This window comes from Trichosurus vulpecula, chromosome 1 (genome assembly GCF_011100635.1).
Source record: "Trichosurus vulpecula isolate mTriVul1 chromosome 1, mTriVul1.pri, whole genome shotgun sequence".
Lineage (NCBI taxonomy): Eukaryota > Metazoa > Chordata > Mammalia > Diprotodontia > Phalangeridae > Trichosurus > Trichosurus vulpecula.
Window position 1 is genome coordinate 388,967,335 of NC_050573.1, and position 144,179 is coordinate 389,111,513.

General features: G+C 39.0%; 2 protein-coding genes and 1 pseudogene across 2 annotated transcripts; 2 read left to right on the forward strand and 1 right to left on the reverse strand.

Annotated features, from left to right (window-relative positions):
* Nucleotides 1–5,264: 5,264 nt before the first annotated feature.
* RAB27B (RAB27B, member RAS oncogene family) lies at nucleotides 5,265–27,252 on the forward strand. The gene is made up of 5 exons (XM_036737869.1): nucleotides 5,265–5,430; nucleotides 10,695–10,780; nucleotides 17,927–18,030; nucleotides 21,864–21,987; nucleotides 23,141–27,252. The coding sequence occupies exons 1-5, from the start codon at nucleotides 5,278–5,280 to the stop codon at nucleotides 23,328–23,330; spliced, it is 657 nt and encodes a 218-aa protein (XP_036593764.1). The 5' UTR covers nucleotides 5,265–5,277; the 3' UTR covers nucleotides 23,331–27,252.
* A 10,683-nt stretch (nucleotides 27,253–37,935) lies between these two features.
* CCDC68 (coiled-coil domain containing 68) lies at nucleotides 37,936–114,555 on the reverse strand. The gene is made up of 11 exons (XM_036740877.1): nucleotides 114,484–114,555; nucleotides 83,088–83,230; nucleotides 80,604–80,690; nucleotides 77,247–77,390; nucleotides 74,261–74,386; nucleotides 71,585–71,713; nucleotides 58,812–58,894; nucleotides 52,956–53,061; nucleotides 51,415–51,498; nucleotides 43,329–43,405; nucleotides 37,936–38,304 (listed from the first exon to the last, which is right to left on the reverse strand). The coding sequence occupies exons 2-11, from the start codon at nucleotides 83,208–83,210 to the stop codon at nucleotides 38,247–38,249; spliced, it is 1,017 nt and encodes a 338-aa protein (XP_036596772.1). The 5' UTR covers nucleotides 83,211–83,230; nucleotides 114,484–114,555; the 3' UTR covers nucleotides 37,936–38,246.
* A 14,167-nt stretch (nucleotides 114,556–128,722) lies between these two features.
* Nucleotides 128,723–129,366, forward strand: LOC118833919 (annotated as a pseudogene).
* Nucleotides 129,367–144,179: the final 14,813 nt, after the last annotated feature.

The window sequence follows — 144,179 nt, forward strand, 5'->3', positions numbered from 1 at the left end:
AATAGACCCTTCTCAGAAACCATCCAGGCTGTCCTGGGCTGGCGCCCTGCTTCCCTCTGCTATTTTGTGGGTTCCACAGCTCCAGAATTTGTTTAGAGCCACTTTTTACAGGTGTTTGGAGGGTTCTGGGGGAATGATTAAGCAAGTCCCTGCTTTCCAACTGCCATCTTGGCCCCGCCCCCAGTATAAACACATATTGGGCCCATCAAACAAATGTGGATTTATTATAAAAGGACAATCCTCATGGAATGTGTTATGAGGAAAAATGAATTTGGAATAGAATGCTAAAGGGAAATTCAAATCTGGGCTAAATACCACCATCTTATACTTATACATGTCCTATATAAATAAACACAAATATATGTTTCCAGTATATGAACATACTGTATGAATAAAGGGATAGGATCTGTACTTATGATTTCACTGATATAAGGAATTCCTAGATGAGGAGACTTCATCTCCCAATGCATGTGGGTACCTTCTCCAAAGCCTAGTCTTCGGGAGTTGCATAGAACACTGAGCGGTCAAATCATATGCTCAGAGTCACCTAGCCAACAGGTAGTGAAGGTAGAATTTGAACTCAGGTCTTTATGGTTCCAAGGTCAAGTCTGCAGCCTCTACACTCAGGCTACCTCTTGTGATTAATTGAAATTAATGAATGAATTAAATGAGTAAATAAATGTATATGCATGTGTATGTACATTCACACAATATACATACATACATATATTTATATATAGTGTATTTATATATTTTTATATATTTATTATGTATAATATTTATGTGTACATGGATATACCTATGCACATATATTAATAGCTATAAAATTATGCTGTATATTGTGTTACAATTATATAACTGAATTATATTACATATACATATGTAGTTTACATATAATATATAATTATATTACATTACATATAATAGATACATATAATGTTATATATACATACATTATGTTATAATATATGCCTGTGTGTATGTACATATATAAATAAATGTGTGTGTGTGTGCGTATGTTGTTGTTCAGTTGTTTTAGTTATGTCTGAGTCTTCATGACCCCATTTGGGATTTTCTTAGCAAAGATACTGCAGCAGTTTGCTATTTCCTTCTCCAGCTCATTTTACATATGAGGAAACTGAGGCAAACAGGATTAAGTGCCTTGTCTAGGATCACACAGCTAAAAAGTGTCTGAGGCCAGATTTGAACTTAGGTCTTCCTAACTCCAGGCCTGGCACTTTATCCACTAAGCCACCTTTTCGTGTTATTTTATATTATGTATTATATATGTGTACTGGGAAATGCTAAATGAATGAAAAGTTAAATGAAAAGCTTTCCCAATACCAAAAGTGATTGAGTTTAAACACAAATAGTATAGAGTGCCCTTAATCAGAGAGAACAAAATCTGTCCAGGCATATCTCAAGATCCTTGGTCTCCCTGGGTTGGGCACTGTGATGAACACCCTAATTTGGCTTTCCTCATTCACTTATCCAGTGTTTGTATTTTATATGTGGGCTGACTCCTAAATCAGCAGTATGGTGACCAAGGCAATTAGCCGTATAGACAGACATTAGCTATATTTCTAGAACTAAACTAAAACAGTCATCCAGTAGCACAGGTGAAGTAGTTGGGCCCTAGGTGGCTCTGAATCATCTGCCTGTGCCCTTTAGGAGGAGAAATGAACAATGGTTACAAGTACTTGAAGTAGCTGGAATCAATTGGCAGAGAAGACAGGAGTAGAAGGGAAAGACTTGCCAACATCAGCGTGGTCTGGGAAGGGTAGCTACAGTTAGAAACCAAAGGATGTTTTTTGCCTGAGCCAGGGTGAGAGCCAACCTCTTTCACCTGGCATTCAAGACCCTCTACGATTCTGTCCCTAACCTTCCTTTCCAGCTTTCTATCTCATTTCTCCATTTGAACCCTATGTTCTAAGAGCCAGAACAATCTGTCTGCTTATCATCTGTCCCCCCAAAATACCTTGTATTTCCCTAGTCCTGTGTGTTTGTCCTTGCTGTCCTCTCTGTTTGACAAGACCTCCTTCTCCCCTCTCTGTCTGCCTAAATTCTGCATATACTTTGTGACCCAGTTGAAATCCCTTGGCTTTTTCTCATACAATTGCAAGGGTCAGTTACCTGTAGCACCTACCTTACAGGGTTGTTGCGAGGATCAGATGAGATAAAACTTAGCATGTGCCTGGCACATAGTAGGTACTATATAAATGTTTATTCCTCCCCCCCCCCACCCCACCTCCCACATTTGGCAATTTATCAGGTATCATCTCATCTTATCTCTGAAATTGTCTTCCACTGATATTTATTTTTTCACCTTTATTCATTGTTTTCCTCTAATTGGATTGTAATGTAAGCCCTTTGAGTGCATGGCCTCAGGCCTGTATTTGGGGCTTGCTTGCAGTGTATTGATTGGGCAAGAAATAACCTTTCCAGTTACTAGAGTAGTAATGAACAGGAACAGCCAGAAGCAAAATTATAAATAGCAGAAGTTCGTGTGCAGGGTCCCCAGCCTTCCCTTTAATCACTCTTTGCCATTTCTTCTGCAGGCATCTCCCCATTTCTTCCCTCTCACCCTCTCCACACATTCATGTTTCCAGTTGCTTTCATGTTCTTTCTTTCTTCATAAGAGTTGGAAGGGACTCTAGAGGCCTAATTTCTCACTTACATGCGAGGCAACTGAGGCCCATAAAGATAAGTGAATTGCCCAAGGTCACAAATGTAGTAATTTTAAAAGTTGGATTTTGATCTCAGAACCTCTGTCTGACTCCAGGTCCAAAACTCCTTCAGCTACGCCAGCTTTCCTGATGATTAAAACCAGAAACGTATCTGATCTCAGTCATTTATACTTTAGTGTAAATAACTTAAATCCATCTGTTTCCTTTCATATGGGAGGTTTACATTTTAATACCTTTTAACTTCTTGTGAAAAGTTTGCTGTTTTTTTTTTTGGTAAATGGAATTTCAGACACACCTGGAAACACTGAGTCCCTTCTTAAACACCTTTAAAATTATGCTATGTTGACATTCCTTTTGTATGAGACTGACCCTGCCCATGACCATCAACAACAGCATCTTTCAATATAAAATTCTAGTAAAACATAGAGAACATCTCCAGCAAAGAGTTAACAGTGGGTTGTATTTTTATTTTAACTAGTAACTGCTCCTCAACCTATCTTGTGGGCTCAGGCTCAACTCAGAATCGATAGATGATAGATAGATAGATAGACAGACAGATAGAAAGAAAGAAAGAAAGAAAAGGATAGATACATATAGAGAGAGGGGGAAGAAATGACATATGTATATATATATATATGCATATGTATATATAATGTACATACATGGGGGAAGGGAAAGATAGAAGAAAGCTACATATAGATAGAGGGGGAGGGAATGATGCATATATACATGGGGAGAGGTAAGGATAGATAGATGGATAGATAGATAGATAGAGACAGATAGGAGAGCTTGAAAGGGGTTAATGAAGGATACTAGAATGAAATGATGCTGTGGAGGAGAAAAAGGAAAAACATATTTTTACTGTGCCTAAGAAGGACCCCAGTGTTTTCAAGCTCACATCTGAAATTTCATTGGAAAAAAAACAACTTCCCAAGAAGTTAAAAGGCACTAAAATATAATATCCCAAATAACAGGAAGTAGACCGACATAAGCTTATTTACACTAAAGTATAAATGATTGAGATCAGGTACTTTCCTAGTTTTAATCATTGGGAAAACTTCTATAACTAAAGGAATTTTGGATCTGGAGTCAGAGGTGGGCTTGTAGAGAAAAGAAAGTTAAAGGTCACTAATTAAGAGTTCTCCTGCTACCTTAGTTCCATTTTTTAATAAAGAAAAGGAAACAAAGATCATAGGGTCATAAATTTAGAGCTGCAAGGGATATTGGGAGGGAAAGAATCCCCTCATTTTGCCGAAGAGGAAACTGAAACCTAAAGATATTAAATGACTTACCCAAGGTCACACAGCTAAGTAAGTTGGCATACGGACTTGAGATTCTGCAACTATAAATGAAGCTCTCTTTCCATAGCAGCATGATGCTGTAGTAGGAAGAGATCTAATTAGTTTAAATATATACACATATACATACATGCATATATAGGCATATGTTTATATGTATTTCAAGAATGTTCAGAATCACATTCTGGGTCATTTTTATATGATCGTGGCTTATTCTAAAGCTTTCTCTGATTCCTCTAGCTGCAAGTGTTCTTTTATAAATCTCCCCAGATATCTTTGTCTCAATCATTGCTTTAACCTTGTATTAGACCTTTTTGTGTACATGTCCTATTCACCATTGGATAATGATGATACAAATAAAAATGACTGACATTTTAAGGTTTACAGAGAACATGAACTCATTTGCTTGTAAACTCTTAGAGGGCAAGGACTGTCCTTATTTTTTCATCTTTGTATCACTAGCACCCAGTACAATGAACATAGTAGGAAAGGACTTGGAAATATTTGCTGTGTTGAATGTAATTATTGAAGTTAGAGGACCTTTTAGAAACCATTCCTGAACACGTGTGTGTGCGTTTAAACTTAAAGACTTACAGATTTTTCCTAGGGAATTTCTACCAGCATAATGTCATACAAAGAATGTGATGATGAACAATCAAGAGACCCAGGTTGTAGTCTTGGCCCTGTGACCAGTGGATATTCACTTCACTTTTTCTGGGCTTCATTTTCCTCATCTGTCAGATGTCAGTCAACAAGCATTTATTAAGTACTTACTACTTGTCAGGCACTGTGATAAGCATGAGATTGGACTAGATAATCTCAAGGATACCTTTTTAGCTCTTAACCTCTGTGTTTTACTGTGTTTTATAGTTATAAGAGCAACTAGGTAGCTCAGTGCATAGAGTACCGATCTTGGAGTAAGGGCGACTCATCTTCCTAAGTTCAAATCTGGTCTTGGATACTTACTGACTGGGTGACCTTGAACAAGTCACTTCACCCTGTCTGCCTCAGTTTCCTCATCTGTACAATGAGCTGGAGAAGGAAATGGCAAACCACCCTAGTATCTTTGCCAAGGAAACTCCAAATGGAGCCACGCTGTCAGACGGTCAGACATGCTGAAAAACAACTGGACAGCAACAAATTATAGTTATCCTTTTACTTGTGCTCTCAATAGGATCATATGAGAAAATGCTAGTATTGATATTGCATGTTAGCATTAGTGAAAAGAAAAGAAAATTTAAAGTTAACCCAACATTTTTTTTCTCTTCCCTAGGTCCACCAAGATCAGCATTATGACTGATGGTGACTATGATTATCTAATCAAACTCCTGGCCCTTGGAGATTCAGGAGTGGGGAAGACTACATTCCTATATAGATATACCGACAATAAATTCAATCCCAAATTCATCACTACAGTAGGAATAGATTTTCGGGAAAAACGTGTGGTGAGTTTTTAATTTAACTTACTCTTCAGCTGCTTCTCTCACATAAGGATGGAGATGCTCTCATTAAATAACATCTATTAACTTCCTCTAGTGAAACTCATAATCTCTCGCAGTTCATTTTGATCTATAATCCTACATATTCCCTTCTAGTGAGAAAAGAATCCTTGGATGGGAAGGATGCATTTCTCACTAACAATGACACCCTGTAGTTTGTTTAAATATAAAGAGTAATATACACAACTATGGAAAGTCCATGTGAATAGAACGTTCTAGAGATCCTAGAAGGTTGTTCTGAAACTTTAAAACTGAATTCCTTTAGAATCCATTGACATTTTAAATTTGGGTCAAATTGGATTCTATCAGTAAGATCCAAAGTTAATCTCTTTTGTTGTAAGCAAAAAGGTCAGAAGCTTCCAAAATGGCTAAGTCCTGAAAGGCACAAACAAGGCAAGCATAGAGTCATGAGTATCCTATTGATTAAGAGACAGAATAGTAGAAGAGAACCAATATTAGTTCTGGAGTCTCAAAAACCTGGATTCAAATCCTATCTCTGAGATTCATTACCTTGTATGACTTTAGGCAAGATTCTTAGCCACAGTCCAATCCATTCTTCACACTGCTAACAAATCTGCCTTCCTAATGTGCACTTTTGACCATCTCACTCTCTTCCTCAGTTTTTTTAAATTGTTCCACATTCCTATAGAATTAAGTACAAACTTAAAAAAATAAATTGTACCTGTGACTTCCTCTGGATAGGAACCTCCCAGGGAGGAAACTCCCTCTACCAAAGCAGATGGATACCTGCCATGTAATTTATACTCTTAAAGTCCTGTTTGTTGGCACTGGAAAATTAGGCAAATTGCTTAGGCTTACACAGCCAATACATGTCAGAGGCAGGACCTGAACTTAGGTCTTCTTGACTCTGAGGCTGACTCTCAATCTACTCTGCAATATTGCCCCTCATCAACTTGACATTTAAGGCCTTCTGCAATATGTACTATTATTTAATTCTGATATATTTTGCACCCTTCAGTTTCAGAAAAGTTGGACTATTAGTTGTTACTCAGCTTTGTCCCACCTACCCCTGCTTCTATATATTTGCAGACCCTATCCCCTGTGCCTGGAATTCCCTCTTTCTATATCTTTTCTTTTTGAAATTGTCCTCTTTCTTCGAGTTCTAGTTCAGGGCCATTTCTACCATCAATTTTCCCTGAATCTCCTCTCTAACTCCCAACACCCAATTAAAAGTGGTCTTTTCCTCTTTAAATTTCTTATAGCACTTTGGCTAGATTTCTAGAGAGTGCAGACTGTGTTATTGTTCATCTTTGTATCTCCAACACCAGGTGTGGTGTAGATGCTTAATATTTGTTCAATCACAGATATGAGGACAACCCAGTCACTCCCCAGGGAACATGCTAACAAGAATGCCTTTATTTGAGTATATTCAGATACTTTCCTTCCCAATAGTAGAGACTTTTATAGGAATAGAGATATTGTGATGTATTTAATATGTGGCCTAATGGAAAGAGTGCCAGACTTGGGGCCTAGGTGAGGAAGATCTTGGGCAATATACCTAACCTCTGAGAGCTTCGGTTTTCTATTTGTAAAATGGAGTAGTAGTGTTCACACTCATAGGATCATAGATTTGGATTTGAAAGGGACCTTAAAGACCAGCGAGTCCAATTTTCTCATTTAAGAGATGAGCAAACAGGCCCAGAAAGGGTGGTGACTGTTTCAACAATCCAGCTAGCAACTGTTGTGGGGGTGTAAGACCAACCCAAGCCCAACAACAGGAACGCTACCAGCACGCTGCAAAAGCACAAGTTCTTTTGATCTGCTTAACTAAGGAAAGCTACGTTAAGGGGTTGACAAGCTTGCTTTAATTCAGCATACAAATATCATTCACTTAGTTCAGGGGGAAAGACTAGCACACTGAACTTCAGAGCAAATTACAAAGAAATTACAAACATCAACAGACAGACCAAATACAGATTCATAGTTACCAACATCTAGGTTCAGCCCAGGAGCTCATGAAAGGGGCTGGCCCAGAGTCACTCGCACCACCACTGCTGTGGGTAAGAGCTGCAAAGAATAGAAAGCCAACCCCTGGTTTTATATCTTTTTCAGCGTCAGGGGTGAGTCACACATGCGACTCACCCACGTGACCTAAAGTTGTCACAAAGAGGCGACTTAAACATACATGGTCTAAGAGCCTCTGATGTCCCAAACCTATCACTCAAACTCGTGTATAAACTAGGCCCTCCCCTGAGTTAGCCCCACCTTGGGCCCCACCTTAGTTACCAATCCACACCCACGTATGTTTTGCACCTAATAGGGGTTTGGGCCTGGGGCTTAGCACCTAGTAAGGCTCAGTGAAATACACTGAATTACTCAAAGGAAACAAAAGCCAAAGGAAACAAAGTGCTAAGAGCCCATTTTGCTTACCAACACAGTGACTTACTCAGGGTCATATATATATGTATGTGTGTGTGTGTGTGTGTGTGTGTGTGTGTGTGTGTATATGTGTGTGTGTGTATACATATGTACACATATATATACATATATATATATATATAAAAATGTGTTATTGTTTGTTGTTGTTAAATTGTTTCAGTTGTATCCAATTATTCACGACCCCATTTGGGGTTTTCTTGACGAAGATACTGGAGTGGTTTGCCATTTCCTTCTCCAGCTCATTTTATAGATAAGGAAACTGAGGGAAACAGAATTAAATGATGTACCCAAGATTGCACAGCTAGGAAGTGTCTGAGGCCAGATTTGAACTCACAAAAATGAGTCTTCTTGACTCTAGGCCCAGCAATCTATCCACTGAGCCACCCAACTGCCCTTTGTTACTGTTAGACACATGCAAGTTGGACTACTTGGATTCATTTCCATTAAAGGCACTGTTGATGGTCAAGGGAGCCATAGGTAGCAGCACAAATGTTGCTGCATGATTGTCGCTCAAGGCTTCCGTGTGGAAAATTGGATGGCTCTCAGTCCATACTCTCTCCTCAGGTCCATTTTCTAAGAGAGAACTTAGCAAAAGTACCAGACTCCTTGCACTGTAGCCCAGAGGGTCACTGGCTTACTCTAACCTCTCCACTATCTGCAAAGTCAACATATGTTGTTTTTGTTTCACTTTGTTTTTAAAAGAGAATCTCTTCGCAGTGAGTAGAACACCAGCCCTGGAGTCAGGAGGACCTGAGTTCAAATCCAGCCTCAGAACCTTGACATACTTACTAGCTGTGTGACCTTGGGCAAGTCACTTAACCCCAATAGCCCTGCTTTCCCCCCTTTCCCTTTATAAACATTAGGTATAGTATAAATTAAAGTTAATGATAACTAAAAATGGTCAGGAGAGATCCTGGTCAAATGCATAGATCTGGTGAAATGCTAATTGCTATTTCCTAGTCTTAATTGTCAGTCACTTGACATTTATTTAGAGCCTAATGAGCTCAAAATCAAGTGTGGGAGCTAGCATTATGACGAGAAACAAAGCAATGAACAGAGGGAAGCCCTCTACACAAGGAATGAAGCTAAGGTACCCAGGTAACATTCTCTCATCATACCCTTTGGTCCAGAGGCCCAACTGCTTGGGTATTATCCCAAGTATTAGTATATAGAGATAAGGACGTACCAGTAGAAAAATATTAATTACCACTTTATATTGAGTAAGCTATATGTCTAATGATTGCAAATGGTGAAATAATTTATGGTATGTTAATGGAATGAAATATTTGTTATCCTCTCATAATAATGAGAAACATGAAAAATACATAAACATGGAAAGATTTATATAAAGTGATGTAAAACAAGGTCAACAGAATGGAAAATATGAGCACCACACTGATTATAACAACATCAAAAACAAAAAGGCAACAAAAGTTTATAAATACCCAGATGAATTTGGCAGAGAAACATGAGCATAAATTGTTAAAATTTGTAGCATATAATTACTTTCCTAATTTATAAGGAAATAGTTTGGAATTTAAGATTTTAATTAGAGATTTACTTTATAGTCTTGTGTGTTTATGTTTGTTGAATTCAAGTTTATAATAATAAAATAATTCTTCAAAGATAATGTACACTATTACTCTCTTACCAGATGCAGTCTGGAATACTGGATAGGACAGTGGTGTCAGGAACAGAAAGATTGTGGTTCAAATGCCCCCTCAGACCATATTAGCTCTGTTACCCTAGGAAGTTTCCTCTTCCTCTCTGTGCCTCAGTTTCTTCAACTGTCAAGTGATATGGTTAAACTTAATTACCTTTAATGGTCCCTCTCCCATCTAAAATCTATAATCATCAGGCTAATTCAGAAAGTTTTTTTGCTTGATTATTCATATTGGTTATAAAGGTTTTGTTTTTCTTCCTTCTTCCCCCATGTGAGGGAAAGAAAATTTATTTTGTTCATTGAAAAAAATAAAATTTAATTTTAGTAAATGAGATCTATGATTCTTAGTACCATTCTAATGTTCAGTTTTTCCTCAAAAATTCCATCCTGGTCAAGACCTTAGCGGTTTGAAGATTCATAGGTCTAACCATGAGTTTGTTCCTGTCTCGGATTTTCCCAGTTGTTGAGAGGTATTTAATACATCATTTGTTTAGGCATGTAGGATACACTTTATAACTGTATTATTTTTTGTAATTTTTGGAAACTTGAAGACGGGTTCTTCCTCTCTATTTTCCCATGTGAAGTATTTTCCAGCAACTCTTGATCCTGGGTTCTGTTTAAACAGAAGGGGTTCTGTTTTGCTTGATTTTATTAAAAAGCAATAGACAACAATTTAAAATGAAATATTTTCTTTTAAGACCATGGTAACCATGGTCAATAAAGGAATCCATTAAAGGCCTGGTGGAAATTCATCTCAAAAATATGATACCTACTGCATTGCTTTGCCATTTCAGCAGAAGCCACCACAAGCAAACACATTCAAATGAAGATATTCAGTACTTACTTATGAGATAATGACAGATTCTGCTCAGGCCATAAGCCTAAAGACTTTTGAAAACCTAGCATTTATAGTCCATTTTTTTCATACAAATTCTTAAGTACTTGTTAAGTACTTGCTAGATATTTGTGTTTATAGTAATATCTTTGGGAAACAAAAGAGATATTTATTTAGAGTTTCTGTGATCACAAGAGTGATTTAAAGAAGATGTGGGAGTGAGAGAAAGTAGATAACATGTTGATGAAGCAGTCTCCTATTGCTGCTTCACCTGAATAATGAATTGATGATTTTTATATTTGTATATTTCAGGTATATAATGGTCGAGGACCAAATGGATCTCCAGGAAAAGCTTTTAAGGTACATCTTCAGCTTTGGGATACAGCTGGACAGGAAAGGTAACTGTAATAATAATATAATATATTATAATATAATACAATAACAATAAAAATAATAGTAATGACAGCTCACATTTACACAGTACTACATAACATAAAAAAGTACTTTACTCACAGCAAACTCACAGTATTATTCCTGTTTACAGATGAGGAAATTAGGGTTCAGAAAAGTTAAGTGATTTGCCCATGATCACACAGCTGGTAGATATTACAGCCTGGGTTCCAGCACCAGTCACCTGGTTTTATTGTAGGCAATGTGGCACTTTTTAGCTTCTAGCTATAAGTTTCTAGGGACCCAAGACCTTTTTTGAAAATTGCTGATATCGATGACTAAAACTACTGGCAATAAGTATAGTTAAAATGTATATAGTGGTTTTAGGTTTGCAAAGCACTTTACACTTATGATCTCGCTTGATGCTCATAGCAGCTCTCTTTATGTAATAAATCCCCATTTTACAGATCGGGAAACCGAGACTGAGTTGTTAAATGACTTGCTAGCTAGTGACTTAGCTAGATATAACTAGGAAATATATAAGGCAGGATGCAAATTCAAGTCCTCTTGACTTCCAGATCAGTGCTCTTTGTCTCACAAATTACAAAATAAGTATCTATCAAAAGAGAAGCCAGCTATAGTGGAGTCAGAAATATCTCAGATCATCTCACCTCTGACTCAGACATGTAATTATCCCTGAAATTGAGGCAACTCTCTGAGTTATAGGTGGATTGTGACCTGCCTTGTGGGAGGGAGTTCCCATAGGTACAAAATCTGAAGTCACTGCCATATTGGTGCATGAAGCTGTAAAAATAAACTATTTCTAGGTGATTAAGATAGGGGTTTTTAACATATAGCATTACTGGTATAGAGAACTCATTGGTGAGGAAACTCCTACCGATGCAGGCTGAGACGTTATCTGCTACTTATAGATTCACCTGGAGCACTGAGAGGTTAAATAACCTGCCTAGGCCTATGGGGCTGGTGAAGCCAGGTCTTCCTGGCTCCAAGGCTCATTCTCTAACCACCACAATAGACAGGCTGCCTCTCTCTAGATAATTAAAGATGACTAATAAGTGAGCCTATTTTAGTCACGTTTGGCAAGCAGAATTCTGAAGTGTCATCATTGCATGCTTCTCTATGAAGATAATTTCTTGCAAGTTGTCTCTGGTTTTTGGTAGTAGGTAGTGGGTGAGTTCAATAAAGGAGAAGTGAAAAATAGAAGTTACATATGTAAAGATATGTAAAGATATGCCTACAGACTGTTTAAGAAAAAGACCGTTAAGTCCATAGCAGGCTTATCTCTCATCTTCCCCACATCCCTTGGAGGAAACTTTTCTTCCATCTATAATAACTCCATCTATGCTGTCCCCAAATACATGCACACTTCCCTCTCCATAGTTTCACCCATTTTATCCTTCTCTTCCTAGAATGCTTTCTTCTCTTCTCTCTTTCCATCTTTCAAATTCTACCTATTCATTGTAATTCCTTGTGAAAGCTAATTGGCTTTCAGCTTCAACTAAATGACAGAGGGGAAGCAAAGACACCCTCTCATTGCTGTAAGTCTTCAAGCTTTCCAAGACAACAGCACCCTTTTTCTTTTCAGAAGCAAAATTACATTCCAACTTTAAATGGGAGGAGGCCCTTGCCTAGGGCCTACAAATGCCTTGACCAAGAATTTACCATTTTGGCAATTTGAATGATTTGGGAAGGACCCTTCCGTTACCTCTATCTTGAAGGCATCTCATCTGTTGTCCTTTTACCGAATTACTTAAATATATTATTGTTGTTTAATTTAATTTTACCTGTTCCTTTCTCTGGCCTCCCTAGCTAGACCCTTGAGGGCAATGTTGTTATCATTTAATTTAATTCAATTTAACCAGCATTTATTAAACCCCTACTATCTGTCAGGTATTGGTCTAAGTGCTGCCAAATAGTTCCTTATCTGTAAAGAGCTTGCTTTCTATTGGGCAGGAAGAAAATACATACAAAATAAGTATTTTTAAAAATTTTTTGTGGAGAAGCAAATTTGCAGTTGAGTAGATTAGGAGAGGCCTTGTGCACAAGGTTGAATTTGAGTTGGACCTTAAAGAAAGCAAAAGAATCCAAGAAGCAAAGGGGATGAGGAAGATCATTTTAAACATGGAAGATAGAATGTGAAAAAGCAGAAGGAACAGAGGATGGATTGTCATGGATGGGGAACAGCAAGCATGCCAGCTTTGGTGCAATGTAGAGCCTGTGGATGGAATACTAGGAACTCATCTAGGTGAATGGATGCTCTGGGTACACTCCGGTCCTCTCTCTCAGAGCCTCAGTGTTCTAGGTACCCCAAAGGACTAAAGTATCTCTTCTCTGCTGCCATTACTCAGGCCCCCAGTGACTGTGCTTCCTCCATTGTTAGGCACTTGTGACTAGCACACCTATTCCATTTAACCATTTAACTTTGATGAGTTATTACAAAGACATATTTATTTCCACAATATGGCCGAGACCAAAGTACATCCCACCTTTACCTCAGGTGGCATCCTCTTCACTATATTCCCTCAGTCTCTAGAGGTTAGGCTCTAAACTTAGTTGAGTTCCTATATATCATTGATCCCATCAAGTTCATATCCAAAGCTGGCATTTCTGCCAGGTGCATCCTTGTCTCGGTCATCACTGGGCTGGGGTCCTGAAAGATGGCGCCTTGCTCTGTGGGGCACTAGTGCTTCTTTCGAAGAGGACCATGACATGAGGGAAATGATGACATGACTTGCATAAGGTAAATTTTGATGGCCAGAAGCTGCCCACTTAACTTGGGGTTTACTGACTAGATTTATCTCCCTCCCTCCCTCTCCCCCTATCTCTCTTCTCTCTCTCTCTCTTCTCTCTCCCTCTCTCTCTTCTCTCTCTCTCTCCCCTCCCCATGTCAATGGTAACTGTTTCTCTTTGGAACAGCAACCCTGAGGGTCTGCTCTTCCCAGCTCGATATTTTTTCTTTTTTCTAATTAAAGGGGCCATCCCTTGACTCACTTCTTAAAGGGGCCTATTCACTGAATGGGCGTTACCTCACTCTAAGTGAGTACATGAGAAGGGCTAGGGTCTCCCATTGTATCCTAGGTCATCTCCAGTTATCCTGATGAATATCTGGTCCCTGGATCCAGATGGCTCTGGAGGAGAAGGTGAGGCTGGTGACCTCCCTCACCCAAATCAAAGTCATGTCATCATTTCCCTGATGTCATGGTCCTCTTCGAACACTAAGGACACACACAACAATTAATGTGGCATTTGTTCTAGAACCCAGATTGTGGAATACCAAGACACCGGAGTATCCTCCCAATGACCTTTATAGCTCAGTAGGACATGAGACTCTATTCACCTAGAACAGAAAAAAAAATGAAAGAAGGCCCTAAGACCTATCCCTTTACTGCATGGTTTCTCACCAGACAGCAGAAGTGAAGGAGTTCCACTGAGATCCCTCAGGCATAACTGAAGCAAAAAAAAAGGAAGTAGCTGATGCTGACAAGCCTTTTTTTAATTCCCCTGAAGCCAATCAATGAGACTCTTCTTCACCATGTGTCTAGAGTGTGCCACAAGCTATGCGATATCCATGTATACTCCACCACCTCTACTTTCTTTAACTATTATCACAGTTCTCCCAGAAGCAAGCTCCCTAGTGTCCTTCACAGGGAGAGGTTACATCAGCTGAGCAAGTTGATGAGTTCTGCACATATACCAGTTTTTGCTCTTGTTAAGTTGTTTTTCAGTCATATCCAATTCTCCATGACCCCATTTGGGGTTTTCTTGGCAGAGATACTAGAGTGGTTTGTCATTTCCTTTTCCAGATCATTTTATAGATGAGGAAACTGTTAAGTTAAGTGACTTGCTCAGGGCCACACAGCTAGTGTCTGAGGCCAGATTTGAACTCACAAAAAAAGTCTACCTGACTCTGGGCCCAGTACTCTATCCACTGTGCCATCTAGCTGCCCCACATATACCAGACCCCCGTGATAATAGATTAAAACCAGATTATAATGGGCTTTAAATATCCAACAGAGGAGTCTATGTTTTATCCTAAAAACAATAGAAAGCCACTGAAACTCTTATAGTGAGAAGTGACATGGCCTGCCTTGTGCGTTAGAAACACCGATACCCCTTTAGCTGTGTGAAGGATAAATTGGAGGAGGAAAGGCTAGAAGCAGGAAAATCAATTAGGAGGCTATTACAATAGTTCAGGCAGAAAGTGATGGAGGTATGAACTGGGTGGGGGTAGTGGGGTAAGGGTATGAATAGGGAAGAGGGGTTGGAGACAAGAGAAGTGGAGGCAGGATCAATAGGACTTGACAAGTGATTGGATAGGGGAAGTGAGAGAGACAGGAGAGTCAACAAATAACTTTGATGTTGTGATCCTGTGTACCTGCAAGGATGGGGTGGTAGTGCCTTTGGCAGAAATGGGAAAGTTAGCCAAAAAAAAGAGGTTTCTTGTGGAGAAGATATTGAATGCCTCCTTGGACATGTTCATTTGAATCCGTCCATCTTTACATCCCCCATCACAAACTGCCCTGAACAAAACAGGCACTCAGATACTTGTTTATTCATAGATTTTGATCAGGGGAAGAGGAGGTTGGCTGTTATCTGATACACTATATAAATGTACATCTTGCATTGCTAATACTTGTGTGGAATATGGCCAGTCTGAGTCTTAAAAAGTATAGATTCTAGTGCTGGCTCACTCAATTTTCAGCCTTGGGCAAATCATATAGACCTCTCTTGGGTCTTATTTTCCTCATCTGTAAAAATAAAGGAATTGGACTAGACCAACTCTAAGGCCTATTTCAGTTCTGAATCTATATTCTAATATGATGTAAAAACTTAGTCAGCAAGGTAGTAGCATATTCTTAGATATTGCCATAAAACCATTCAGTAAAGTGTAAGGATGAAGATTGATCCTTTTTATTTTTTAATGTTCCTTATTTTCTCAGATCTTATATACACACATCTACCTCCTTCTCAGATTTTTGAGGTTATAAATGATTCATTTTTTAAAAAGGATCCAAAATACTCATATATAGGTCTGTAAATGTCAGGAAAGGTGCTGCGATTTTTTTTCTATCTGCTTTTTTCTTAAACTGTGAATTCTTTACAGCTTTCATCATAGTTATGTTCCCTCTGAAATCATTACTCAGAGAATCAATCAGTTTTGTTATCACAGACCACATATTTTTTGGATATTATGAAAATAGAAAAATGCTGCCCCCACACATAATGGTGTTGTCTGCTTTGGTCTGGACAAGTGGAAGAGATGTTTCATCTTGTATCCTCATAACTGCTGCTTTAGGAGGCAAGGAAGGATGAAAACAGGGGCAATCTTTGTTACCATAAGTCATTCGTCTGTTGACAATTCTTTTGCTCATTTTGTCTGTGGTATATTCGTAGGATAGTTAAGCAAGGCCTATAGTGTCACATAATCCAACTGCTGTGCCTATGGTGTGTGCCACCATAATTTCTACGTGGTTATATCATTGAAAAACATGTTGCCCTGAAAGGAAACGTCATACCCTTCAAGTAAATCTAAGGAAAAACAAGGCGTAATCTTACTTGGCGATGTAAGTAGAATGATAGTAAATTTCTGGGATATGCTTTCTTTATGATTATGGAGGGTAATCAAACCAGATTCACCATCCCCACCCCCCAGCATTCCAACCAATCCAAGCCACTAAGGTAAGTAAATCAGTTATTTGGCCTGTCAATAAACATTTAAGTACCTACTATGTGCCAGGCACTGTGCCTTAACTACCGAAGCAGTGGTCAGTGAAAAACACTTAGTATAAATTTGCTGGACAGTTCTGAGATTCAAGATATTCTACTCTTTAAGTCAAATTTGGATGATTTTACACCAGGTTGGCAGCAGAATAAAACCATTCCCTCTGTTATTTCTGCCAGAGGGTTTTTCTTTTTTAATCTAGGACAATGGAAATCTTCATTTGCAAATAAAAATCTTTCAAATATTTCTCTATTTTCATGCCCTCATGTTAAAAATGTAATTTTTAACTTGCTGTAATAATTTGTTATTTAAGACTTTGTATCCTCCACCTTTGTCTTTATGCCCTTTGCTTCTCTTTTTTCTGTTTTGACAAGTAATCTCCCTTCTTTGTTCCAATAGTCTTTGCCTCACTCAGAGCTCATGGCCAATGTGTCATTCATTCATTCTTTCATTCTATCAATCATTCAACAAAGATTTTTATCATATGCCTCCTTTGTATTACTCTGCTACCACTGTGGAATATATAAATACACACACATGTGTGTATGTGTGTATATACATATGAATTTACATACACATATATACATAATACGTATATGTAAAATATTTCTACCTTCTTGTTCTTTACAATCTAGTTAGAAACATAACAAGGATCATTGTAACTAGTAACTGCTCTCATTTCTATAACACTTTAAGATTTATGACAAGCATTCTTCACAACTCTATGAAGCAACCAAGTAATGTAAGGCGTTATTATCCCCATTTTACAGGTGAGGAAATTGAGGCCAAGAGTTTTAGTTACTTGTTCATAGTTGCACAGCCATAAGTATTAGGTTAGAATTCAAACCCAGGTCTCCTGATTTGAAGCTGTCCCCACTAGACTTTGCCACCTCTCACAAGACAAAGGTGCAAGAAACACCCAGTGAGTGGTAAGATTTCAGAGCTACATATGGCCAAGCACACAATAGATGGCTATAATTAGTATGGAGGTAACCCAGAGCAAGGGATGTAATCAAAATCAAATTTAAACTCCTTCTTATAAAGAACTTCAAGGTTCTTCATCTTGGTGACAATTTCCTCTACACTTGGAACAACTGCAAACGTTTGAGCAGTCTTTCCTTATGTCCCATCTGTGGTCCTGTGGAAATCTCTGCAATGGTAAATAAAGGATTCTAATTTCAAAAGTGTGAGAAGGCATAGGAGCAACCCTGTGCCATAGTAGAAGAAGCAGCAGCGAAGAGTTCGTGCCAATCTGAACTCATTGGTAAAATGAACACCTACCTGGCCTCTCTTGAGCAGTAAAGTACTTTATATAAATTGTTAATGACTACTTAAGTGTGAGCTATTGTTATTGTTGGTTGATTGACTAAATTACTGTTATTAATGTTCTTTCACTGTGCTTTCTTGGCAGATTTCGAAGTCTCACCACGGCATTTTTCAGAGATGCTATGGGCTTCTTATTAATGTTTGACCTCACCAGTCAACAGAGCTTCTTAAATGTCAGAAACTGGATGAGTAAGTTAGACTGCTCTAGAACCTAACTTATGTGTTTCCATATTTTACTGGTTTGCCTAGATTTTGCTTCTAGAATGCAGATGCATTTTCAAGACAGTCTTGGTTGCCAAACCCAGTGGATTTTCTCAGCCCTCATCTTTTTTTTTTTTTTTGACTATTCTCTCTTCTTGGAGCTTCCTCTCTGGGAATTTTTGACACCACTCTCTCAATGTTAATCCTACCTGCCTGGTCACTCCTTCTCTGTCCATTTTGTTGGATCATTATCCATGGCCTACCTCATAACCATGAGGCTTTACCCTGGGTTCTTTTGTCTCTACACTCTCTTGTCAACTCCAGTAGACTTCATAATTATCACCATACAGATGATCCACAAATTGGACATTTTCAACTGAATATAGTCCTCTCATGTCAACATATCCAAAACACAACTCACTAGCTTTCCCTCAAAATTTACCCCTCTTTTGAAAATCTCTCTTTATGTCAAGGTTCTCACCATCCTTCCAGGTTCCCCACACTTTGGTGTCATCTTTGATTTCTTACTCTCTTTACCGCACATATCCAATCCGTTGCCAGGTCTTGCTAATTCTACCTTTACAACCTCTCTCATCTCTATACCCATCTCTCCACTCAGACCACAACCACTCCAGTTCTGGTCCTTATCACCTCTCAGCTGGGCTATTGAAATAGCTTCCTTATTAGCCTCTTGTATCCAGCTTCTTCTCTCTCCCAATCCAACCTCTAGATAGTAACCAAGGTGATACTCCTAAAGCACAGGGCTGACCATGTCATCCTTCTGCTTAGAAAATTCAAGTAGTTTCCTGTGCCCTCTATAACCATATTCATACTCTGTTGTATTATTTTAAGCTCTTTGCAATCTGGTGCTGGCCTTCCTTTCCAGACTTATTACATAAGAAATCTCCCTATGCGCTCTTCTCTTCTGTTCTTCACATATAACATTCTACCTTCTCTGCCTGTTCCTATCCCCACGTAAGAATGTTCTCTCTCCTCACCTGTGCCTCCTAGAATCATTGGCTTCCTGCAAAATTCAGCTCAAGCACCACCTTTATTCTCTACATGAGGCCTTTCCTCATCACTCCAGCTTCTTGTCCTTCCCCCGTCCCCTATTAATTTGTATACTTTTGTCTTTGTATTGGTGCTGTATTGTCTGGCAGTGAGATGGTCTTTGTCCTTTTGACCTCTTGGAAAGAAACATTTCTGGCATGGCCATCAAATGTACTTATGAGACTAGTTATCTCATTTGAAAAGCCATTAATTCCATTTCTTTAGTGTGCCCTCGAGTGCCTCTTTAAACTAATTGAGTTGGCATCTACAACCTGAAGTATGGAGAGAGCATGGGAGAAAGAAGCTGGATATATACTGAGTGGGAACACTTATACCTGAAATTCACATGTACTCCTTGGTTAAATGGGCTTGGGGTAGAGCTCAAGAGATACCTCCCACTTTATGAGAAGAATCTTTACTGGGGCATTGTGTGAGTGCGTGCGTGCGTGCGTGCGTGTGTGTGTGTGTGTGTGTGTGTGTGTGCGTGCATGCATGCATGTGTGTGTGTGTGTGTGTGTGTGTAAATAGAGATCTAAGCCTGTTCTATTGAACAAGTGACTAAATGTGAAAGAGCTATGTGTGAAAAATGACTCCCAAGGCTTCATGATTGCTTGAACTTACTAAGAATTAAGGATAATGGCAAAGGAATGACTTGAGGAATGGGTTACCCAGAATATTTCACAAGAACCACATTTGGTTGGTACCATGGATAATTTTTTTTTTCTGAAGACTGGGAGAAAACTATTTCAAATGCATCTGACATTATCAGGAGAGAAGTTTTTAGTCCACAAGGCCAGAGCCCTCATGAAAAAGCTTGTCATCATTTCACCATTTTCCTATAAAAACATTTTCTTTTTAAATAAATTTTATTAATATATTTTGTTTTTACATTACCTAAATTTCCATGTGTCTTCTTCTAGAGAGCCATTCTTTATAACAAAGGATTTTTTTAAAAGAGAGGAAGAGAAAAAAATTCATCCAAATTGATCACACATAGAAAAATCTGACGTTATATACAATTTCCTATATCCATGGATACTGACATCTGCAAATGAAGTGGAGAAGGCGTCTTCTCAAACCTCTATTTTGGGGCCAACCTTGGTTTTTATAATTTTGCAACATTCAGTTTTGATTGTTTTATAATTATTGTTCTTTCTCTTTACATTATTGTAGTTATTGTATATATTGTTTGCCTGGCTCGGCTCGCTTTATTTTGCATCCCTCTCTGTAAGCCTTTCTATAAAAAAGCAGATTTCCTACATGATGGAAGAGAGTTAGAATCTACTAAGGATTCTATATTCTGTATGTGCTCATTAATGTGATTGCAACCAAAGGCAAAAAGCAGGAAAGTTGGACTTTCTTTTTCAGATATGTGATTTGTACCAACTTTCTTTTATTATTCTATTTCTCATCTCATTTGAAGGCAATTAATTGTTTTGACTTCTAGGATTAGAAAAAAAAAATGTTAAGATGGTATTCAGTCCATCCTTCTTTAGCACAGATGAATGTCTCCCATATTCATAGATCTCTGGGGAGAATGTGCATTTTTCTAAGATCATTAGCTATAACATTTTGGTAATCCTATTATACCATCTCTAAACTGAAAGTAACGTTGAATAGAGACATGACACAGTGGAAAAGCAAGAAAACAGACACAAAAGGCATTGAGGACAAAAGATCTGAGTTCAAATTCTTATCATTTAATATTGTGTGACCTTGGGCAAGTCACTTAAATTTTCAGGGCCTCAGATTTGTTGCTGTGGTTCATTCGTGTCCGACTCTTTGTGACTCCATGGAACATATCATACGAATATTATTCATAAGGTTTTCTTGACAAAGATACTGGCATGGTCAGCCATTTCCTTTTAAAGTGGATGAAGGCAAATAGAAGGTAAGTGACTTGAGCAGGGTCACACAGCTAGTAATTGTCTGACTGTGGATTTGAACTCAAGTCCTCCTGACTCCAGGAGTCCTCCGAGTCCACTATCCACTGAGCCACCTAGTAGCTTTTTACAGGTTCTTCATCTGTAAAATGATGAGGTTAGATGTAATGACCTTCAAGGTCCTTCTCAGCTCTAAATCTATGAACTTTTAATCTAAAGGCCATCCAGTTCAAACTACATCTGAACAGGATGTCCTGTTCCACATCATTTTCGTCAAGTAGTCACCCAGCTTCCTCCTGAAGACTTCTAGTGGTGGGCAACTTAATACCTTTAAAAAGCAGCTCATTCCGCCTTCGAAAAGCTCAAATTGTTAGGACAGTTTTCCTAATTCTTAATAAAAATTCCTAATAAAAATTTAAAAATTCCTAATAAATTTCCTAATATTCTAATATTGAGCCGTAATATACCACTGAAACTTTTAGCCATTGCTTTCAGTTTTGTGCCTTTGGGCCAAGCAAAACTATTCTAAAGTTAAGGTTAATGTATTATAAGTTATCTACTCATTTTTCCCCTGGCTTTAGAATAGAATCATAGTTTTAGAGCTGGAAGTAACCTCAGAGGTCCAAACTGCTCATGTACACACACACACACACACACAGTCCATTCTATTTCTGTTTGGAGCTGGGCACAGTACTGTTTTCACACTTCCCATAAGCATAGAGGAAAATAAACATAGAGATCAGATTGTGTGTGTATGTTCATATACATGTTCATGTGTGTATGTGTGTGCTTCCTCATGCGTTTATGTATGTTGGAGGTTATTATTTTGATTAAGCATCTGGAGAATGAGCAGTCACATGAGACTGATTTGCTCTGCTTTTTTTTAAGGCCAACTGCAAGCTAATGCATATTGTGAAAATCCCGATATAGTGTTAATTGGCAACAAGGCGGATCTTTCAGACCAGAGGGAGGTCAATGAACGGCAAGCCCGAGATCTTGCGGACAAATACGGGTAAGTTAAGAGTTATTGCAAAAATTCATCCCACTTTACTGGCTACAGCGTAAGAATCTAGACTAGGGTTCTCCCATGGGATCCCTGACACATAAATCGCTACTCAGCAGTGGGGCGTATGAAGAGGGACCCTGCATGATTGTAAGATTGTAGGAGCTCCAGGGAACAGACACAAGAGTCAGGCCCAGCCCTGCCCTGACTCAGCTTATTCTCCAATATCAAAGATACCTTTTTGTGGCATTGGGGTTTTGTTTGATGAATGGATTTGGCGTGGTTGACAAAGACTATAGGAGGGAAATTGGTGGAATATTGGTAGCCTCATACCTACCTGGTCTGAAAGCTTCTTAGAACAGATAAGATTCAATAAGCTCTTGGATTGGGGATTATTAGACTTCAGTTTGAATCTTGTCTCTACCGCTTGGACAAGTTAATACCCTTCCTGCTCTGTTTCCTTATCTGTAAAATGAAAGGGCTGGACTAAGTGACCTAGGATAAAGTGCTGGACTTGGAGTCGGGAAGACCCAAGTTCAAATCTTGCCACAAACAGTAGCAACACGGCCTATGGCAAGCCACTTAACATATTTGCCTCAGTTCCCTCAATTATAAAATGGGGGTGATAACAGCACTACCTCATAGGGCTAATTCTGAGGACCAAATGAGATAAAATAGGTAAAAGTACTTTGCAAACTTTTACATGAAGTTAGTTATTAGCTTTTGCCTATTTTTTTTTGGAGGGAGGAAGGTAGGGCAATTGGGGTTAAATGACTTTCCCAAGGTCACACAGCTAGTAAGTGTGTCAAGTGTCTGAGGCCACATTTGAACTCAGATCCTCCTGACGCCAGGGCCAGTGCTCTACTCACTGCACCACCTAGCTGCCTCTCTTGCCTACAGTTCTAACATCATTTAGCTTGTTTAAAAAAAAAAAAAAGAAAGAAAGAAAGGTTGTAGCAACTGTACAATTGTTGTGGTCCTTTTCTCTTCTTGTGGGAAACCAAGGTGGTATTTCCCAACCCACCAGGCAAGGAGATCTATCAATATTCTTTAACTTTTTCTGAGTCTTTTAAAAATTACATGGCTTTGTAGAACCTGTTGGCCACTTATGATGACTTTTCCCATCTCATGAGTATTTGTTATCTGTTATTGTCGCTGCCAGCATACCCTATTTTGAAACAAGTGCAGCAACAGGACAGAACGTCGAGAAACCTGTGGACACGCTTCTGGACTTAATAATGAAGCGTATGGAGCAGTGCGTGGAGAAGTCACAAGTCCCCGATGCGGCCAATGGAGGAAATTCAGGGAAGCTTGATGGAGAGAAACCAGCTGAGAAAAAATGTGCTTGCTAGACTTCACCTTTTTAAACTGAGAATCAAGAACCTCACCCAATTAGTTGATCAGAAAATGTTTGACAAGCCACACACATAATTGATGAGTGAGCCTTGCACAGATACATTTTCTTTTCTTTTCTTCCAGAGAATGAATTTTTAAACACCACAATGATCATCAGTATTCAGTGGGTCTGAACTATGAGCTATAAGGCCTGACCATTCTGAGTCTGAGCTTTCCCGACACACTCTCTCCATCGGGGACATTCAGTTGATCTTTTGGTTGTCGTTTTGTTGTGTTTTTTTTTTAATTTTACAGAAGCATTGAAATCCTCCAATAAGTAAATCAAAAGTGTTAGGGAGCCTAAAATCAGAAAGAAAGGAGATCACTTGTTGTATATGGGTGAGGGGAGAGGGGAATAATAAATTGATTACTGAGGAAGAACATAAAGAAGGGTATTTCTTAGATTGTTTTCACTTATGTGGAGACTAATGATTCATGCTTTTTGTTTTTGCATTGGTAACATATTAGCTGAAGAAAATCTGCAAGAATTCTCTGGGGTTCATTAAAAATGACCTTATTATAGGCACACAGTGTGTAGCTTGCCCTACTAAATTACCGATAAGGTGACTGGGAGGATGAATATCTAAGTGATTAAATGCAGAGAATTGTGTGATAATGTCATATCTGTGCTCCTAGTGAATGGCAGGGTAGACGATATCCGGACTAGATAGGATGGCATATAGGCAAAACAAGTAACCAGAAAAAGGGCATGGGAGTTTGACATTAGCAAGTACTGAAAGAAGATGTATAAGGTGCAGCTTTCTAAGAGAGCAATTTAGTCAGGCTTCATGCATGTCCAAGTTAAAGTTGATGTTGCCATTGGGGGTGACAATGAGAATTTCAGGGGCTTCCATTTCCAGTGAAAGATCATGAGGTAGCGTAGTGTTCACTCAGCAACACATTTTACTTTTTCCACCAAATGTCACCCGGATACATGGAGTTTTTCCTTCTTGGAATGTTATAATTTAATAATATAATATAATTAAATCTCATTTTCAAAGAAGCCATCCATAAGACCATCCATAAGGGGTTTTCATCTCTTCTTTGCACAATGAACCTCAGTGAAATATTTTATTTTGTTTTCTTCCAAAGTAAAAAGTGATCATTAATTATAGAGAATTAGAACTCCTGAACTACACTTTTCTCCTACTTGGTTCTTTTTGTCAAAAATATCATTCCAACTCAGTTGATCCAGAACTACTAAAAAATAAATGGTCTTTGCTTGGGTTCCCTCTGAATCTGCAGATCTTCAGGGAGGATATGAAGATCATATCATGATACGGTTCAAGACTTATTTTTAACACATGCTTTTATTTTTACCTATTTCAAGGAAAATGCAAAGTATGGAGACACATTTGGAGAAGGGAGAATGAAACTTATTTAAGTAAGTTCATCCCAACAGTGTGTTTCACAGGGACTGGTTTATCCTAACGGCTAAGCTATTATCAGATTTACTCCACAGTAATGATATTATAAGGTCTTGATAAATAAACATAAAAATTTTCCCATGGAACCTCATTCTTTATACAACATTCTAGTTACTCTTAACTATGATTAGGTGCCTCATGAATATATCCCTTTATTTAATAGAGATAAAGATCCTTAACTTTTTTTTCTCTTTCCTTCAGAGTAGATACTTTTTGAAAAAGATTTCTCATTCCTGCTGTTCATATGACACCTGAGCAAATGAAGACTCCTTAAGAGCTATCTATGTAATCTTGCCACCTTACCCTATCTTTCCTAAGGCCTTCACTCATTTCCTTCAGGATTTCACTTGAGCCCACCCTAACCTCAGTCCACCGCCACCTCTATCACTGCTATTGTTGAGAACATTTGTCTTCCAGTCCCTAGGGTGGAACAAGATCAGGAGAAAGGCAATGGTATCTGCTGGGAAACGTTTAAGGATTGATTTGCTGGCAAAATTCTGCTTTCCACTCCCACCTTCTACCAGTTTCTCCCACTCCTTGCCAGTCTTTCACGGCATCACCTAACTTTTCGAACTCATTGTCATGTTCCTTCTTTGGGTGAGCCTTCCCCATAACATTTTGTATTCTTCGGAAGACCGTGCCAAGATGGAGAAAAAACTATTAGCTGATATCTAAGACCATAGAGGTGGGAGAAAAGTTAATGATTGTCTTCTTCATTTGCTCAGACAAAAACATAGTCTTCCCTATCCCACTAACAGTGTCTTCTCTGGCTGTTCCCATTTCTTTCTATCTTTTATGCCTGAAATCTCCAGTTTTTATACTTTTTGCCCATGCATTATTCTGATGGAGAACTGTCACCTTTTATAAGGTCCAAAAAGGCTGTGCATGCAATTAGACTTGATTTTATATCTATTTTTATTCATAGTCCCCATATGGCCACTTAAGTTTTGGGGGTCTTCGTGCCAAAGAACTATTCTCTGATAACTGGGGCATGAAGTAAAGGAAACATAACAACAAAGCTATTGGACCCAAAATTGAGGTGGGAGGTCAGAGGAGGGAAGGAGGGACATGGGCAGATGGCTGTGGTGTGGGCAATCTTTGGGAAGGGTCAAACTATAATGAATAATTTAAACCCTAGTCTCACCTTCTGTTTTGTAACATCCTCTTTGGCACACACACACACACACACACAGAGTCTGGGTGCTCTTCCGTTTGCCAATTCTGTCCCTCCAAGATAAAGTCCAGAGCTCCTTCTTCACATTATTTTTGGCACCAGTAAATGAGACTTTTTTTTCCTATAGAGATACTACTTTGAAGAATTTAGATGGCTCTACTTTAAGGGAGCATAAACCCTGTGTTTGGGGGAAAAAAATAAACCAACATGGAATTCCTACCCCTTTAAAATCCTAGCCAGCCAGTATTTCTTAGTCACCAAGGCAATGTTGGCTTTTTTTTTTTGCCTGGTTTTTTTCCCCCCTCAATGCCTCTGAGTAGATTATACTGTACTGTTGGAATTGTCCAAAATGTATGTGAAACTCTTTTTCCAGTGTAGAAATCATCTTGGTGGGGAATCTGCACTGGTTTGATGTTTACGTTGCTCTTACCCGGTGCCTCAGATACCTTTGTGACCAAAATCGGCTTCAGCCACATGGTATATTGGTGGTAATATTGTATTACCTGGCAGCCTCTCTTGGAGTTTCTTACAGGGCTACAGAACTCTTGATAACAACTCCAACTAAAGTCCACCCATCACAAATCCAGGTTGCTGAAACTGCCTATCTTTATTTCTTTGCTAATAGAGTCCCCATCAGTCAAATGTGTTTACTATAATTTAAAGTTCAGGATTATCCTTCAAATGGCAAGCCCTTTTGTAAAACTGGGTTGAGCAGAGTTGGATTACAAATTCTCTTTTTTCCTCATGGGGATTATAAACTGTTGTGGATTACCAGTCAGAACTCCAGAATGCTTTCCTTACCATGCAGAGCTCTGGGTAGTCAGTCTCCAAGCAAAGCTATTCAGAGGACTTTGCAGACAGTCAGCAACCTAAATTAAATTAGCTTGCTTTCATGCCATGCTAGGGTGTTGGCTATCCTACTGCCAAAATAAATAACCAAACAAACAAATAAAAATAAAGATCAGTGTTTTCAAAAATGTTTGGGCAAGGATGTTAACTGAATGAATTCATCACAACCTGACCAGAAGGGCCGTATTAGTTGAATTTCTGTGTTTTACTGACTATGCTTTTGTCATCCAACTAAGTACATTGTCTTGTATCACCAGGGTATCCATTTGGAATGCTTTGGGTGAGGTTTGGTATAACCACTCCATAGGGGGAATTCAAATTTTTTATCTTTGCAAGGGGGAAGAAAAGCCAGTTGTGGAGAAAGAACTGATATTTTTCTGTGAATCAAGAGTATTTTTAAATTCTGAATAAAGTTGATTTGAAAACTTAGGCAAAAGTCTCTCTGCACTTGAAATCTCCTTGAATTAGAAAGGACCCAGTTTACCTGGTAAGGCCTGAAATATGTGGTCATTAAAAAAAAAGTTCCACAAAGAAACCCCAGGAAATTCATGGGACAAAATCGTGTAATGAGTGCTTCATTTAACCAGTGGTCAAGAGGCATGGGTTCTACTCCCCAGCATGCTGTGTGATCATGAAAGACAGCTAACTTCTCTTGGTCTCTGGTTACTTAAGTAGTCAGGACTACCTCTTGTTCCTGTTGTGTCTCACATGGAACTATGAGATCTAAGACATATCATATCCATAAAGAATTTTGGAGAGAGATATATGGTATAAAACTCAAGATACAAATGTAGTAAGCATTTCATATTCCTGGTCTAGGGAGAAATTTTGTTCCCTTAAACCAAGAAGATCTGATTGCTGAATTTATCCATCAAGAAAATGATTTTTCATTTCTAACTACCAGTACCCTTTACACTATTAATGGAGTCAAATATTTTTTAAAATCTAGACTATATCTTTTAGTAAAACTTTTCCATTTCCAAGGAAACCTATAATACCTAAAGAGATAGTTTAGGCATACATCAATAATTTTATTTCCCTCTTGGATTTTTTAAAAGATGATTTGAGCATATTTGAAGCAGGGAGAAGGGGAGAATGCTGAGGTATGATCTGAACAGCAGGCACTAGATGGAAGGCATTGTTTGCTGAGCTGAAAGGTGCCCAGATATTTGATGAAGCCATGAAAACAATGAGCCTGAAGAGAGATGTTAGCTGAGCAGCTTTTTATTAATCTCACTGCCTTAGGATTCTTTTTTTTTTTTGGATACCAAAAGCAACAAAATTTGGGATCATATTTGTGTGGCTAGAGATGAGTAAAGAAACATTTTATTTAAGTACATGTGTTTAGGGAGTGAAAAGAGCTATGTTTAAAGAATTGATTTTATGTAGAATAAAAGCAGGGAGCTATTTTATAACAGATATATGGAAAATATTTATCGATTACTTTTCTCCCCTAGATAATTATTTAATGCAGGGGGTGGGGAGGGGCAGATGTACAAACAAAAGAGGTATTTCAATACTGGCTTTACAATTTGCTGTATTTGGAGAATATTTCCTTTATTCTATGTGAATGAGGTTTTTCTTTTCAATAACGTTCTTGAGGGACTTGAGGAATAACATCCCAAAGACCTTTTTCGATGAAGTTCATGTTCAAAGCTGGAGGTATTTTTCCACTTTCCCATTTGAAGAAAAGGTCATAAAACTCAATTTTGTAGCTGTGAGATGGAACAACAGGATGAATCTAACAATGACATTTTTAGAAGAAATTTCCAAAGAAGTTACATTTTGGTAGAATCGCTTAAATTTTGCTTCTCAGGCAGAATAGTTCAGTAGAGAGGGGATTGGACAAGTCAGAGACCTAATTTGCTGGTCATTTGGCAAGTCCCATCTCTGTAGGCCTGTTTCTTTAATTACAAAATGATTAGATGACCTCTAAGGGCTAGTCTGGCACTAGCTATCTCTGCTTTCCTTTACTCAGCTAAAGGATACTGGCAATGACCCACCACACCCATGTGTTCTAATGTCCCGGGAACAGACTGAACATGAACTGAGGTTTCTGTTCTTAATGACTGCTTTACTTTATTTTACAGAGTGGCTGTTGTCCTTATTAATTGCTGTTATCTGGGTGGCCAAACAATGTGTTTAAGCTTCCTCTTCAGTTATACTATAGTTTATTTTTAAAAGGCTCTTTTGCATGCTAAGGACAATCCAGGCCACCTCTGCTATCATGGACATGTACCTGTGACTTCAGAGGTATAGGGAACTCCCAGGGTGAAAATTCCCTCCACCAATGTAGATCAATTGTTTTAGAGTTGCCTAGGGCATTTGGACTCTAAGATATCCAGCGTTAACTGGGTCACACAGCCAGTAGGTGTCAGAAGTGGGACTTGGACCCAAGTCTTCCAGACTCTGAGGTGGCAAAGGACAATAGCCATGAGTTCAACCATTAACGTGTGAGAAATGGACCAGATAAGGAAAATAAAATCACTTGAATAGAAACCTTAGTACTTGTAGAGAGGCTACCAACCTTGGGCCTCTTCATTCGATCTGTGTATACTTCTTTTCAAATACAGCAAAATAAGAGATGAGTTCTCCTTCGTCTTTCATTTCCTCATGTACTTCCTTTGAGGCTGCCAATTTCACTACCTTAAAAGCGTATGCCAATGTGGTGAAATTCCTCATTGTATAATAGGGCTTTTTTGTGAACATATCTGTGTAAGAGATGCTGGCTACATCTGAAATTATTTATGGAAACTAATTCGTCCTACTCTAGTCATGTTTTCGAGATAACCATTGTTTTGACTTGTAACAGTCAAGTGTTTTGCTGTTTCCCAAATTTACCCTTAGATAACGTTTTCCCTAATGTTATCTTGTGCAGTTTTCTTGTTTTACATCAAGTCTTCACAGGTCCATAGATGTCTTGTATTAGTACTATGAATGTAATTGAAACCTTTTAACATGGTATTTTCTCTCTATATGCCCCTCGGTATACTGTGGTACCTGACACTGTTATGTTATCATTTTGTTGTACCAGAGTTCCTATGGCTTAAAAAAATGTCCAATGAATCACTGGTGTCTGGGTCTGAATAATATGGTCAAGGAATGTATCCTGTGATTGTTTCTGCACTTTTCAAATAAAAATGCATTTTTACCAGTTGTGTTGGGTCCCTTGAAAAATGTATCCTGGCATTTAAGTTTGGAACAGATGAGAGGGATGAGGGGGTTAATGAGAAAAGATAAAAATGCAACTTCTTCCCAATAGTGATGGGACCTTCTTGGGACCTGCCAAACTCTTGGGTTTTCATCCACTGGATCGTCCACATGATCTTATTATTCAAGAAAAAAAATGAATCAACAAGCATATATTAAATACTATGTGCAAGGTATTGTGTTAAGCACCAGTAATCCCTCCCCTCCCCCCCAAAACCTCAAAAAAAAACATAAAAAGGAAACAAGTCCCTTTGAGGTGTTTACATTCTAAATAGACAACATGCACACACACACCCCTGATATATACAGAACAGGTACAAAGTAAATTTAGAGGGAAGGAAAAACCTCTTGCATAAGGTAGTCATTGACCTGAATCTTGAAAGAAGCCTGGGATTTGTTGAGGTGGGAGAGAAGTCCAGGCATGAGGGATGGCCATGCAAAAGCATGGAGATGGGAATGCAGTATAAGGAGTGAGAAAGAGAAAACTGACTGGAGTGACATGATTGGATTATAGAGTATAAAGGAGTAATGTTTAAGAACACTTGAAAAATAAGAAAGGGACCTGAGTACAAAGAGCTTTAAAAGCCAAATGGAGGAGTTTATTATTTGATCCTAGGGGTGGTTAGGAACCTCTGGAGCTTATTGAGTTGGGGAGGGGTTCATGACATTGTCATGACTTGCACTTTATGGAAATCACTTTAGCAACTCTATGAAAGATGAGCTAGAATAAAGAAAGACTTGGCAGGGAGAACAACGAAGAAGTTAAAGGGAGTAGTCTAGGGGAGCGGTTAAAGTACACACTTTGCTAGAAACTTTGTTCCACATTTTAAAAATTGCTTATGATTGTAGTGCTCACTCGTAAGTGCTTCAGTGTCCCAGAAACTAATAACGTACAATTAGCCAAAAGAATAATGAATTTTCATTTTCAAAAACTACCATTATCCAAAGGGGGTAAGAGTGGAGGCAGCAGTATGGTTGGTTTGATATAGATGGATAAGTAGATACAGATATGCACACACACATACACATTTATACACACATTCATAAAAAATGTACTTATACACCCATGCATATATAAATATATGCATATATACACACACATGATGTGTATATACATATATATACATGTATACATATATATGTGTACATATAGACATACCAACATATATGGTATAATTGGAATATGTTGGTGTATGTCTAATGTAGAAGTCTGCATGTAATTAGGTGGCATAGTGGATAAATTGCCAGGCCTGGAGTCTGGAAGACCTTAGTTCAAATCTGGCCTCAGATCCTTCCTAGCTGTGTGACCCTGGGCAAGTCACTTAACCCTGTTTGCCTCAGTTTCCTCATCTGTAAAATGAGCCGGAGCAGGAAATGGTAAACTACTCCAGTATCCTTCCTAAGAAAACCCCAAATGGAGTCACAGAGTCAGACACGATTGAAACAAGTGAACAACAAATACAACATATGGTATATCTTGGTGTTTATATGTGTGTATATGCCTATATAATGTATACACACACACACACACACACATGCCAGCAGCAATCAGGTGGTTCCTCATTGCCAGGGACATGTATTCTCTCCCCTGGTTCCATCTTAAATAATGCAAGATAAGTCACTGCAGTGCTGGCTGCCTGAAATAGTCACAAATGTGCCCCATGTTGAGAAAGGAAATAGGGCATCCTGACATTAAAACTCTGCCCATAAACAACTACTGTAGGCATGGGTTATTAAATTCACAGGTCCTTTGATTGAGGGTGTTGTGACTTCTGGCATTCTCATGGAGAAAATTTCCTCAGCTATAAAATGTGAGGGTTGAGTTAAATGATCTCTAAAATCCTTTCCTTCTAAATCTATGATCCTGTAAATTGAAAGTGTGAGGATAGATGTCAAAAGGTTAAAAAAAATTGAATATATTCTTCAATAAATAAAGAAGGAAAAATGGTAGAGTTCATAGAGAGATATACTTACTCTATAAGGCTGTCTGTGGCTAAATCCGGTTTCTGGTGGCTTTGGATAATAGCTTAGTTGTATACAATCCAAGAAACCAAAAGAAGGGACTATAACACACCTGAAAGTTGGTCTGACTGTAGTTAGGAATGCTTTGTGGTACAGATCTTGGTAAAGATGGGCTTAACCCTCTTAGATGTGGCACATCTTTGGATTACTCCACAGGTCCAGAAACAGAGGGTGCATGGGGCAAACCAGAATTGTAACCATTTTTCAGTATATCTGCAGAGAATTTTACCTTTTAATCTATAGATTTAGGTGAAGTGAAACAGAGCTTTTAAGTAGACTGGTATTATTGACAGTTGCATGCTTTCTGCGTACATAATCCTGGTGCCCTTCTCCCTCCTCGGTATAATGACAGACGCAGGTCCTCTCCCCCAGTGGAGGCAGTTAAGTGGGGCAGTAAATAGAATGCTCAATTTGGAGCCAGGAAGACCTGGGTTCAAATTTCACCCCTGACCCTTGGTAGCTAAGTGACCCTGGGCAAGTCATTTAGCTCATTTGCTTATATGCAAAAATGGGGAGAATAATAGCACTGATCTCTGAGTTATTGTGAGGATTAATTGAAATAGTATTTGTAAAGTGTGAGTAAATTTGCAAATATTTTATATAAATGCTAGCTATTCGCGTGGGGGGGTGGGCAGCAGTCAATGGTTGCAGATCTATTCTTTCATTCACATAGAAACTTTCAGTGTAGAAACTGCCTCTGCCAATGAAGATCTACAACTATTTATATTTAAATAATATTTTCCCTCATTACATGAAAAAAGTTTTAAATTTTTGGGTTTTTTTTTTAAGTTTTCAGTTCCAAATTCTATCCCTCCCTCCCCCCATCCTTGTGACAGTAAGCAATCCGATATAGGTTATACGTATGCAATTGTGTAAAACATTTTCATTAATCATTTTGTGCAAGGATAAAGGAAGGAAGGAAGGAAGGAATGAAGGAAGGGAAAAGTACTATGCTTCAGTCTGCGTTCAGACAACATCAGTTCTTTCTCTGGAGGCGGATAGCATCTTTCATCATGGGATTCATCATTTGGGATTGTCTTGGATCACTGTATTGCTGAATCTACAACTATTTAGACATTTATAGTCTTATCCTGGAACATTGAGAGGTTAGATGACTTGTCCAGGGTCACACAGGCTATGAGTCAGGGCTGGGATCTACTCCTTACCCACTATTTTATACTGCTTCTTTTTCCAAAGAGCAATGACTAACTTCAAGATGAGCAGGAGAAAGGGGATACATAGGAACTGATTCATTTGCCTCCCTTACCCTATCTCCCTCAAACCTTCCACAACCACCTCATCCATAAGGTCAGGGAAGGATGCCAAAACTAGGTCTCTATACTTTAAGGTCATCTCATCTTCTCGGAGTATGTGAAAGACAGGCACCTGGCTCACAGTTTGTGCACAAAAGTCAAACCAAATCAACTGGGGCTCAACTCTCCTTTCATTTGGAAGGCTGGAATTCAGGTAAATGCCTGGAAAGTCATTTTGTGTTATCTCCACTTCCTAAAATATACCCAGAGGCAAGTTCTGCCCAATTACAAAAAGCCAATGAAGGAAGCAAAAGATATGACTCAGAAAAACTCCCAAAGCTCAGGATATGAATGATAAAAAAAACAAACAAATAAAATCCACCCAAATACTGGTTTTGAAAGCTCATCTCTTAAATCTTTCAGTCAGTAAAAATCAAAGGCTTCAAAGAAGATAACTAAGGTGGGGTAAAAAAAAGCCACACTATTTTAATTCAAAGCATATCAGGAAATAATTTAAATTGCATAAGATTAAATATATAGGGGCCTCTTCACTCCCCTAATTAAAATAATAGAGCTTAAAAGCCATTTACTTGTTAGCTCCCCCTTTTTATTTGCATGCTGAATTCTCACCCTACTTCTCTAGCAAATGCTATCTTCGGACTAAGAAAAGGGTCAAGCCTAAAGGTTGATGTTAATCCTAACTTTGACTTTTAAGATTTTTCTTTGGTCAACATTTTATAATCTGGAACCAAACTGGGGGAAGAGATCGAGACACTCCTTTTCTAGAGAGAAAGTGATATAATGAACACATAAGAAGCCAATAAAGTTTTGTTTTCAGAAACTATACTACTAATAAAGTTTTTGAAAACCCTTGTACATATCATCTCATTTGAACTCCACAATATCAATGGGAAATAGGTTCTCTCTCTCTGTTTCTCTTTCTCTCCCCGTCTCTCGGTCTCTCTCTCTCTCCCTCTCCCTCTCTCCTCTTTTCTTTCTCTTAACTATCACCATCTTCAAAAGTGGAAAATGAGGTGGAGTAAGGTTAAATTCCTTATCTAGGTTGCATAGCTAACAAAGTGCCTTAGACAGGATTCAAACTCAGGTCTTCCTTAGTCTAAGGCCAATGCTCTATCTACTAAACAACTAAGTAAAGAGGCTTTTCTTTTCTTTGTTAGTATTTGGGAAGGAAAGAGGAATGTATATGATTTCTGTCCCACCCTAGCAAATTCAGACTCTGTTCCACTATTTCCTTTATTTAGTACTTCCTCATGACTTACTGTCACTTCAAACATCTTTGTCCCACATTTTATACAATGACTTAAAAAAAAGGAAAAAGCCATTTTAGATTTGGATGGAGACATGGTATCTTTTTCCTGTCCATATTTAGAAAACGAGAGATGCTAAGTGGCCCTTAGCACACAGAGCCAGCTGGGGCTTTTTCTAATCCTGAGTAAATTCCCAATAACTCCTCATGCTTCCACATGGCTGCCTAATTCTGAATTTGGAAGCCTGAGGATGGCGAGAGATGAATTTCAAAGTGAAGGAATATAATGGACTGGAGAAGCACTGGCATTCACACTCAAACTCTAAACTGAAAAGCTATAGAACATATATTTATTTGATCCAGAGGACCGCTAAGGAGAAAATGTGAAGAGTTTTGCCCACTGCACATCATTCCTTAATCCTGTAATCAACTTTTAAATTAAAAAAACTCTGCCTTATTCTCATGAATAAAAACCTCACTGCAACATAAAAATGCAGGAGAAAAATTATATCAGAAACAAAGTAAAGAAAGTACATAAGAGTGCAAGTATGCATGTTGTCATTGTGTATTGTGCAAGTCAAGACATCATGCTCTTGATATCCTTGGTCCTCTTTAAGAAGGACAACCAACAAAAGTGTGTGCACACATGAACACACATAAACACACACACATATTTTGTTTTCTAGAATATCACATTGCCTATAATAAATAAGTATAAACTGTGGCACCATAATGCACAGAGTGCCAGTCCTGGAGTCAGGAAGACTCATTTTTCTGAGTTCAAATCTAGCCTTAGACACTTACTAGCTGTGGGACCCTGGGTAGGTCTATTAATCCTGTTTGTCTCAGTTTCCTCATCTGTAAAATGAGCTGGATAAGGAAATGGAAAACTACTCCAGTATATATGCCAAGAAAACCCCAAATGGGGTCACAAAGAGGTGGAAATGACTGAACAAAAAAAATCTATAATTTAGAATAACATTATGCCAGTTTTTAAGTTTGAACATTTCTTAAATTCTCATGCTTTAAACATTGCTGTACATAGAAAGCTTGCTTCAGTCAGGAAGACAGACGTTAAGTGCTACCTCTGAATCCTGTTGGCTGAGTGATCTCAGGTAAGTCATTCACCCTCTCAGTGCCCTCAGCAACCTCTCCAAGACTTTAATTTGCAGAGAAGAGGCTGCATTGGAAAAGGCAATTTCCTTACTGGAAATGCATTATACCAATGAAAGCACAGGTCCAGACCAAAACAGTTTCTTTTTTTTTTCAATTTACAATATAGGATGTCAGTCAGTAGAACGACCTTTCCCTATACTAAAATGTCATCAATGCAATAAACATTTTAAAAACTGTCTAAACCTTCCCACTCCCAACTCAAACCTGATTTTGCAAATGACCAATTGTTAATTCTTTACCTTACTTGGGGGGGGGGGGGTAGAGCAGAAAGAGCGTATTCATCCATGCCAATAAAATATTCTATATGCTATTTTCAGGGCATAAAACAGCTTCTGTAAGACCTGTTGAAAATGTGCCATTATATCTTTCAGATAAAAAAAATCTGTTTTCTGTAGACATTACAATTTTTTAAATATTTAAAATAATTTCCTTTTTAAAAAAGTCAACCTCAAAAAATATGATGAAGAAGCAGCATGTGTTCAATTTATAGCCCTTCTTTTGCTACTATAAAATTTAAAATGAATTTTTAGATGAGTCCTGTTTATATTAGCCTAATCCTGAAAAAATAAATTACTGTTCATTTTCTCAGGAGCATGGAAGTACCATCTAATAGATTGCCTTTCCAAGTTCATGGGTTGTGTTAGACTATCTATCAATTCCAAATAACCAAGCTAGGCCCAGCACTCTTACATATTAAAATAAAATGAATGCAGCAAAGGAAACCAAGATTCCAACAAGTTAAATCTGTAAGTATGTTCTTATACAAAACCTTGGAAGACAGCGTTCAACTGGGAGCCACTGGTTAATTCAAATAGATTTCTTAACTGAATATATCTGAAACCTAAAATTATGTTTGACAAGAGAACCAGTAATTAAAGGCAATAGGTATTCTACTGGTGGACAAGTAAGCTTTCCTATCTATAAGGCAAAAGCTTGAATGAATATGAAATATCTTAGTTTCCATCCAAATGTGCCTAAAAAACAATTCTAAAAGCTTTGAATCCTTGCAAAAGTCCTGTGGAACACCAGTTGAAGGACAGGGTCTTCTGTATCCCAAGATGGAGTATCTCTGGCTTCAGAGACCTGCCAAGTTTTCTGCAGGTCTACTATTTTGTAATTCACATGATAACCTGGGTTATATCATCAGCTTGTTAAAGAAAAAGCCAGGAAATGGGTGCTTTCCATAGTCATAAGAGGCCTTAGAGCATATGCCAAAGCACTGTGGCACTGATGGGACAAAGATCAATGTTCTTCTTGGAAGCGACACCAAATGATGGATGTGCAATAACTTTTGGGGGCAAGGCGGGGCAATTTGGGTTAAAAATCATAGCGAATTCTGATGTCAACTTTTGGGCTAATAGTATGTGAAAGAACGGATTTAAAAACTAATTTTAACACAATTCCTCCATTCTTTAGATATTTTGCATTTTATGGTATGTTGAGATATGTCCTTGGAAGGGCCTTCAGAGATGACTCAATCCACCCAACGCACCTTCATTTAACATATCAAAAAAATGAGGTAATACCTCAGGTGGCTCTATTCATAAACACATAGGAACTATACCTGGAAGACTCTTAGAGATTAGCTTTTACCCTACAGGTAAAGAAAACTGAGGCCTGGATTTATGTGACTGGCTCAAGATCCAAAAGAGTGACTGAGCTGGGGTCTGAATCTAGATCTTCTGGCTCCTAACTCTCTGTCTCACACTACCTCCTTTAATAATGACCTTTGCAATGCAAAAACATTTCTTCTTAAACACACTCAAATTCTTAAAGAATTTTTTAAAATTTAAGAGTCAAATACACGCTATCTTCTTTTTCACTTGATGTCAATCCTAACAAGAACACTTCTTTACAAATGGAAGCTGACAGTCTTAGATCACAGTCAGGCACTTGAGCTGTAATCCCGATTCTAAGTAATGCAGTAGAGTGCAGTAGCACAGAAATTTATTAAATGGTCCTTTAGCGGCCTCTAACTCTTCTCATTCCTAATCTAAAGTAACCCATCCCCAGGGTGTCACTTCTTGGTGGCATCTGGCCAACCAAATTTCCTTTCCCATCCGAAGGGGATCATCTTCCATATCAAATGAAAACTCACCGCAGGAATTTGCAATTATAATATGCAAGGTTCTATTTTACATCCAGTACACCAAACAAGTTTGAAAAGAGAATCAAGTGTTTTCCATGGGGAAGAAGCAAATTTCCCCATTAGTTCAGGATGGTAAAATCCCAGCACTGGGGAAGGAGAGCTCTTCCCCAAATGCTTGTCTGACTGCTCCGAACATTCTCTTCCCACCGAGCAGGGAAAAACTTCTTTACAGAAGCCACCCATGGGTAACCTTTGGAAGATCAGAGACAGCAGCAAATTAACATTCTCATTTAGACTATGTTTTTTTAAATATATTAAACAGTAGAACTTGTTCAGAAACAGAGGCCATGATAATAAGGAGTCTTTCAGGGTCTGGAGCTCCCATAATCCAATACATGTTGAAGGTTTATTTCCGTAGTCTAATTAGCATCAGATAGGGAGAGGTGTCTTCAGCCGTGAATTCACTGTAGAAAAAAATCACATATGATTAATGGAACCAGTCAGAAGTCCAAGATAAAACTTTAAGGTCACAATCCCCATCACACAGTTGCTACTGATTTACGTTGCTTACTCTGCCTTCCTTCAGAGGTCCTGTGGTTCATGGACCATTTCTAACCAAGGCTGCAGGACACCCCAGCCAGCTCATAGCACACTGGCCCACCCTGTCATTTAATTGCCCAGCTGGCCACCTTTCATTTTTTTTAAAAAACAAGAGACCATGCTCCAAAACATTAATGCTGTGATTTTTTTCAAACATAATAAAAAATTTTTAAAGTTTTAAAACATAATTAGGATCATCAGACTTATGCCTCATAGGGACCTTAGAGATTATTTAGTCTAATCCTTTGAGGAAGCTGAGACTTGGACTTGGACTGGATAAGAGATAAAATCACAGAGTGCAGGCCCTGAAGTCAGGAAACCTGGTTAAAAATCCTGCTTCTGGGGGCAGCTAGGTGGCCCTGGCCCTGGATTCTGGAGGACCTGAATTCAAATCTGGCCTCAGACACTTACATTTAACCCCAATGGCCTTCTGCCCAACCCCACAAAAATCCTGCTTCTGACATTTAAAATCTGTGTGATCATGGGTTTCTTCAAACCTCAGCTTCTACCTCTGTAAAATGGGAGTAATCAGAACACTGTCCTCACAGGACTATGGTGAGGATCAAGTGTGATAAACTGTGTGTGATAAATTAAGTAAAGCAACTCATAAAGCTAAATATTACCATCAAGCGGCATGCCCAAAGTTCTGCAAGTAGTGAGGAAGAGCAAGGATTTTATCTACCTCTCCCTCAGACAACCTGCTAAGTTCCCATGAACTACTCTATGCCCCCCTCAACCACCCTTACTCCCCTACTGAATAAAGTTCAATGGCTCCCTATGGCCTCCAGCAGCAAATATAAAATATTCTGTTTGGCAGTCGGAGCCCTTCATAGCCCAGTCCCTTCCTACCTTTCCAGTCTTCTTATACCTTACTCCCCAACACGTACTCTTCAATCCAGTCCACTGAACTCCTGGCTACCTCTCAAACAAGACGCTCCATCTCTCAGCTCCAGGCATCTTCTCCGGCTGTTCCCATGCCCAGAATGTTCCCCTTATCTGCCTACCGGCTTCCCCAGCCTCCATCTCATATCTTACTGGAAGCCTTCTCAAACTCCTCTGAATTCTACTGTGTTCCTTCTGTTAATTATTTTCTATTTATCCCGTAGATAACTTTTTTGTATGTATGTATTGGCATGCTGTCTCCCTAATTAGATTGGAAGCTCCTTGAGGGCAGGAACTGTCTTTTTCTTCTTTTGGTATCCTCAATGCTTAGCACGGGGCCTGGTAAACTGTAGGCCCTTAATAAATGTTTACTGATTGGTTGATTCCAGATTCGGTGCTTTTAACACTATGCTAATGAAAAAAATTCATCTCGTTTCTCCCATTTGAAGATGAAAATGCTGGGGAAAATGATTTTTCTTTCTCTTGTACTTTCCATTATGATTCACCCACAACTAGAGGCCATTCGAAAAACATGACTTATAGCATCACAGGATTGGAGCTTAGAGGTCATCCCTTCTTTTAACAAATGAGGAAACTGAGGCCCAAAGAAGTTAAGAGGTTTGACCAAGGTCACACAAATAGAAAGTGGCAGACTCAGGATTTGAAACCATGTCTTCTGATCCCACATCCAGAATTCCTTCCAAGACACTTCAAACAAAAGTCTTCATATCATAAGATGAACAAACAGTTAAACACACACATACACACACACACGTGCACACACACACACACACACATACACGCAGAGAAGTGCACAAGCACAATACAAGGAACATCTATTATTTTTTCTATCAGGGACCTGGCCACAAAAGAGTGGCTTTGTCCCCGTCTTGGCATGGAGGTAACAGACATTCCCTCCTGGTCTGAGCATCACTTTCTGTTCCCCCTATCCAACTGGGAATCAATCTACCCCCCCACCTTGTTAAGAGCCCCTGAAAACTAGCACTGTATAGAGGTAGAAAGAACACTAGGTTTGAAATCAGAACACCTGGGGTATGAGTTCTGGCTTCAGCACTCACAAACTATATGATGCATCACAGCTGTACTATCTGCCTCACCGTGACTTTGTGAGGAGAATGTCTCAGAAAATGCAAAGAGCCATATAAATAGACCTACAGCCATTATCCACAACGAGGTGGCCAGAAGTCTACACAGTTTGCAAAATATGTTCATTTTACCCCTTTTCTGGATACCTCTGGGGTGGGACTTTTCTGCTCTTGTAGACGTTAGAGGAAAGTGGCTAAAAGATGACAATTTGTGACCTAGGGCCTCCAAGACTTTATGACTCATCTCAGAAACTTTCCCTTTTACCACCTAATTACATATATCATTAGGAGAGAGATGTTCTGCAGTAAACAGTTTAAAGTATAAGATGAATCTGTCTGGATTCCCAGACTGACACTAATCACAATGGGTTTGATTCTCTACTCCATGCACTGTGCCCACGGAGGTTCAGAAAATCAAAATCTGCCCTAAGGGGATTAGCTTGAGAAACCTAAAAGCTTCTGCTAGAATGGGAAATTTTTAATTGCATCTTTAATGATATGTGTAATTAAGGACTATAGTTTTTTTCTTTATGGAAGCAATTCTGTGGAATATCAAAGAAACAGGACTTAGTGTTCTACCATTTGCAAAATATCTAAACATCCTAGTAATTTATTCTTCTTTATCATTTCCATCAATGTATAATTCTGAATGTGAGCATTCACCCTTTCATCCATTCATCACAACAATTTTTGTGAGAATCTATTATGTGCTTAGCACTGTGCCAGATGTTATGAAGGATTAAAAGAAGCAGGAAAAAATATTATTTCTGCCCTCTCCTACAATCCAGTTGGGCAGATAAGACACAGACAGATCACTTGAAAAGTTAAATAATAACAAAAGGCATTTTGTGATTAAATGCTAATTGAGTGCAAGAGGAATGATCACTGTGGGCTAGACCTGAGCAAAGCCTTGAAGGATGAGTGGGCTTCAAATAGGCAGAAAGGCTAGAGGGATGGGAGAAAGTATTAGAGAATACTGTCAACCATGATGTGGGAAATCTAGGTCATATTCTGGAGATACTGAGAGGCTCAGTCTAGTTAGAAAAGAATTTCTGGGGCCAATGTGGAGGAAGATTAAAGATAACTCTGGAAAAGTAACTTGGAACCCGATTATGGATAGCCTCAAATGTCAGGCTAATGAAGCTGGATTTCAACCCCAGTGATGGAGAGTCAGGATTTCAAGCAAAGGAGTAATATTATGAAGGTGCTACTTTACAAAGACTGATATGCCAAGATGTGCTGAAATGTTCTCGGTGTAAGGTGGGGGGATACTAGAAGCAAGTACAGGATTTAGGATCCTTGCAAAGATCTAAGCATGAGATAAGAAGGACCTGGATTGCAGGGGGTAACCATGGAGTGTAAAGGAAGGGACAGATTCAAGAGAAATCATGAAACAATAGAGAGGATTTGGTGATCTGATAAATACGGGGAAGAGGAAAAACTCAAAGGTGACTAAAATTTTAATCCTGGTGACTATAAAATGATGATATTAGTGGCAGAAAGAGAGCAATAGGAAAGCAGGGACAGTTTGGATGGCAGGATAGCATATTTGAAAGCACGATGTCAATAAAAGGCACACATTTTTCAAAGGCATGCTTCTTCTAGGGAAAATATTCCACTTTTGCTCATTTTTTTTAAAAGACATTTACAGAATGCTTATCAAGCATTGTAAAGTTTTGGGAGGCCAAATTTAAATATTTCTGACTAGGTTCTAACCAAGTAAGTAAAATTCAGTTTAGCTAAATTTGAGAACGACGACAAATGAAAATGATTAAAAAATATTTATTCAGTGCAGCTGTCAAAAGTGGAGCTAGGAATTCTCTGATCACAGCTGCTAAAAGCCAACCACAGGGTCAGTATGCACCATGCTATTAGCATGACAGGCTCCTTACAAAGAAAGCAAAATTGGGTCCATTTTGCTATGTTTCTGTTCATAAATATACAGCCCGTTTCTACTTGCTTCTTCCCATAATGCAAGGTAGAAATAAACTTATGATTCCTTTTACATATCAAGACCCCATGATTTTATCAGTGTAGATAAAGGAGGAAGGGAAGGAGGGAAAGAATAGGTCTTTGTATAGTGCCTACTATGTGCCAGGTACATGCTAAGTACTTTTTACAAATATTATCTCAGTTGAGATAGTGCAGGTGCCTTCATCATCAATAAAGATTAGAAAGCTTTTTATGCCATAACTCTTAGAAAATGGCTAAAAAAATCCAGTCCTCTGTGAAATGGTCAATCCAGTGATAAGCAGCTCTTAACTAGACTAATTGTGGACAGTTCACCTTATTCATACTTAGAATAGGAACAGAGATGGGACTTGTCATTTTCACTGGTATTGGCAGCTTCTAGCGAGAAACTTTTTCTACCCACACACGTCAGTCAGCACTTTCCCTAAAACCTAGAGTCTTAGAGAGCTCTGAATCTTTTTTTGTGTCCTGGATGTTTCTGGCAGTCTGGTGAAGCTATGGGACCCTGCTCACAATAATGTTTTTAAATGCATGAAGTAAAATATACAGGATTATAAAGGAAATTAATTATACTGAAATATCAAAATATATATTTTTAAAAGGTTGTGGACTCCTGTTAAGAACTCCTGAATAAGAAAGCACTCCAGAACAATGGGAAGTTGAATGATTTACTTAGGAATACATAGTGTGTATTAGTCCTGACAGTGTGTGTCAGGACTAAACCCAGTTCTTCCTGGCTCCAAGGCCACCTCTCCATCCTCTATATGATGCCGTCTCTAGTTCATACATAAGTTATTTTAAAAAGATTAAATGTTGTCTATATTCTAGCAATACAAGTAGTAATAATTTCTCACATATCCAAAGTCATATACATAATTACATTCTACGTGAGACATGGCAGGAGACAAGGAGAGAAGGAAACACCTTACCTTGTGGAGACTCCCTTAGATACCTTCACCTTGGAGTTGTCTGACCAAAGTTCAATTTTGCTTTTTAGGTCTTTATTCTAAAATTGAAAAGAAAATTATATCAAGGTTGTGTAGAAACCCTGACACGGAATGACACTTTTGCATATATGGACTGTGTTCTTTTATACCCAAAGCCTATATCCCTCCTTAGAAGCTAGTCAACAAATCTACTGATTCATTTTTCAGATCAATGATCACAGTATCTTAATGACATAATGTCTTCAATGATATCCTGAAAAGAATAAAAACCTGGGAAATGCATAATCCAATATAGGCTCAAGCAATATTCTGAATCAGGATCTGAAATTCAATTGCTGAAAATAATCAATCTTAAGAAATATTTTTCACTTGAAGAATCCCAGAGAATCAACTAGAAAATTAGCTGAAACAATTAATAACCTTAGCAAAATTGCAGGATATAAATTAAAACCATATAAATTATCAGCATTTCTATATATTACCAACAAAGTATAGCAGCAAGTGATAGAAAGAGAATTTCCATTTAAAATAACTGTAGAAAATGTAAAATACTTGGGAATCTACCTGCCAAGACAAACGCAGGAACTGTATGAACACAATTACAAAATACTTTTCACATAAAGTCAGATCTGAACAATTGGAAAAATATTAATTGCTTGTGGGTAAGGCAATCCAATATAATAAAGATTACAATTCTACCTAAATTAATTTATGTATTCAGTGCTATACCAATCCAACTACCAAAACGTATCTTATAGAGTTAGAAAAAAATAACAACAAAATTCATCTGGAAGAACAAAGATCAAGAATATCAAAGGAATCAATTAAAAAAAAACATGAAGGAAGGAGCTTGGCTATACCAGATCTCAAACTGTATTACAAAGCAGTAATCATAAAAACAATTTGGTACTGGCTTAGAAACAGAGTGGTGGAACAGTGTAACAACATAGTAAATGACTATAGTAATCTATTATTGGATAAATGCAAAGACCCCAGTTTTTTGGACAAGAACTCACTATTTGCCAAAAACTGCTGGGTAAACTAGAAATCAGTTTGGCAGAAACTAGGCATAAACCAACATCTCACACCATATACTCAAAAATGAGTACATGATTTAGACACGAAGGGCAATACCATATGCAAATTAGGGGAGCATAGTCTAGCTTATCTGTCAGATCTGTGGAAAAATAGAAGAATTTTTGACCAAACAAGAGATAGAGAGCATTACACGATGTAAAATGGTTAATTTTGATTACATTGAGTTAAAAAAATTTTTCACAAACAGAACCAATGCAGCCAAGATTAGAAGAAAAGCAGGAAACTGGGGAAAATATTTTACAGCAGGTTTCTCTGATAAAGGCCTCATTTCTCAAATATATAGAGAACTGAGTTAATTTTATAAGAATGCTAGTCATTCCCCAATTCATAAGTGGTCAGTCAAATGATAGGAACAGGCAGTTTTCAGAAAATATCAAAGCTTTCTATACTGACATAAAAAATGCTCTAAATCACTGTTGATTAGAAAAATGCAAATTAAAACAACTCTAAGGTGCCACCATATATCTAATACATTAGTTAATATAACAGAAAAGGAAAATTATAAATACTAGAGAGGATGTGGGAAAATTGGGACACTAATGCACTGTTAGTAGAGTTGTGAACTGATACAACTATTCTGGAGAGAAATTTGGAACTATGCCCAAAAGGCTATAAAAAGTGCGCATACTGTTTGACCTAGCAAAACTGTTACTAGGTTTGAAACCCAAAGATATCAAAGAAAAAGGAAAAAGACCTACATGTACAAAAATATTTATAGCAGCTCTTATTGTAATGGCAAAGAATTAGAAATTGAAAGGATGCCTATAAATTGGGGAATGGCTGAACAATGGTATATGCTTGTGATGGAATACTATTTGTGCTATATGAAAAAATCTGAAATCTGAATAAAATCTGAAAGACTTACATGAACTGATACAAGCTGAAGTGAGCAGAACCAGAACACTGTACACAGTTAACAGCAACACTGTGTGATGATCAACTGTGAATGACTTAGCTATTCTCAGCAATACAATGATCTTAGACAATTCCAAAGGACTCATGATGAAAAATGCTATCCACCTCCACAGAAAGAATTGAAAAAGTGTGAATGCAGATCAAAGCATACTGGATTTGGAGTCAGGAAGACCCGAGGGAGGAGGACAGGCAAACAACCACGTATATAACGATGAGGGAGGTGACATGTAAGCAGTCACGTACAAATGTAAAGGAGGGTAATCTTAGAGGGAAGGTGCCAGCAGCTCACACTTCTACTTGGGGAAATAAGAAAAAAAATAATACTTAAGAGTTTTTAAGTTTACAAAGCATGATACACACACATACACACACACACACACACAGACACACACACACATACATATAATTACGTACATACATACAATTTCATTTGATCCTCAAGACAACCCTAGAAGGTATGTGCTAATATTATTACCACCAGTCCACAAATGGGGAAACTGGAGCTGACAGGTTACCTGTCTTGCCCAGGATCACACAGCTAATAAATGACTGAGACAGGATTCAAACTTGGGTCTTCCTGACTCCAAATCCAGAACCCCATCCATTGTACAACTAGCTACCAGTTAAAACAAAATAAAGATAATGTTGCCACGAAACAGCAATACGGTTAACTGCCAAATGAGAGAGAAAGGAGGTGGGGAGGAGTAGAGGGGATTTCCATGATTTCAGAGGTGAGAGACCATCAGGAAGTGGTTGTGGAAAGCGTCACAGAAGAAGGACTTTGAAAGATCAACTATGATTTTGGCTGAACAGAAAAGAGAAGTTACCAGGGAAGGTAAAAGAGCAAGGGCAGTGAGGGTTCTGCTTCACACACTGTAGGGTCTAATCAGTCCCTAAACATGACAGACACTCCATTTCCTATCTCTGCACCTTTGCACCGGCTGTGCCCCATGCCTCACGTGCTCTCCCTTCTGATCTCCGCATTTTGGAATCTCTAGTTTCCTCCAAAATCTAGTTCAAACTCTGCCTTCTATACCAAGCTTTTCCTGAACGCTTCCAGCTGCTAGTGCCTCCCTGCAAAAACTAACTTGGATTTATTTTGTACGTATTCTGCTTATAATACATACACACAAACACACGCATATGTGCATATACATATGTGTGTACATATATAAATTTGTACATACACAGATATACACATTTGTGTACACCTACATGTATATATGTGGTACATATGCATGTATTTTTGTGTATACATATAGGTGTGTTGCATTACAACTGTGTGTACATACAACATACACGAACATATGCATGCAACACACGTATCTATGTAGATGTATTATACTGTACAAATGCATGTGTGCATGTGCGGCTGTATATAGGCATGTATGTGCATTTTCATGTGCATCTATACACATATGTATGTGTGGCATAGATATAGATATACACTGCCATTGTCCTCCAGGTCTCCTCTACTGAACATTATGTTGTCAGTGGAGAAAAGTGCTGCAGAGATATGGACTGAACCTGTCATTTCATTGGTATTGGAACTTCTACGTAAGGAAACTCCCTCCATCAAGGCAGGTTGGCCACTCTGCAACTTAAAGAGCTGTCTAGATCACTAAGAGGTTAAGTGACTTGCCCAGGGTCACACAGCTGCTATGTGTTAGACTTGACCCCAGGTCGTCCTGGGTTTGAGGCCATCCCTCTTTCCAGGATGCCCATGTCTATCCTTGAGATGTTCTGAGATGGTATGTGAGTAGAAGAGACTAAAATTCACTTCCTGAATTATCACCCCCCCCAGCTCTCTCTGTAACTCATCTAAATAGATATGATGGGGTAGGAAAGCATCCTCCTTGCCAAGATGACAGGCTTTAATTTGCTGTTCTTTAGTCTCCCCATATGCTTCACCATCTCCGTCCATGTGATAATGTTTTCCTTACACAGGCTTCTATGATGTTTCTACTAAATGAGGCACTTATATAAGTTCTGCATTAATTGCTTTTTGTAAAATACAGATGATCTGAGCCAATGGCAAAAACGTTTGCCAGTCGGGGCTCTGCTTCAGAGCAGCCTACAGTCACTGTCTTCTCTAAAATATTTTTATATTTGCCCTCATTACTGAAGCATGGCAGCTCACATCTGAAAGAGGATGGTGGCTGTACAGTTACGCAGAACAATTTGCAAATAGAAACAGGTGAAGACGGAAGAGAATATTTAAAATAGACTTAATGGTGAACAGGTTATCAGTGAGAGGTGCTTGAATTCTTGTATATTTACCAGAAGCTTCAAATGAAGATGAAAAAAAATCTAAAAAATTGAGAGGAAAGGAATTAACAATCTCAACAAGAGTCAGGCTGAAATCATGTTCTGGTGACATTTAAAAGAGATTTTTAAAAACTGAGGGAGCAAGAAGATGTACAAGACAAAACTGTACAGTGTTGAATCAGTAAATTTCACTCCCAACATGGAAAAAAAAATGAGGGCATAATTTATAAGGAAGAGAAAGAGCCTCACAAAATTGAAATATATTTTCCCCCAGAACTTCTGAATACTTGGAAGCAGAAATGGAAGAAAAAGGTAACATAAAGTAACTGTGATAATCACACTAATAGAAGCTAACTGCCATTGGAATCATCCACAGTACAAGAAGGCATTTGCCTGCCTCTATCTTGTAGATCTTTTTTTCTAGTTTCATAATCTTTTTAGTCAAGAAAGAGGGTACTCTCTATGTGTCTCAAAATCTTTATCACCATTAGAAGAGACTCTTCTGCCATGACAACCAATATTCTGGCCCTCTTGAGACCACTGCACTGCTTAATGAGATTCCAAGCTATAGAGCGGCCTCGAGTCCCTGTGAAACCTGCCACATCTGTATGTTCTGTTCTCGCAGTTGATGAAAACTTCCATAGCCAGCCAGAGATGTTGTCTGATATGGTCTGCCCATCTCAAAGCCTAGACTGGATAACATGTGATTATTGTCTTCCGCTATCGAAAAGGAAGTTTCCCCACTTTAATCAACAAATGTGAAGGATTTGAACATCCATCTGTTTGTTTTCTATAATATTCAGTCTTCAATATGGAAGAAAATGTCCCAGAAAACACTGATGTGGAACAAATTGAAGATGGGGTGCCCTATCTTATACATTGTCATTTCCCTACAAGAGAATTTTAGATCAGTCCTGTAAGTTTAAAGTAAATGAAATATTTCCCTGGGGATAATTTTTTTTAAATCTTCAAAAAAAACAGTCCTTCCTATTCACTAATGTAAAGTACATTACTTAATGGATACTTTATTCTAACAGAATAAGGAAAAATTTTACTCCCACAGGATTGGAGTTCCTACCTCATTGTGTCTATGTTTATACATTCATTTAATGAATCACTTTATGAATAACTAGTGCATGCATGACCCCAAATCTATCAGTCAGTCAACAATGGGTCAACAAGCATTTATTAAGAACTTATGTGTTACAACATGACTACTATGGAAAACTTTTAATATGATTATATAAGTATAGTGTATATCTGATTGCATACCATCTTAGGGAGGGGGGAGGTAATGGGGAAGGGAAATTTAGAACTCAAAATCTTATAAAAGTGAAAACTAAAATCAAATAATTAAAAAAAAACTTATGCGTTAGACACTATGCTAACCATGAGAGTAACAAAGAAAAACCAAAAACAAAAATCCAAACCCTGGTTCCTGTCCCCAAGAAGGATACATTTGATTGGGAGAGATGACATATAAAAAATGAGCTACATACAAGACACAGAGTAAGTTAAAGTAATCAGAAAAGAGAAGGTAATAGCAGCTGGGCGAAGTAGGAAAGGCCTCCTCCATCAGTTCTTCCAAACCTTGTGGTTCCCTCGTCAAACCTCCCATGCCTCTCAGCTGGAAATCTTGTCTGAAAATACTGATTCTATTTCTCAAGAGCTCTCTCTTCTCTCCTCCTCATCTCACATCACCCAGATGCTTTCTGCCACCATTTCCTTCGCCCTTCTCAAATAATGAGGCGGTCTTTCTCCTTAATGTGGCAAAGCCCTGCACATACACCAGTGATCCTATTCCATCCCATCTTCTCCGGCAGATTGCCTATCCCCACTCTCTCCCTAATCTTCAATCTCTCCCTGTCTGCTTGGCTGCTTCCCTACTGCTTACAGACACACCTGTTTCTCCCTCATGAGATCCATTCATCCTCACTGGCTCGACAGCCCGTGTCTCTCTGTGTCTCTCCTCCCATAATGTGGCTAAACTTGAGAAGGCCATTTACACTAGGTGCCTCTACTTCTTTCTTCTCACTCTCTTCTTAATTCTCTACAGTCTGGCTTCCAACCCGACCTCATCACTCAACTGAAAGCATTCTCTCCAAAAACTACCGATCTCTTAACTGCCAAATCTAATGGATTTTTCTCAATCATCATCCTTCTCAACCTCCCTGCAGTCTTTGATACTGTCAATCACACTCTATTCCTTGATATATTTTTGCTTTCCCAGAAAGTTTTCAAGACACTACTATCTCCTGGATTTCCTCTTGTCTATCTGAATGCTCCATCTCAGCCGGGAAATTGCTGGAAATTCATCCAAGTTTTGCCCACTAACCTTGGGTGTCCCTCTGGCTCCGACTTGGGCTCCTTCCTCTACTCCGTCTATACTAGTTCACTTGGCAATCTCATCAGCTCCCATGGATTCAATTATCATCTCTATGCTGATGATTCAGATTTACTTCTTCAGTCTCACATGTCCAATTCCCCTTGGATATATCAAACTGGATTTCCTGTAGACGTCTTAAACTCAGCATGTCCAAAACTGAACTCATTCTTTCCCCCAAAACCATTTTAACTTTCAAACTTCTCTATTACCTTTGAGAGCACTGCCATCCTCCCAATCACCCAGACTCAAAACTTAGGTATCTTCCTTGACTCCTCAGCCTCTCACCCCCACCCCCACCCCCACCCCGTATACAATCTATTGCTAAAGCCTGGTGATTTTGCCCTTGTAACATCTCTTGTATAGCCCGCCCCCGACCCTGGCACTACCAAACCCCTGGTATAGGCAGCCTGTCATCATTTCATGTCTGGACTATTGCATCAGGCTGCTGGTTAGCATCCTTGCCATACGTCTCTCCTCACTCCAGTCTATCCTCTACTCAGCTGTCAAAGTGATTGTCTAAAACACAGCTGGGACCACGTCACCCCATTATTCAATAAACTCCATTGGCTGCCTATCACCCCTGGGATCAAATACAAAACTTATTATAAAAATACAAATCAAATACAAAAACTATTATAAATACCCAATTTAACTACAAAGAACATATGAAGAAAGACTCTGCATCCAGAAAAAGAACTGACAAATAGAAGAATGTATAGAATGATTTTATATACATATATATATATATATATATATACATACATACATACAGATATATATTTGTGTCTAATGGTAGCCATCTCTAGGGTGGGCAGGGGAAAGAAAAAAGGGGAAAAAAGAAATCTACATGATTATATATTTGAAATGAATAACAAGTTGTACATGATAGATCTGAAGATTCATGTGCAATTAGCTTTTTTAAATTTTATGTTATGGAAATGCTTGTTTTATTCCATAAATTAAAAATAAAATAAATAAAAATTAAAACAACAAAACATACCCCCCTCAAGTGATTATCCATTTGCCCTGTACTTGCCCAACATACTCTTCAATCCAGTGATAGAGACAAAAGTGAGCAGGCTGTATGCTAAGGAAAGAACACCTGCCAGGATGGAGATGAGATGCTGTAAGTGGTCTTAGCTGGGCCTTCAGCCCCTGTCCAACAGCCAGGCTGTCTCACCTCCGGTTTCTAGCAGAATAGCTGTTCATATAAATGCATGGCTATAAGTATCTCAGGAAGTTTGGATCAAAGTTATTATAGAAATTAAAAGCATAATTTTCATGACCTGAAAAAAACTTGGCACCAAATAAAAAATGTGTTTAATTTCTAATGCAATGAAAAAGGCCATGGGCATGCACACACACATGTGTGCCTAAGTGTGGCAAATATTTCCTCCTTACCTGAGCTTCAAGGGTATTCACCTTTTCTTTCAGAGTCTCAATCCTTTTATCTTGTTCTTGTACATCATTTTTTAATCCTTCCATCTAAGAATTAGGAAACACAAATGAGAACTTTTTGCAAGTCTTATCAAACCACAGGGAATACTTATATAATTCAGAGATCATGAGCATTTTACAACTAAACGATTTCCTTAACGGGGGAGATCCTAGGTATTAAAGGACGTAGCAGGTTATGTATACACACACACACACACACACACACACATACATATACATATACATATATACATTATATATCTGTGTATGTTTTTTTTTAAGTGGAGAGCAGAAATAGTTTCTGGAGACTTGTACAAAGGCTCATCTTTTGGAGATTTGAAGTTGGGTGTTTGATGAGGCTGATTTTTCACATCACTTTTTTCAATTAAGACCAACTCTCTGGAGAAATCATTTGGAGTCCTAGCGTTTCTCTGCAATTGAAGTTTTTTGTCCCACAAATCCTATTACCTAGTAAGGCCCTGGAAGGTCAGGTTCTGGTACATTGTGTCTATTAAGAGCTTCCTAGTCACCCATAACTTTATGTTAAGGGCACTCACTGTCTGAGGAGAAGATAATTTGCCCAGAGATACTGGAGTATAGGCGCCTTATCTTTGTATTATTGCCAACCCAATGCCTAGCACATAGTAGGTGTTTAATAAACACTTGCTGAATTTAGCCTAGCATGGGAGAATGGACATTGGACTGAGAGTGATGAGACATGAGTTCACCCTTGGATGAATCACTTCACCTGGCTGAGACTCAGTTTCCCCATGTGTAAAATGAGATATTTGGGCCTAGATCACCTCTAAGGTCCCTTCCAGGTCTAACATTTCAAGATTCTGCTTTACAGCCCTTTGGTCACTTTGCTCCATCAATTACAGAAGTCTATGGTTATTTTCCACACAGGCAGACAGCCTGAGCAAACAAGTAAGACTTCTTATCTACCTCTTCTCTTTAAGAGGTAAATATCAAGGGGCTGTTTTTGTTTCTTTTTTTAAGTTTTAAATCTAAAGCAGGTTGATTACAGTCAATGAATCAGCCAATTTCGAAGACCCGCATGGGCCACAGTCTTGGCCGGTTGATTCAGTCACTCTCAGATGACAGCATGTCTTCTCCTTGGCTTGCCAGAGTTACCCTAGTAAGGAGCTGGCCCCTTCCACTGCACTTACCTTCTAAAGTCATCAAAAACCTCAGAGGAAATGAAAACCAGTCCCTGACCCAGCTGGGAATTGTGGATCTATTAGACATGCTGAGGAGTAGCCTAGGATTTCTAGACTCGATTCTTTTTTAATATCAGCCAAGAGTCCAAAGAAAAGTTAAACACTATTTCCGAAATGCTTCATGCTGAGCACAAGCAAAAGAGCCAGTATGCTTTTAGCAATGCAGGGGAAATGTCAGTGAGGGGAAAACTTTCATTACTTTTATAGCCCAGTCATACCACTCGTATTTGTCCTTCACCCAGTAAACATTCCATCTCCAGGAGAAAGACACTTGATTAAACTGACCTCCTGGATCACACTGCGTAGGTTCTGATGTTGGGAATGAATCACAAACTGCAAATAGGAAATTTGCCTCTGGAGAGTGGAAATCTCTGTCTGAAGGTCCTTACAACTGGGGAAGAAAAGGGAAAAAGAAAATGATTTTGCCAATAATGACTTTTATAATTTGTTTGTACTGGTTGTTCCTAAATTATTGACACGTTATTCCCATGCTAACTGACTTTCTGCAGGTGTATGATGTCAGGTATTTGCTTCATTTTGGGCAGAGTAGGTGCTATCCACTGGGGACCCGCTGAACAAACTGTGCTATATTAATATGTTTTGTTTTGTTTTTTGGACCAAACCTGTTATTTCATCATGGGGGAAGGGGCTTCCAGGTGCAGACCTCCCTCAAGCAATACAGATCAGCACTTGCTCTGCCAGTGTTTACAGCCTTAGAGGTCTTCCTGAGGGAACTGAAAAGTAAAGGGCTTGCTCAGGGTCATATGGTCACTAGGTGCCAGAGGAAGGATTTGAACCCAGATCCTCCTGACACCAAGGCCAGCTCTAACTGCCTCTCATATTAATGCAATGGAATATGACTGTGACATAGAGAAACATGAGATCTGTATGAACTGATGCAGAGTAAAGGAAGCAGAAGTAGGAAAACAATATTCAAACAAAAACACTAAAAGGGGAAAATACTATGGAAATGTGATGAACAAGATTAGCCCTGGAGAAGAGGTGAGAAAATAGAACTCTCTCCTTTACCTGGATAACACATAGGATCATAAAATTTGAGACCAAAGGGCCCTAGAGGTAACCTAGTATCATCCCCTCATATTACAAATGAGGAAACTGAGGTTCAAAGAAATTAAGTGACTTGACCATGGTCAAACAGGTGGGGAGTGGCAGAGATAAGATTCAATTGCACTATGCTGCTCCTCAGATGGGGGGGCTATGGGTAAAGAATGTTGCATAGTCTGTCAAAACCAATCACGGTGTCACTTTTATTTGGTATGGAAAAATTTGCTCACTGGATGGGGAAGGAGGAGTGAGGGGAGTAAAATGACAATACCTGAAAGATTGTAATGTTTAAAAAAAGACATAAAGAAAACTTTAAAAAATTAAAAATAATTAAAATGGGAAAAACTAGGAAGCTGAGAGTTATAAAGAGAAAAAAGATGAAATGTGGAGTTACACTGAAATGGGAAAAGCCTGGCACATAGTAGATGCTTAATAAATGTTTACTGATCAATTGATTTAGTCAGATAAGATAATTAAAGTTCCAAAGTTTAGGATGGAAGAAAGATATGAAGTGGGAGATATTAATAATTAGGTAAATAAAAATGAAAATAATTCAGCAATTCTACCACACACCTATCATGTGCACACGCGCGCATGCACACACACACGCACACACACGCACACAACACACATACTCTAGACCGGTAAAGATGACAAAAAAGGAAAATAACAACTGTTGGGGGGCTACACGAAAACAGACATATTAATGCCCTGCCGCTGAAGCTGTGAATTGGTCCAGTCATTCTAGAGAACAATTTGGTTCCATCCCTAAAAAGTCACTAAAACTGTGCATACCACCCTTCAACCCAGTGATACCCCTTCTAGGCCTATTCCCTAAATAAATCAAAAAAAGAGGAAAAGGATCCTTGTGTATAAAAAGAAATTTACAGTCATTCTTTATTATGGTGTCAACGATCTGGAAACTGAGGGGTTGCCCAGCAGTTGGGGAACTAATTATAGTATGTAAATGTAATGAAATACTACTGTGCTATATGAGAAATGATGAAAGAGGTGGCTTCAGAGAAAACTAGGAAGACCTATATGAACTGATACAGGTGAAGAGGGAAGAACCAGAACAATTTATGAAATGACAACGTTATAAAGACAGGAAACCTCAAAAGACTTAAAAACTCTAATAAATGCAATAACAGGCCATGATTCTTGAGGACCAATGATGAACCATGCTACTCAACTTCTAACAGAGGCAACAGAGTCAAAATGTAGAAGGAGATATACGTGTGTGTATACATACGTACATAAATATATTGTTTTACTTGACTATGCTGACTTGCATAAGTGAGAAAAGGGTTTTTTTGTTTGTTTTTTGTTCTAAGAGTCTCCCTTCCATGTAATGAAGAGGTGAGAAAGTAAATTTTTGTTCCTTGAAATTTGTTTATATTATACATATATCTCTATATACATGTATGCAGATATGTATATATACACACATACACACGTACATGCATATGCACACATAGACACATTATTATTTATTGGTTGTAAATTTACTGGTTGGTTCCCAAATGAAGAAACTCCCTCTATCAATGCAGCTCAGCACCTTCCCTGAAACCTGTAGTCTAAGGGAGTTAAACAGAACCCTGAGAGGTTAAGTGAGATGGCCAGGGTTGCACAGCCAATATGTGTCACAGGTAGGACTTTAACCCAGGTCTTGCTGGCTGTGAGGCCAGTTTTCTAACCACTACGTCACACTACCCCCAGTTAAGCACTGAGGATACAAAGAAGCAAAAATTGTCTAAGGAATTTGCACTCCATTAGAGGAGACAAATAGGCATACCAATAAGTACCAAAGACAAATACAAAGTAGATGAAGGCTTTGTCTTGTGGACAGTGCTGTGACCTGTGTGACCTGTACATTTTCCAGATGAAAAAAACAATAGCAGTTGTTTATGCACTAGTGTGACCCAATACGCCCTTGGAAGCTGCCTCAAACCACTTCTGGACTGAATTCTAAGCTCTGTGTATATATTTGTAAAATGTAAAAAGTTAACACTGTCAGAACTGCCAAAGGCCAATGTATAGAATGTTTTCCCTTCTGGAAAACTGGAAGGTGGGGAGTGATTGGGAGGAAAACTGCAAATAAAATATTGCAAGGTTCTGATTGCCACCCTTATGAAGACTTCCCTCAACACAGTTTACTAGTGATTACTGAGGAAGGACCAACCTTGTCAGCTCACCATGGTGACAGTCACTCACTGCAAAAATATCACTTCATATGACAGAATACTGACTGCACTGAATAGATTAACTGTAGGTCTGATCAATAGGATATTTCTTATGTTCTTAATTGTCTCAGGATAATCATTTGGGTGTCTTTAGGTTAGAGGAAGTCTTCCAGCCTACTGGGTGAATACCTTGTAGTGAATTTCTAGGAGAATATGGACAAAAGTTACACAAGGGTGGGTGGCTATGCATGGGCTAAAACCTGTATTTTTGGAAGGAACTCCCAAATTGATGATACCACAGATCCACCCGAGTAAGTTACAGGTTATGTAGAAAGGAAAAGGGGCAGCTAGGCGGCGCAGCGAGTAGAGCGCTGGCCCTGGAGTCAGGAGGACCTGAGTTCAAATGCGACCTCAGACACTTGACACATTGCCTAGCTGTGTGACCTTGGGCAAGTCACTTAACCCCAATTGCCCTGTCCTCCCCCCTCCAAAAAACGAAACAAAAAAAGAAATCACTACACAGGAAGGAAAATTACTGTATAATAAAAATAGTAAGAAGTACAAAAAGAGGAAAGATAGAGAGGTACTATGATTAAAGGAATGGAAAAAGGAAAGACTATATGAGGTGGAATCCAATGACCGCAAATCACATGTCACAGGTTAATACTCCCAGGGATATACACTATGGACCATGCTTTGCTGCCCCTGGTAACTCCTTACATACTTCTTCCAAAGCAGGGATCTGACATGACTTTAGAAGAAAATTCTTTCCCTGAACCTGCATATGTTTCCTGGGGCAACAAACAGACATTTCTGCTGAGTTATTGAAAAAGCCCTTTACAAGTAGCAAAATCTAGTTAGCCAATTTCTCCTGATATAATAGGTACCATCTAGAGCTAAAAATGGTCCTAGGATCACAGGATCCTAGATTAGAGTTGGTGTTTTCCTAAAAGATACTACAAATTTATATACATATGAAATTAGGAAATGCGATATTGGATCTGACTAAATCTATCTTTAGAAATGGCAGAATGAAATCTCAGCAATTAGAAAGTTTTTCCCCCTATCATTTTGGAAAGCAATGTTTCCAACTTTATTCCTATATAAAGTTTTTAAAAATGCAGTTATAACGATCAGTAATCCCTGCATTCTGTAGAAATAGCTAGCTGTTCAAACATCTTACTGAAAACATGAAGTATTTGAACACCATAATGCAGCCCATAAAACCTCCTAAAAGCTGCTTCAGATTTAGTTATAACTACTATGAACACCTCAGTTGATTTTAGAAAAAACTGTTAACAGTATAAGCTCTGTTCAAATACTATCAAAATAGTAGTTCTGATGGTAAAGTTAAATGTAAGCATAATCCACTTCCATCCCAGCCCCAGAAGCCATCACCCAGGGAACAAGCCTTATGGAGAAAAGACCCCACCACAGCACTAACTGCCACCATTGGGTCAGGCAAGCCTGTCTACCTGAAACAGCAAGGTATCCTCAAAGAGAAACAGAAGATAGCATATGTCAGCTGAGTCTAACTACCACCACCACTACCTCTCAGATCCCACAGGAAACGGCCTGGACCCAAAAGTCTTGGGAATGGCAGCATTCTCCTTTATCATCCTCCCTAGCCTTGAGCCCTGCTTCCAGTTAAGGCCTCATGGCCATTGTCAAGGAAAACACCAAAGAGGCTCGTCATCTCCACAAGCATCAATTACTAACTGAGGACCAACTTCCACCCACAGAGATATAAACTAAAGGGTCCTAAGTCTAGTAGCACCCCCTTCCCAGACCACTAGTCCTCATTGCAACCCGGCTCCCAATGTCACTGTCTGGGGAGTAATCCTCCTGGAGATGTGATCTGATCACTAACTGGCTCTGTGGGTGCTGATGCCCATGCCTCCTCACTGTCCTACTCTGTGCCAAGCACCATAGCTACTGAAGACCCCCCAAAAAGTTCTTACTATGATCCTTGGCACCACCAATTTTTAATGAAAATATCACTGAAGAAGATGCAATACTGATTGGACTTCCTTGACAATACCACCTTTTCCAGACTTCCTCCTCAATCATTCCCTCTCTCTAATCTTTGCCATCTCCCTATCTAATGATTCCTTACCTGCTACACCTTCAAAAATGTTCATTTTTCCCTCATCTTTAAAAAAAAACTAGACCCTATCATCCCATCAAGACATCATCAGCCTATATGTATCCTCTGTTTCTTATCTAACTTCAAGAAAAAAACTCTCTGAACTTCTTGCCTCCACTTCATCTCCTTTCTCTCATTCAGCACCTACAGTATAGTTTCCAGCCTTATGACTCAAATAAAACTATTCTCTCAAAAGATACTAGTGATGTCTTAGTTGACAAATCTGATAGTCTTTTTCTCAATCTCCATCCTTTTGTATCTATCTGCTGTATTTGACACTGTTATCACCCATATCCTCCTGGATTCTTTCTCTTCTCCGGTCTCCTAACAAGCTGACAGCTCCTTCTCAGTCTTTTCTTGGCTTATCACCCATATCAGCCCCACGAAGGTGGGCGATCCCCCAGGCTCTGTCCTTGGCCCTCTTTCTTGCCTCTCTCAATACTCTTTCTTAGTGACCTCATTAATTCCCCTGAGTTTATCATCTCTAAGCAGATAACTCAGGTCTAGATATCCAGCTCCAGACTCTCACCTGATTTTCAAATCTATATCATCAATTACCTTTTGGACATTTCAAACTGGATGTACCCAGAGCCGTCTCAAATTAAATATATCCAAGACTGAATTCATTATCACCCACACCAAACCCACTGCTCTTCACTAAATGCACATCCCTTGCAAATAATATCTTCTGCCCATTTACCATGGGAGATGGTAGAGCAAGTCATTTAAGAGAAATGATTTGCAAACCTCTTAGCATTCTTAGAGTTCAGTCTGAGGTGCTCCAACTTTGTTTGCAAAGATGCTTTTCTTTCCAGCAATAATTTCTTTTCCTAAAGAAAAAAAAGATGTATTTTTGAGATATACTTTTGCACTGCTTACAAAACACACTTCTTGATTAAGTCAACAATGAGAGTAATAAAAATATATAGCTCTTTAAAGTAATATCATGCTAAGGCCACTTATCAAAGAAATTGGCAGGATAACAAATAAATGGAAAACAGAACAGAGTTGTCTTTAGTGATCTTTTTCATCCTCAGTGACAGTGGACACACCCCATTTGGACTCTGCACCCTCCGCCTTTGATGTGTTGCTATGGGAGGAAGTTGAAAGAGGACATAAGATGACAAACTCAAGAATAGTAGTTGGACGAGATCAGATGAAGTATACCCAGGAAATCCATGTTGGAGACAACATAATTTTGAAAATATTAAAGGATCATTTTACAACATACCTCAGGGAACAGAAGATGCCAAAAGAATGGGGGAAATTCTATAGATTGTATTCAGTGAGTAATGAAAGAAACATCAGTAAGTATGGAACTATTTTCCTACTTTCAAAGATCTTTATAAAATCTTTACAAGAATGATGCACATCTGGCTACAGTTTGATAGTCACACAATTGACTAAAACCTTTAGATTATAGGAGATTCTTCTACTTTAATATTTATTTATTATAAAAAGGCATTCAATTTGGCAGAACAAAACATGGCCTTAGAAGCTTCCCTCCAGAAAGGAAGCTCATTCATGTATTAAGGTCATACAAAAAATGTATAGAGAAATGAAAGAGTTACAACATAAAGAGAAGAATAAAAAAGAATTGAAGGGTCAACGGCACACTTCTAGACGTCAAGCTATATTATAAAGTAAATATGAAAAGCATTTGGGGTATCAGCTAAAAAACATAAAAGTAGATGAGACAAGAATCAGAAATAAATGAACCCAGGATTCTATAAGCCTAAAAACAAAATTTCCTAGGCAGAACATCTAAACTGATAAAAACTATTGGGAAAACTGGAACATAGTCTGTCAGAAATTAGGCTTAGACTGGCAACTTAAACTATACTCCACAATAAATTCAAAATGGATATTTGAATATTAAAGATCTTACCATAAAAATAAACAAAGTGTACCTTTCACAGCCACAGGTAGGGAATGAATTCATAACCAGACTAAGAATAGAGGTAATTACAGAAGACAAAATATTACACAAAATGAAAAGCTTTTACACAAATAAAATGATCACATCTAGGACAATACAACTAGGGAAGTGTTCAGCTGAGGAAATGTCTGTCAAATATCTCTGATAAAGATTTCATAGTGAAGATACACACACACACACACACACACACACATATAAACACACATACAACTAACAGAAATATATAGATGGAAAGCCAATGGAAAAGGGAGCGAAGGATATGAAGTGTGCAAACTATTAACCATCATATGAAAGAACGTTCCAGAGCAATAATGATAAGGAAAGTGCCAATCAAAACAAACCTGAGGCTTCACCTCATGCTCAAATTGGCAAAGATGACAACAGAAAGGAATAGTCAATGTTACAGGGTTTATGGAAAGGCAGACACACCAATGCATTCTGGTGGAGCTGTGAATTGCTATAATCATTCAGGATTTAAAATATAAGCTCCTTGGAGTCAGGGACTATCTTTTTGGCCTCTATTTGTATTCCGAGTACTTAGCACAGTATCTGACACACAGGAAGTATTTAATAACTGTTTGTTGACTGAATGAATGACTGAATTGACAGCAGCCAGTTTCCTCAAAGATAAAAGATTATTTTTTAGAATCCCATATAGGAGAATATCATCGGAAAGGGGAAAAAAAGTACTATAGCTTAAATATTAACCAGTTCCAGGGTCTAAAGAAACCAAATTGCAGCCTTGATGTTAAGAACAAAAAACAAAGAAAAAACCTCAACAAACCAAAAACCCAATCTGTCCTTGTTAGGTTTTCATGTTTATTACAGAACTTGGAATATCAGGCTACAGAATCAGTTCATCGTGGTGCCTGGTGAACCGTAAAAGGAGACAAAATAAGACACAGGGAAGTGATAGCACTGGTAGAAACAGAACCATGGGGAGCACACGGGGAAGCATAGTTTTTAACTCATAATACTTTAACTGCTATCTTTTTGGGGACAAATGGTGAAGACAGGCTGTTTAAAATCACCATATTATATAGTATATTTTGTCATCCTTGCCAGTCTGCTGAGTGTGAGGTGAAACCTCAGGTTGCTCTGATGTGTGTTTCTCTCATTACTAGTGATCTGGAACCTTCTCTCATATGGTTGTTAATAATTTGCAATTATTCTTTTGAGATCTGTCTGTTCATATCCTTTAGCCACTTATCTCTTGGGGAATGCCAATTAGTCATATATACACAATCTATACAGATTTACACACAAATAAATAATTACATGACTGGCCCATATACTCACATATAACCTATAATCTTCTTTTATAAACAATGAGCTGGGCCCAGAATTGAAAAGGAAGAAGAAAGCGGAGCTGGATTGTATCTGGGAAATTTTGCAGTGCATTTAATGATCTCAAGCTGTTCCTCAACCTCAAAAGCAATCTTTTAAAACACTAATGTTCTCCCAATGTGGCTGTATGGAACTTTTCCAAGTTTCTTTATAGTGCTAGACCTACCACTGTCTATATAAAATGTACTCATCAAGCACTGTGGATGGAGAGCTTGCAGGGCCTTCAGAGGCTAATAAACACACATAAACGTGCACACAGAGACAGGAAAAGCAGTGGGGTGGAGCAGAGAGCTGATCTGGAGGTCAGGAAGACCTGAGTTCAAGTTTTGCCTCTTACTGGCTATATAGACCTTGGATAAGTCACTTCTTGCTCTTTTAAGGCAGCTCTTTTAAGATGAAGAAGATGTTCACAAGCTTAAGTAGACCAGGGTTCCTCATCAGGGGGTTTCCTATGTCAACAGAACCACAGAACTAGTCCCAATACAAATGTGTGTGCCTGGATATGTGTGTGCCTGTGTGTGAACATAACCTAGTATCTGAAGCACTCGTAATCTACAAATTCCATTAAAAAATTTATACAATATGACCCTCAAATTCAATACTGTGTTCAAAGCATAATGGGAAGGGATGTGTGTATGTATGTGTATATGCACTTGCACATATATACACACAATCTTACATGCTCAACAGGGTTCTGAGGTCAACTGGGAAGAATATTTACGCTAAAGAAAAGTTCCTTTCTATAATGTCTGCATATTGCATATGTAAATACATGTGTGTATACACATGTATATTTACATAAACACATGCACGTATATTATGCATTATACAATATGTCCATGTTGTGTGATAATGCACTATATTGATATATACTAATATGTACATACACATAATATATACAATTTATGTGTACTATATCCATATATGTTCCAGATATATATGGTATATATAATAATATACATACACGCATACATATGTATACGTGCGTGTGTGTATACATACATATATACTACATACATGTGTATTTTGTTGTTGTTTAGTTGTTTTGCAGTCTTGTCTGACTCTTCATGACACCATTTGGGGTTTCCTTGGCAGAAATACTGGAGTGGTTTGACATTTCATTCTCCAGCTCATTTTACAAATGAGGAAAACTGAGGCAAACAGGGCTAAGCGACTTGCCCAGGTTCACAAAGCTAGTAAGTGTCTAAGGCTAGATTTGAACTCAGGATGATGAGTTGATGAATCCAGGCCCAGCACTCTATCCACTGCACTACCCAGCTACCCACATACGTGTATATGTATTTATGCATGTGTATGTGTATACAATATATACTAAAATTTAAATTATATATTGTTATGTATGTTCATATATAAATACATTAAATTTAAACTATACGTATTTAGATTTAAAATTTGTGTGTATATATATATATATGTATGTATGTGTAAAAATATGCGTGTACGTATATGTATTTAAATTTTAGTGTCATGGAAATGAATTTTTCTTTGGCATGTATATTCTTACCAGTTGACCTCAGAACCATACTGGGCAACCCCCCTCCATTACTAAGAATTACTTCTATAATCAGAGTTCAAGGTCTAGCAGTGACCTTAACTATACATTTTGGGCTCGCCTCACCTTTTAACGTTTCCACTCTGGCATGTGGAAACCTCCAGCTCTTTTATTTAGATAAAGTTTCTCCTGAAAGTCAAAGGTAGCCCACAGCACCACCCAGTGGGCAGGTGCGGATAAAGGAGATTTCAGCTCTTTTCTTATCTCCACCTTTATCTTCATCCACGTTCTAGCTCTCCTCTAAAACTTCTTAGGGATCATAGGGGCTATTGAGCAACACAAGAGACACAGAAGTGACCTTGGGATCAGGAGCCCATTCCTCTGACACTTGCTGTCTGGGTGACCATGGACAAGTCACTCAACCTCTCAGTCAGTGCCCCTAGAACAGATGGTACATCTCAACTACTCGATGCTGATGGAGCCACATTGATTAGTGATAAGGACATGATCCTGGAGAGATGGGCTGAACACTTCCCTAGGGTTCTCAATAGACCTCAATCAATAAATGCTAAAGCCACTGACCCTAACCTCAGGTTGAAGTCAATCCCTTTCTTGAGAAATTTCCAGCTAAAGAAGAGGTTTTGAATGCTATTAGGTTCCTTTCCTGTGGCAAGGCACCTGGTGCTGTTTCTATTCCAGCTGAGATTGACAAGGTGGGGGGGGGGGCGGGGTCCACTGCTCATACAAAAGCTGACTCAGAGGTTATTCCCCAGGAGTTCAAGAATGCCTCCATTGTCCATCTCTATAAAGGTAAAAGAAATAGATTGTCCTGGGACAATCACAGGGAGGGGTCTCTTTTAGTCATTGCTGGCAAGATTCTTGTCAGAGTCCTCCTCAACAGGCTGATCCTTCACCTAGAACATGGTCATCTACCTGAGAGCCAGTGTGGCTTCAGAAAGGGCCGAGGAATAGTCGATATGGTGTTTGTTGCCCAACAACTCCAGGAAAAATGCCAAGAGCAGAACACAGGTGGGTATACAGCGTTTGTTGATCTGGCCAAGGACTTTGATACTGTCAGTCGTGAGGGCTTATGGAAAATTATGTCAACATTTGGTTGCCCAGGGCAGTTGATCAGTATCATACATCAATTTCATGACAGCATGCTTGTCCGGGTTTTGGATAATGGATGATGTTCTCATGCTTTCCCAGTCACTAATGGAGTGAAACAAGGCTGTGTGCTTGCTCCCATGCTGTTTAGCATGATGTTTTCAGCACTGTTGTCAAATGCCTTCAATGAGAAAGAATACAGCATCAAGGTCAGCTACTGCACTGATGATAAATTCTTCAACTTGAAAAGGCTACAAGCCAAGACTGAAATGGAGGGAGTGTTGGTGCATGATTTTTTGTTTGCAGACGATTGGGTATTCAGTGCAGCCTCTGGAGCTGAGATGCAACAAAGTATGGAATGATTCTCTGCTGTTTGTGCTCATTTTGGCCTAACAACAAGAAGAAAACAAAGGGGTTCCACCAGCCAGCAACACACCATCCATATGTGGAACCATCAGTTACAGCAAATGGAGAAGTTCTGAATGCTGTGGATGAGTTCACTTGCCTTGGTAGTGTACCTTCTAGGGAAGTACACATTGATAGTGAGGTTGACAAACACATTACCAGAGCTAGCTCAGTGTTTGGGAAGCTCCAAAGGAAAGTGTGGGAGAGAAGAGGCATTAGACTGACTACCAAACTGAAGGTCTAACAGAGTCATTGTGATGACCTCTTTGTTGTATGCCTATGAAACCTGGAAAGTATACAAGTGGCATGCCAGGAAACTGAATCGCTTCCATCTGAATTGTCTTAGGAAAGTTCTGAAGATCACCCGGCAGGATAAGGTACCAGACACTGAGGTCCTTTCTTGAACTAAACTGCCAAGCATTCAAACTCTGTTGCAGAGAACACAACTACAATGGGCTGGCCACTTAGTTCTAATGTCAAATATAAGCTTGCCAAAAAGAATGTTTTATGGAGAACTCACACAGGGCAAGCACTCACATGGTACTCAGAAAAAGTGATACAAGGACACTATCAAAGTCTCTCTGAAGAATTCTGGAATTGATTACATGACATGGGAGACACTGGCATAGGACCGCCCAGCATGGGAAGCCCTCATCAGAGAAGGTGCTGTGCTCTATGAGCAAAGCAGAATTGAAGTAGCTCAAAAGAAATGCATCAAAAGATGCACAAATTTAGACAACCCACCCCAAATGTTCACGTGGACTATTTGGGCCTGACCTGTGGTAGAGCATTCTGAGCTCATATTGGTCTGATCAGCCTCAGTCAGACACATTGCAACTTGACTCTAACATAATGGTGTCATTTTGGTCCTCTTTGAGAATGAAGGACAACAACCAATCAACCAACAGCCCCCAAGAAACTCTCTAAGAAAATACGCTGCCATACAAATGCCATCTGCCTATGTTTGTCCAGAGGAGCACCCTAGCCTAAAGAAATCCTAGCTCCAGTCCAAAAAAGGGTGAGGTGGAGCTGGTTACAAAATTTAATCATTAAAACAATAAATATTAGAATCTTTCCAGTATTTTTGGTGAAGTCTTTTATACCCTGATCTCCTGACTTTCTGCTGTGCCTCAGTTTCCTCGTTCTTAAAATGAAGGAATTGGACCAGAGGAGCTCTAGGGCTCCTCCTGGCTCTAAAATATAAAAAAGCCAAGTATGTTAGCTTGTCTATAGTTGACACCAGAAAACTAATGAGCAAACATTATAGAAATGTGCTAATTGCAAAACAAACATATGTCCATATTAAATCCCCTTTTTGGACTTTTTGCTTGCTTATCACTGTATTAGCAGAATTTATTCTCACTGCATTGTTGATTAAAGTGGGACAGATGGTGATGCTTTTAAGTAATATGTTCATTACCAAATGTCACACTACTAATGGCTATTTACCACAGCAGAAATTCATTCAAATAAATAGAAAATTAATCATCTTCCGGAGGAGCCTACCCCCGGGCTATAGTACTGTGAGAAGGTGGTCTGTACCTGGTATGATTGGGCTTTGGGATTCCTACTCACCCATACCCTAAAAGATGTGGAGCTTCTTGCACCAGCCTACAGAGAATTAAATGAAGAGGAAGGCAGATACAGAACTTTAAATCTAGAAAGTTAGACCTGTGAAGCAAAAGCTCTGCTAAATCCCACCAACGTGGAAGGTCTCAAATATGGGTCCAATGATGGATTGAATAGCTTGCTGTCTGAGGAACAGCCTTGCTAAATTCAGTAAGAGTCTATCACCCAGAAGGCTTTTTATATGAATCACGGATCTAGAGCTGGATGGGCTCCAGACCATCTAGTCTAATCCCCTTATTTTCTGGATCAGAAAATAGGTTCAGGGAGGTCAGGGTGACACAAGTAATAACTGTCACAGGTGGGATCTGAAGCAAGGTCCTCTTTCTCACAGCTATAAAGTATTGAATCCAATGATCCCAGCAACTCTCAAAGAACATCTCGTAAGTTACAGAGAGGCTGTGATTTGTCTCAAAAATGAGAGCATCAAACGTGGATACCATTAAGTTACTTAAAGAATCAGGTACATGAAATAATAAAATATATATGATACATAACATTATATAGAATATAATATATAATAATATACAATGAACATTACATTCATAACATGTATTATATGTAATGAAAGGACAATGAAATATGAAAAATTTTAATCAAGTTTCTCTGATAAAGACCTTATTTCTCAAATATGTAAGGAACTGAGTCAAATTTATAAAAATAAGAGCCAATCCCCAATTGACAAATAGTCAAAAAATATGAACAAGCAGTTTTCAGAAGAAGAAATCAAAGCTATCTATGATTATATAAAAATGTTCTGAGTCACCATTGATTAGAGAAATGCAAATTAAAACAACTCTCAGCTACCACCTCATACTTATCAGAAATGACAAATGCTTCAGGGGACGAGGGAAAATAGGTACATTAATTAACTGCTGGTGGTGTAGTCAACTGGTCTGACCATCCTAGAGAGCAATCTGGAACCATGCCCAAAGGGATATAACCAACTGTGCATACCCTTTGATCCAGCAATACCACTACTAGGTCTGTACCCCAGAGAGATAAAAGAAAAGGAAAAGGACCTGTACGTACAAAAATATTTAAAGAAGCTTTTTTTTTGTGGTGGCAAAGAATCGGAAATTGAGGGAATGTCCATCAATTGGGGAATGACAAAACAAATTGTGGAGCATATATATACATACATACATACATACATACATATATATATGTATATATATGCGTGTGTATATGTGTGTGTATATATATACATACACATATATACACACATATTAATATTGTGCCATAAGAAATGACAAAGAAGGTGGCAACACATGAACACATGTCAAGATCTATAAGAACTGAAGCAAAGAGAAGTGAGAAGAACCGGAGATCATTGTGCATAGTAACAGCGATGTTGTAATGATAAGCAATTGTAAAAGACTTGGCTACTCTGATCAATACAGTGATCCAAGACAATTTGTTATGGTGATTAAGGTGAGATTTTTACTGTTTTCTCTTTTGGAATGCTGAGGTAATCAAGTATCTTGATGGGTCTTGCCTTTCAAATATAATGGCAAGCAAAATGAACTTTTTGTTGTCTTTGTCTGGAGTGCTTCTCAGCACTAAGGAATCTTTGATTGAATTGGGAGTCTTTGATGACCTGCTTACTACAAGGGAAGGCCTAGTTCACATGAGTTTGAGTCACATGCTTGTGATACCCTTTGACCCTGAGACATGTACATTAGATCTGAGGTTGGTGTTTTGCCTTTGGGGGTACTCATTGAATAAGTGTTGGTGATGAGACTCTGGGTAAGCTGTTGAAGAAGCGCCCCCGCGCCCGACTTTGAAAACCCAGATGTTGGTGCTTCTTTCTCTGGTAACTGTTGGTGTATTGCTTGGACAGACAGCTAGAAGCCTCTCTACTGATTCATGTTTATTTGCTCTGTTTATGTAATGTATGCTTGTAATTTCTGTTTGTATTCTCTCTGAAGTTCAGGGTGCTGGCTTTTCCACCCTGAACTAAGTGAATGATATATGTATGTTTAATTAAAGTGAGACTGATAACCCCTAAAAGTTGCTTTCCTTAGAAAAGCAGATCAAAGGACCCTTCTGTGTGCTGTTGTTGTTGGTCTTACACAGCCACAGTAGCGGCAAGCAGCACTGTTGTTATACAATTTCAAAAGACTCATGATGAAAAAAAATGCTATCCACCTACAGAGAAAGAACTTGTCTGAATGCAATCTGAAGTACAATTTTCTTACTTTATTTTTTTTTGCAATATGGCTAATATGGAAATATATTTTGCATAATTTCAGAAGTATAATTGACATATTGTTTGCGTTCTCAGTAAGTGAGGGGAAGGGTAGGTAGGAGGGAGAATCTGTAACTCAAAATTTAAAAAGAAAAGAATATTAAAAAATAAAATTACTTGAAGTACTGAAGTCTCCAGTTGAAGAAAGTTTCTGACTTACTATTTAAGATGGAAATTAGTTAATCAAGTCTTCCTATTAGCCAGTCCTAATGCCACACAAAAAATATCTTCCATTAATCAATGCTAAACATTCTTCATGCCATATAAGTTTGAAGTTGCAGAGGCAGCTAGGTGGCACAGTGGATAGACTGCTGGACTTGGAGCAAGGAAGACCTAAATTCAAATCTGGCTTTAGACACTTACTAGCTGTGAGACCCTGAGCAAGTTACTTAAATTTCTGTCTGTCCTATTTTCCTCATATATAAAAAGGCGACCTCCCAGGGTTGTTGTGAAGAACAAATGAGATAATATTTGTAAAGTGCTCTGCAAACCCTACTGTAAATATACCTTATTTTAATAGTAATAATAATACTTAATATATTTAATTTAAATATAAATGCTAGTTATTACTATTATTACATAATGCTAAGATTAAATACTCTAGTACTACAAATCATTAAGCTAAATATTATAGCTTTCAACAAAAACAGAAAATACAAATCAGTGAATAATCACTATTGGTAAAGAAAGCTAGGAACTAGATAAAGATAACCTACTTCAAGCCCCATAATTCCAAAGTAACATAGCAAGGACAGAACTCTAGCTCATCTCAGAATGTAGAGATGGCTGTAGATATCATTATTGTTGGGGTCTGATGCAATCAGCACAATGTCATCAGTATAAAACAGGACCTCAGCATCCTTAGGGACCATTTCTTTAATATGACCCCTGTACTCAATCTCACGGGCAGTGAGGTGGCACAGCGGATAGAGTGTCAGGCTTGGAGTCAGAAAAACTCATCTTCCTGGGTTCAAATCTGGCCTCATACACTTACTAGATGTGTGACCCTGGGCAAGTCACTTAACCCTGCTTGTCTCAGTTTCCTCATCTGTCAAATGAGCTGGAGAAAGAAACGGCAGATTTCAATATCTCTGCCAAGAAAACCCCATATGGGGCCACAAAGAGTTGGACATGCCTGAAAAACGACTGAACCACAACAACAATGAGGCTAAGCTTGATCCTTTTAATGAATTTGATAGTTCTGTGGCCACATAATATATCTCAACCCAACCAGCCATCTTACAAATCAATGGGCTTAGTCCTAGGAGAGGCTAGGTAACAACATATATTCATCACAACTGCTGGAAAAGCAATGCAAGCCCTGTTGACACTGGTGACATTTGATGCCATTTACCTAATGACATTGGGCACAGAGCCATTACGAACACAATTCCTTATTCTGTTACAGAATGTACTTGAAAAAGAGAAAACACAAGACTTAAGGGACAGACAGATAGATGAAAACTACATATCATGGCTAAGAAAATCACCCTACATTTTTAAGGATAAAAAATATTTGCTTGAATCCTTATTGACCATCTAATTTTGGGACACGATAGCCAGTTGAAAGCAGAGAAGGGAAATGTTAGAGAAGAAGGGCTGATGAAACCTTGAGCTCTCCCTATTCAGCCAGCATTGGCTCCCCTGGACCCTGGAAATCATTCCTAGAAAAAGCAGATCTTTTAAGCATCTCTGTAAATGCCCAAAAGAGAACAGAACAAAGTTCAGAAAGAGACAGAAAAGCAAGGCACCTTTTAATGTAACACATTTAATGTATTACATATATATATATTTTTTAAATAAGTTATAAGTAATAGAGATTCAGAACTTCACACAATCTTCTTTCTGTTATACTTTGGATAGGCAAATGTTATCTTGGGGTGGGTGAGTGATATTAAATCGGAATCTTTAAAAAAAAATTTAAATTAATGTCCCAAATCACTAATGTTCTAAGATGCATAATGAGAATGTGGGAATTTGTTTTGCTGGACTATGAATATTTGTAGAACGTTTTGTTTTTCTTTTTTTTCCAATGGGGTTGAGAAAATAAATGCTTTTTAATTTAAATTTTTTTTTCTAGTTTAATGAACAAGCTTGTCTCCAAAAGAAGAGCTATGAGAAGATAATCCCTACCCACACCCAAGGTAGTCCCTGGTCAACCAAGAAGCATTCATTAAGTGTCTACTATGTGTCAGGCACTGTGCTAAGCACTGGGGATACAAAGAAAGGCAAAAGACAGGAGCTCACAATCCAATGGGAAGAGACAATATGTAAATAACTATATGCAAATAAGCTATATACAGAATAAACTGGAAATAATCAAGAGAGGGAAGCCACTAGAATATATGTCAGATTTTTTTTTATCTATTCATTTGTTTTGCTGAATTTTGCTTTTACTTATTCCTCTTTTCATTAAAAACTCTGCTACAAGGGATGACTTTCAGAGCTGGGGATATAGGAAAATGTAAGTGATATAAAAATAAAAGATACCAACTTTTTTTAAAATCAAGATGTAGAGAGTAATGTTTTTATAGGTAGCCCTCTTTTTCTGTCCTACTCAAATAACTGTTCATAATGCATTTAGTATACATATTAACCCTAGTTTGACTCTCCTTTTTGTCTCTTCTTATTTTTAAAATAATTGATTTTTTTTTGTTTTTACATCACCTAAGTTACCCACTCCATATATCTCTTTCTTCCTAAGAAGGAAGACAAAAGAGAAGAAAAAACTGACAAATAATCTGACAACATACAGAGTGTTCAGTAGCCACTATACCCAACATCTGCAAAGGGTGGGGGGAGGGAAAGGAACTTTTATATATCAAAGATTGCATTTTAAAATCCTGATTTCCTAAACAAAAACAAGAAGACTCGGGTCTTTTTTGCTAGTGCTTTTAAAAGGTCTGCGTACATTACAGTTCTGCATTTTTTTTTCTCTTTTTTTTTGGAGGGGGGAAGGCAGGGCAATTGGGGTTAAGTGACTTGCCCAAGGTCACACTGCTAGTAAGTACGTCAAGTGTCTGAGGTCGCATTTGAACTCAGGTCCTCCTGACTCCAGGGTCAGCGCTCTACTCACTGTGCCACCTAGCTGCCCTCACAGTGTTGCATTTCTATGAAAAATGACTGCATTGGAGCACGATTTAAAATGGTGTAACTATTAACACATTTCATTATAATTCCTTCAGTTGATGAAATTAAACTAAGTAAATAAAAGTTTTCATTTTCCAATATTGTGAGTTATTTCTCAATTGTTTCAGCGTTCTGCTGAAGGCTCTGTTTAACTAACAACAAACCAGTTCACTCTGATCAGCTTCCAGCCTTGCTGACCTTACCTCCTCCATTCTCTGCACAAGCTTTTCCAGCTCGGCGATCTGGCTGTGCTTTCCTTCAAGTCTGTCGGTTACTTGCTTCAGACTTTCTGTGCGTTGTTTGAATTTCTGTTCTTTTTCAAGGTTGCTCACCTGTGATGGGAAAACACAGTTGTCAAGGTAAGAGTATTCATTTCTAATCAACTCGTCCATTTCTATGCACAAACTATCAGCTTTTCTTGTACAATTTTTCAGTTAACCAAAAGAGAGAGGAATGAGATTGCAAAAACTCGTAACAGTTTTTAAAATCAATGTTTCCTTTAAAAGTAGCTTGAAATCACTGAAAAATGCAGTTTCTTTCAAGAATGGGTGAATGAAAAAATATTTATAAAATGCCAGAACTGATATACAAGCACTATGAGAATAACTGCATAAGCAAATATATAATGCCTTACAAGGATCTATGGTGATGGAAGGATCAATGGATCACAGACTTAGAGCTTGGACTTAGAAGACACCTAGTCTCACCCTTTCATTTTACAGATGAGGAAACTGAGAGAGAGCCTAAAGTTTCTGCCCAAAGACATAGGTGGTAATCAGCAACTGGGATTTTAACCTGGGGTCATTGATTCCAAATCTAAAGCTCTTTAAACTGGACTATGAAATAATAATTCTCAAAAAATTCTAATAATCTTAAGGCAAACTAGAATGGTAAGAACAAGTAATGTAAATATCCTGCCTTGAAGCAGTGGAATAGTAGATATGGTGCTGGGTCTAGAGTCAGGAAGACCTAATTTAAAATCCAGCCTCAGACACTTACTAGTGTGACCCTGGGCAAATTAATTAACCTCTGTTGGCCTCAGTTTCCTCAACTGTAAAATGCACATAATAATAGCACCTTCCTTCCAGGGTTGTTGTGAGGAGCTGGGAGGGTGCGATAATGGTAATGAGATAATATTTGTAAAGAGCTAAGCGCAGTACCCAGAATGCAGTGAGGAGTTCAATAAATGCTTACTCCCCTCCTCTCTCCCCCTTCTCTCCCCCTCCTCCCCCTTCATACAAAAGTACAGATTTTGTTATGTAAAATTAAAATCTCAGTTAATTATAATAAGATTTTGCCAAAGAAAGTTTTATTCTCTATTATACATCTCAGAAATCAGAAAGTATAATAAAAAATGAACCCAATTATATGCTACACCATTTAAACTTTCAAGAGTTCCCTTAGGCTCACACAGCACCCCAACTTTACTTAGTAAGTTGAGGGATACTGAAAGGCCAAAGCATTTTAAAGGTAGTATCTTAGAATATAGGAACTGGGGAGAACAGAACCAAGAGAACATTGTATACAATAACAGCAACGTTGTTTTAAGAATAACTTTGAATGATTAAGTTATTTTGATTATTATAAAGACCCAAATTAACTATAAAGGACATATGAAGAAAGACGCTATCTGCATCCAGAGAAAGAACTGATAAATAGAAGTATGTACAGAATAATTTTACATATACACACATATGTGTATATATATATATGTATATACGTACACATACATATGTACATATATACACATACACACACACACACATACACACCCTTATTTGTTCCTAATGGTAGCCATTGAGGTGGGGGTGGTGGGGAGGATAGGAAAAAAAAGATAAAAGAAATGTACATGATAGTTTTGTTGCATATTTGAAAGAAATACCAAGTTATGCTTAGCAGAATTGTCACTTTATGTAAACCATCTTTTAAATTTTACTATGTTATGGAAACATTTGCTTTATTCCATAAATATGTATTAATGTAAAAAAATAAAAATTGAAAATAAATAAATAAAATTTTAAAAAGAATGTTAGAGCTGTAAGAGACCTTGGAGATTGTGCAGGCCAGCCTTCTAAATTCATAGATGAATAACTGAGATACCAAAAGGTGAAGTGATTTGCTTAAATCAATAGTTTGCAGCAAAACTGAGACAAGGACATAGGTCTCCTGACTTCCAGTTGTACTATGCTATACCTATCCAGAAATATCTCCTCTACTGTCCTGTAATGTTGCCTGATATTTCTAGCTTAACCACCATTTTGTGTGTGCCAAAGACCTTGTTTCCATCGGCTAACCCCTTTTCTAAGATAGATTCACCTGGTTAAGCACCTGTTGTCATTTATCAGAAAGTGCGGAGGGGGAACCCAAGGCAGCATGACCACACCAGGCAACTGGAGAGAGAGAGATACTTAAGGCAAAATTTGCTGACTTGATAACTGTGTCCAAGTCAGCTCTGTTTATACTGTAGGAAGATCATCATATCACAGACCTAGAGTTGGAAGGGACCCCAAGTGACCAGAGGTCATCTGGTCCCATCCCCTAATACTCAGAGGTAGGATTTGAACTTAGGTCCCCTGACTCTGGAGTTAGGGCTCTTTCCAGAGTATCACAATGCCTGTGGGCTCTGCAGTAGCCCAGGAGAGTGCACAGGACCAGAGGCCAATTTGGGCACAGGGCTGGGGTCAGAATACAGACAGCAATAAGGAAATACAAATATCCTCGCCATTAAGGCCCTGTCCACTCCTATCACTCCACAGGTTGCTTCTGAGCCACTAAGAAATTGGTGGCTTTGGTCATTAACTCTTCTACACTCAATTTTCTAAGAAAGAAATTGGACAGACCGAGAGGACCGGCTTTTGATGAGAGAAGGGATTTTATACCTGTAGTAACTTTTTATCATCTTCGTGCTTTTTCCTAAGTTCTTCAGACTGTTTATGATAGCTCTCAAATAATTTCTGAGCAACATTTCTCAGTGCTGCAGCGCCTGCTTCTCTTGAGGCTTCCAACTGAAAAGAAAAAAAAAGAGATTGCTGTATTATGTTTATATTTTTAAAGTACTGAACTAGAAACATTTGGGAGGCAAGTAAAATGAAGAGGAAGTAGCCATGCCATTTGGAACATAAGAGAAAAACAAGAGAAATAAACATAGCACATACTGAAAAGAAAAAAATTAATTTCAAATGATTAACTTCTTATTTAGTAAAACCAACAATGCAGCCAGACTGTTAATAGGCATACGAGTAAACATGTAGCTTCTAACACTTTTGTGTTTACAAAATAATTCCCTTTAAAAGATCTCAGAGAACTCTGTAAGTATACACGACTCTGCAAACATTTCCTCACATGGCCTCACCTCATCATTCTATTGTCCAGTGGTTAAAATGGTAGCATTATGAGACAGTTGTTATTCAGCAAATGTTTGAAGCAATGAACTAAAATTTCAAGAGTAATTTAGGAATCTGTCACCAAGACGGTCACAGACAGACCTCTGACACTTTAGTTGCTACCTGGTCCTTCTAAAGCCTCCTTCCCTCCTTTCCTCTTCTTGCTTCTTCCTTCTCTCCCTACCAAAATATTCTATACCTGTACTCATGACCAGTGTAGGGAGCAGAACGAAAGAGACACAAGGTAATGACCATGTATGACGATGACCTTGCATTAACTCAACTGATTACTCATGGCCACAAGTTCAAAGAAGGGACTGGCTAGTTAGATTCTTTCCAAAGTCAAACTGTACTCCTAACCTCCATCTTACGAAGCAGCTACAAAGCAAAAGAACATGGACTATGATGATTAATAATAATACTGATAGCTAGTAGTGCTTACTATGTGTCAGACACTGTGCTAAGCACTTTACAATTATTACCTGCTTTGATCTGTACAACAACCCTGGGAGGTAGGTACAATTATCATCTCCACTTTACAGATGAGGAAACTGAGGCAAATAAAGGTTAAGTGACTTTCCCAGGGTCATGAAGCTAGTAAATGTCTGAGAACAGGATTTGAACCCATGTCCTCCTGACTCCAGGTCCAGTGCTCTATCTGCTGTACCACCTAGCTACCCTTCAAAGAGGTGAAAACTCTCAAAGTTATATTAGGCTAATAATATCATAAACAGTATTTTACCTTTAATCAGTTCATAATGGGTCACAGGACTACAGATTTTGAGACGGAAGGGAACTCTGAGGTCACCTAACCCAATTTCCTCATCTTACAGGGGAGAAAAATGAGGCTCAAAGTGGTTAAGTAACTTGCCCCAGGTCACACAAGCAGTATCAGAAGCAGGATTTGAAACCAGGTCCTCTGACTACAAAGCCAGTATTTTTTTCCACTGTACAAGGGGATGGGTACTTGGCATGCAGTACTCTGAGATGCTCTGGAAATGGATGAAACTGCACCATGAAAATTCAGTGCTAGAGATAAAAAGTAAATTAATCTAAACATAAGCAGGGAAACATTTACCTTTCTCTTGTATATTCACTCAATGGGATCCTGCCCTTCCTAAGTTTCCAGCCATAAGCTTGGGGTGTTGCCAAAACCCTTGATGATTTACACATTTTCTGGGACTTTTATGTCTCTATGTAAAGAAAGCAGAAGGAGGGGGAGAAGACTATCCCCCACACACATATACATACATACATATATGTACATATATACATACATACATATATGTGTGTGTATACACACAAACACACACACACACACACACACACACACACACACACACACTCCAAAATCCTACCCAAACTAACCATGGGATTTTAGAGATGGAAGGGAATGTGTAGATCATTTAATTAATGCCTCAATAAAAGATGAGAATAAAGGCTTGGCCCAAGGTACTCAATTAATTTTTGATGAAACTAGGAGCAGTACTCAAATTTCGTTGCTTCCAGCACAGAACAAATCAAGAAACAGAAAGCTGAGAAAATAGAAAGTAGACTGATGGATGGGCGGGAAAAAAAGTACTTTGTGACTAAACCTAGGTTCCATTCTCCTGCCTAATACTGGACCTAGACAGGGTGACACACCAATGAGAAAACCAAAGACATTCTGCATGCGGTTGAGCTGAAATGCAGTCAAGTGACTGTAACAACAATGTTGCTTGCAGCTGCTATGGGGTAGTTAGACTAATAACATCAGCACACAAGAGGATTGCTAGCACAGATTCTCTGATCTACGTTTCTAAAGGAAAGAGACTTTAATGGATTAACAACTTTATTTTAATTAAACATACAGATATTACTCACTTAGTTCAGGGGAAAAAGTCAGCACCCTGAACTTCAGAAAGAATACAAACAGAAATTACAAGCAGAAATTATAAACAGAGAAAATAACACAAATCAATGTACAGGCTTCTAACCATCTGACCACAGCAATACATACATAGTTACCAGAGAGAGAAGCACCAACATCTGGTTTTCAAAGTTGGGGAGGTGGGTGGGGCAGGGGGATCCTTAACAGTTACCCAGAGTCTCATCTGGCTACATCACATGAACACTCTTCCAATGAATGAGCCCCCAAAGCAAAACCTCACCTCAGAGCATATATACTGTTTCCAATAATGACTCCTGAGTCAATCAAAAACTCTTGATTCAAACAAAGGTAAGACTCAATCAAAGGCACTTGATTGTCTTAGTGCTAAGAAGCACTCCAAAAGAAAAAACAGCAAAAAGTCCCACTTTGCTTGTCCTTACAGTGACTGATCAGAAATCCTATGATGCTCTCTGGGTAATGCTTGCTGCAGAATCTGGTGAAGCTCACAATTAATGCCCCTGACCAGTTTGTGCATTTTCTAAAGTACAAAAGTATCACTTCTAGGAATTTAAACATTTTATTGACTTGAGAACTCAAGCATAATCACCACACCTTGATTTTCAATACTTCATTTTCTTTGTTCATTTCTAGGAGCTGCAGGTCTTTGCCTTTTATCTTCTCCATCATTAGATCAAAAGTGTAATGAGAGGTCTCCACCTGGGACTGGGGCCCATCCTCAGCATTGTGACAACAGTGCTGGAATGAAGAAATATGAAAGACAATGATCTTATCTCTTGTTTAAATTCAAAACCTTGATGACATGAGCCATCCCACTGAGTTTCACAAAGGAAAGAGAAGTCAGATCAGGGCACATAAAATAGAACTTCTGATTCACAAGTAAGGATAATCCAGTATGTAGCCACATCAAGTCCTAGAACACATCTCTGATATCTGGATTTTCCATAAGCGTGAAAAAGACCCAAAAGAAGGAAGGCGATGAAGTTCTAGTCTAATATTTCTGATTGGAAAAAAAATATTAACGATGTTAATAAATGCGAAAAGTGTAACGTCCTTACTGCACTGGGCATCAAGTTATTTAATTATTTAATTTTTAATGATTCAGCTCTGTTAATCAAGTCTGTTGTGTTTGTTTTTGTTAACCTGTGTGATTTCATTGGTATAGGTAACGCTGAATGAGGAACTCCTACCCCATAGATTGGTGACTGTTCTGAGTCTTAAAGTCCTAAAGACTTGTCCTGGAGGACTCAGAGGTTCAAGTGACTTACCAGGTTCACAAAGTCAGTATAGGTCAGATAGGACTTGAACCCAAGTCTTCTTGACTCTGTGGCTGGCTCTCGACCCATGATGCCATAGTGCCTCATGGGGCATGTAACTGGGTATATTTGTGTCACAATTTTTATCAGCTTCTTGGATAAAGAAAAAACTGTTTCTAGAACTTCTCATTGGATCAGCAACAATTTGTGGAACACTACCTGAATATACCCAACTTTAATGGGCCCCTGCCCTCAGTGAATTTGTAACCTACTGATATCTGATCCCTGATGACTCGCTAAGCACCAGATCAAAAGTACCACATCACCAATGGAGCTAAAAGAGATAGTAAGTTATACCTTGTGCCCTGCATGCCAGTCACCCGATGTATACTCTGTAAACAATTAAACTGTTTTCTTAATTCAACAACTTTATAGACTTAACAACATCAGTATAGAATTCTTACAAACAATAGAAGTTATGTGTGCCTAAGATAAAAGCAAAGAAAATCTGATTTAGTTTCACTGTTAGATTTAAGGATCCTGGGGAGAGATTGTTATTAACATAAGTAAGAATATTATACCTCTTGTTTTTTAATGCAATGCATATCAGGTTTATTTAGAGACCAGATTCTTTCTTACATGCAAAGTTCTCTCTCATTTATTACTTGGGCTTAACAAGGTCAAAAATGTGGCCATACTTGTTAAGTGCTGTATTTACTCTAGTTCTGCCATTCTATCAGTTTCAAAGAAGAAATCCAGTCCTTTATTTCTTTATATTCCCCTCCCCAACTCTCTCACAGCGCCTAACACATTACTCTGCACAGAATAAACACTCAATAAATTCTGCGTGGAAAAGTCATTTTCATGGCTGTCAGTACGGAAATCTTAGAAAAGGTAGCAAAAGGACCAGAACTCAATGGAAAATTTGATATAAAAAAACTAGAAGAAATATAAAGAAATCATTAAAGACTAATTATAAGGCAGTGATAAAGGTTAAACTATTTACTTATGATATATGAAAATGTTATCTATATCCTTAAAATTGTGGCTGAGTTGTGTATGATGGGGTGATTCTAAAAAACAAAATTGGGTAAGAAAAAGTAAGGAGCAATTATATCACAAAAACAGGGTGTGGAAGGAAGAACAAATACAGAAGAAACAGGTAGGGGTGGAGGGCTGGTAAGGTTGGAACCTCACTCTCATTTAGGTTGAAGAGGAAACAAAGTGTACAACTGAAGAAGTTTAGAAGTTTTCTGAACTTCTAGAGCGGTGAGAAAACTGAGGGACAGAGTAGGGGAGGGACTTTTAAAAGGGTGTATAGAATATGATTAGGAAGTGGGAAAGATAAAGGAGAGATTTTGGATGGGTGAGTAAAATAAGGAATAAGAGGGTAAGGAGAAAACAAAGTAACAGGGATAGAGTGAAAAGAGAGGCTGAGAAGGAAAATAGTGAATAAAAATAAGATGGTGGGAAATTCACAAATAGTAATTAGAACTCTGTCAAATCATAAGAATACACATCATTTCCCAACTGAAAAATGGTCAAAGAGTATGAACAGGCTGTTTTCCAATGAAGAAATCTAAACAATTTATAGTCACATAAAAAATTCTCTAAATCGTTATTGATTAGAGAAATGCAGATTAAAACAACCTTGAGATATCATTTTACACCTACCAGATTGGCTAAAATGACAGAAGGTGAAAGTGACAAATATTGGAGAGGATGTGAAAAAAATGGGACACTAATTCATTGTTGGTAGAATTGTGAGCTGATACAACCATTTTGGAGAGCAATATGGAATTATGCCCCAGAGTTATTAAACAACCAATACCCTTTGACTCTGCTATACCATTACCTGGTCTATTTCCAAAGATGATTAAGGAAAAAGGAAAAGAACCTGTATGTTCTAGAATATTTATAGTGGCTCACTTTGTGGTAGCGAAAAATTGGAAATTGCAGGGATGCCCGTCAATTGAGGAATGGTTGCACAAGTCGTAGTATATGATTGTGAAGGAATATTACTGTGTTTTAAGAAATGATGAGCTCAATGATTTTAGGGAAACATGGAAAGATTTGCATGAAATAATAGAGTGACATGAGCAGAACCAAGAGAACAGTAACAGCAATATTATCTTAAGAATAACTTTGATTGAACAAGTTATTTTATCTACTATAAATACTCAAATTAACTATAAAGGACACATGAAGAAAGATCCTATCTGCATCCAGAAAAAGAACTGATAAATAGAAGTATGTATGGAATAATTTTACACATATATACCTATTTATGTCTCATGATAGCCATCTCTAGGGTGGGGGGAGGAAAAAAATTTACATGATAATTTTGTTGTACATTTGAAAGGAATAGTAAGTTATGCATAGTAGGTTTGCAGTTTCATGTACAATCATCTTTTTTCATTCTACTATGTTATGGAAATGCTTGTTTTATTCCATAAATAAAAAAATTTTTTTTAAAAGGTAGCAATGATGCACTGTGGGAAACTTGCAAAAAAAAAGAACCTCCTTCACCTCTAGAATACTCCCCATCCCAAACACACAGGGTCTCCTTTAAGAGTGTTTTTATAGTTAGTTTTATAGTTACAGACAGGAAATCACAAAATAAAACCATAGTGACTTTAGCAATTTTTTGTTTTCTGAATGCAGAACAGTATGGGGAAGCTTATTAAGACAATACCTTTGAATCTAGTTTACGATTTGTGTTCTTATAACCTGTTTCATCTCTAAATATCTGGTATCGAATCTTCTCTAGTGTAGTTCGAATCTGCAGAAAGAAAAAAAAATTATTTTGTTGTTCAATTGGGATTTTAGCAGTCTCCTTTCTCTAATCAGATTTAGTGCCAAAAGTATATTAAAAGATCATCTACAAGGCAGCTAGGTGGCACACTGAGTAGAGCACCGGCCCTGGAGTCAGGAGGACCTGAGTTCAAATTTGGTCTCAGATACTTGACACACTTACTAGCCATGTGACCCTGGGTAAGTCACTCAACCCCAATTGCCCTGCCTTCCCCCCTCCAAAAAAATCATCTAATTCAACAGTTTTCAAACTTTTTGGTCTCAAGATCTCTTTATACTCTTAAAAATTATTGAAGACCACAAATATCTATCAATATTTACCATTTTAGAAGCTAAAACTGATAAATTTAAAATACTTTATTAATTCATTTAAAATAACAATAATACACCCATTACATGTTAAAATAAAATTTTAATTTAAAAACTACATTATCCAACCTCCCCCCAAAAAACTGAATAAAAACAGTGGCAGTTTTACATTTTTTTTGCTAATCTTTTAACATTTGGTTTAATAGAACACTGCTGAATTCTCATATATGCTTTTGCTTCCAATCTGTTGCAATGCTGTTTTGATTGAAGTAAATAAAGAAAATTTGGTCTCACTCAGAGAAACTGGAAAAGGGAGAAGTATTTTCATAGGCAAACAACATCTTAGTATAAGTATGAAAATAGCTTTGACCTGGAGATGCTCTGAAAGGGTCTTGGGGATTCCAGGTGTCTTATGAACCACACTTGGAGAACCACTGATCTAGTCTGATCTCTTCATTTCACAGGGGTTAAGTGACTTGCCCAAAGCTCTCAAAGGCAATGGAATAACACAGCAAGGACCCAAACTCAGGTTTTCTGACTTCAAATTCCATACTTTTTCCATTATGTTATATGACTTCTCTTTTACGTTGTGAGGACCAAATGAGACCGTATTTGTAAAAAGTGCTTAGCACACAATAGGAAGTGCCATATAAATGCTTCTTTCTTTCCTCTTTTGCTCTTATGCTTGCAAGTCAAGGTGCCCATATGTATAAGCATGGCAATGAGAAATACGTGCAGTGATATTTTAAATGACTAAGTCCTATATAAGGACCCTTTTTTGCAAATCTCTTTTCTCAGCAATCTAAGCAAAAACAAAGTTCTTGATTTAAGACCATGTCTAGTTAACACAGAATCAAAGACTATTACAAAACTGTTGTTAAGGGAGAATTTTATAGGATAGCACATCAGAGAGATTGGTTTCTTTAAAAGGGAGACTAAGTGTTTTGCTGAGCCGAAGAATTTGAAACAAACAAACTGATGAATTCTGTTAGAATTTATTAACTCTGACATGATATATTATTCAATGTCAAACAAGTCACAAACTAACTGATGCCTCAAATCTCCCCATTTGTACTCTAAAAGCTGTCCTGTACAACAGTTTACAAATATTTTTAAAGCACCATAAACAGGACTTTTTCTTTTAACCAATCATTCAATCAACAAATATTTATTGAGTGCCTACTAAGAACAGTGAATACAAAAGTAGCATAAAACAAAATCCTTATGAAGAGTCCAAAATCTAGTTGAGAGGATGAGATTAAATAATGAGATATTTTGTTGTTGATATTCAGTCGTTTTTTTAGTCATGTCCAGGTCTTCATGACCCTATCTGGGATTTTCCTGGCAAAGATACTTGGAGTAGTTTAACATTTCCTTCTCCAGCTCATTTTACAAATGATGAAACTGAGGCAAACAAGATTAAATGACTTGCCCAGGGTCACACAGTTAGTGAGTGTCTGAGGGCAGATTTTAACTCAGGAAGATGAGCCCTCCTGACTCCAGGCACAGCACTCTAACCACTACACTACCTTGCTGACAAATGACATAATACAAAACATTATATAATCAAGCACTAAGTGCCACAGAGTTCCAAGTCTGGTCAGACTCAATCCTTCAGTCAGATTCAATTGTCTGACTGATGACAGTCTCTGTATTGTGCATTCCAGTCTTTCTACAGAAATCCATTTAAAACCTGAGGACCGGAAAGTAAGAATATTTCACAAAGGACCAAGTTGCATCAATTGATGCAGTGTAACTGCATATGCTAGGGATAATACTAAAATCTTATTTCAAAATAAAATAATATCTGCTTACAATTATATTTGTATTTAAAGTATATTTGTACAGAGAGGATAAATTATAATAAATTATAGTAAAATTTTTAAAAATTATTTACAAATAAGAAAAAATTCTTTTGTTAACTGATATGTCTGGTTTTTCTCATTATAGAAGTGTGATTGTGAGAAAATAAATACTACTACTTTTGGTTATGATAGGGAAGCTACAACAGTATCCAAAAATTAGCACAAAGCAAGAATGAACATTTCACATTTACCTTTCTCACATATTCTGTTTCTTCAATAATGTGGGCAGATGTGGATTCGTATAATTCTAAATTTTCTTCTTCTACTCGTGTCTCCTCCTGGAGTACTTCCTTGGTCATTGTTAAGGCTGTCATTTTGTGCCAATCTTACCACTCTACATTTAGGAAAAACAGAATTGGGTTAAGTAAAAGGGATTTCTTTCTTTGAGCGTAAAAAAAAAATACATCCAAATCCAGAAAAAAAATTCTGGAAATCACTTGCGTCTATGCATGTCTAGAAATCTAGAAATCAAATCATGAAAAGCATTTCCCTAAAGTAATCATTACTCAAAATTCAGTATTTTAAGAATAGAGAAGAAAAATGTAAACCTACCCTTTCTATTTAATATATGATTATCAAAAGCCAAAAGAAAAGAAAAACATGAAGTCTGGAAATGAACCATTAATGAACAGTTCAATTTGGGCACAGAAAGAAAATGCCCATGTTTACTAGTCTCACACTGAAAATAGAAATCCTTTGCCATAGCCAAAGGCATTTAACTTAGCAGGCAACAATTTTATTGTAAATATCCTAGGTACTAGGCATGCCTTTTTATTCTTTGTGTGCTTCAATGATGCTATCTGAGCATCTGCTTTTAGCAAAAGGAGAGCAGAGAGATGCCCTGTATCTTTCTGTGGACTAAATTTGGGGCTAGAAAGAACTTTGGAATTTTAGGAATACACAAAGAGACAGACAGTCAGTCAGTCAACAAATACTTATTAAGGGCTTACCAAATGCTATAAGGCCCTATAAAGAGTCCTGAAAATACAAAGAAGGGCAATAACATGGTCCCTGCCCTCATGGGGCAAATATTCTAATGGCAAAGACAATGTGCAAGTAATTATGCACATATAGGGTAGATGAAAGATAACCTGACAGAAGATGATAAAAAACAACATACTAATTAATGTCTCAGAGTTACATGATTATTCTGGAGAAGACAAGGGATAAGAAAATGGAGGAAAGCTATATTACTCAACCTAGTTTTAATTTCTGTTACCAATTTATCTTCTTTTCCCTTTATTTCACTTCTTCTTTGCTCTTTCTTTTCCCTTGTTCAGTATTTTATATTATAAATCTTAAGTTCTCAATACTTGGCTGAAAGATACTATGTACACTGACAAAGATACAAAATACTATTTATTTCTTTATTATTCATGATATTATTCACAATAAGGTTGTCTGTATTCTAAAAATTAAGAAACAAAAAAACTGATCCTATGAAAATTTTGAAAATCTTATAAACCTGTTCTATCATAAAAGTCAAAAAACTAGTATTTAAAGTCTTTTATCCACAAGTCAGAGACACCAAGGAATCCCTCTCCTCTGGCCATCGAAACTACCTAGATCATCATGCAACACAAACACCCTTAATCAGAAGGGTAACTTCATTTGTTCCGCAGTTCCAAGGTCTCCTATCCAAGATCATCAAAATGAAATAGGAGCTGTGTTTCAAGATCTATAGGCAGTTACAAAGGGGTCACAGCCACTGCTATTTTTGGCCTGTACTATTTTACTGTACCCGTGATCCATTGTCCCTTTAAAAAAAAAAAAAACAAAAAAAGAAAACACATCTGCCAGTAGATGCTAAGGAACTGCCATGTGGCATAATTACTCTTGGGAAAAAATCCAGTTTGAGCTTTCATTTCAGCCTGAACTAAATCACCCACGTCAGTTCTCCATCTAGGTCAGCAGCAGCAGCAGCAGCAACAGTTACCATAGGTAGGAAGGTAGTTGTATTTTCTTAAATTAGTCAGGGAAAGCAGAGCTGCCATCTTGTAGAAGTGACATCGCAGTATTAGGGGCATTTGACTTCTGCTGTGAAATATCCAAAATAGCTCTTAGAGCTTAGAAAAAGGAATCTGTAAGAACCAAAGCCAATGGTAACACAAAAGGTGACATTCACCCTTAACTGCCAAACCTATTCACAGAGCGCCAGCCCTTTTTAATCGTTGCAACAAGGAGGAAGAAGAGAAGGTCCTGACCTGTAGCCACAGTAACTGTTTACTCCAAACCAAGTATCAGGGAGAATGTTCCCAAAAAAAAGATATTTTTTTAAGACCCTACTAAAACACATTTTCCTTAAAATTAGCAGTGTCTGGAAAAACCCAAAACATGTGGCCACCATAAAGAAAGGCCTTCGTAACTTCAAAAAGATACACCATGAAAAGTACACTCATGGTGCTATCTGACCCTCTGTGGAATCAAACAAGACTTGCTTATTAGAAACACAGAGTCTTAGTTTTGTAAAGTGCTACAGGAATTAGAGATAAGCCCACTGCCATCTGACCTAACCAAATTAGGATCCCTATAAACACAGAGCCTCTGCTTGAGAGTCAGGCTTTGAGTCAGGAAGACACATGGAACTCCATGGAACTCCTGCCTTAGATGTGTGTGAGGTAGTGAGAGAATAAAGTGTGAAGACTTCACAGGGTATATATGTGTGTGTGTGTATGTGTGTGTATATATATATATATATATATATATACACACACACATATATATCTTATTAATGTTTGAGAATCAATATTTAGACAAAAGGGAAATGGGATACATTTGAGTCTGTGGGAATCTGATTATTTAGCCTTTAGGAATGTCTTTCTCCCCCTTCTTCTTTAGATTTGTAGATGTCACCTCAGCTGTGAATGGAATACAAGATTGTGAAAGCTTCCCTATGAATAACTCAGGCAAGGTGATACTCAAATAGTACAAATTTAGTTAGGATTTGAACCTCACTAGGCCTAAGTTTCGTTTTCCTGTAAATCATATGATTTCGGGGAAATCAGGTGGTATTCCCCTCTCCCCCTCCCCTAGCCTACTCACAAACCGCCATCTTAACATTAAAGTTTCCTTATAAGGTAATTCTGTAGTTTCCGTGCTGGTAGTGGGTAAAACTTATTCTTGGTTGGATTATGAGGCCACCTGTCCCCACAAATGGGGACAGAGGTCCAGCCTCTGGGGTGGGATTTCTTAGAATTGTTTGTACAAGGATATACATCCCCTTGCTTGCTTTCTCCCCCTTGCCTCTCTTCACTACCTTCTCCGCCCTGGTAGTGGGAGATGCCCAGTTCTCACGAGACTTGCTCAAATAAAGCTTCTGTTTTGTTTCTACCTTGAGAAAGCCAAGTCACCTCTGTTTTTTTATTTGAGTCAGTGATCTGTTGTCCCACACAGATGCCATACAGGCTGTGTGAGCCTGTGTATTGGCAATCAAAATGGGTTTGGGTGACATGTTTGTGACATCAGAGGCTTATAGACTACGTGGGTTTCAGTCGCATTTTTGTGACAATTTTAGGTCATGCGGGTGAGTCGCAGGGGTTGGCTTTTCCTTTTCTGGAGCTCTGAGCTGCAGCAGTAGTGTTGCATGACTCTGAGCCAGCCATTGTCGAGCTCCCGGCTGAACTCAGATGTTGGTAACTATGAATTGTATTTGGTCTGTTTATAAAAGTATGTTTGTAATTTGTTTGTATGTGCTCTGAAGTTCAGGTTGCTGGCTTTTCCCTCTGAACTAAGTGAATGATATTTGTATGCTAGATTAAAGTAAGATTGTTAACCCTTTAACGTTGCTTTCCTTAGTAAAGCAGATCAAAAGGACCTGGGCTTGCAACGTTCTGTGAGCTGGTTGTTGTTGGTTTTACACCCCCATAGCAGCTGCTAGCCAGATTGTTGAAACACCCTGATAAGTCATTTAACCTCTCCGTGCCTCAGATTCTGCATCTGTAAAATGGGGACTCCCACAATACCTCATTATGTTTCATATAGTTGTAGAAATGCTAGTAATTAATAGCAATAAGAAAAGGGAAATAAATGAAAGATGTAAGGATAACTGAATAGGAGATAACTTCCAATTCACTGATATGACTGTTTACTTAGAAAATCCTAGGGAATCAACAAAGATACGAATTGAGGCAAATAATAGTTTAAGCAAAGTTGAGGATACAAAATTAATACACAAAAATTAACAGCATTTCTATTCAATTATCTAATAAGAACAAAATCCCACAGAAATAAATAGCAATAATAAAAAGGGAAATTTCATTCAAAGTAACTACAAAGTGCATTAAATATTTGGAATCAAAATACTTGTCTAAATTAAATTATAAAACGTTCTTTAAAGAACAACCTAAATTACTGGAGTAATATTCAGTGCTCATGGCTGTCCCATGATAATATAATAAAAAAGTACATTACTGAAGCTAATTTACAGTTTTAATGCTATGCCAGACTAAATATCAAAGGGATTCTTTGATGTCTGGACTGAATAAAATAACAACAAATTTCATTTGGAGAAACAAATGATCTAGAAAATCAAGGGAAATCATGAAAAAGTTAGGAGGGAAGGGGTTATAGCATTTCCAGACTTTAATCTATTATAAAGCAGCAGTCATCGAAGCCATTTGGGTTTGGTTAAAAAACAGAAAAATAGTTCAATGGAACAGACTAGATACTGGAGAATCAGAAATAAACAAATTCAATACCCAGTGTTTCATCGCTGGAAAACATAAATTACTTAGGAATGAAATCCCTATTTAATAAAAACTGGGGGCAGGGGGAGCTATAAAGCAGTCTGACAGAAATTAGAGTTAGAGCAACATTTAATACCATATTCCACAACAAAATCAAAATTGATATGTGTCCTTAATATTAAAGATCATATCACCAAAAACTTAAAAGAGAAACAGATCATCTACCTTTCACAGCTTTGGGTAGGAGATGTATTCTTAACTAAACAAGGGATAGAGGTAATTACAGAGATTAACTTAACTGGTTACATGAAATTGAAAAGCATCTTCACAAATAAAAATAATGCTAGGATAAGAAGGGAAGTAGCCAAATGAGAAACATATCTTTGTATCAAATTTCTCTGATTAAAGGTTTAATATCCAAGAAATATAGAAAACTAACAAATACACATGCATATGTGTATATATGCACATATATAATATACAAATATTATACATGGATACTAAAGATAAAAAGCCATTCCCAAAAGATAGGTGGTCAAAGGATATCAACAAATACTCTTATAAAGAATTGCAAACTATTAACAAACAAATGAAGCAATGCTCCAAATTACTTAGAGAAAAGAAAATCAAAACAACTTTGAGGTTTCTGGGAGCAAACTTCAAATTGGTAAAAACAGCTAAAGATGAGAATAGTCAAGTGTTGTGGTAAGTTAGATACTTTAGTGCATTGTTGGTAGACTTGTGAATCAGTGCAACAATTTTGGAGTGCAATTTGGAATCATGCAAAAAAATGACTAAAATGCCCATATCCTTTGATCCAGACATTCCACTACTAGTTTATTCCAAGGAGATCATCGATAAGAATATAGCTCTAAAAACAAACAAAAAAACCCAAAAAACCCAGTCCTCATATACACCAAAACACCAAAATATTTATAGCCTATCAATTAGGTAATAGCTGAAAAAAATTGTAGTTCATGAATGAAATGTAATTTTACTGTGCTGTAAAAATAAAGGGACAAAAATGATTACAGAGAATCATGGAAAGATTTTCAACATCGGATACAGACTGAAGTAAGCAAAGCCAAAAAGAAACCAATGTAACTGAAAGAATAAAACAATCACAAAACAATAAAAGTGAAAGTTCCAAAACTTAAAAGAACAAGCATGGCCCCAAAAAGAGATATGAGAAGACACTCCTGACCCCACTCCTTTACATGGTTGGGAGATTTAGTGTTGTGAAACATGCCTTATATATGTTTAACCTTTATTTGATGTATTAATTTGTTTTCCTGGCTTTTTTTTTTCTCTTCCACATTTTCTTTAAAACATATTATTTGTCATACGGGATGGCCATCTGAGAGGTGGAAGAGTTAAGATTACTGAGAAAACTTCTAGCAGTGTAAAAAACAAAATATATCAATAAAATTTTATGTTGAAAATAAATCACAGACACTATTTAATAAGATTTGACTGTACTTGAAAAAATAACAGTGCAATGAACATAATTACAAGAGTGTTTAAATGGGGTGAAGCAACATACTAAAGTAGGCTCTTTTACAATACCTTATATCGTAAAATGCTATTCACTGTGGAATTCTAGTGAAGTTTTCTTATTTAAATTTATCAATCTTAGCTGGTAAAATGGTTGATTAATCTACTGTAAACAATGTTTTTCCACATGGAATTTTCCACAAAGAAATAACTACTGCCCAAGAGTTATGATCCAGTTTTAGTTATACAATACGTCAAGGGATTGATTCAATTTATTTTTATCTCCAGTTGTCTGATGGCTTCAACATAGAGTAAAACTCAGTATTTTAATTAATTCTGATTTATTTTATCAACTTGAAAATCTTAGATCTTATTCAAACTTCTAAAAATCCTTCAAGGCCTAATTCCTACCTCTTTTATAATGATCTCACTCATTTGGTGGGGAGGTTCGAAAAGGCTTATCGACCAAAAGCAGACACTAGTAGGCTCTGTCAAGCTGGCAGGGCTTCAGGTATGTGCCTGACACCAAATCATGTCTTCTATTGAACAACCAGCCTACCTACAAGTTGGTAACTGAACCAAAGCCACATTGACATCATTTCTGTAAATGAAACCAGAAGGCAAACAGAAGATCCACAGGACAATTTACATGTTTCTCCTCAGAGAAGGAAATAAAAGATTGGGGAAACAAGAGACATCATTTTGTGACACTGAGTTAAGAAAAGCTGTGTTTGAATACTGCCTCAAACATTTTATACCAAGATACTGTCTGACATTATCTACTGATGATCCCCACTGACGCATGTGAAAAAGCTGCAAAGAGGGTCCTTGAAATTCACAGCAGGCTGAAGGTGACACTGGTTTTCTCTTATACACAGGAAGAGGTCTTGCTGTTAGAGGGTTCCTTTTAGTTTTCTCCTGCTTCCAATATTTATGCCAATTGAGACTCTTGGAGTGAGAGGCCAAACTTAGCAGTTCTTTTGTCAGAATCTGAGAAAAGAAAATTCCTATTTGTCCAAGTACACTTTGGAAGGGGGTCTTTAGATAGGCATTTTATCTATAGGCTAATAGTTTTTTGTCACACAATAGGAGAGGACAGAGAATGAATCAGTCTTAGGAATTAAAGGTCAATAATGAGCAAAAAACCACTAGAATGGTTTTTAAAATATTTTTATTGATATATTTTGCTTTTACATTGTCTACATGCATGTGTCCCTCTCACTCATAACTGTCCTTACAAAAGAGACAAAGATATAGAGAGAAAGACAGGGAAAGACAAATTGATAGAGAGAAAAAAAATAAAGTGAGACAGAGAGACAGAAAAAAAGAGATAGAGGGAAATGCACAGAGACAGAGACAGACAGAAACAGACAGAAAGACACAGAGACAGAAAGAAACGGAGAGGGAGAGAACAAACAAGTTCAGCAAAACTAACCAACACATCAAAAATGTTTGACATCCTAAAGTGTTCCACGCCCATAGTCTCCCCCTACCCTCCCGAACCCTTCCTCTTCCTGTACCCTGCCACCTCTACAAAGGGAAGAGGTGCCTTTAATTTCACAGCATGAAGTTTCCATTGTTTTGTGGTGGCTATTTTTCCCATCTACACTACTGTGGCCATTAGTTATTGTATATATTATACATATATTTGTGTCAATGAGCCCTTTTTTGGCAGCCAGTATATGTCACTCTGGATGGTAAAAGTGGCTAAGAAGGGCTTTCCCCTTCCCAATTCTTCCCAGTCCCCTTCTCTAACCACACCTGTCTTCACCCATGGGGTTTGGCTTTGGCCAAAATCTTCCCTTTGGCCACTGTCCTTTCTGTGTACAATGATAAAGCCCCAATTCAGTTAAAACTGCCTTTTGGGAAGTTTACACAAACGTGTAAATTAGAAGTTTGCAATAGTGCCACTGCATGTTCTAACTGATGCTAACAATACTATTACAAGCCCCACGGGAAAGAGGGGTGGATTTGGCAAGGTACCATGCCAGATTCCTGGTCTAAGCAAAGTGGTGACCACTGGAAGGAAAGGCTCTAACCATTTCTCCATTTAGCGTTGCTACTACTCAGACTCCCCACCTGAAGAAAGGTGCAGCTTCAATGAAACCCAGTTCAATCCACTTCAAGCCTTGAAATGTTCTGCATCTTCCCAAGCTAAAAAAAGTCTCCAAGTAAAATAGGTCCTTAGCGAGGGTTTAAGGTACTTCCTCTACCAGTGAGAGAAGCTGTTCAAATCTATCCAAATTTCTCATTATATTTTTTCTTAGCACTGGCCTCCTTGGGGTTTATGCCTAGCAGCAGACACTCTAGGTCCAAGGGTATTGACATTTTAGTCACTTTCTTCTCATAATTTCAAATTGTCTTTCAAAATGGGTAGAGTTATTCACAGTTACACCAACAGTGTATTAGTATGCCTTCATTTCTACATCTTTCTAACACTGCCTACTTCCGGGGTTATTATTTTTTATTTCCTTTTTTCTAATATGAATTTGACAAATATCAATAACCAAAACCATTTCCTTACACAAAAAAATATGGATCAGGAGGATTGCATATGACACTGTGATTCTCTACTATGTAGGTAACTTTCCTAAAAATAGTAGATAATACATTTGACTTAGTAGTTTCAACATTGCCCTTCCTTCCCTGTGTCTCCTCTGAACTCTCTTTTTTTTAACTATTTGGCTGATGCTCCTCTTTCTTTTTTTTTATATCAGTACTCCCCCAACAAACCCCTTCTACACCTTTCCTCCTCTGCATGTCCCACCCCCCATAAATGCCTTCCTTTGTAACAAATAAGTATGTTAAAAACAACAATGGATCCAGACATTGGGCATGTCTGAAATTGCGTGTCTCATCCTGTCCTTCCAGTCCATCACCTTTTTCCCCACAGGTGAAAAGCCTTCTGGAGTTGTTTGATCCATTGTACTAAAAATCATAATTCTTCAGTCTTCTGCAGTTCTTTTCCTATATTGTGCTGTAGTCATTTATTAGTGGTCCTACTCCTTTCACTCTCTAACAGTTCAAATTAATCCTTTTTGCATTTTGTATGTCAAAATTATACTTATTATTCCATTGCCATCTATACCATAATTTGTTCAGCCATTCCCCAATTTATGGGCACCCCTTTGTTTTCCCATTCTTTGCCATAACAAAATGTAATGTTTTATTTTAGGTTTCTTTCTCTCCTTCTTTGATCTCTGGGGGTGTATTACTAGAGTAGTGGTATAGTGGGTCAAAGGATATATACAGTTTAATGACTTTGGGGGTATAGTTCCATATTACTTTCCAGAAGAGATACCAGGAGTGAGGAACCTGCAGCCTCGTGGCCACATGCGGCCTTCTAGATCCTTAGGACTGCCTTTTGATTGAATCCAAGTTTTACAGAACAAATCCTTTAATTAAGAGGATTTGTTCTGTGAAGTTTCAATTCAGTCAAAGAGCCGCACTTGAGGATCTAGAGGGCCACATGTGGCCTGGAAATCGCAGGTTCCCCACCCCCAGAGGTAGATTAATTCACAACTCCATCAACAGTACACCTGGGACACTTTTAATAACAAAAGTATACACATTATAAATAATACTACTTCGCATTTACATGGTGTTTTAAGGTTTCTGAGGCACTGCACATCCTCACAATAACCCTGAGAAATAGGTAACATTATTACTCTCATTTTATGTATGAAGAAACTGAGACTGAAAATAGTACATGATTCTTCTAGGGTCACAAAACTCAGAAGTGGATTTGAACCAGATGTTCCTGACTCAAAAGTCTAGCACTCTTAACCATCTAGCTTACCACTACCCCACCTAAATTTTCCTTAGTTCAATACAAAGTTTTTTTCTGACTAAAATCATGCAGTTTAAAAAAAAACACCTCTGTAGCCAGAGCTGTAAAAAAGAAATCCTTTGGCATAATGCAACTTAGCAAAGAGATTTGTCTACTTTTAGTAATTACTAGTAAACACGTCCCTAAGCAAGAACCTACTTCCCTGTACTTTTCATTTACACTAGTTCAGCAGAAATCAATGAATCTCAATTAATAAGACAAACAGGGAGGCACAGAGATTTTTAGTTCTTTCTCTTTCAGACTTCAGAGTGAGAAGGGTATGTTCCCTTGTGCATTGCTGAACAAGAGAAATCGGCACTCATTGACCTAAAGTAAAGTCTCACCATGAAATTGTGCACACACAAGCAGGCAAAGCTATTCTGTTGATAGTAAGGTTCTCCATTTTTTTTCCTGCTTGCATTATGCTCATTGAAATTAGTCTCTGTACACTACAGAGCCCCTTGGATGAGAAATACACACGCACACACAGAGAAAATTTTTTTTAAAATAAGAATTAGGAGAAAGCATGTACTCATTTTAATGGATGTTACCATCCAAGGTCTCATTAAGAATGTTCTCATATTCCCAAAATGAAAGAAGCCACTCTCCCTTAAGGATTGTTTTAAGGGAGGGGAAAGGACCATTGATAATCACTTCCTTAAATGATTATCCTGAAAAGGAGACTATACAGTCAGCCTTCCTTCAAAGTGATTACTTTAAACATCTAAAAAATTAATATGAAAAAGGAAAAAAGTCAGAATACTCTTGTTTGCTGCTTTATGATAGATCTGGAGAGGGGAAGAAAAGGTTACTTTGAGAACAGATCAAGTAATTTCCAATTGTCTTTGTGACGGTTGAATGTAAATTTCAACAATGTCTCTCTAGGGCTGAAAACTCAGCCATGTAGGTCAAATCTACTTACATGTTTCATATGTCAGAGGGTGCTGCATTCATGACCTGCGGTATTAAAACCTAGGAAAAGACCAACCAACACAGTGTGGCTGTTCTTATCAGTGAAAAGGGTTTCTTTTCTTTCTTTTTTTGATAGATCTTTTCCTCTTTCTGCTGTCTGTCATTCTCCTTTGGGGTTTACTTTTAAACTTACTAGAGATGACATTACTTATTTTTATCTCTTGCCAAGATTCCTGTAAGAAGTTTTAAGCTGGATGCTAAAAAAAAAAAAAAAAGAAAAACAACACCAAAAATCACCTAAATAAATAGAGCTATCCAAATCTGTTCACTCACATTAGAAGTCTTTAAAGTATGATGACTACTTGCCAGATAAGATGTACAGGGATTCTGGTTCGGATCTGAGTTGGATTAGATGGCCTTGAAATCCTTTTCAACTCTGAGGTTCTGTCATTTTCAGGGTTGTACAACTTATTAAGAGGTATAGCTAGAGGCAGCTGTCTATTAATTTTTTACCCCACATATTTTAACCAGTAGAATAAAATGTATTCTCAAATAAGGTGTTTCCCACCCACTTTAAAACCATGAATATTCTATGACAAGTATAACCAATGGAGATTACTTTATTCAATAATGCGCCGAATATCAACATTATATAAAGGATTAAAACAAAAAGGCATCTGCTGAAAGGTGATCAACAGTGTCATGGATGATATCCTACACAGACCAGATCAAGGGGGCTTCTCTACTATTGATGGTCAAGTTCTGCAGATGTACCTATTTGCAACTGCCATTGTATTAACTGCATCAAGCCCAAAATGACAACCAAAATTCAAAAGAAATCAGCCTAGCCATCCACAATTAAAAACAAAGTGGATGAAAATGAGTATTCTGGAGATTATATTATGCAAGTGGAAAGCAATCTACCAGGGTGTCTGATAGGGACAAATATTTAAGATAAGTACTAATATGGTTGAAGAATTAAACTGGAGGAAGAAAACAGGTCAAATATTAGGTTTTTTCCAGCTTTCAATCCACAAACCCTTACAGTAGGGAAACTGTACAACACTTTCAATTATCTGAACTAGTTTAATGCTTTAAAAGCCCATTTTTTTTTTACCACTAATATTGTTCCACTGATGCCATAAAGTTGTAAAACAAGCACGCAGGCCTCCTTGTCAGGGAATCGAACCCCAGTCTCCTGCAATGATATTTAGAACTCATTGGTCTTCTTTGAAAATAAAGGACAAACAACAACAAGGTTGTAAATCACAGAATACCATGATCTCAGAAAAATCAAAATTGCAAATGACCCAAATAGCAAGGGATAACTTCATAGTGGTTTAACTAATCCTCAGCATATTGTGTGAAAAAAAATAAAAAAGTTTCCACATGAAAAGTGATATAAAAGACATCACTTAAGACATGTCCAGAAGGGAAATGTAGTTGTGTAGTAATAATAAAGAATGGAATGTACACAAATGCCACAAGACATTAAAAGAACCTGGGGAAGGCCTCCAATACCTTGCATACATCTTTTATGGGTGAGTTGTGTGCAAAGACACGGACAAAAATCATACAGAACCATAAATTCAGAAAATGCCATTTGGAATGGGAAGCGGAAATACTCCCAATGATGAAGACCCACATCTAACAAAGTGGAGAAATAATTTCCATTTTAAATATTATGTCTAAAGTATTGCCAACATTTCAACTTTTTCAAAACTATCATCATATTCCACACTGTATTGTTGCCAACATTGCTCCAAGAAGTGATTTCAGAGCTCTGACTCCCCTTTCCAGTGGGTCACTCTCCTGATCATTTAGCAAAGGGTCAGTAAAACCTTGAGCTGATGCAAGGGATATGCTGGAGCCAGCTGATTAAAAACTCAAGAGCTCAGTGTTATATTTTCAGCATGAGCATTCACACCTTATAAATCAACAAACATAAATCAGGGCTTGATTTGTTTTGTTGTCTAGACCAGTGATATCAAACTCAAATAAAAACCTAGATCTCTGCTAGCCACACTGACTTAGAAAACCACAAATTAATATTATCTATATTGTATTGCATATTTATCTATATTGTTAAACATTTATCAATTGAATTTTAATCTGATCCTGCCAAAGGAGTTTTCAATAGTCCTGAGTTTGACACTCATGGGTAGATTTAAGAAAATGTTAATAATGCAGATAAAGTGGATTGTCAAGTGCCAAATATTTACCAGCATGTCCTTTCTGACTTGATCACATTCAATAAAAAGAAGCACAACTTTTTGTGAGGGGAGGGGAGGAGAATGGATATTTGATCAGGGTAAAAAAAAACCCAACAACAAATGATCCTTTAATGACAAGTCTTGCTCTCTTCATGACACAAAGTAGGATGGAAACCTATCCTACCTCATGACTACGTATACACATAGAGGCTTTGTCTTAATACCCTTGAAGACACAAAACTCCTGCAAATATGATATTAGGAAAAATGAAATCTTTCTTAAAATAAGTAGTATCTATCTAAAACCAAGAACAAGAATTATCTATAATGGGGAAATAAATTTGAAGCCTTCCCAATAAAATCAGAGGTGAAGTAAGGATGTCTATTAACACCACTATTATTCAATTTTAGAAATTCTGGGTATAGCAATAAGACAAGAAAAAGAAATAGAATAAAAATAGGAAATAATGTTCTGCTTCCCTTCTAATCTTGGTTACATTGGTTTTGTGCAAAAGCATTTTAATTTAATGTAATCAAAATTCTCCATTTTGCATTTCATGACATTCTCTAGGTCTTGTTTGGTCATAAATTCTTCGATTCTCCATAAATTTGACAGGTAAACCATTGTTTGCTCTCCCAGTTTGTAGTAAATGTACTCTACTGTTCAACAAACCCAAAGATATAAGCTTTGGAGATGAGATACTTCCATTTCCAATTAGCTAAAAGGTAAGGAGTTTTCTATTTTTTGATGAGACAGTCTAACTCAACTGTTTACTCGTTTGTTAGCCCAGAAAAGCAAATTGACTGAGGAAAATTTTTTAAAAGGTAAATGCCCATTTATCAAAGATCAAATTATGAATTTAAATTAAATTTACCATTTAAGATTTTTATCTTTCAGGACTATTCAGAGAAGCCAGGTACCACAATGGATAGTGCTGCTGGGCTTGGAGTCTAGAAGTCCTGAGCTCAGATCCTGCTTTCTGTACGACCAAGATACAAGTCACTTAACCCTGCCTTGGCCTCAGTTTCCCTACCTACAAAGTGAAGGGGTTGGACTTGATGGCTTTTTAAGATCTTTTTAAGCTCTAAATCTATGATCCTCGATATCCATAGAGTAATTTACTCTCCATTTCATCATATTGCATATACCTTAAAAAAATTCAGGTGGTTTTGGGTGCATATTCCATTCTCACATTATGTTACAGAACTAGAGAATTTAAATTACTTCATCTATAACAATTTTCGTTTGGTTTTGGTGAGATCAGTAATTTCATTGTTATAGGCAACTTCCAGTGAAGAAACTCACACTACCAATGTACATTAGCACCTGCTCAAAAAACTAAAGTTGAGGAAACTAAGAAAACCAGAAGCCACGTAACTTGCCCATGGTTACCCAGCCAGTATCTGTCAGAGACAAAATTGAACTCAGGCCTTCCTGACTCTGAGGTTCTGTATCTAGTATGCAATGATACCATTCACCTCGAATAACAGTAATTTTCAATTTACTCAGCGATAGAAACACAACTTTAAATGTACCATGATCAAATGAGGACATAATTTGAAATATGGTTCCACAGTGTTTCCCAAATGTTACTCTATCGTGCAAAACTCCATTCCCCTTCCTCCAAAGCAACATCAGAGGCAGGGCCAAGGAAATGACTACCTTGTATTTAGGACCTCAATCCATCTTCTTCTCCCTACCCTATCAATACACACACATGACTAATCTAGGAGTGAAACAGGGGATTTCCGAGTCAGGGTTGGATTCCTCTCAACTGACTAACTGATAACCTGTGACCACTGTCCCCTCTGGTCTGAATCTTACATGTGATGCATCATTGCCTAAAGCAGTCTGGTTAAACTTAAATTAACCCCTGAACTTTTCTAACGTATTCCTGTAATGCAAATCTCATTAGAAAAGGATTAAAAATCTCAATTAATTTATTATGAATATGCTTTAGCTGTTATAGTTTTAGGATTATTTCATATATTAATTACCATATATATGTTATATATTTAGCATTATTTCATGTATATAACATACATTTAGGATTATTTTATATGCTTCTAACTGTTGTGTTAAATTTGTGGTGTTTGATTAGATATTTTTTATTTGAAAACAGAGGGCTTGATATCCACCGAACAGGCTTCAGTAGAAATGCAGGTTCTCTAGGGTACAAAGTAGGACAGTATGTGAGGGTACCAGGTGCCACAAGGCATACATACCCTTAATTGCATGTATGCTCTGAATCATTGTAGACAATAAAATCCTGCTATTGGACTAGCCTTAGATAAGGGCATAGGAGGCAATCTTGTCAAATTTGCATATGGCACAAAACTATAAGGAACAGAAAACATGGCAGATGACAGAGTAACAATAAAAAAGGATCTTGAAAGGCTAGAGCCCTGGGTTGAATTTAACTGTGTGATAACAATAAAAGAGAGATGAAATATAAAGTCTTAACTTGTATATAAAAAAAATCAATTTCACAAGTAAAGACGGGTGGGACAAGTTCATACTGTAATTGTTCTGAGAAAGATCTGAGGGTCTGAGTGGACTTCAAGCTCAATATTAGTGAGGAATGTGATAGGGCAGATAAAAGTGCTAATCTGATATCGGGCTGCATTCTGAGGAGTTAAGCTTCCAGAAATAAGGAGGGCGACAATCTTATTGTAATCTGTTCTCATCAAATTTCATCTGAAAATGGTGTTCAGTTCTGGGCTCCATGGTATCAAGAAGGATACTGAAAAGCTGGAGACTGTTTAGAACAAAGCAGGTGGTAGATCATAAGCTTCTTTTGACTCTTTTTGTATCTCCAGCCTTACCATACTGCCCGGCACACAGTAGGTGTTTAATAAAAGTTTACTGATTGAAGGGCCTTGAGTTCACGTTTTCTGAAAAATGGTTGAAGGAAATGGGGATAATCAGCCTGGAGAAGAGAATTTTGGGTTGAGGGGAGGGCATAGTCCATGACAACTGTTTTCAAGTACGTGAAAGGCTGTCATAAAAAAGAGGAATTTGATTTGTCCTGTATGGCCTTGGAAAGCAGAACCTGAAGCTATGAGTAGAAGATGCAAAGGAGGCCAACTTAGGCTTGATGTCAGGAAAAAAATATCCTAAAAACTGGTTGTTGTTCTTCAGTCGTGTCCAACTCTTTGTGTCCCCTATTTCCTATTTGGAGTTTTCGTGGCAAAGATCCTAGAGTGGTTTGCCATTTCCTTCACCAGTTCATTTTACAGATGAGGAAACTGAGGCAAAAAGGGTTAAGTGACTTGCCCAGGGTCATACAACGAGCAGGTCTCTGAGGGCAGATATGAACGCAGGTCCTCCTGACTCCAGGCCCGGTGCTCTATCCACTGTGCCACCTACCTGCCCCCAAATGAGAGCTGTCCAAAAGTGGAATGAGCTGCCTGGAGATGGGATATGTTCCCTTTAAATGGAGGTCTTCCCTCAGAGAACGGATGACCACCTGGGGGTATGTTATAGGGAGGATTCTTTATGCATAGGTTGGTCTGGACCGCTGAGGTCCCTCCTATTCTGTGACTCTGTGAATGCCCCTCCATGCAATATGACATTTATAGTCAATGGGTGGGGGAGGAGTGGGTGGGAGGAATAGAATTCAGAACCCAAATTTTTTTAAAAAATAAAATGTTAAAAATAAATACATCTTTTTTAAAAAGGGCAGCTAGGAAGTGTCTGAGGCAAGGTCTGAACACACGTCTACCTGAATCCAGGCTTGCTGTTCTATCTCCTGCATCCCTTAGCAGCCCCCCTATTCTGTACTTTTCAAAACTGTTACTGACCTTGGAAACTGCTCCACAGGACAAAGTTGGGAAATGTGCATGATTAAATGAAACAGCAACAGTAGCAACACAGGAACTAACACAAGAAACTGATTAAAGTCTCTTCAAAGGGCAAAAGCCAATATTTTGCTAAATATAAAACTCCTCCCTGCTCCCCCAGCTATATATGTATGGTACAATGGTGACATCCAGTGTAAGGTGGATTAATCTCACGTGGGCTGATGAAATTTAACTGAAGGACATGTAGGAGGTATTTCTGATCTTGGTTTTTTTTCCCCCTCCTTAAAGAATTACAAATTATGCTTTTATTTTTTAATCAAAGTTGTAATTTCATTGGCTAAGGAAACTCCCTGTGAGAAAACTCCTCACTATTCATTCAGAGGATGAACTTTGCAACTTATGATATTAGCGTTTCCTGGAGCACTGAGAGGTTAGGTGACCAACCCAGTGCAAGGCAGCCTATGTGAGTCAGAGGCAAATTCTGGACACAAGTCTTCCTAACTCAGGGGCCACAATGCCTACTGCGACATACTAATTTGTTTTGTTTGATTCTGTTGTTTGAATTCCAGTAAAACAAATCATTTCTACCTGAACTTTTAGTATGAACTGAAAATTATTCTAATAGGCTGAAGTAGCTGTGTAAAGATTTTACGCAAATGAAAGTTTAACTAACAGGTTTATTCCATTGTGCAGCATTTTGGTTCCTTTTGACCTAAAATATAACGTTGAACCTTTGAAAACCACAAGAGGCTGTAACTGACAACACACAGGAGCAGGATGGGTAAAGGTGTGTGCTAGGAAGGGGTGCAAACAGCAGGCATCAACTCCCTGTTGGCTTTCATTGAATAAACTTTAACAAATAATAAGCTCCAAATGATTTTAGCCCAAAACAGCTCAGTGGTCAAGGCTGTCAATGCCACGGAACCTAGAAGTCAAGTTCCTATATTTAACCTTTGGAGAACCTGAACCAGTGTTCTGCCCTGTCAATGTAAAGGCCTGGGTTAGTTCACTAAGGAAATAGTAGGAATACGATCAGTGGGAAGTGTGCTGAATTTGGGGTGAGAGGCCCTGGGCTTGCATACTGATTCTGCTACACACACACAGACACACAGACACACAGACACACACACACACACACACACACACAAAGGAGGAACTGTAGCTAAGGAGAGAGACTAGGGCTACAATCTCACATCACCAACTACCTTTTGCACATCTCCAACTGGATATCCCATTGATACCTCAAATTCAACATGTCCAAAACAGAACGCATTGTCTATCCCTCTCCAAACTTTCCCTTTTTTGCAAATTTCCCTGTTTTGGAGAGCACCATCCTCCTCCCAGTCACCCATCCCACAAACATGGTGTCACCTTCAGTTCTTCATTCTCCCTCATCATACACATCCTCTGTGTCCAAGCACCCACACAACCTCTCTTTTTATATGTCTTCTTTTCTCATATCACACAACCACTTGTTGCAGCAATTCGGCTAGCAGCTACTGTGGGGGTGAAAAACAAACACAAGGTGGGGTGGAGACAAGATGGGGGCTGGAAAGCAGTGACTTGCCTGAAGCTCTCCCCCAGGCCCCTCCAAACACCTATAAAAGATGGCTCTGAACAAATTCTAGAACTGCAGAACCCACAAAATAGCAGAGGGAAGCAGGACTCCAGCCTAGGAAAGCCTGGATGGTCACTGGGTAAGGTCTATCGCATGGAGCTGGGAGAAGAGCAGGGAGCTGAGTGGAGCAGAGCCCAGCGTGGGCCGCGCCAGGACCAACCAGACTGGAAGGCGGGTGGAACAGGCCCCAGCGCCCTGAATCAGTGAGCTGTGGCAGTTACCAGACTTCTCAAACCACAAAAGCAAAAGACAACAGAGAAGGTTAGTGGTTAGTGGAAAAAGCTGCAGGGGACAGAGTGAAAGGAGTTTGCAGTCAGCCTCTGCCCCGGGGAGGAGGTGGTACAGCTCTGAAGCTGCTTCCTGAGCTACAGCTGCAGTTGCTTCTGGCCCCAGGCCCACCTGGTGGGAGGAATTAAGCACGGATCAGAGCGGGAGTGCAGAGCCTACTTAGATCTGAGTCAGGGTCAGGGTTGGCGGTTCTTGGGGGAGGAGGCGAGCTGGTGTGGCAGAGCTTGCTGTGTAGAAATAGCTCTGAAAACAGCAACCCCTCAAGCTTGGGACAAAGTACTCTCTCCTCTACAAGTAGTCATACCTTTACAAAAAGCTCAAGGGTCAAGTAGTTGGCTGGGAACACGAATAGGAAGCGAAAATGCTCTCAGATTCAGACTCAGAATTCGGAATCTTTTTTTGGTGACAAAGAAGAGCAAAACATACAGCCAGAAGAAGTCAACAAAGTCAAAGAGCCTACATCAAAAGCCTCCAGGAAAAATATGAATTGGGCTCAGGCCATGGAAGAGCTCAAAAAGGATTTGGAAAAGCAAGTAAGAGAAGTAGAAGAAAAACTGGGAAGAGAAATGAGGGTGATGCAAGAAAACCATGAAAAACAAGTCAATGACTTGCTAAAGGAGACCAAAAAAATACTGAAGAAAAACCAACACAAGCCCAACAACAAGAATACTGCAAGCACAGGTTCTTTTGAACTGCTTTACTAAGGAAAGTAGCGTTAAGGGGGTTAACAATCTTATTTCAATCTAACATACAAATATCATTCACTTAGTTCTGGGGAAAAAGCCAGCACCCTGAACTTCAGAGCAAATACAAATTACAAACATCAACAGACAGACCTTGTCTGATTCAAATCTCAATTCATAGTTACCAGAATTAACAAAGTCTGAACATCCAGGGTTTACAAGGTGGAGGGCTCTTAACTACAGCTGCTCAGAGTCTCCACATCAATACACCTCCAAGAGTGAGAGCCCCAAGCAAATATCTCTGTCCTCTCTTTTTATACACTCTTTAGCAGTCATCAAATGTCATCTGAGCCACCAAAACTCAGGCTCCTACTATTGCCTCTGGTCTTGGCAATTCCCCTTAGTACCCTGAGGGCTTCAGATAGGGGTTTGTGCCTGGGGCTTTGTACCTAGTAAGGCTCAATCAAAGACACTTAATTAATCATTCTAAAACAGTAAAAAGTTCCAACTTAATTGATATTACACCACCATCGGAGTTCAAGGCCACACCCACTCTCATTTGGACTACTGAAAACTGCCTCTTAGCTTCTCTCCCACCTCAAGCCTCTCCCTTCTACAATTCATCCTCCACTCAGATGGAAAGGTGATTCTAACATATAAACCTAAGTCTCTGTCTACCCTGCTCCCCACACCTCTCAATGAACTCCTGTGGCTCCTTACCTCTCAGACCAAATAGAAAATACTGTGGCATTTAAAACATTTTCAACCTGCCTCCTATATATGTTTCCAGCCTTAATTTTCTCCCTGTACTGTATGTTCAGCAATACTGGCTTACATGAAGCTCCCCAAACACATGACTCTGTCTCTTAGCTCAGAGCTTAGAATTCTCTACCTGCCTCTTCCTACAAGACTCAGCTCAATTCCCACCCACTCCATGAAGCTGCTCCCGGACCCCCAGCTTTTCCAATTCACTCCCCTCTCAGAATGCCTTTCACCTAACCCTTTATGTAGCATGTACCTATCTAGCTGTTTACAAGTTGTCCCTCCCATTAGAATGGGAGAGTTAAGGACTGGTTGTCTTACCTTTCTTTGTAACCCCAGCACTTAAGACAGTACCTGGCACAGAAAATGCTTTAATAAATCCTTATTGACTTGACCGTGTGACCTTGGGCAAGTCACTTAAGTGCTCTCTGGCTCTCACTTCCTCATCTGTAAAATGAAAGTGTTGGCCCTTTTAAATATACATCTACTTTATTCTAATAGTAGCCCATATTTAGAGAGCCCTATGGGCAAGAATGGAGAGCTAGGCACTGTAGTGGATACAGCACTGAGCTTGGAGTCAGGAGAACCCCTTGGTTCAAATATGGCCTCAGACACTTACCATCAAGTCATTGGCCCCGGCGTCCTGAAGACCTGAGTTGAAATCCAGTTTCAGACACTTACTGTGTGAAAGTCACTTAACCCCATTTGCTTTAGTTTCCTCATCTGTAAGATGAGCTGGAGAAAGAAATGGCAAACCATTCTAGCACTGCTGCCAAGAAAACCCACATGAGGTCATAAAAAGTTGGACACTACTGAAAAACACTTGAATAATAACAAAATACTTACTAAGGCAAGAAAGCAGGCATACATATTAGAAAGATTTTCTCCAAGGCAATTTTCTAATCAACACTGAGTTAGCTAGAAAACTAACTTCCTCATTCTGCAAGCATTCCAGTTACCGCAGATATTACTGTACTTTCCCCTAGAGGCTTATGTTGAGGAAATCATTTTTAAAATACATGTTACACAAGAAGCTCTAAGATGTAAAGGTTAGAGGATCCAATGGGGAGTCCAGAAAACCTACCTGGGTTCAATTCCTGGCTCTGGCATGAATGGGCTGTGTGACCCTGGATAAGTCACTTAACCTCTTGTATGCTAGGCAACTCTGTAAGGCCAAGAGTTAGACAGAAGGTGCACTGTAACTTGCACTATTTAGGGCCTGTTCTGCCTTCTGATCTGCCTCATAGATGCAAGAAATCCCAAAATATGAAATAAAAATAACTAATATTTCTTTATCTCTTTAAGGTTTGCAAAGCACTTAATGAATAACTTGTCTGATCTTCACTTCCCTGAAAATGAGACAGGTTAAGTGAATTGCCAAGAGTCATATCCTGTCTGAGCAGAATTTGAACTCGAGACTTCCTAAACTCCAAGTATATCACTCTCTCCACTATACACCCATCAGCCAAAAGCCCTGGAGAATGTTAACCTTTTCAGACAGGAAACCGAATAAGAGTTAAGATATAAAAAATTTGGGGCAGCTAGGTGGTGCAGGGAGTAAAGCACCGGTCATGGAGTTAGGAGGACCTGAGTTTAAATTTGACCTCAGACACTTGACACACTTACTAGCTGTGTGATCTTGGGTAAGTCACTTAACCCCAATTGCCCTGCCTTCCCCCCTCAAAAATATATATTATATTATATATATACACACATATATATATATACATAATATGTATATGAAATTCAAGCATGAACGAATTTTGACACCTTTACTCTTTGTATGAGCTTATGAGTGTTGGACCAAGTCTCTCAGAAGCACAAACAAGGCCATAAACAACAGGGTCCTATTTTTCTGAAGTTAAAAAAAAGGGGAAAAAAACGGGTCCAAAGTCAGCCATTGGGATGAGTCAGATTATCTCCTTACTTCTTTTCTCCTTCTATTGCCCCTTCCACCAATTACCAGACTGAAAAAAAAAAAACAAAAACAAAACCAGCAACAACAAAGCATGGATCTGGAAATCAAAACACTAGATATCTTACTTTCCCCCAAAATCATCACCTTGGAACCCCTGAAAAATCTAGGGTTATTGCCCCAACACACCTCAGAGATCAGACTTTTCCTATACAAAAAGGGGCAGCTAGGAAACCAGGTGTGGAGCTGCCATGCCCTCACCCCAATCTGGACCCAAACCTGGAGCCCGCAGCATCCCCTCTGCCTCCAGCCCAGTATAGAGAATCCTCCAATTAGCCTCATTCGGCCTTTTGTCCGGTGTCCATTTTCTCCTTCCCCCTCCAGAGTGTGACTGCCAGTTTAGTTTTTGTCAACAAAGAGTTAAAATGAGTTTGAAAAACTGGTCAGTTCTTAATTTTAAATTCCTAGAACTCACACAAACAGCCCTCCTTAGAACTACTGCAGTGAGTTGCCCTAATTAACCTTGGTTGCTTGAGGGAGTTTCCCTACACCAATAAAATCACAGGTCTGAGCCTAAAACAAAATAAACAAAAAACCCTACCCCTTATATGCAAGCTATCACTGTTACTGTTATTTTAGCTTCCCAAATATAGGGCTTTCCACAGGGTATCGATAATACCCGTTGGCAAATATTAAATAATTTAGGGGATATTCAGAAAGAATTTTTTTTAAAACACATAAGTATACATTATAAAAAAAAAAATGTTGAGTCTAAGAAAAAAAAGGGAGTAGCCTGAGGAAGTGTTGAGGGATGCCAGTGATAAGATGAAAAGCAGCATCCAAGCTCCAGTTCAAATAAGATGAGCCTGTAAAATACCCAGAGTTCTTCCCGGAATGGAGGGGTGAAGCTGACCTCGATCACGCTATGTCTCCAAGCCGCGAAGGAGGAATTGTCCTCCAGATAGACTATTCAATCGGTAGGGCATTTTATAATTATAAAGAGATAAAACATCAGTAACTGTACCAGAGGTCAGATACTCTATTTACCATTCACTTTCCTTAGTCAATTCTTAAGTTTGTTTGGTTTTTTTGAGTAATAAATGGTCAATACCATTGGTACCTGAAACAGGAAGGGGAACCAAATATAAAGCATGGCAAAATGCCTCAAAATCAGCCCAAGACAGATGTGAAATGGGAAGTAGGAAATGCACCAAACTCAGTCAGAGGACCTAAGTTCCAATCCCAGCTCCGCAAGTAATTAAAAGCTCTCTGAGGCTTAGTTTTCTCATCTGTAAAAGGAGAGAGTTGGGTTTACATGATTGCTAAGGTCTCTTGTAGTTATAACAACAGGAATATATACAAAGGGTTTGCTATGTGCCAGGCACTGTACAGTTATTGATCCACCAACCCTGAGAGGTAGGTACTATTATTCTCCCCATTTTACAGCTGCAGAAACTGAGGCAGAGATTAAGTGACTTGACCCGGATCACACAAGTAGTAAGTGTCTGAGGCCACATTTGAAATCCGGTCTTCCTGACTCCAGGCCCAGACTCTACCCACTGTACTAGCTAGCTGCCCAGCTTATGTCTAGATTTCCACAAAGAAGGGAAATGACAGGAAATACAGAGAACCTGTACCCCAGACTCCTAACATGTGAAGACAAGCTCCTTTCTTTTCCCATATCTCCCAGGGTCATGTATAATCTTTTAAGCCAGAAGTGTCAAACACAAAGATAACCAACAGTACCAGGTGTGTAGAAACAAGATTAAACTATAACTAGGAAATATTTGACAAAATAAATTAAAAGTATAATAAAATATATTATATTTTAAAACTAAATCAATATGCTGCCAGTATCCTTATTTATGGTTTAGTGGCCCCCATTTCTTTTTGAGTTGGATATCACTTGTGGTGAAAACCACATATCTACATTATTTATGTTCTATTGTATTTTTATTTATTTTGTAAAATATTTCCTAATTACATTTTAATCCGGTTCGTCCATAGCATTCATGTTTGACACCTCTGCCCTAGACTTACAGTCCTACTGAAGGAATTATATTGATTTGTAGCATTTTATAATTGATCCTTTTACAGTTAATTGATTTTATCCTATAACTGCATAAGAGATCGTGATTCTTTGTCTCTGAATTCAGCTGGTCTGTAATGAGTTACGGTTAGAAATCCAGTTCTCCCACTAATCACTGTCCTATTCCCACCTCAAGGAAATCTGTTATATTTGAGGGATGCAGGTGGACACCAGGGAGTCTGGTCCACTACCTCTAACCTTGCAGATAGACTCAAACGGTTAACATTTCTTAGTCACAGGAGTTCAGTTCCCCCTCTGAGTTAGTTAAAAGAAAGCTTGTTATCCCTCATACCTGCAGCTCCTGGAAAATTCCATAACATATGTCTGCTGTCTCTGAAGCCCTACACGGTGACCTGGTACATTTCCACAAGATACATTGTCCATCCTTGCCTGTCCTTGTTCATTTAAGGAGGGTCTTATGTCCCTAACAAACCCTTCCAGGTCCTAGGGTGTCAGCTAACTCAGCTCTACTAGCAAGGTCTGCAAGATGCTGATGGGTCCCAGAAAACAATGAATTAATTTAATTGTCAGAGAGGGGTGGTCAGTAGCCTCACCTGAATGTGCTTGCCCCCTTTTTAAAAAAATAACCAATCATTCTGTCCCCACCCCCACAATTCTGTCTGTCTATAACCAATTGAATTGCCTTCCCCACCTACCCAAAACTATATTAAGGCTCATGAGTCCTACCTCAGGGTCTTTGGTCATTGAGAGAGGTTACTGACCCAATTTACTGCTAAATTGATCATGTCCAGACCATTGTCTCTCAGTTTACCTTTATTTTCTAAAGTGATACAACTATAGGGCTGACCTCTACAGACATACAGATACACAAATGGAAATCAGCCTAGATAGTCAATCAATTCCCTCACCTTGCACAGTTCACAACTATCTGGCAAAGAGCAAGTTCTAGGTTTGCTCCCTGATATCATGGTTCCATCCTTTATTGCTCTGTGGTGCTAGATCCTTCTTGGTCTAGGACATCACTGTTGTCTAGAAGCTCCTTTGATGGGTACAGGAACTCCTCAGCTCTCTCGTCACTGCTCCTAACTCATGTTACGAGAGACCCACGCTTTGCTTAGGAACTCTTCCTGCTACCAGCTCTGAGGCCAGGTGTTTCCCTCCTCTCCTGGGCCCTTGTAGCTCCTTGATGTACCTGGTTTCCCAGGGAAGTCATGTGTTAAAGAATCAGGGTTTCCAGTGACAAGAACAAGTCAACAAATTTGTCCCCTGGACCTAATTGGCCCCTGCCTCCCCTGACTCAGTTTCCTATTCTCCTAAGGGTATAAAAAGTCCCAGCAATATGGAGTCAAGGGCCCTCCAACTTAGTGAATGTCTGAAGACTACACAAGTCAATGTACCTTGCTTGCCTGGTGACCAGATGTGAGAAGTGGGTGGAGGGCACATCTATAGAATCTAGGTGCCACTGTATCCTTCTTGTATATCCTTGCTGTGTTAGGGCAAAGTAAACCTCCATTTGTTAATTCTTCAATGATTTCAAGTTTCTCATTTTGTCCCAAATCAGAATTAACAGGGAGCTGGCACTAAGCCTGCCCCCAGTGGGACTACATGGCCACACAGGCTTTCCTCCAGGAAACCAGACTCAGTGTGCCAGTCTGTGTCCAACCCGCTTTTCTCTACCACCTGTTTCATTCTGCATGGCTCCCCCTTTTAATGGCCTAACTGAAGTACAGAGCCCCAAAATGGCTGAACTCAACCTAACATCCTTAATGGGTTGTCAGTGGGCCAGTGAGGACAAGATACAAGGCAGGTTTATGTGTTATCAAGCAGACAGTAAGGTGAGAGCAAAGCCTCATCCTGTTAACAAGGGGTTAACCATGCCAAGGAAATCTCCCAACTGGTTATGAGACACAAGGAGGGATTACCCAGCACCTCCTGGGCACATCCTCCAGTTCCTCCAACATAAAAGGGTTAATGGTTATTCAAAACACATGATTTGGTGGTGAAGCAAACAGGTTAATTAAAAAGTCAGCTTGGGGGTAGCATTACAGGAAACGGATCCTCCTAACCATACAAAAGATGAACCCGCAGGCCAACAAGGACTCAGCTATATCCTTTGGCATCATCGTTCCATCCACTTACCCATTCACCAGCCATGTGTTAAACACCAGCTCTGTGCAAAGGTCTGTGCTAGGTACTGGGGGAGACAGAGGGATAGGGCCTAGACATGTGATTTCATTGATACAGGGAACTCCCTAAGGAGGAAATTCTCTCCACCAATGCAGGTCAGCACCTGTGCAACTTATAGTTATAGAGGGCTGTCTAGAGGAGGGGTCAGTGGTAAGCTAAAAAAGTTTTTTTTTGTTTTATTGTATTTGAAAATGAAAAAAAAAATTCTTAGCTTTCCAAAGGCAGGATTTGGCCCTAGGGCCATAGTTTGCTGACCCCTGGCCTGAGAGGCTGTGACTTGCCATGGTCACAATGCCAGTAGATGTCACAGACACCAATAATAACAATATGAGCCAGTATTTATATAGCACATACTATGCACTAAGCACTATGTTGTATGCTTTACAATCATCCCATTTGATCCAAGTTCAGGGGACCCCTTAACATTCCTTAACAATCCTCACAACAATCTTGGGAGGTGGGTGTTATTATCCTCATTTTAGAGCTGAAGAAACTGGCCAAACAGAGGTTAAGGAACTTGCCCAGGGCCACACAGCTACTGAGTGTCTTGAAGCCAAATCTGAACTCAGGTCTTCCTGATTCCGGATCCAGCATTTTATCCACTGCACCGCCTAGCTGCCCAGATTCTCCTCCCTATCCACTAGGTCTGGATATCCACTTCGTGGTAGACAATTATGCATATATTATACACATGCATGTGCACATATGTTTATATGTGTATATACATATGTATACTATGTGTAAGTATAAAACCCAGGGCAGCTACGTCCTGCAGCAGATAGAGCACCAGGCTTGGAGTCAAGAAGACTCATCTTTCTGAATCCAAATCTGGCCTCAGACACATACTAGCTGTGTGACCCTAGGCGAGTCACTTAACCTTATTTGCCTCAGTTTCCTCATCTGTAAAATGAGCTGGAGAAGGAAATGGTAAACCACTCCAGTATCTCTGCCAAGAAAACTCAAAATGAGGTCACAAAGAGTCAGACAAACTGAATCAAACAAAGAAAAACATTTCCCCATGTACATATGATAGAATGTATAATGTGAAGATATATGACATATCAAATTAATTAAGCTATTTATATAAAATTGCTTTGCAAACCAGCAAGTACTATATAAATGCTAGCTGGTATTGTTATGCCTGGCTGCTGGGGGAAATTACTAAAAATGCTATCCCTTTCTTTATGTAGTTTATAATCTAATCTGTAATCTGGTTAAAAAAAATATTCTGATATTCAAGTTATAGCATATGTACAAGTTTTTACAATATCCTACTTACCGAGTATATATGATGAAATCTATGACTTTCTCCTTCCTTCCTGAGAAGTGCTTTTTAGGCATCCATAGAAGCATCTTAAGATACAAAGATGCTAAGTAAGAACTGAGACAATGAGAACAAACTTTCTTTTGCCAATTGGCAAATTTTAGAACTTGTCAATGAATAGTCTATACCCAAAGAATGTATGATCCATACCACAAAGCAGTCTGTTCCTATTACCAACTTGGGGGTCTTTCTATAGCTCCTGCCAGACTCCCAAAATCCTTTCTCATCTAGCTCCACTCTGTTTCCAAGCTTATTTTCTACTACTTTTCTCACATATGCTCTCTGCTTCAGAGAGGCCTGTCTTTACAATCCCATGAATACACCATGTGCCTCCCTTTTCTATTAATCCAGATTCTGGCCATCCACCATCTTAATGTTTAGCTGGCTTCAAGGCCAGCTATTAAAAGATACAAATATATATACAAATATATATGCCTATGTGATACATACATATACATTTATATGTGTGTACGTATGCATAAAATTGTCCTTGCCCTCAAAAAGCTTTAAATTCACTTCAGGAAACAAGACACAGTATCAAACAATACTAGATTCATCAATATTTAGTGGTATATGATTGAGTGCCAGCTAATTTTCTTCTTCTGTAAAATGGTGATAAGACCTACAGTGCCTACCTCACAACATCTGTGAGGATCAGATGGGATTTGTGTAAGGCATTCTGAAAACTTTAAAGTGAAATGTAATTATCACCTATTATGACTAGTGACTAGGCCCAACTAAGGTTACATCTGTAGGCCCTAGTCACTCCTGATTTATGGGTCCTTTGGTGAATGCATCATTTTCTTTTCAGATAAAAGAACTTCGTATCACCTTAAGTATCACTCATACGGTCAAAAACGTTTTCATAAGCATTTTAATTTTTATAGGCCTTAAGCACAGTGATGGTACACATCTGAGTACACGCTCTCCCATGCATGGCTCAAGTCTTAGAATACCGCTGTCACTGACACCCTACATCCTCCAGGGCATACCCCTCTCACGTAATCAGCCAGCCCCTAGAGTATCTCCTTCTCAAACAAAGCCCTCCCAGAAACCACCTCAGTCATACAGAAGAAGGATTATATTTGTTCTTTTCAGATCCCACAGGGCAGAAATGGGAACAATGGATAGACTTTGAAGAGAGACAGAGTTAGGCTCCAGGTAAGAAAAGGCTTACTAAGAGTCAAAGTTACCCCACAGTGGACTGAGCAGTAAAAAGATATGATGAATTCCCAATTCTCCAGTAGAAGCTGGGTGTCAGGAATTCTGCAGAGAAGATCCCTGCTTAGCTTGAATGCTCTCCCATATGTTAAATTATATGTTTCTATTATGGCTTTATAGAAAGGATTAACTTATGGAAACTAATGATGTTACAGTGAAAAATAGCATTAAAAATAAAACAGGATAAGTGGCTACCTTGACTAAATACTTTAAAACCTGAGCCTGCGGCTAATCATATTATAAACCATCTGATTAATTGGGTAACTTAGCTCAATTAATTGGGCAACTTACACCTCTCAGAGCCTCAATTCCCTCATATAAAAAAATGAAGGGGTTGGATTCAATCAAGAGTACTAAAGCTAGGGTTTCCAGACTGATTTCAGGAGGTTCATGGACTTGAATGAGAAAAAAAAATCATCCTTATTTCAATATAATTAGTTTTGTTTGTAATTTTATGTATTTTACTTTATGCATTTAAGAAACATTGTTCTGAGAAAGGGTCAATAGGCTTCATGACACTGCCAAAGGCAGTCTGTGATACACAAAAAAGGTTAAGAGCCCCCGGATTTCATTCCTAACATTCCATGATCCTAAGAAGATAAGTGGTGAGTACTTTGCAGGCCAGTCAATGGTTGTCAATCAATTAGGCAAATCACTTAACCTCTCTGGGCCTCATTTCCACACCTGTAGTAGTTGGTTTGGGCCTTAGAAATCTTTAAAGTCCCTTTCAAATCTAACGTTCTATGACTTTGATTCATAATCATAAATAAAACCTAAGTAGCCTCTGCATTTTAAAAAGAAAGCGTTCTTTACATTTTGATCAGGGAGGCTATTGATACTTAAATGTTAAAGGTTTTTTATTCTTCCCCCTCCTGCCAGCCTAGAATTAGAATACTATTAACATAATGTTCTACTTCTTTCCTTGATAAGTGTCCGATTGCAGGGGGGAAACCAGGGTACTTCCTATTTCTGTTTATTCCTAAGAGTAGTGGCTTTTCTTCAGTAACTATAAAAGCAAAATTTGCTCTCAAACACTGTAGAGAAAAAAAAAGCAGCTAAATTGTGTGACAGCATCACCAATTGTGTCTGCCAATGCCAAGGCATCTGAGACACCAGAAGAGCTCAAATTTCTGGAAACTGTGACTTAGACACAGGTGAATTTTTAATAGCATTAGACAAAAGCAAAACAAGGGAGATCACTGTGATCTCCTTCCCTCCTATAGCTAATGAAGAATGATTTCCTTTTCTATTTTGTCACTCTTCATGTAGCTTAGATTTAAATAATAAGGAATTGAAAGCCCGTCAAACCCAGCAAGAAACATTCTCTTACACTGACTTAATTTTTTAAAAATCCCTACAGCTCAATGGCATATTAGGTTGAAGTCAATGCTGGCTTGTGCCTTCTTGTCTACTGATTATTTTTCCCCCAAAGGGGATAGAAGATGCAAAATTAATTTCATTGTGATACCCTAAAGCACTCTCCACTGGCCTGTTGTGCCTCTTCTACTCCTTCCGGGAAAAATGATTCCTCTTTGCAAATCACCTTCTGATACTTCTACTGGGGCAGAAAAGGTACGTATTAAATGACAAACAAATGGCCCTTTTGCTTCTTTTACCTCTCTCTGAAGGCTGGGGAGCCAATAACACAGAGAACCATCCATTCATTTTTCTTTCTAAAAACACTCAGAGCCCCCAAATGCCCAACCAGTGCCCTAATCCCCATCACAAACAAGCCGTCGCGAATAGGGGATGGATGACAAAGAGAGGTTTTTCTCCACCTCTGCAGTCATCATGCATTGACTTTGCAGAGAGACAAATTTAGGCTCCAGGTAAGAAAAGGCTTACCAACAATCAGTTACCCCACTGTGGACTGAGCAGTAAAAGGAGATGGTGAATTCCCCCTTCGGTGGAGATTCTCAAGTAGAAACTGTTTGTCAGGAATTCTGCAGAGAAAATTCCTACTTGGATTAAATGCTCTCCCATATGTGGAATTCTACGTTTCTACTACGGGGATATGGAAAGTTCTAATTTAGAGAAACTAATGATGAGCATACAACATGAGCATACTCTGACTATGGATTAGAGCTATATAAGTCATCAATAAATCACAAAGAAAATGCCACACAACCTCCACAATCAAGCAACATGTTGGGAAAAGTCAACCTCTCCCAACCAAGGGCAAGAAAGTTCCTAGGTTCACAGACCTGGAGGTGAAAGGGACCTCAGAGGTCCATCGCCACCAGCCCCTAACTCATTTAACAGATGAGCAAAGAAAACCCTAGCGCTATAAAGCATTTTGTGCAAGGTCGCACGGGGTGGGGGAAGCGGCAGGCGTGGGATTCAAATGCCCCTTTTGGGTCCTGTGCTCTCTTTCTTCTGCCCGTGGAGCCCTAGAACAGCGCGAGGTTGAGGAAGGAGAGGAAACTGACCAAAGAGGAAACTGACCACAGCCCGAGACCCAGTCTTGGGTAGAGGCTCCACCAAGGCCCGCGGGGACTGGAGGGGGCGGGGGGGGGGGGACTGCGCTGGGGGAGTCCCCGCCCCCACGCACCTGGCGGAACCTAGAAAGATGCAACCCCACCCTCCCTCATGGCCGAGGCTACCTCTGGCTCCCAGTAGCTGGGGGCTGGGAATGCCCGGGTCTGGGGGCTCCGAGCGAGCACGGTCCGGTATCCTCCTCCCGCTCTGACCGTTGCCGGGAGCTTTGCAGTCTCAGCTGCCCAGGGGAGGGGCATCCCGCCGGGCGCCTGCTGGGCTCATGCTCCGCCCTGGAGGGGGTGCGGCCGGGGACAGAGTCCGGCGTCCGCCCAGGCGTGGGCTCCTTGGAGCGGCGTCCCCTGGGACCTGCCTGGGCTCTCTCGCCAGCACTTCCTCTCCTCCTGGGGACCTTGGGTATTCTGGGGTTTCCCACCCCTCTATCTCAGCTTCAAACTACGACCACCCCCTGGGATGTCCATGCACTTAAAGTTTATATCACCCACCCACCCTCCTTTGAGAAGACAAGTACACATCCAAACATAAGAAACTTTATTGTGTTTAATTCAAACTTCCCCACAGAGTTTGAGAGCAGGAAGGGCTGGTACAACTCACAGAATCCAGGAATCCAGACCCTTCTTCTACTTTTTTTCTTTTTCGTTTCCCAGAGAAAGGAACCGAAGCCCATTTCAAGGTCAGGCAAGGTTAGAGGCACAGCCAAAATGATCCCTCTATTAACATTTGTAAAAAGTTGTTTTCAATGCCATTAGATGAAAATATACATTTAGAGACCAATAACGTGAATGAAAGTTGACTTTTTTTAAAAAGTTTTAAGGCAGTTATGTATTCCTCTTTAATAACAATCATAATTATTATCCAAGAGTTGTGCATATTATGGAAAGATAAATTATGTTCTTCAGCAAGCATGTGGCATTCCAAAGGAACATGACAGGGCAGATCTTTTATCATTCTAACTTGTCCAGATTTTTGCTTTTTTTTTTTAAAGAAAACTCTTATAAACTTAGATTTCCTTGTTCTGTGCTTTGATCTAGCTTTTGATCTTAGTTTTTTGGGACAATCCTGCTCCTTCCTGTCTTGGACTATAGTCTGTGGGAGGGAAACCACCACAACTCAGTTTCCCCTGTGTTTGACAGGTAAACACAGGAAGATAGGACACAGCCGTAGAGAATTCCTCAGCTTCTGAGATGTCACTAACAGTAGTTGTGGTACTTTGGCCTGAGCTCACATTTTTTCTCTGAACAGCATGGCCTTCTTTGTGTGTACTGCCATTGATTGTGAAAGATGAAAGTTTAGGGTGCCTAAATTTATGTTATTTCCTAATTGTTCAGATGTAGGGTAACAGATATTTTAGTTAAATAAATGGGAAAGAAGGCAGTTTAAAGAAGAATAATGAAAGCCTAAATTATTTTTTTGCTTTAAAAAATGATTTTATTTTTAATTTATGGACTAAAACAAGCATTTCCATAACGTAGATAGTATAATAAAAAAAAGATGATTGTACATGAAACTGCAAACCTTGCTATTCCTTTTAAATATACAAACATATATAAATATTTTATATAAATATATTTTTATGTAATAAATATATAATAAAGTTAATATTTTAAAGTACATTTTTTGTTTGTTTTACTGTTAGGCAGATACAAAAACGACAACTACCCCCAACAAAATGCTTTCAAGGAAAGCTCCAGCTTCAGGTCCCTTCCAACTCTATGATGCCTTGATCTCTGGAGATGGTGCTAACTCCAGCTTCTTCCTCTTAAAATTGTATTTTAAATGCCCAGAAAATTGAAAGTATGTTATCATGAATTGAATTACTTTCTACCAAAATGGATGGAAGAATATGTTCCCAGGTAGAAACGTATTGCATTTATTTCCTGGACCATAAATCAAATACATCCTGGCTCTGGCTTCTTACTCCTTGATCTGTATTTTCCTGTGATCTGTTTTATGAGGTCCTTGTTTGCCTTGGAGTCTTCTGCCCAAGTCTTCCTCTTCCTCTAAAAGACTCTGTTAGCTCAAGTTCCTCACCTTAAGTCCTCTTTTTTGCCTTTACCAGAATGTCCCTCTCCAGTTTCTGGTCTTCTTCACAATTCCCACACGCTCCAAATCTCCTATCTTCTTTTTCAGCTTGAGTCTTTCTCCTCCTACATCTAACCAAGACTCTTCAAACAAAGACAGGGTGACCATTTGTGAGGTATGTTTGGACTTAATTGAAAGGATTTTTGCTGTGGTGTAGACAGGTTGAACCAAATGATCTCTGAAGCACCTTCCCTCTCTAAGATTCTATGATATTGTTGGAGTCTGGAAATATCTTGGAAAAAAAACAAACAAAACCATAAGGACTTCTAGTGTGGTCCTTGGTAAATGTATTATAATATGTGTGCAGTTTTTAGTATTTTCTCTCTGATGCTCTGGGGACAGGAATGAAGAATACCCATTAAGATCTATCTCTGTGGATATACATGTGATTAAATCAAACAATGCCATCAAAATACTATTTATGTCCTACTGAAAAAAATTCTGTATGGGGAACATAAAGGCACATCCCTTAGTTTAGTAACTATTGGAAACCAGTAGAGTTACGGGAACAGAGGGCAGCTACAGTGAGTTGCAATCAGTCAGTCAATAAGCACTTATTTAGCACCTATTTTGAGGCTAGCGCTGTTCCAGAAACAAGGTACAAAAATTCAAAGATTTTCTAAAGCTGGAGAAAACACTCTCAAGGGACTTACATCCTAGTCTAACATAGTGGCTTCCCAGGAACTGCTAGGCTGAGGCCACTGGGCCTGGCTGGCAACCTCCACCAATCCGTGTCCTTTACCTCTCCGGGGTTTATTGCTCTGGTATTACCACCTTCCTCAATAGGGGAACTGGGCTCTCAGTACTTCAGTATCATCCCATCTTAGATTCCTGAGAAACAATTCTATTTGGGGCTGAAGCGTAAGGAAGTCCTTCCTGGAGAAAATGAGAGGGGGGGTGCAGGAGGGAGAAAGGACAGCTTTTTACCCAGAATAAAAATATGAATTAAGTTGGGGATGGACAATCTGATTCACAAAGAGAATACGAAGCAATGATAGTAACGATAGCTAATATTTATATGGTGCTTATGGGCAGCCCGGTGAGGAAGAGGATAGAGCCCCAGTTCTAGAGCCAGGAGGAGCTGAGTTCAAATGCTGCATGATCCTGGGGGAGTCACTTAACCCTGTAACCCTGTTTGCCTCAGTTCCTCATTTGTAAAATGAGCTGGAGAAGGAAATGGCAAACCACTCCAGGATCTTTGCCACAAAAACCCCAAAGATTATGAATGAAACAGCCCAACAACAAAAACGTAGCATTTACTCTGAGCCAGGCACTGTTTTAAGTGCTTTACAATTATTATGTCATTTGATCCTAACAACAGCCCTGGGAGGTAGGTGCTATTATTCTCCTCATTTCACAGATAAGAAAACTGAGGCAAACAGAGGTTAAATGACTTGCCCAGCAGGATTTGAACCCAGGTCTTCCTTACTCCAGGCCCAGGGATCTATCCACTGCACTACCTAGCTGCCTCAAAGAAAGGCTAATATTCAGACTTTTTTTGGTTGTTTACAAACAGATCCTTTTTGAGAGCTGCTCATTATCTATTTTTCAATTCACCTCCACTGAGTACTGGCAGATCAACACCGAGCAGGGCTCTCTGTCTTTTGATTATTCCTCTCTCTGGGGGGGATTCGTTCCCTCCCAAACATTTGGTCACTATCTGCTACTTCACCAGCAACCAGAAGTCTGTTGCTGAGTGTCTGGGGATGCCAGCTGCTTTTTGAAGTTCCACAAGACCTTGTACCAAGGGAAAGAAGACACAAACATGTGGTGGCCCCATCCCAGACACGGACTTGCCCAGGAACCCATGAGTTCATGACCTTCTGCCCAGTTGGGCGAAAGGGCACCCTCTCCACCACCCTGAAAGAGTGATCCTTCTACCTCAAGGCTAGCAGGAAGAAGAGGCCTGAAGCCCGGGGATTGCTACTTTGATAGAGCCAGTTTTAGTTCGATTACCAGTCCTCCAAGGCAAGCAAGAAGCAGTCAGAAGATGACTGAGCATCCTTTAAATTAGGGGTGGGGGGAATAGTAAACTAGTAAATCAGTGCATTGGCTTGCAGAGGTTTAGTTAGTATTCCAGGAGAAGGAAGACCAGGTATTATTTATTTGTTTATTTATTTAACTATCTATCTATCTATTTATTTATTTTAGTGGGGAGAAGGCAGGGCAATTGGGGTTAAGTGACTTGCCCAAGGTCACACAGCTAGCAAATGTGTCAAGTGCCTGAGGTCCGATTTGAACTCAGGTCCTCCTGACTCCAGGGCCGGTGCCACCTAGCTGCGCCCCAGGTGTTAACTGGTGGATTCAAGAATAATCATGAGCCTATTGCCTTGGCACAGATTTGATTTTATCCTCAAAAAAAAAAGAAAGAAATTATCCAAATAATCCTTTGCCACACAAACTGCTGTTGTGTAGGTAGCCCAGAGAGTCTTCCCTTATGGAGGTGATGTGCTAACCAGATAGGAACGTGGATGGATGAAGGGGTGATTGTGACATGTCTGTGTCTCACCCCACAGGCATCGTGGTACCTGCCCCAGAGAAGGGACAAGTCAGTTTACCAGAAAGGCAAGTGTGTAGTAATTCACTACATTTTTTACATTTATTATTATCACATAGTAATTTCGGATGCAGCCTCATTTCTGCAAAGAAGATTAATCTGAAACTGCGCCATCCCTCTGATCCAGAGGATTCTTGACCTTTTGGTGTGTCATAGATCCCTCTGGCAGTCTAGTTAAGCCTTATAGGTCTCCTCACAGAAAAACGCATATCGTGAAATACAGAGGATTACAAAAGAAATCAACTATATTGAAGTACAACTGTCCAAAAAAATTTTCGTTAAGTTTACAGACTCTCAAACTAAGAACTCTTAACGAGAGACATAGCTGAGCATTTCAGACCTAATAGGATCCAACAGAGCCGCTTTACAAAATTCACTCCAATCATGCGGCCACAAGGAAAGAAAAGGTGCTGTAAAAATATAACACATGTAATACATAGACACGTTAGCATCATGAAATCACAGGGCCGTAGATTTAGAGCTGAGAGAGACCTTAGAGGTCGCCCAGTACAACTCCCTCGTTTTACAGATGAGGAAACAGAGAGGTTAAGTCACCATCGCCCAAAGTCGCCCAGATAAATAATGGTAGATCTCGGATTTGAACTAAGGTCCCGGGACCCCAAATACAGAACGCCTCCGCCACATCCAGCACACCACCTCTCACCATCTGCGTTTTGTTGTTGTTGTTGAGTCTTTTCAGTCACGTCCAACTCTGGACGACCCCATTTGGAGTTTTCTTGGCAAAGATACTAGAGTGATTTGCCAGTTTCCTTCTCTAGCCCATTTTACAGATGAGGAAACTGAGGCAAACAGAGTTCAGGGACTTGCCCAGGGTCACACAGCTAGTAAGGTATCTGATGCCAGGATTTGAGCTCACAAAGATGAGTCTTCCGGACTTTAAGGTTGATACTCTACTACACCAACTAATTGTCCAACAAATGTATTACATTGAGAAAGCAAATACAAACCCTTCCCACCAAATCTCCATGGCGATGACTGTGGGCCTCAACCCCTACAAATGATTATTTTCTGCCATCCTGGAAGTACTTCTTTCTAATGTGGTAAAATGATAACTAGAGTGTCAGTCAGAAGACCTGGGTTCTAATCTCAGTCCTGCCAGCTTTGTGATCTTGGCCTAGTCATGTGACATCTCTGACTATAAGTTTTCTCACTTGTAAAATGTAAGAGTGGGGGTAGATCTTGTCTAAGGTCCTTTTAGCTCAAAAAATTCTCTATCAAAGTCCCTACTTACAAGTGCTACCATTTTACCTAAATAAAAGCACATTTCTCCTCATCAATATAATTTAAAATCACTCCTCGTCCATTAAACTCCATCAAGAAATAATTCAACCCTTTTCTGACCACTTAGGCCATTTATTGCATATGTCTGGACACTGGTTTGCTCAGGTTTTATGATTGTAGTCCTGTTTTTGTTGTTCAGTTGTTTTCTATCATGTCAGACTCATTGTGACCCCACTTTGTGTTTTCTTGGCAAAGATAACTGGAGTGGCTTGCCATTTCCTTTTCCAGCTCATTTTCACTGATAAGGAAACTGAGGCAAACAAGGGACTTACCCAGGATCACACAGTTAGTAAGTGTCCGAAGCCAGATTGGAACTCACAAAGATGTCTTCCTGACTCCAAGCAGAGCGCTCTATCCATAGATATTGCCTTGATATTTACAGGTGCCATTAGTAATTGTTTAAAATGGAAATTATTGTTCTGCAGCCTGGCCACCTATTTACCAAACATCTATCAACTCTCTCCTATCCTGAGGCATCATGGATCATAGACTCATAGGTTTATGGTTCATACATGGGAAAGACTTGACTTGGAATCCAAGGAGCTGGAACTGAAGCTCACCGCTCTGCCACTCCCTGCCTGCTGAGCGCTGAGTACTTCTCTGTAATGAGAAGGATTGGACCAGAGGAGCCCTTGCAGCTCTAAATCTTACAGTCCTAATAGTTCTTTTAACCAGGTTGCCAAGAGGTTCCTAATTAGCTAAATGTTCCCCTGTATTTCCTAATAAAAGATTTTTCAGAAGAAAAATGATTCTCAGCTACATTTTCTCTCCTTCCTTTAGAATGACATCATTACACTTACTAGCTAGCTGTGTGACCCTGGGAAAGTCATTTAACCTCTGTCTGCCTTGTTTCCTGAACGGTAAAATGGGGATCATAATAGTAGCACCTATTTCCCAGGATTGTTATGAGGATCCAGTGAGATAGTATTTGTAAATCACTTAGCACGGTGCCTGGCACATAGGCTTTTGATAAATGTGTATTCCCTTCCCTTAAAAAAAATTGTCATTGTAAAGTTTTTAAAATCCCAGTTAGATCTATTTTCTTTATATTTTAAAAGTATTAGTGAGTGATTACTATTATTGCTAAGAATGCCTTACATTTGTATAGCACTTTTTAGTTTGTAAAGTACTTTCACATCCATTCTCTGATTCTCACACCTGCTTTATAAAGTAGATGTGTAAACATTATGATCCCTGTTTTAGAGACAAGGTTCCCAGGATCCAGAACTGGAAGGGACCTTGGGAATCATCTAGTACAACCTCCCTCGTTTTACAGATGAGGAAGCATACTCAAGATGTTATGTGACTTACCCAGGGCCACATAGGTTGTAAGTGGCAGGGCTGGGATTTGAACCGAGGCCAGTGAGCTCCAAATCCCTTGCTCTTTCTCCTATGCTGGTCTGGTCAAGAAAAAAATGACTTGCCCAAGGTTGGTTATACAACTAAATAATTGATAGAGCCAGGTGTGGAATCCAGATCAGATAATGTACAAAAAGGCCTTTGTAAAATGCAACGTGCTATTCAGATATAAGCTGTTATTGTTGGTCTTGCCTTCAGCACTTTGTTCAGCCAGTACTCACAGTGGGAAACAATCGACGCATACAGAAAAATTGGCAAAAGTAATACTGCAATGCACGGTATGTTTTTATTTTGAAACTGGAACTGAGCTAGGATCAAGTGAGAACATCAGAACAAATTTAGGTACCTGTTTTTCTTCCCCTGAGCTCCTTCCGCTAGCCTCAGTTTCCTCAACTGTCAAATGAGAGCATTGGACCATGGTCTGTGAGGTCCCTTTCAGCTCTAAGCCTGTGACTCTCCAATCCCAGGTCTCTGAGCTCTCCTCCAAAGACAACTGCCTGAACCACGGAGCAGACACAAATTGGAGGTCGGATGATAGGATGATGAATTGCCCATTTACCCTGTAGCTCAGCATTGCATTTTAACCACTATTGTGCAGTTAACTTATGAACTACTTGAAAAATGAATCTTTGTTCTTGTCTTCCTTAGGTTCTAATGCATTTTAAGTATTTCAAAAACTTTATAAACTTTGATTTTAGATGACTAGCAAACTTTTAAAATTTAATGTGAGCATGGGGATACCAGTGAGGATGATGATGTTTGGATTACCCTTCCAGTGCCCTTCACAGACTGTCTCTAGGCCTCTTTCCTCACTCCCCAAGCCTAAGAGCATTTGCATTTTAAATAGTCAGTAAGCATTTATTACAAAGAAAGGCAATAACAAGATCTTTTTCAAATAGCCCACAGTGTACTTAGGGGAGGCAACATAAAAACTACTCTCTGCAAACAAGATATACACAGGATTAGTTGGAGATAATCAACTGAGGTGATTTGGAAGATGCTAGGTGGTGCCTGGGCCTGGAGTCAGAAAGACCAGAGTTTAAATGTGATCTCAGACACTTACTAGTTGTGTGACCCTGGGCAAGTCAAGTAACCCCTGCCTGAATTTAATCAAGAGAAAAAAATGGCAAACCACTCCAGTATATTTGCCAGGAAAATCCCATGGACAGTTGGTCCACAGGGTCACAGTGAGTTGAGGGAAAATTATTTAGGAAAGGTTGGGGTGGCCCCTTTATGAAGAGTTTAAAATGCAGACTAAGAATTAAGACTAAGACCTTACTCTCATCTGAACTGATCAAAACAGGCAAGAACACATACACTTACACAGCTGGTACAGAAATACATTTCCCTCAACAGGGAATTAGAAGAGAAAAGGGGAGAAGGGGGAATTAGAGGGAAGGTACTTTAAGGGAAGAATTAGCCCCAAGCAAAACAAACTCAAGATGTACAATATTTATGGCTCTTTTTGAGATGGCAAAGAAGTAGAAACTGAGGGGGTACCTATAGATTTAGCAATGGCTAAACCAAGCATGCTATATAAATGTGATGGAATACTACTGTGCTGTAAGAAATTATGAAGGGAATGGTTTCAGAGAAACCTGGGAAGACTTGTATGCACCAATGCATAGAGAAGTAAACATTATCAGCAGCACAATTGTTTATATAAAGACAACAATATCATAAAGACAAACAATTTTGAAAGAATTAGGAATTCTGACCGGTGTAATAGCCAACCACAATTGCAAAGGTCTAATGATGAAACAGGCTACCTACCTCTGATGGAGAAGTATAGGACTCAGATTGCAGAATACGTATTTTGTTGTTTTGTTTTGTTTTTGGACATGGCCATTGAGGAAATCTGTCGTGCTCCAAATTTGTTTTGTTGTAGCATGGGTTTAGCTTTTCTTTCATTCTCAATGCAGGGAGGAGGAGGTGTGGTTGGGGTGGAAGGGTAAGAAGGAAGATGTTTACTGATTGAAAAAAATAAAATGTAATTTAAAAATAACTGCAGCATTAGCTGTTCATCAGTATATCATTTATAAAACATTCATGCATAGTGTCTGCAAATGTGTGTGTACATAAACCTGTCTGAAAATGTGACTCATTTTCTAAGGTTGTTTTCAATACATAATGGAAATAGAAACTATGACATAACACAGTCACTGTCTACAGCAGTCATTGGAGTCTTTACAAAGCTCAATAGTCTTTTCAGAATATAGAAAGTAGGTGGCTAGTCTGTTTGGTATTAGTAGAAGCCATTTTTACACATTAAAGGTGACGAGTTGTTTTATGTATTGCCATGGCAAAAGAATTCATCACCCCATGAGTATGGATACTCATATGTTGTAATGTCAAGAGATCTAGAGGAAGGCATTCCAGCATACTAAGTAATCTACTTACTGATAATTATTGGGATAATCTGTACTCGATCCTATAAGATAGAATGCACTGAGATCTGTACCAAAGAAGAAAGTACCCACCTAGATGAAAGCCAGGCTCCAGTGACATATTGACCATGTTTTGAGTCTTAGTTATATTACCCTGCTAGTTCTCGATGAGAAAATTCCTCTTTCCAAAGGCGATTGTGGAATTTAGAGGTTAACTCATTCTATATGTCATCAACATGGATTTGTCACTTTTCTTTAAATGGTGGTAAGAGTCAGGATAGGTTGGAGATAGAAAGCTGGCCTCAATCAAAGTCATGGAAATCTAGATTCATCCTACTTCCACTGTCCAGTTCCAGATCCAGCTACTATCCAGGGCTGCTCTTCTGTAGTTTTCTACCTTCACTTTCTGTTTAGGAACTACTAAGATATACCAATTCCTTTGACCCTGGGCAAAGCTCTCCTGTCTCTCTCTAAGTTGCAGAGAAAGTGCAGATCTGCATTGGTAGAAGGATTCCAGGTTCAGATCCCCCCAAAATAGTGATGAGGATGAAGGTAGAACAAGGAGTTGTGTTGGGTAATCTGTGTTAAAATGCCAATGTCATAATCTTTAGTATTTTTTAAATTGTAGTAGGAATCAAGAGGAGCAATTTGGTACAGCAGGTAGAGAACAAGTCTTGGAGTCAAGAACCCTGGGTTCAAACCATCCCTTTGGCATAAATTAGCAGTGTAACTATGGGCAAGCTATTTAACTTCTTAGTCAATGTTCCAAGCCAACCCTCCAAAACTGGAAGTTACAGGTAAGTTGTTCTTGTGAATCAATGGAGAGGGTTTCTACCCCAGGGAACTCCCTAATGAAATCACAGATCTAGACTCTTTCCTCCCCCAATTTTGTTCCTGTATGCTAGTAGACTTAGAGCACCTTCATCCTCCACTCCCAAACAAGGGCTATTGAGAGGCATGACATTGTAGAATAAACTTCAGGGCAGTTTGTGTTAACTTTGCAACCAGGTGGGACATCCTGAAACTCAGTGCTGGCCTTTCCTTGATGACTCTGGTTTGAGGAAGGAGCCTCTGCGATCCCCACAGAATCTCCTCACAGGATGTTTTGACCTTGTTCTGGCCAGTGGTATTGGATTTTGGATTTTGTCTGGTTTGTTTGTTTTTGGTCCCAATTAATAAATAAGAGAAGAAAATATCCAGGATGTTTTAATCCTGAATTGAGAGAGGTGGGGGTGGGGAGCAGAGAAGAGGAGAACATCTTCAAGGATCTATGTCACAGGCCAGATAGAAGTGCCAGACAGACATGGGGAAAGAGCCTTACTCTCCTCCCCACCCTCCACCCCCCATCCCCAACCAGAAGAGCAATTAAAGATACCAGTTGGACCAAGGTCTGTTCTAGGACTGGACAATAAAAGCAGGACAGACTTGTCAGAATAATGTGACCTCAGTATCAGGGACGAAGAGGGTTGGCAGAGGGGCATACAGGGCCTGGTCACAAAATGGAGTTAGAAGGAATCTAAAAATAAAGAAAGAATGTAGAATTATTTTCTCACCCTTACATTTTATAGATGAGAAAACTGAGGTTCAAACAACAGTAGTTGGCAGAGCTCAGATTCAAACCCAGGGCTAGTGACTCAGAGCTCTTTCCACTATAACTCAGAATATTTACTTCTCTAAAATGTTCAGTTTTTAAGTACAAGAGTACAACACTAGGATAGAGTAAATTAAACTAATTTTAAGATAGATGAACACTGGCTGCTCATCTCCACCTCCTGACTTCCCTCCCTTCCTTTAAATCTCAGCTAAAATCCCATCTTTACAAAAAGCCTTTCCCAACCCCTTTTAATTCTAGTGCCTTCCCTGGGTGGACTATTGCCTCTTTATCTGGTCTATACTTGTTTGTACTGTTTGTTTTCTTGTTGTTTCCCCTCCCCCATCAGATTATAAACTCCTTGAGGGCAGGAACTATCTTTTGCCTCTTTTTTGTATTCTTAGCATAGTTCCTGGCACATAGTAGGCACTTAATAAATGTATACTGAATGACTGGCTATACCCTTGAAATGTTTCAACAATACATATAGTTTGTACTCTGAGATTTCTTCACACTTAAGTTTAGCCCTGCTCATAAACTGACTATGAATAAACTCTACTTAACAGGCTTTCTCTCTAGTTAGGTTGATGGAAGGAAATGATCCAAGGCATCAGAAAATGAATGGATGATTGTTGAATACAGCCAGGAGAGAGTCCCCAGCAATAAACAGGAGCAAGGGCCCAGACTGGTAAATGGGAAAGTGTTGTCTTGATTTTCAAAAAAAAAAAGGGAAAATCATGGGGTCTGCAGACTGTAGGCAGATGTTCTTGATGTGGATCCTCCCGGACAAAATTCTTGGATCTGTATTTGTAATGGGACACAGTGTTCATGGTGAACCTGGGGAATAGAATTCTGGGCTTCTATTTCATATTCCTGGGATGTGGGGGCAGGGACAGTGTTCCAACAATAGGGAACAATGGAAGCAAGGGCAGGTAAAGGTGAGCGAGCCAGTTTGTCTGCAACATTGAGTACATAAAGAGGAATCATGTGAGATAGGGCTAGTAAAGTAGGTTGGAGCTAGATAATTTTAGGGGTGTGGGGGAATGGTATGAGGAATTCTGGTTGGTGCAGCGCCCTAGGGACTACTTAGCCACCACTACCCCAACTCCAGTCTTGGTAATGATGGTTGTGGAGAGGCAAGGGCAGAGCTCCTCAACCTGAGAGATAGCAAATATGGAGAGAGGAACCCATAGCTGAGTTGGAGGTTGGGGGAAGGGGAGGGGAAGGCATTCTTGAACCTATGATCAACATTACCCTGTTCTCATGCTTGGTTCTAGGTCCTTGGTCCAGGAAGTCTTGCTATTCCTCCAGAAGGTCATGGTTCAAGAATATCTGCCAGAGGCTTTCCCTCTCTGTGATTGCCAGGTTCTTCCACTATCTCTCTATCTCTCTCTAACTCTATGGGATCTAGGAATTGGTGCTGATGAACTCCACCACTGCCCTGGACTGCTGCAGCCTCTCCCTGGGCTACCATTGTTGGGGTTAAATGGACAGGGATGTAGGTGGTGGTGTTGAGGGTCGGGGAGACAAAGTCCAGCAACCCCAAAACTGGAGTTCCTAGGCAAGGTAGTTGAGGGGGAGTACCCCTCAGGGACCCAAGTACTGGAGAGGGTCGAGGCTATCTGGAATAAATTCGTGGACTCAAGCATTCTTTAAGTCAAGGTGGCAAAGATTTATTATGCTTTTCAGTGGGCAAGAGTTCTTAGGGAACCTGCAACCTTACAGGGGTATAGGTAAAGTTTATGTAGGCTAAATATGTTAATTAATCATTTTGGGGTGGGATTAGGGAGTTGTTAAGGGGTGGTTAGTTCTTAAGGAACATGAATTTTTTGTATCTACTGTGCAGGTATCTTACCCAGAGTTCACTGGGAAATAGCCCAGGGGAGGCAACCTGGAGGTGTGGTTTTAACTGTGAAACGTCACTAAGTCAACTAAAGGTCAGGGCTGATGGGAAACATCCAGGCTGCTTCCATCAATGTCTTGTTAGACAAGATAAATGTAAGGGAGTATACATTTGACTATGTCTAGGACGCATATCAGTAAGGTCAGTAAGTAGTAAATATCTTTATGGCCCAGTGCACAGCCAATTTAGCATGTACACAGGGAGTCCAAACTAATAAATTCTATAGGTACAGCTGTCCAGTGTATCAGGAGGAAAGATAAGCTAGGGCATACTGTCCTGTTTTGCTAGAGAGAAACTGCTAGGGATAGTGTTTTGAGGCTAGGGAGAGATGTGATTTTGAAACTGGATGTGATTTTGGAATTGGGGTCCAGGCACAGGCATGCAAGCAGACGCTAAGGAGAAATGTGATGTTAGAATTAGAGTCCAAGCACAACCATCCAAGCACCCCATCAGTGGTGTCTTGGGGAAAATGGGCCAATGAACAGATGTTAATCAATCAGAAACCCAAGTCTACTCACATGTTCTCCTGTTTCTCCTGTCTCTAGCTTATGCTCAGCTTTCTCTCTCTCTGTCTTTCTTTCTCTTTCTCTCTTCTCTCTCTCTCTCTGACTGTCTCTCTTTGATTTTTCTCTACACCTGTCTCGGTGTTTCTCTATCTCTGTCTGTCTCTCCATTCACTTAAGCATATCTTTTGGAATCCTTTTAGAAACTCAATATAAAGAGAGCCATGTGGATAGGACAATGGGGACTCTTCCCCAAGATATGTTGGCACATCCAGCTCACACATGCCCACAGGGACAGCTCTGGTCCTCAGTATCCCAAGGCATAGGGGTGAATCTAAACTTCCCAGAACAAATCCCCTTAATAAAAGGATTTGTTCTGTAAAACTTGCACTCAGTCAAAAGGCTGTACCCAAGGACCTAGAAGGCCACATGTGGCTTCTCGGTCACAGGCTCCCCACCCCTGTCCTAAGCCATTTAAACCATCCTTAACACTGAGTCTTAATCACTCAATTTTCATGAGGTATGAATGAGTTGAATATCCAGAAGCAGCATCCTCCTTAGGACCAATTATAGGAACTCCTCAGAGTCATCTCAAGAAGCTAATAATGGGCTCTTTTGAGAACTCCCTCTCTTTCTAAGTCAGTGCTCAGTGAAGCAGTGCCATGTTCAGTTTCAGTGCCAAGATCATGAAGCCCAATGGCAACAAGCCAAACGTTTATGGCTTTTCACAACCACAGTCCAGGAAGTCTTGCTACTCCTTCAAAAGGTCATGGTTGAAGAATTCCTTCCTGTGGCATTTCATAGGCTCTCCTGGATTTCAAGATGAACTTTACATTAAAGGATCCTAAGAGAGTTTAATATCACAACACATCAGAAAACTGAATGGTGGTAGCAGAAAAACTGTCATTATCTTTGATCCAGTCCTTCTGCTAAAATATTTTCAGAAGATCCAACTATAGCTAGTATGTGAATTGGAGAAAAAATTCAGTGGCAAATACATAGTCTTTATTGCTCAGAGAAGAATTTTTCATAAGCCAACAAGAAAAATCTATAAAAAAAAGAGCTCAGAAAAAGAGTCCCATGAGCCATATCCTGTCCACTGTGCATGATGCAATACTTGACTTGGTCTTCCCAAGTGAAATGGTTGGCAAGATAATTCATGTGAAACTACATAGCAGCAGACTCATAAAAGTCCATTGGAAAAAGCCCAGCAGAACAATGTGAAGCACAACATGGAGACATTTCCTGGCATTTATAAAAAGCTGACAAAGATGTTAATTTTGATTTCCCAGAGTTCCAAATATAAATGCAGAAATTATTAAAATCCGTTATTCATTTTCAAAAGGAGCTATTAATAGACGTGTCCAAACCTTTCATAGAGCCCTTGTGCCTACTCAAATCAATTCATGAAGATGTGACTTAATCACTCCATGGGAATGATTACTTATTTATGGAAATAAAATCAGTCTTCTCTTCAAACATGGAGTCCTAAACACTGGCATCCTTTAACCTTTAACCTCATCAGGTGAGCCCTCTGGAGTAGGCAAAACCTTATGTTGCTAAGATCTCTCATCCTCCTTTGTCTACCACTCTCACTTTCTCCTGATGGGTGATTCCCTATCATCATCTCACATCTACTGCCTTGTCCATAGACCCAGCACTCTCAGGATGACCCATTCCTAAAACACACTCTCTCCATAACCACTACCTTTCCTTCCATTCTGCTGTGCTCAAAAAGCCAAGCTAGTGTCTAGCCACTGTCCTGTGCTCCTTAAATTCCCAATCCTGCCCCCATCACAATCATTTATTGAATTTTTTAAAAAATAAAGCTTTGTTGCTATCTTTTGTTTTTAACATTGGTCAATAAAGATTAAGTGCCTACTATGTACCAGCACTATGCTAAGCATTAGAGATACAAAGAAAAGAAAAAGACATCATTTGCGTTTCTCATTGTATTCTGCAACCTCCTCCCTATCTCCTTCCAGAAAGCCATTCCTTATAATGAAGAATAAACAAGAGAAGGAAGAGTTCAGCAAAACTAATATATTTATCAAATAGTTTATTTTCTATTTCTACTCTCTTCAAAATGACAGGGGATGAGGAGGAAATCATCCCATGCTGTCCTGCCCTCCCACCTCTTTCTTTCTTCTCTTTCCTTCATTGTAGTGTCCTGGTCTTCCCATTGTCTTCTTTGGTATTTTCTGGTATGGTGTTCTCTGCTAAAGTATCACCTCTCTGCAATCAGCTCCCCACTTCCTTATTTCTATGAATGGTAAAGCTAATCATTCACACAGACTCTAAATTTCTGAGTCATCTTTGATGTCTTCATGACCTCACCCTGCATACAATCAGTCCCCAAGCTCGTACCCACCCTTTATTTTCCATTCCCAAAGTTACCAGTTTAATTCAGTTCCCTATCACCTCATGCCTGTCCAATATCAAGTGTCTCCTGATGGGTCTCCCTACCCCATGTCTTTGTCCCTTCTGGTCCAGCATGCCCATCCTTGATACTTCTGCCTCCTTGTAGAACCGTACCCACCTCAGCACTCCCATATACAGGAACTTCCAGTGGCTTTCTATTGTCTGCCAGATAAAGTAACAACTCTTATCTGACATTCCATGCCCTCTACAACTTGGATCCAACCCACTTTTCAAGCACTGTCTCCTATTAACTTCCTATGCAGAGGTAGCATGGGAAGGTACATAGAGAGTGGCACTTTGAGTCAGGAAATCCTTGGTTAAAACCCTGTCTCTGGTGTGATCATGGACAAATCTCTTAACTCTCAGCTCTCCAGGCACCGCCCAAATACCATATATTACAGACAAGTGACCATTCCATGTGCTGTCTACCTGATAAAATTACAAGCCTGAATAAACAAAAAACTCCTTCATAAGTCACCAGAAGGTCCTGGCAGTAGATTGAGTCAGCTTTCCAAGGAATAGAGTAGCTAGGTATATGGAAGCTTGTTGCAATATTTATTGTTTAGTTTTCCATCCTGTCTGACTCTTTGTGACCCCATTTGGGGTTTTCTTGGCAAAGATACTGAAGTAGTTTGCCATTTCCTCCTCCAGCTCATCTTACAGATAAGGAAACTGAGGCAGAGAGGGTTAAGTGACTTGCCCAGCTGGTAAGCATCTGAGGCCATTTTTGAACTCAGGAAGAGGAGTCTTCCCAACTCCAGGCCTGATATTCTATCCACTGCACCCCGTAGCCTCCTTTATTGTGATACAGTGGGAGAAGATGATGGATTTGGAGTTGAACTGATTGAACTCCTGGCTCTGCCACTTGCTATCTGTGACCCGGATTAAGTCATCTAATGTCTCTGGGGCTGTCTCCTCATTTGTAAAATGAGGAAGTTACACTAGATAATGTCAAAAGTTCTTTCCATCTCTAAATCTATGATAGTAGGTTGACCACTTGAGGATGAATTCTTGGGCCCTTCATGACCACATGTGAAATAAAGAAAAACATAAAATGAGTTTCAGTCTTATTTGATCTTATTTGGCTTTTGCAGTGACAGGAGCAGAATGACAGAAAAGAATCACAGTTTTTAGACCCTCTATAAACTTCAACCTATTTAGATTCTGAATGTAAATCCATGTTCAATATGGCAGAGTGGAAAGAGCGCTAAATTCAAAGGAAGAGTCCCAGAGTTCCAATCTGGTCTCTGTTACTTAATACTTATATGAGGCTGAGCATCCTGAGATGCTTTAGGTTCCTCATCTATAAAATGAGGTGGTTGGATTGGACAGACATCAATGTCTCTTCCAACTAAATCTATGATCCTAAAATATTGGAGACATGGAATCATACTGTTCTTGACATTCTCACCATAAATAAAAGTACAAGAAAAGAGAATTGCAGCTACATGGAAGGATGTTTCACAAGTGTTCCATGGAAAAACAAATAAAGGAGTTGGTGAAGTTGGTTCAAAGGCAATAAACATCATGTCATGCAGCATTTAATCATCATTACACATTCACAAAGATCACCAGGAAAATCATTGTAGCTTATGTGCCAGCATCTGTTGCAGGAGAGGAAGAGGTAGAGAAATCTTATGAAGAACCCAATGAGACTCTCCAAATGAAGATGGCATATACTTCGACATTCAATGAAGGAGAAATAAGCATTTATATAGCACCTACTATGAACCTGCCACCGTGCTAAGGGTTTTGTTTTCAAACAAATATCTCATTTGATCTCCACTGTAGCCCTGGGAGGTAGGTACATCTTTCTGACCTCTTCTGGAGTTTTCTTGGCAAAGATGCTGGAGTGGTTTACCATTTACTTTTCTAGCTCATTTTACAGCTGAGGAAACAGAGGCAAACAGAGATTAAGTGACTTGCCCAGGATCACAAAGCTGGTAAGAATCTGAGGAAGGATTTGAACTCAGGTCTTTCTGACTCCACACCCAGAGTTCTATCCCTTCCACCATTAACTACCTCTAATGAATGACTTCAAATGAAAGGTGGAAATAGGTGCCGATGGTGAGAAATCTTAGGAAATATTAATCAGAAATAAAGAATAAAACAGGCTAAAGACTTGCAAAAGTACACAGAAAACTCATCTATACACGGTGAATACTTTCTTTCAAAGAAGAAGCAGAAGGCTCTAGAAAGAGTGAGCTGAAAATAATATCTCCAAAAAATGAGATACATTGTAATTCAGCAAACAGGAAATTACTCATTACTGATGTTAAAATCATTTCTGCATCAACTGTCAGTGCCTAGTTTGACTACAGAATTGTTAAAGCAAGGACTAAAATCATTATGAAACTAGAAGAATAAAAATGAGAAAGATTTGGCATCCAGTTAAAAAAAAAACTCCATCATGATCTGTTTAATTAAAGTATAAATGAAGAAAAAAATGGGATGTGGATGGAAGAAAAAATATGAAGTCCCTACAATATTTCCATAGGACGGCTAGGTGGCACAGTGGCTAGATCATCAGACCTGGAGTCAGGAAGACTCCTTTTTCTGAGTTCAAATCTGGCTTCCAATACTTACCAGCTGTGTGACCCTGGGCAAATCACTTAACCCTGTTTGCCTCAGTTTCTTCATCTATACAATGAGCTGGAGAAGGAAATGGCAAACCACTCTAGTTTCTTTGCCAAGAAAACTCTAGACAAAAGGATCTGTCTCCCACCTAAGCTTGAGTAGAATACGATGGGCTTCCCCAGTCTAGGTTAAATTCCTTTCAAGGTTGGGTGGGGTCTGACCAGATCTAGAAGAGTTAATGCAATCTCATTATTAGTAATATCCTACTTGAAAAAGATAACTGAACTTAAGGTCAGGACTTTGGAAAAAGAGGGGAGGAGCTCTGAATTTCCCCAACATATTGGTTATTAATAATCATTTCTCACATTATGCAAATTAATCATATCTATATCTAGTTATGTTGTCCAATGAGATGGACAGCCCATTAAGCTCATCTATCAATATCTGTTTATATCTATATCATCGATATCAATATCTATCTTTGTCTATCTACATGTCTATGTCTATGTCTGTTTATCTATCTATCTATCTATCTTGGACAGATAATATAAATGGACAGGTTGGGCCCAGAATTAAACAAGAAGAATGAAAGTAGGATTGCTTTTAAGAAATTACAAAGCTCATTAAATGACCCTATATTTCTCCCAGAAACAAAGGCCTCCGTTTTAAAAATATCAGTGGTCTAAGGAGTCCAAAGGGGACAATGGAGAAGTACCAGGTTAAGTATGAGTTGTTATTTAGTCATTTTTCAGTCCTGTTTGACTCTTTGTGACCTCATTTGAGGTTTTCCAGGCCTTCCTGAGTTCAAGTCCAGCCTTCTACCCAGTAGGAACATATGGAATTTACTAGAAACTGCTCTTAAAAAGTGAGCTAAATATGTGAGTGAGATTGTAATTCAGGTAAAACTGCAAGAAGGAGCTCCTTAGTATTTAAATATTGATCTTCACTGCAAAGAAATACAGTTCCTTGCTTTGGAAAACTAATTGAAGCTTCGTGCTAATTAATCACTACGCCTCCATAATGAGAGGCTGCCAATCACTCTGTCAGAATGTTTACGGCTGAAATGCTGTCTTAAAAGGTCTATTCATTTAGCTAATGATATAAGTTAAATTTAACCTGTGTCTCAGGAGCTGCACCATTATTCAGAGAGCCAGAGAGTGTGGCTATCTTGTTCTTAGAACTCCTTTTTTATGGTTACTAATCATTGATTCTTTTGTTACCTCCCAGCCCACCCAATTCCCACATCTCTCCTCCTCTCACACAGAGCCAAAGCTTAGTGGAAGTTTCCCAGAACACTTAAGCAAAATTAACATAAATTTCAACAACACCAACTTCTGTGCATTTTTCTTCTCTTGTCCCACATGACCCAACTTGGTAAATAAAACCTTTCCTTTGGGAAAAAACAAACTTTTACAGCAATTTATCTAAATTCTTGAGTCCCTTTGCAATTAAAAAAAGTTCACCATTTAAAGCAAATTAAATGAGAAAGCAATTGTTATGCATTAGACACAGACTTGCTTAAGATCTAATTTTAAAAAATTATTATTCCCTTCTTGCATAGAAACATCAAGCTGTAACAGTTTTTATAGTGTATGTATGCATTTTTAAAAAGAGACTTCTGTGAGTAGAGCACCGGCCCTGGAGTCAGGAGGACCTGAGTTCAAATTCGGCCTCAGACACTTGACACACTTACTAGCTGTGTGACCTTAGGCAAGTCACTTAACCACAGTTGCCTTGCCTTCCCCCCTCCAAAAACAAAACAAAACAAAACAAAACTAAAAAGATACATCCAAAAAAAGGGAGAAACAACCTATTTGTACAAAAATATTTATGGTAGCTCTTTTTGTAGTGGCAAAGGATTAGAAATCAAAGGGACACTCATCAATTGGGGAATGGCTATACAAGCTGTGGTATATGATTGTAATGGAATATTATTGTGCTGTAAGAAATGACAAGCAGGATGATTTCAGAAAAACCTGGAAAGACTTACATGAACTGATGCATAGTGAAGTGAACAGAACCAGGAAAATGTTGCACACAGTAACAGCAATATTGTTTGATGAAGAACTATGAATTACTTAGCTATTCTCAGCGATACAATGATCCAAGGCAATCCCAAAGAACTAATGATGAAGTATACTATCTGCCTCCATCAAAAGAACTGATATTGGCTGAATACAGACTGAAGCATGCTATTTTTCACTCTCTTTCATTTTTTTCTTTTATTTGAGTTTTTGTACAAATTGACTAATATGGAAATGTTTTACCTAATTGCACATGTATAACATATATCTGATTGCTTACTGTCTAAGAGAGAGAGGAGGGGAGGGAGGAATCGAATTTGAAACTCAAAACTTTAATATAAAATATTAATTTTTTTAAAAGAGACTTCTGCTCAGTTTTCCTTTATTATGTACAAGTAATCCAATTCTCTTAATTGCTAAAAGTGAGAATTATGGAGATTCCAGAAAGGAATCTGGAACAATGTTAGAATCTTCAGCTCTACAATGTCAAAGACTATATTGGACACACACTTCAAAGTGGTTTGGATAGGGATGGGGGAAGCTGTCTCTTAGGTTGAGACTTTGGCTACATTAAACTGTGTAATAGAAAACCAATCCCAACCAAAAGATTGAGTTAATAAATAAATCAACGAGCATTTATTAAGCCTTTATTATGTGACACGTGCTGTGCTAGTTGCTGGTGTACAAATGCAAAGAATGTTACCATCCCTGGTTCCATTAGAGAGTTTCATTTTAAAGTTTCAACAATTTTTTTTTTGCTGAATATATACAAGTCACTGTACTGAGTACTAAGGACAATCTAAAGAGCAGTAAGGTGGGGTAGGGGAGAGAGGGATAGCATACAATGGGAAAACCACCAAAATAAATACAATACTTAACAGAACATTAAAGTGCAAGAGACCACTGGGGTGTGATGGAGTCCTGTAAGAGTCTTTTGAGACCCAATTGTTAAATTTTCAAAATTGTGAGCATTTATACCTCAGAAATTAGCAATCACTACAAATCAGGGCTTGATTTATTGTTTTGTTGTTTGTCTAGACTTAATAAGGTGAAAGTTAATGATGGGGATTAAACTGAAGAGTGTGTTGCACTTTGGAGAGTCAGTTGTTAAACCTGTACCAGCAACCCCCTGCATAAGAGGCATACTGATACACTGTTGGTGGAGCTGTGAAGTGGTCTAACTATTATGGAAAGCATTCTGTAATCATTCAAGAAGACTTACTAACCTGTATGTATCCTTTGTCTGAGCAATACCACTACTAAGTATATACTTTGAAGGTGTGGGGAACTTGTGGCCTTCTAGGTCCTTGGGTGTGGCCTTTTGACTGAGTCCAAGTTTTACAGAACAAATCCTTTTATTAAGGGGATTTGTTATGTGAAGTTTGGATTCAGTCAAAGGACTGCACCTGGGGATCTAGAGGGCCACATGGGGCCTTGAGGCATTGTTCTGCACCCCTTCTAAGGAGATCAAAGTCAGAGAGAAAGGTCCCACTTCTACAAAAATATTTGTAGCAATATTTTGTGTTAAAGAACCAGAAGAGAAGTAGGCACCCATCAACTGAGGAATGACTGAATGCATCATGAATATTGCGGATGAATATGACTATGACTGTGCTATAACGGCAGCTAGGTGATGCAATGGATAGAACATCAGGCCTGGTGTCAGGAAGACTAGAGTTCAAATCCAGCCTCAGACACTTACTAGCTGTGTGTGTCCCTGGTCGAGTCACTTCACCCTGTTTGCCTCAGTCTTTTTATTTTTTAAGATGAAGAAGGACCCCAAATGGGGTCAGGAAGAATGGGATATGACTGAAATGACTCATAAGGAATGACAAATATGAAGAATTTGGAGAAGCTTGGCAAGGCTTATGACTGATGCAAAACGAGGTGAGCAGAACCAGGATAACGCTTGATACTATGACCACAATGTTGTAAAAGCAAACACTGAAAGACTTCAGGACTGATCAATGATTAGTCATCATGTCTGAGAACTCGTGGCAAAGCGTGCCTCTCTTCGCTTTGCAGAAGGTGGTGGACTACAAAGTATGGAATAATTAGCATATATTTTCAGGCATGGCCAATACATTAATTAGTTTTGCTTGTCTATACTTACTTGTTACAAAGGGAGGTTCTACTTGGGTTTGGGGGTGGCGAGTCTTTGGAAAATGATAGTGATATGAAAAAGAAAATAGTAGGAATAACTATTTAAAATGAGTGGAAAAAATACATGACAGGTACAAAGTGAGGAGTAGTGTTCAACTGTCATAGGGTTAAATTGAAAAGCTTGATCTTTGACCCCTGGTTTATTCTTTCTAAGAATTATACCTTTCTAGTTCCTCTTCCTAAGAACTGTAAAATGCAGGGATTTGCCATAAGATGAATGATGTTACCTGTGAGGTTAGACTGTTGCTAGATGTGGATAACCAAGAGAGGTATGAGATTAACACAAATGATGGGTACATATTTTCTGTATGTCACTGTCAACCGATGGAAGCTGGTTTGACTGGTATGGCCCCACCCCCCCAGACCACCATTTTGCCAAAGATAAAAAATCCAGACACGGGGCATTAACCCTTTTTAGAGACTTGCTGGAATGGTATTGTTAAGGTTAACTTTCCTATGTCCCTTTTCCTGATTTCTACTTTTCCCACTCCTCAATTCTTACTTTATTTGGTAAGTGTTGCAATAATTCAGCTAGCAGCTACTGTGGGGGTGAAAGACCAACACAAACTCAACAAATACAAACAAGTTACAAACATATGCAATAGAAACAGACCAAATAACAATTCATAGTTACCAAGAAACCATCAACACCTGGGTTGACAAGCCAGGAGGCTCTTAGAACGGCTGCCCAGAGCCCCAGGCCAATACTCCTCCAGGAGTGAGAGACTTGAGAAAATAGCTCTGTTGTCTCTTAGGGTCATCAAAAGTCATCTGAGAGACCAGAACTTAGTCGCATACTATTGGCTCTGGTCTTAGCAACTCCCTTTAGGGCCCTAGGGGCTCACCCCCATAACAGCTGCTAGGGGAATTGTTGCTACAAAAATGGCCTAGTCGGCTAGGATCTGCAGATTAAAAGGAAAGTATGGCATTTTGGAGTACTGAGATGGTGGTTGAATGTTTCCCAGTTATTGGATTGCTTTTTGTACTTGGGGTGGCTATGGTTCTGTGGAGCTCCAGCAGCAACAAAGGCCTGAAGGAAAACAGGCCAGTGGCAATGATGAGAGTGGTTTCCCTAGAGCCCCAAGCAGGGGGTCTGGGAGATAGTCCCTCCTTCCCTTTCCCTATCTAACTCGGGAGGAGATAGACCGGAGCAAAGGCTATGGGAGAACAAGCCCAGGCTTGGGGGAGGGTTGGATGGCCAGAGCAAGGGCTTGAGTTGATAAGCCTCGCTCAGGAGGACTGTGCTGAAAGGGTGAATGTCTTGAGATTATATTGTATGAAACAGGAGTGAAGAATGGCCTTCCTGCAGAATTGACAGGAGCGGAAGGGCTGGCCAGGAGAGAGAAGAAGCAGATGATGGCGGCAAGGAAAACTGCCTGTATGAGAATCACCTACATCGCAATCATGATTCTGCCAGAAGCCAGGAGAGGCCTGCCAGAGCTGGAGGACCAGGAACCCAGGACCTTGGAGTTCAGCCCTGGTGCAAGATGGAAACTTTTCAGCTAGGAGCTAAGTATGCCTTTTTGCTGCCTCCCCTTGGGCTGTTTGGGACCCAGGAGGGAGGGGTGGATTTGTTTATGGTGGGGTAGGGGAAGTGCCTTGGACCCCCAGGGACCCCACCCTGCTGACTTTATTGCCCAGCTGCTCCTCAGGACTTGGAAGCAGGGACTGGGACAGTATGGGGAAGACAGACACCCATAGGACAGAGGACAGAACTTTATTTGGACTTTTTCTTTGAGTTGGGACTTTTTTTTTTTTTACTGTTTTAGAATGCTAAACTAATTAAGTGTCTTTGATTGAGTCTTACTAGGTGCAAAGCCCCAGGCCCAAAGCCCTAATTACTAGGTGCTAAACAGATGTGGGTGTGAAGCCCCCAGGGCCCTAAGGGGAGTTGCTAAGACCAGAGCCAATAGTGTTTGACTAAGTTCTGGTCTCTCAGATGACAGTTTGGTGATGTCCAAAGACTGTATAAAAAGAGAGAACAGAGATATTTGCTTGAGGCTCTCACTCTTGGAAGTGTGTTGGCCTAGGACTCTGGGCAGCTGCTCTAAGAGCCTCCTGGCTCATCAACCCAGATGTTGATGATTTCTTGGTAACTATGAATTGTGATCTGTTCTGTTTATATTGTGTATGTTTGTAACTTGTTTGTATTTGCTCTGAAGTTCAGGATGCTGGCTTTTCCTCCTGAACTAAATGAGTTTATATGTATATGTTGGATTAAAGTAAGATTGTTAACCCCTAATTTCCTTAGTAAAGAAGATCAAAAGAACCTGTGCTGGCAGCAGTCTTGTTGTTGGGCTTGTGTTGGTCTCTCACCCCCACAACAGCTGCTAGCCGAATTGTTGCAACAGTAAGTTAGAAAATACCTCCACTTTACTGGTCCTAGAGACAACAGGGCAATCTCCCATTGGTATCATACTGGCTCTTTATCTGAAATGATATATAAGATTAAGACTTGTGTGGCTCTGGACTTTCCCTGGACCGTGGGTATCCATCCTGCCCCATCCTGCCCCTTCTCCTGCAGCCCACTGAGGGCAAGTAGGCTGCCCACAGAGACTGCCCCTGCTAGTTGCTGTTCTCCTCTTCCTCTTGTGAGTAGCGGCAAAGTTTGTTAAAGCTATCTCTGTGTGGGATGATACCTTTCACCCACATTCCTCTGTTGGTCAGTGCCTGGAACTTAGGAGACAAAGAGGCTATAAATATAAGGCAAAGAGCTGGTACTATTAGATATAGCACTTTAAAGGTAGGATTGTTTCATTTTTTTCCCCTGTATCCTTAGTGCCTACAATAACATCTTACACATAGTAGACAATGAATAAATATTAGTGACATTAAAGGCTGTAGGAGAGCCATAACAGAGAACTCCCACATCGGGGACAAACACCAGAAACCACCCCTGGGGCAGGTGGTACAAAGGGAGGGTGAGGCTGACACCTCCCACCTCTCCCTTAGAGAGTCAGAAATCCCAGAAAACTACAAGGGTGGCTTATTCCTAACCCCCAAAGTATCAGACTCTTTGATAACTTCCTTTTTAAACTAATTATACTTGATAACTGGGTGCCAAGGAAAATTGTTTTCTCTCATTTGGTATCCATGTGGTTGGTTACCAGGGTTGCAGGAGTGAATTGGTAACCCCACACAGCAACACACTGGTGATTTAGAGAAGAAGTCTAAAGGGTGGTTTGATGACAATTGCCCCCAACCCTTAAAATATCATGTGAGAGCTCGAGGGACATGCTATCGTCTAGTCCTATTTCTTAATTTTACAGAGGAAGAAACTGAGTTCCCAGAGGGGAAAGGCTAATTCAATGCTTACTGAAATGAAGGCTGAGCAGAGGTGGAGTCAAACCTTTTTGACATTTAAATTTCAGGCTCTTCTGGAAGGGACTCTTTTGCCTAATCCCTTTATTTTACAAGAGGAAGAAACAGAGACCCAGAATTAGTGTCAAACCCAGGACTAGAACATAGTTTTTCCAACTCCCAGTCCAGTGCTCTCTTAGCTATCTTGTTGGTCCAAGATTAGGCCTTTCTCCTACCTGGCAACCCCTCCCCCAATGCTGCCAGGGAAGTGCTTGGAAGAGCTTGGATCCTGCCTGAAGAATCCCAGGAGAAAATCAAGTGGCTTCCCAAAGAATAATTCCCTCCACTCTTACCATCCTGCCGCCTGCCCACCCCCACCTGCCCCACCACCAGGTGCTACACTCACATTTATCCTAAGGATAAGATGTCAATCCCTAAGAAACTCTGATACCCCTCTCCTGTTCTGACTAGCAATTTTTAATCATCCCTTACCTCCAAGGTGTAAACTCTGGGTAATGTCTGCTGTTACCAGCAGTTTCTAACTGCCCCTGTTCCTAATTCTCCTCACTGAACTTCCCTGTCTGAGTAAGATAGTGCATTGTTCCAAATTTCAGTTCCCTGACCCTGAATAAATGCCTTACTTTATTTATTGATTACTTTGTTGATCTGGTTTTTTATTCAGGCTTGACAGAGTACAACTGTTATCAACATAATGAGACAAATGTGTCATTACAGCAGGGCTATGAGCAAAGTGGGGTGTAAATATTACCTCAATATCATCACATATCTATCTATCACCTTTCCTATAGGGTATATCCAGATTCCACACAATCACTGGATTTGACTCCAATTATCTCTCATACTAGCAGGCCTAAGTTCCCAGAAATAGATCATTACCACATAGTTACATTCAAATTCTTTCAGGGTCTTAGGGACAACAGGAAATATACTTTTTCAACTCACTATTCTAGCTCTTGAGTCCCATGCATTGCTTTTTCTATATGTACTACCAGCCACCCACAATAATGAATGTTTGGATCTTAAATATCACATTTGGTTAACAATAAGCCAAGTCTGCTAGCGTTTTTAAGACATCAATTACATGCCAGACACTGTGCTTAGGGCTAGGAATGCAAAGAAATAGTTTCTACTCTCAAGTAGCTCGGTCTAATGGGGGTGAAATGGGCATGAAAAAAACTAGTACAAATAAGATATATGCAGGATAAATTGGGAGTGGTTTCAGAGAGAAGGCACTCAGATTAATGAGGGCTGGGAGGTGGGAATTTAGATGAGTCTTGAAAGAAGCCAAGGAAGTTATGGGGCACAGATGAAGAGGGAGAGTATTCCATGCATGGGGGCCAGCCAGTGAAAACACTCAGAGTAGGGGAATGGATTGTCATGTACAAAATACAGCAAGGACAACAGCATCACTAGGTTGCAGAGTATAATTAAAAATTTTTTTTTTGTTTTACTTGTTTTATTATTTAATATTTTTTAGTTTTCAACATTGATTTCCATAAGATTTTGAGTTACAGATTTTCTTCCCATTTCTACCCTCCCCCAGACCCCAAGATGGCATATATTCTGAATGCCTCTTTCCCCAGTCTGCCCTCCTTTCTGTCACCCTGCTTCCCCCCCATCCCCTTAGGGCAAGATAGATTTCTATACCCCATTGCTTGTATATCTTATTTCCCAGTGGTGTGTAAAAACAACTCTTTTTTTGAGCATTTGTTTTTAGAACTTTGAGTTCCAAATTCTCTCCCTTCTTCCCTCCCCACCCACTCTCCCTGAGAAGGCAAGCAATTCAACATAGGCTACACATATATCATTATGCAAAACACTTCCATAACGGTTACATTGTAAAAGACTAACTATATTTCCCTCCAACCTATACTGTCCCCCTTTATTCAAGTTTCTCCCTTGACCCTGTCCTTTTTGAAAAGTGTTTGCTTTTGATTACCTCCACCCCTGATCTGCCCTCCTTTCTATCATTACGCCTCTTTTATCCCCTTCCCCCTTTACTTTCCTGTAGGGTAAGATACCCAGTTGAGTGTGTATGTTATTCCCTCCTTAAGTCAAATCCAATGAGAGCAAGATTCACTCATTCCCTTTTACCTGCCCCCCTTCCCTTCCAATAGAACTGCTTTTTCTTGCCACTTTTATGTGAGATAATTTCCTCATTCTATCTCTCCCTTTCTCCTTCTCCTAATATATTCCCCTCTCACCCCTTAATTGTATTTATATTTTTTTAGATATCATCCCTTCATATTCAACTCACCCTGTGCCCTTTGTCTATATATATATGTATATTCCCTTCAACTACCCTAATACTGAGAAATGTTTCATGAGTTACAAATATCATCTTTCTATGTAGGAATATAAACAAAACAGTTCAACTTTAGTAAGTCCCTTATGATTTCTCTTTCCTGTTTACCTTTTCATGCTTCTCTTGATTCTTGTATTTGAAAGGCAAATTTTCTATTCAGCTCTGGTCTTTTCATTGAGAAAGCTTGAAAGTTTTCCATTTTATTGAAAGTCCATATTTGCCCTGGAGTATTATACTCAATTTTTCTGGGTAGATGATTCTTGGTTTTAATCCTAGCTCCTTTGACCTCTGGAGTAGCATATTCCAAGTTCTTTGATCCCTTAATGTAGAAGCTGTTAGATTTTGTATTATCCTGATTGTGTTTCCACAATACTCAAATTATTTCTTTCTGGCTGCTTGCAATATTTTCTTCTTGACCTGGGAACTCTGGAATTTGGCTACTTTATTTCTAGGAGTTTTCTTTGTGGGATCTTTTTCAAGAAGCCATTGGTGGATTCTTTCAATTTCTATTTTACCCTCTGGTTCTAGAATGTCAGGGCAGTTTTCCTTGATAATTTCTTGAAAGATGATGTTTAGCCTCTTTTTTTTTGATCATGACTTTCAAGTAGTCCAATAGTTTTTAAATTTTCTCTCCTGGATCTATTCTCCAGGTCAGTGGTTTTTCCAGTGAGATATTTCACATTGTCTTCTATTTTTTCATTCTTTTGGTTCTGTTTTATAATTTCTTGATTTCTCACAAAGTCACTAGCTACCACTTGTTCCATTCTAATTTTTAAGGTAGTATTTTCTCCAGTGGTCTTTTGGACCTCCTTTTCCATTTGGCTAATTGTGCCTTTTAAGGCATTCCTCTTCTCATTGGCTTTTTGGGGTTCTTTTGCCATTTAGATCAGTCTATTTTTTAAGGTGTTATTTTCTTTAGTATTTTTTTTGTATCTCCTTTAGCAAGTCATTGACTTGTTTTTCATGGTTTTCTTGCATCTCTCATTTCTCTTCCCAATTTTTCCTCTACTTCTCTTACTTGCTTTTCCAAATCCTTTTTCAGCTCCTCCATGGCCTGAGACCAATTCATATTTTTCTTGGAGGCTTTTGATGTGGGCTCTTTGACTTTGTTGACTTCTTCTGGCTGTATGTTTTGATCTTCTTTGTCACCAAAAAAGGATTCAATAGTCTGTGTCCTTTTTCACTGATTGTTCATGTTCTCAGCTGACTACTTGACCCTTGAGCTTTTTGTCGGGGTACAACTGCCTTTAGAGTGGCGAGTGCTTTGTCCCAAGTTTCAGGGGTCTTGCACTGCTGTTTTCAGAGCTA

Coding starts and splice junctions, on each gene's coding strand:
- CCDC68 (XM_036740877.1), bottom strand. CDS start 83,210: ATGACAGCCTTAACAATGACCAAGGAAGTACTCCAGGAGGAGACACGA. Junction 77,391..80,603: donor ATCGTAAACTAGATTCAAAG/GTATTGTCTTAA, acceptor TCTTCATTCCAG/CACTGTTGTCACAATGCTGA. Junction 74,387..77,246: donor ATGAAGTATTGAAAATCAAG/GTGTGGTGATTA, acceptor TTTTCTTTTCAG/TTGGAAGCCTCAAGAGAAGC.
- RAB27B (XM_036737869.1), top strand. CDS start 5,278: ATGACTGATGGTGACTATGATTATCTAATCAAACTCCTGGCCCTTGGA. Junction 18,031..21,863: donor AAATGTCAGAAACTGGATGA/GTAAGTTAGACT, acceptor CTTTTTTTTAAG/GCCAACTGCAAGCTAATGCA. Junction 21,988..23,140: donor GATCTTGCGGACAAATACGG/GTAAGTTAAGAG, acceptor TGTCGCTGCCAG/CATACCCTATTTTGAAACAA.